The sequence below is a fragment of the Cyprinodon tularosa genome, unplaced genomic scaffold, assembly GCF_016077235.1.
Source record: "Cyprinodon tularosa strain WSP-4 unplaced genomic scaffold, ASM1607723v1 ctg1, whole genome shotgun sequence".
In the NCBI taxonomy this organism is placed as follows: Eukaryota; Metazoa; Chordata; class Actinopteri; order Cyprinodontiformes; family Cyprinodontidae; genus Cyprinodon; species Cyprinodon tularosa.
The window spans coordinates 2,891,397-3,035,575 of NW_024037781.1; the positions used below are offsets into that span (position 1 = coordinate 2,891,397).

The 144,179-nt window shown below is 37.3% G+C and overlaps 1 protein-coding gene and 1 long non-coding RNA gene across 3 annotated transcripts; one reads left to right on the forward strand and one right to left on the reverse strand.

The window, feature by feature from the left end:
- The first annotated feature begins 4,246 nt into the window (after positions 1-4,246).
- On the forward strand, positions 4,247-91,084 carry LOC119784483 (E3 ubiquitin-protein ligase Midline-1-like). 2 transcript variants are annotated; one of them, XM_038286660.1, is made up of 10 exons: positions 4,247-4,431; positions 58,766-59,559; positions 68,277-68,372; positions 74,755-74,862; positions 81,313-81,461; positions 82,457-82,584; positions 84,670-84,813; positions 87,591-87,752; positions 87,849-88,056; positions 88,129-91,084. In XM_038286660.1, the coding sequence occupies exons 2-10, from the start codon at positions 58,834-58,836 to the stop codon at positions 88,475-88,477; spliced, it is 2,070 nt and encodes a 689-aa protein (XP_038142588.1). In that variant the 5' UTR covers positions 4,247-4,431; positions 58,766-58,833; the 3' UTR covers positions 88,478-91,084. The 2 variants fall into 2 exon arrangements, with proteins under 2 accessions (XP_038142588.1, XP_038142508.1); XM_038286580.1 differs by lacking the exon at positions 4,247-4,431 and adding an exon at positions 38,166-38,440.
- Positions 44,715-52,375, reverse strand: LOC119784606. Its single transcript, XR_005280949.1, has 3 exons — positions 52,171-52,375; positions 45,559-45,690; positions 44,715-44,812 (listed from the first exon to the last, which is right to left on the reverse strand). It is a non-coding gene; the product is annotated as an uncharacterized LOC119784606 (long non-coding RNA).
- Positions 91,085-144,179: the final 53,095 nt, after the last annotated feature.

Here is a 144,179-nt window from a genome sequence, read left to right on the forward strand (position 1 = left end):
AGTTTTTCATGTCTTTTTTCCTGATGTTGCATTCACTTGCCATGTCAACCACAACGGCTTTCCTCTGCTTTTTGTCCACCACCACAATGTCCGGTTGGTTTGCCATTACCATTAGGTTAATCTGTATTTGGAAGTCCCACAGGATCTTGGCTTGGTCCTTCTCTACCGTCTTTGGAGGTATTTCCCACTTTGACCTTGGGGTTTCCGGCCCATACTCTGCAAAGGTGTTCCTCTATACTATTCTAGCCACTTGTTTATGGTGCCCCATGTAAGCTTTCCCTGCCAGCATCTTAAACCCTGCAGTTATGTGCTGGATTGTCTCAGGGGCCTCTTTGCACAGTCTGCACCTGGGGGCTTGTTTGGTGTGGTAGATCTGGGCTTCTATTGCTCTAGTGCTCAGAGCCTGCTCCTGTGCAGCCATGATGAGTGCCTCTGTGCTCTCCTTCAGTCCGACTTTGTCAAGCCATTGTTAGGATTTCCTGATATCTGCCACTTAAATTATGTTTCGGTGGTACATTGATGACGGAGTCTCTGGCACCTCATCTTCTCATACACATATATATATATATATATATATATATATATATATATATATATATATATATATATATATATATATATATGTATATATACACATATACATGTCAACTTTTTTCGGGGGCCCCCGAGTTTGCCATGTCCCTTGTCCATTTTGTACCAACTTTAACCAGTGCCTGTAAAAGTCTCTATGATCATGATGGTAAATGACCCTTGAGCAACTGTACCAAAATATAACAAAAGAGAGAATACTTAAATTTTGCTATAGCAGATAGGAGTTTAAACTGATCCATCTTAAGTAAAAAGCATCACAAGGTAGTCAGGGAACTTTAATACTTAAACCATAAAGGTATGAATGGATAAAGGAGCTAATTGACAAACATCCTTTTCACAGACCCATTATAGTATAAAAATATAAAAAATATTGAAAGAAAAAGCAAAGGGTGCAAAGCTTAGGGGAAAAAATGGAGATGGCAACAATCTTTCCAGACAGAAAACAAACTCATAGCAGCTTTGAAATCTATCTCGTAATTGCATTCATTGTTCAGAGTGTACAAAAGATATAAAACACACATCAAAACCTAACAAATAAAGGATACTTCGACCGTCCCTCTGACAGACAAGCACATAATCGTAATGTTCATATCTATGAAGTGAGGATGTGGAAAATCAGCCTGATGTCGTCTGGAATCTTCACAAAGCACCAAACAATCACATCTAAAGAGAGCGGCACATCTAATGCTCCGTGTAATCAGTCATCTCTCCCGTTAATGAATAAGTCGATGAATAGGAACGTCTGCATTCATCAGCAGGACACAAAGTCTTTGGTGGAGCTCAACTTAGCTGTTGATGTTGCTGGGCTGTTTAGACACCCCCCATCATTAAAACCCTATCTTCTGTCAACTGTGATGCATAATTGCTTTCCTCACTTGTATTGGCAAATGGGTTAATCTCTACAGTTAAGCCATATGGCTTCAGTCCATCTCTAGTCATGTTTGTGTTAGCTTTGAAATACAAGTCTGAAAAACATTTTTTTTTATTTTCATTTAGGCTTAATCACATTTTATTTTCATTTAGGCTTATATAATATATTATATAAAAGTGTAGAGTTTGTGTTTTGCTTCAGAGCTTAGAAAAAAAGCAAAATATGCTAAAAATGGGTTCTAGTGTGCAAAGAGCTTTTATATTTTGACACTTTGGAGTATTTCATGTTTTGTTGCTTGCACTTCACATTAACTTTGCCCACAAAAATATTCCAAATGCTAATCAGGACAAAGAACCCGTGATAGTCTGAGACAGGTGTCAATCAAGTCAGCATGCCCACAAGTCTACTCATTTTCTATTTTCTACATTGATGCTGACATCCATGGACCAGACACAGACATTTGCTTTCTAAAAAAAATATATAATACCTAAACTTGATGTTTTCATAATATTATGACAAGATGAGTTACTGAAGGAAGCTGTATTCACGTCAACAGCCAAATAAGCCATTGTTGAGCTTGGGAAATAAAGGCAAATATACTAGTGTTGGAAATCAGTAAATGTCACAAGGATGTAACCTTCTCAGCACAGACTGGGAAAGCATATATTTTTTTTTATTAGAGCTACAGCCTTTGCTTAAACTTGAGTTATCGTCATCTCAGGTGATGATTTATGGGTGCAATTTTTCATCTAATTTAATTTAGACATTTGTCTGTAATTGTGTGAGGTCCCTAGATCTTTTTATTTTATTTTTTTGTCACCCAAATACTTTAGATCAAACAAATCTTAATATATGACAAAAATTAGAACTTTTTTCTCCTTAAAAAAAAAAAAATATATATTATACTGGTCCTTTAATCTAATACAGTGATATCCCAACTGGGTGTACTCAGACCCCTAGTGGTCCCAAAGTGCATTGCAAAATAAAACAGGGCTGGTATGTTTTGTTTTGTGTGGCTGTCACACGCTTGTCAGGAGGCCAAGCAGTCTTTGAGGTGGGACCCAAACTGGTTGAAAGAAGGACATGCTCTGAAGAGTTTTCAGCTAACAAAACTTTAATTTTTTTTGCTGGTGCAGGACATCAACCAAACCACACCAACCAAGAACAATGGCAGACATGTTTCTTATATAGAGGAGGAACTACATTGGTAGAATCCATTTTAAAAGGATGTTCAGCTTCACAATAACAAGAAGAAAAGGAAAATTTAGTATAAACGAACAGCTAATTAAGAAATACTTTTACCAATTAATACAGAAAACAAATATTTTAAATTCAATCCAAACAAATACTCAAACTCAATATAGAAAACACCATACATCAGATCAACCTCCCCCCCTTCAATTATCCAATGGTTCAGTCCTGTACACACCTGCTTGGAGAGTGAAACAGCAGAGGTGAGTATTTCACAATATTTTAACTCTTTAATCCATGAATTTCCCTTTTATGAAGAGTTAAACAAAAACAAAATTTTGTAAAGTGAAATCATTTTACCTTTTTACAAAAATGAAAACAAGATGTGGCCAACCAAAGAACCACAACCCAAACAAATCCACTTCACCCAAAACAACAAAAATAAACCAATGTAGAAAACCAGATGCTGTGTTTAGCTGCTATTTTGGCCAATATACAGGTAACAATGGCTCATTGTTACAGCGGCCCAGTTGAAAAATTAAACAAGCTTGGACTGAAAACCAAAGTTTTTCTTACCTTCAGCTTTGACACACATCCAAACCAAGCAGAGAAACAGGATGTAGAGAACAGCCTGGTATCTGCTGTTTTTCACGCTGAGCTATCGGAGATCATCAAAAAAACTCTGTGTCTTGATGAAAACAAAGTTAAACTAATATATATATATATATATATATATATATATATATATATATATATATATATATATATATATATATATATATATATATATGAAATGATTTCATGTGAATTTCAATGAGTCTATGTATTGAACATTACTACGTAATCGTTGTAGGGGACTGAAATGCACATGTGGGCAACACTGAAGACAGAGGTGCAAACTGTTTGATACACTTAAAAGTTTTTGTTTGACTCAACATATTAAACAGTCAAGACACAATCGAGGACCTATTTTGGTCTTGGTCATCACTAAAGGTCTAAATACTTCTAATTTTTATGTAACTGATGTTGCCCTTTACATTGACAATTGAAAACTTGTCTACAGAAAAAATAGAAAACAGTCATGCATTTATTTTTAGTAGAATTGATTAATTCATCTGTGTCTTCAAAGGTTTGCCTAAAAAGTCAATCAGAAAGCTGCAGCTGATTCAAAGCTCTGCTGCATGTGTTCTCACAAGTACTAAGAAAGTAGAGCACATGCGCCCAGTTCTGAAGTCCTTACACTGGCTCCCTGTAGCTCAGAGAACAGATTTTAAAATCCTTCTGTTAGTCTTTAAAGCAATGAATAACTCTCCCTTGCTCCACTCAGTGATAGCCACTGAAAGTTAAAAGTAGTTGGGAGGGGGAACTAACTCAAAACCCATCTATTTGGTATTAAATATAGCTGAGGAGTAAAAAAATCCACATAAGGGATGTATGACATTCCTAATCTATGCACAAGGTCCAGGGAGCCTCTGTTTCTTTTGCCTGCTTCACGCTTGCCTGAGTCGGAGCACATGACAAGTCAAACCTGAAGGCGCGGGTTGGTTGTGTTGGTGGGGGGCAAAGCTGAACAGGAGGAGGAGGGAAGATGTAGGAAAAGAACAATAGTGCTTTGATTTGCATATCTGCTCGTGGATGGGTGAACCTGCTTCCTCTTGGTCTTACATTTTACCTACGTCTCCAACTTAGGATTTTTTTTCCTGCCGCTATTGTTTTCTGGAACTAGAGTGACTGCCTGCTTCTTTTATCTCCCGGAGGACCATGTGAAGCTCTTCAGTGTAAGTGCCTCCTTTGTTGCCTAATTCCCATTCACCGCAGGAAAAAAAAGAACAAAAAAAAAACTCAACCAGTTTCAGGTTCAGAGGATTGGTTTCCCCCTTTTGTGACATATTAGGATAGGAGGTCATACATCTGAGGGGTGGAGCTGGTCACAAATGGATGGTGAGGGTTAATTGCCTCATGTCCTCTCAGCTTGGTTTTTGAGTGCACATATGTGCAGCTATCATTGTTTCTGGGAAGCTTTTTTCTACCTGTGAGAACTTGAACGACCGTTTGATTTATTCAAGTATCAAGAGTAGAATAATGAACTTTGTAAACTGTTTTTCCCACATCATTCTCGAAATTTCTTTAACTTTAAATGTACAAATAAGAGATTTGTTATAGAACTGCCGTACACATTGCATTATTTTTTTTTACATAAATCCTTTTCGAAGCAGTATCTTGTTTTGCATACCAAAAACCAATCAAATACGTTTTTATGTTTACATTTGTATATTCAAATATAAGTTTCTCTTCATTTGCAATGATTATATTGCTTGTTTGGACGTCACAGTCTAACAGAGGCTATTGGCACCAATTTCAAATAAGAAATGTATTTCTCTTCTATTATGCCTTCTTTCCAACCTCTGTAAGCACTTAACAACTAACTTATGTTTTCAGTAGACACACATGGGGACATGCATGATAAAGAGGGGAGATCTTGATGCAGATAGAAAAATGAACTTGTGACCCTAGTTTTAACAGTTTGCTGGTAAGTATTAAGCCAGGGGAGTACTGAAGAGTAACCTCATCTCTGACATTAAATATGGTCAAATAAAAATTAATATAAATACATGGCAGGTTCCCCATCATTCCAACTTATCTAAACCTTCCTTTAGTTTTCTGGAAGCTGGAAACAGAATAATAACGTCAATAATGTAGAAGTTATGGTATTCGCACAAGTCATTTATTGTTACTTTGACAATCTTTCACAAATGTAACCAAAAATCCACAAAAAGATCTGTAAATCAATAATTTGTACATGTAAGTATTGTTAATGCAGCAGATTACAAACCCCTTTGCTGTCCTCTAATTATTTACTTTAAGAACAACTCACTAATTTACATTATTCAGTTTTTTTAGCCAAGAATGCTACATGCAGCATGTTTAAAAACATTCTGTGTTAATTTACACAGTTTGGTTTAAAATAACTCTGTTACGAACAGCAGTCAGTGACCCTTCAGTCTATGTACAGTATCACAGCTGTAGAACAAATGACCAAGTAGACTTTGTCTATAAAGTAAGGATAATATAGAATGGACACTTAGTCATCAATTTAAACTATTTTTTTTATAATCCACATGGGTTCAAGCTGGGAGAAAAACAAAATTAGATAACTTGTTCTCCAAAAAACAAAATATACAATACAGTGTTCTACAAAAAATATGCTAAATCTACAAGGATATCAACCAGTTATAAAGTGAACACATTTTAACAGTAGTATATCTGGTAAGCAAGCCCTACATATTGAGGTTATGTTGTATGTTTTAATCATTATTTACTGTCCTTCTAGCTGCATTTCATGTGAGGTAACTCAGGTTAACTTAGCTTATCCAGATCTATTAAGTATATAAAAGTATCAGTTAAGACAGGCTGAACAACAAATAAAGCCTGGCTATTTTTAAAATATACCCTAATGGTCTGAATTAAGTTTTTCCATCTACTTCATCTTGCTTTTGGTTGCCTGAACCTCTCTCCATATGGAAGTAGCTCAAATTCAATGTGGAGTGGATAATATGAAGGGTTAATTATGTGTTCTGCTCTTTGTAGGACTCACTTTGTAGGACTCACTCAAAAAATCTTCTAAAACTGTTATTTTCTTCTGCTGTAATTTTGCCTGCTATTTTTACATTTTGCATTTTGAGAGCTACGTTTTGTTATGTTCAACTCATAAGCATCCCTTTATTCACAATGGCAGTTTTAGGGTTAGGCTGAAGGACTATAGAAATAAAAGAAAATGTAAATAAAGTATCCAGGGTTGGACTACATTGCTGACACTCATGATATATATTTATATCTTTCCAATGATATTAAACTCAAACAATAGACAAAGCCATTTGAGACCAATTCCAAATTCTTCTCTTTATTATTTTAGCTTATATTTGAGCTTTATATGATAAAGCTTAAAATTATTTAGGTAAACAAGGGATAGCTTCTTGTGATATTTCTCTGAAGAAAGAGGGGATGAGTAATGGCTAGTTTCCCTAGTTGCTTGCACAGAATATATTTACACATCCTTCAAAAACATTAAGAAAGTAAATCCTGCCTCTAAATGATAAATAGATCCTTCAGGTCTACATAAAATTCGATGAGACTTTAAACACTAACTCATTCTTCACTTCAAAGCAGTAAAGTGGATATGACATGGTAAATGAATAATACAAATGCTTTATATACTCTTATGAATTATGGAAAACTTTGCAAAGAATTTCTGTAAGGTTATTTGAAGTTTAGGGGACTATATTCGTGAACCTTTTTCTTTATCAACGCAAACATGTTTTCAAACTGTTAACACTGCTACAGCAAATCTTTGCAGGCTTAATTTGTTACCACGGCAGAAACAAACACAGAGCAAAATATTGAATAATGAAATGGAATGCATTTAGCTGCTGGTGCAGAAAATATTGCATTTCTCTGACTAGCAGGGGAGAATTAATCTGTACTGCAACATAATTTAAATGCATGTGGGCTTTTAGTTAACCTTGCATTTTCTTCACTAATTTTTCAACTTGACAGTTCAAATTTTATTCACTCTAAATTAGATTTCTATCATGTCATTTTGATTTGCCTGCAAAACTGGCTGTTTTTAATTTTGTTTTAGCAATAGTTAATATAAAGTTGCCCACATATGTTGGAGATCAGCAGAATGACAGGGGTTAATTGAAATCCATCTCCTTAACTGGGTCTGGTACATGCTGGACAGGTCACTTGTATAGCACATGGCTACACAGACCCATACAAGAGTAAACAACCATGTACACCCCTTACCAAATATTTAGCCCTTTGCAACCATGTTTACAAGCAGTCATGTTTCTTAACTTGGAGAAGAAGACAGGTGCACAGATTCACAGACAGCCCTATCACTCAAAACTTATTTTTTTAAATAGTTTTTTTTATTTGAACCTTGCACCCATAAAAACATCTTAACATACTAAATGTTTCCTTGCTAGACGAAAGATCCTGGTTTTGGACAAATCGCTCAGTGCGCATTCGCAAACAAGAATTCTTCTTGTTCTTCTTTCTCTCAGACAAAAACCCAGAAGCATGTCGGGGGTGTGCGTGAAATAGAGTTCTTTCTGTAAAATTGACAGTTAGTAGTTGCCACGTTTGCTAAGCCATGTCTTTGTCCAAATATGTCGTCGCCTGTTCTTTTTATGGCTTTAAGCACACAAAATTGCACAAATAGCCAAGGCAGCGTGTTTCACTCTAGTGAGCTTCATATTCCTCTTCTACTGGTCTGGCTTACAGATAGAAGAGTCCCAGAAGCGTCATCTCACTGCGGAGCTGAGTCCAGCATGCTTTTTAGACGTACAGTGTGAGCAAGCAGATTGCATCAGAGTGTCGGGCCGCACAGTGTGACAACATACGTCAGCTGTGAACTCACACTGTATGACCTAACCCTTCGGTTTGGTCGTACAGTATGAGCTTTAGCTGTATGCAACGATTGAAAAAATCACAGTGTATGCTCGACTTAAGGAAAACCAATTGATCGCATCGACTCATTGACTCTAAGTCAATCCCTTACACTAAGCATGTTTGTAGCAAAGGTGGAGAGGAAAAAAATCCTTTTAACAGACACAAAACCTCCAGCAGAACCAGACTCAGTGTTAGCAGCCATCTGCTGAGACCGGCTGGAGTTCAAGGAGACAGAAGCAAACATAGAAAAAGAAGCAGAGATACAAAAGGTAACTGTAAACCAGCTCCACAGGTGGCTCTGTTCAGGAAACACAGCCAGGCAGACAAGCTCCGCGCCAGCTCTTATGTCAGATGATGAATAGAGCACATCCAGCCAGTCTCAGTCAGAGAAACAGGACTACTCTGAAAAACAGGTGGATCTTGAAAATCTATAAACAAAGGTGTTGATGGCTTCTCTAAATTCTCCTTAGGTGTGAGTGGTTGGTTGAATGGTTGTTTATCCTGTTTGTCTTTTGTTGCCTTGCGATAGACTGGTGTCCTGTCCAGGGTGTACCCCGCCTCTCGCCCAATGACAGCTCGAGATAGGCACCAGCACCCCTCGTGACCCCAGAAGGGATAAACATGAAGGAAAATGGATGGATGTATGGATGGATATTAGGGGAAGCACTGAACTCCAGAGCTACTAATGTTTTTAAGCAAACATAGCTAGTTTTAAATATGGAAGTAGGGCAGGGGACAGTTGCCCTACTTTGCAACAAATGTGACAAATAATTAGAGTTGCTAAAATGCATTTCTTTCCAACCCAATATGATACGGATGCCTGGACTGAGTATATCGCCGGATAACTGCTAGTCATCCCATGCCACATTTCAAAGAATGAACCTTACACTTCATGTTATTAAAAGCACCAGTCTTGGAACTAACATTGATTAAAGAAAATGTGACAAATTAACACAAAAATCTGCTAGCACTCTGCCTGATGATGTAACTAGGTGACTCTAATAGTATTGCTGCCTAATATCTAAATAAAAATGATTTAACTGGATCAGAATGCTGGATCACCATCATTCCTTCGATATCCAATCTAACTTTTCTTTTTCGTTGTTTTTTTAAAGTGTGCTATAATTCAGGAAAAGGACAAAGGGAAAAGTAAAATAGTTGAATAAGCCAATCATTTCAAAAACTTTATTTGATACAATTAGTTATTAGTTATTTCATAATAAATTGTTTTTGTCGTTGTCACTACATCTGATAATGTCTGTTCAACCACGTTATTAAATTATGCGCTTTTATGAGTGTTAATGGGCGGAGTTAAGTTTACTAGGTTAAATTACAGTCATTACAGTACAAATAGCCTGTAAAAAATTGAGGTAAAGGTAAAAACCGATAAAAATGTCCTGACTCCCCTAATATATAAAACTGTAAAGATAAAAATTAAATGATCACTTTCCCTTCTGTCAGCCCTTGACCTCTGGAACTGAGAGCCAGAGGTCATGGGGTGACTGCAAAATAAAGCATGTGTAAACGATGGGCTTATGGATGATTAGCGCAATAGTTGACTGTTGGCACTTGTAATCTCTACTCGGTATAAAGAAGATTTTAATATGCAAAATTGCAGCTGTTATTAGTCATACAGAGAAAAAAAACACAAAAAACCCCCCAAAACAAATACTTATCAGGCCCCCCCGCTGAATTTAAGCTTTTAGTCAGTGGCTTAGATTGTTTATTCTTTGGGCTCTGGAACAAATAGGTGTAGTGGTAATTGGGTTGCTTTTTGGCTGCAAGATTAAATATAAAATTAGATATGGATTTTTTTCTTTCACCTACTGAAAAACTGTAACCATCCTGGTAACAGAGATTTTGTTGTTTCCACCAGTCCTTCCAAGTTCATATTTTCCACCTTATGGATTTTTCCCCCCCTCATGTTCTTATCAGCACTGACATGTGTGGGAAGGGAAGTGTTGGATGAATTTAGCACGATTTGACAACCAAATACCTGGAGCTACTGGTGTAGAGCTAAAATGAAGTGAAACTGTGTTTTGGAGAAGTCTTGACTACTTGAGACACACCTGCAGCATATATTAACTTGTAAGTGGAGGAGTGAAGATGTATAAGGAAAAGTAAGATAGTGAGAAGCAAAACTCTTCAAATTCTATATATTGCTCACTTTTTTTTGTACTGTTGGTCCTGCTTTTAAAAGGAATGAGAGTTTTCGACTGGAATGCAATTCAAAAATGTGATTCCAATGTCATAATTGAATGTATTTTTTCTTCATTTGATATCTTCACTCTCCGAAAAGATTATTTCTAGTTATAACACCCTTTCTGCTATATTTGCTGCTCAGCAGGGTGTCAAGCTCAGGGGCCTTGGCATCACTGAGTGCCAGTGTGTCAAATCTTTTTCATGCCCAGCCAACCCCCCCCAACATTCCAGCTATAAAATCCAATCCATCTTGGCATTCATGGTCCAGTTCCCCAGCAGTAGAGAACTGGCTCCAGGCCACTTCCTTGTCTTATACTAAAACTGAAGAAAACAGCTTGAATGGAGAGAAAAGGCATTGGGTTGAATTTGGAAAGACGTGGGTGGGAACACAAAAAGAAGTTGAGGCATTTTATTTGCAGTTCTCCCCTTTTATCCACTCAGTGGGTGCTGGGAAATATGAATGGAGTGGTTTGTTCTTCTGGTGACCAAACATGAGGCTTGAATGTTAATCTATGCTATGACAAAGCCTTAGAGAGCCAAATACACTTGGTGGTAAGATGGGCTGTGAACTAGTCAAGTGCTCTGTTCAGTTCCTCTTCTGCCAGCCCCACAGCTTTAGCAAAGCTCTTCTTCAACTGCACTAAGAATCCACTTCTCTCAACATATTGTCATTTTCTGCAAGCCACTACAGAACATTAGAAGGGTCTAACGAGAGTTTAAAGTCCTGGAATCTTTCAACAAGTAGAGCTACATTCAGGAGAGCTCACTGCTGAGATTGACACTGTGATACAATGTAGGTAAAAAAAACAAAGTGACTCTCTGTGTACCCATTCAAATGCCTGTTAACTAAAATAGCCAATCACATTATAGTAAAATTATTGCCTTTTGGTAGCTAGATTTGGTAATTACTGCTTTAAGTCTAAACCAAGCATCTAAACGGAAATTAAATAGAATGCAAGTCACTTTGAATATGCGCTGTTTATGTTAGATGGACTGCAGTGAGTATTTCAGAAACTCAACCAGTGGCGGCCGGCCCATAGGGGGCGCTGGGGCACCGCCCTCCCTGATAAGAAGAGAGAAATGTAAAATATATTTTTAGAAATTAACTCATAAATGTCAGTTTTACTCTCTAGACTGTGTACCTATAAGCAAAACAAATTATATAAACTACATTTCCCTATCTACTGTTAATTTGTGGATTTCCACAGACAGACTCCTACCGTCTCTGTTCTGGGGGCGCTGATCAGACAGCCCCACATTTGCAGAGAATCTGTCAATCATGTACTATTGCTAGGTGAATTTGATGGCCAATCAGCGTCCCGGAACTTTATGGTCTTGGGGCGCTGAAAATACTGCGCTTTAACAGGCTTCTGAACCCAAGCGCAGGTGCAGACAATTAGAGGGAAGATGGCGAATGTAACGAACGAGATGCAGCTTCCACCAAATTCGGTGAGATCCTTATTTATCTACCCGTTTGCCAGAAGAACATCCCTGTTGTAGGATATGAACATTTCATGTCATGGTTATTGTGACTGTGACGAATCCACCTCGTCGCTTAAAACAACCTCTCTAACTTTGTGCGCCACACACACATTCCTGTTATAGTGTGTTTGTGAGGACCAATACACTCGCGCTGAGCCAAGTAGCTCCATGAACTTAAAACACACAAGCTGTTCCTGGTTACCTGTTGGCGTATTGAGGGTGCACACTTAATATTTCAGTGGGGTTAGCCGTGTGTGTGTGTGTGTGTGTGTGTGTGGGTGTGTGGGGGGTGTGGGTGTGTACGTGTTTATGCTACGGGGACTTGTCATCTTCAGTCTGGCTGCGTCTTTGCTGGGTTCAAACCCAGTTTGGTGTAATTGAATAAGTCAATGAATCTGTGTAAAAGAATTAAGTTGTAAAAATTATTTGTTTTTGTACATCAATTGTTTGTGGAGGTAATATATGGACAAAGTGATTAATGAGAAGAAATCAGAAATAAGAGAGCCTGAGGGTAGGGGCTTAAACTATTGAATGAGGGCTGTGGGAAGAAAAGCGGCAATTTTTGTTTTCTGTTTCTTTGTTACATTGCTGGTAACTGGAGGGAGGCTGAGGCCCAGAGTATCTTGTATATGTTTAGTTTCTTTTGCACCCTGTTTTGAGTTTTTGAGCACAATAAATCACCAACACCGGTAACCCGACTGAGCCTGGATTCTTGGAGGCCAAAGAACCCCGTCACAGTGACCCAAATCATCACTGTTACTGTTATTACATAGTAAATTAAATCCTTACTGTTAAATTGTATGTATTGTCCAATTGTTTATTTGAATTCTTATTCCGGATTAGTTGGAGACATACACTAGGCTATATCAGCCCCACCAAAAATATTTTTCACCAGCCGCCACTGAACTCAACCACTGGCATTTTCTATACCCTACAATTTCATTGACCCCCCAAAAAAGTAGAAAACATTTAGAGAGCAGCTGTGTTGACAGGAACGCTTTTCTGTCAACACACAAAGACGAAATGGGTACACCGCTTCGAAAAAATTCAAAAACATTTCTTCCATAGACACAGCTGATGGACACGTACAACAAACTCTATATGGAATAGAATACAATTCAACTTTATTGTCATTACACTGTTGAAAGTACAAAGCAACAAAATGTAGTATCCATCTTTCTAGAAGTGCTATACAGGATCAAAATTGTTATTTACATGTGCACAGAGACTATGTATGCATGGACTATAATGGTATATATAAACAGAGATTAATTGTAAGAGGCTATAAAATGAATAAATATGAAAACTATATAAAGATTATACAGGGAAATTATAATAAATATACAGTAATAGTGGGATTATAATACCGGATAAATAATGAAAGATAATAGCAAATAAAAGATTACAGATTATATACAGCTATAGTTGAGAAGTATGTGTAAGTGGTGTTGGATCAATGGATGTGTGCATGAGGACAGTTGATATATATCATTGTTATGTGTTGTGTGCACAACATATCAAGCACTGACGAGCAATGCCTAATGACTAAATACAAAGTATTAAACACAGTGTGTTTTTGATTAGCTTGTATTAGCAGTGTGGGAAAGCTGGAGTTTACCATTGACTTTACAACAAGATCCAGACTTTGACTATTTATTTAACTGTTTTTTGGGGAGAGCAGGACGCAGCCTAGCTATTAAAATATGGGTCAGAGGATTGTTGTAGAGGTTTCTAAGCAAGGGGAACAAGCTGAATCAGCTCATTAGGGGGGCCACATGCCGAAGGCATGGCCCACCTACTACTATCTCACATATTTATTCCGCGTATTATACTAGCTTATAGTTCTCCTCGCCACCAAAACTTCGGCACCTAACTAGTCCCGCACGGTTTGGCGGATCGGGCCCAAAGTTGGCACACGCGTCGGGACCAATGGTGCGATGCGTGCTTGTATAAAACTTTCTCATTAGTCCGAAGGTTCGCGAATTATTAGCGAAAACGTCGCAAAAAAAATCCCATAGGAAATGAATGGGGAGAGGGAAAAAAAAGCATAAAAAACAGCACTTCACTGTGTCGGCATACATTCATGTAGAAAAACAGTTTAAAGCTCAGTTTGTAGATAAATCCTTCGTCTATTTAAAACTGAAGACGGCATGTTGATAACTGCTACGGTTTTTGTATAATCAGACCTCAAGCGCCACAAAGTTTTAGCAAAATCCACCCTTCTAGAGTGGAGAGACTGAAAAGCTAGAGTGTGAGGCAGCCGTTTTTTTAAGACCAAAAAACATTTTAAACTCGCCCTCACGGCCACATATTTATAGCTAGAGTCACCATTTTTGGTCAGTTTGTAGACTGAAATCTCTGGACCCACACAATGTCTTCGGAATTACGGTAGGATTAATACTTTTCCTTAAAAACCCTCCAGACCGACCTAAAATCGATCAAAATCAGAGCCGTTTTTCATTGGTTTTGGAGCAGCAGTGGGGAGAAAAACGAATGACATTATGTGTTTTCAACTCGTCATAAATATTTTTCTGAAAGACACACATACACCAAAGTTGGCATAGTTGGAGTCGAAGGATGGCTGACGGTCACGGTGAAAGAATCTTTTGAATAACTCATACGGTTTTTGCTCAGCAGTCGTTTGTTCGGAGGACATTTTAAGCACCAGAAAGCTGGGTGACAGTGAGCTGCTGTAGCTAGCTCAGTTAGAAGCTAAGGACTGAGGACCCGTTTTTTCTTATTCTTTCTCTTCCCATTCAGGTTGTAGATGACCTACAGCCATGAAAGTTACTCCAATTGAAGACAAGATATAGCTGTCGCTTAGATAAAAAGAATTTTTCAGATATCATTTATGGTTTTTACTCAGCAGTCGTTTGTTCGGAGGGGTGCTTTAGCAGCAAAAAGATGAGAGAGGAGCTGCTGCAGTTAAACCAATGGTAGGAGCAGGTGGGACCCACCATTTTGTTTGTGCTTCGTTTTGGGTTGTGAAAGACCTACAGACATGAAGGTTACCCCAGTCTGAGACAAAGGATAGATGTTTCTTTCACTGAAAGAATTTTTCAAATACCTTTTACGGTTTTTGCTCAGCAGTCGTTTGTTTGGAGGGTAAGCACCTGGAAGCTAGCTGACAGTTAGCTTCTGCAGCAGCCTGCTAGTGTGCAGCTGCTGACATCTTAGTGTGAGGCGGCCGTTTTTTTAAGATAAAAGATTTTGTTCTTGCCTCACGGCCACATATTTGGAGCTACAGTCACCATTTTTGGTCAGTTTGTAGGCTGAAACCTCTGGACTCACACAATGTCTTCGGAATTACGGTAGGATTAATACTTTTCCTTAAAAACCCTCCAGACCTACCTAAAGTCGATGAAAATCAGAGCCGTTTTTCATTGGTTTTGGAGCAGCAGTGGGGAGAAAAACGAATGACATTATGTGTTTTCAACTCGTCATAAATATTGTTCAGAAAGACACACATACACCAAAGTTGGCATAGTTGGAGTCGAAGGATTGCTGACGCTCACGGTGAAGAAATTTTTTGAATAACTCATACGGTTTTTGCTAAGCAGTCGTTTGTTCGGAGCTGTTGCTCCCATTCAAAAAAGCCTGAGAGCTAAGGAACGATAGTGCTGCGCTTTTCTCTCTGTCACTGACAGGCTCGTTAAGCGTTGTCAAGGTAACCGTGCTTCAAAGAGATTTTACCTCTGCTGTTTTAAACAGCACATATTAATCTAATGGAGGGTGAAAGCACTGATTTAACATTGGGAAATGGATACTATATGACTGCTGTCCATGACACTTCCCTTGCCACTCAACACTGATAGACTTTCAAAATAAGACTCCAGGGACCCTACAAAATAAAAGCCTCTATATTTTTTACATATATTTATTGCCCTATATGGCTCAACATTATGACCCAAACTCAACCCCATTTTAGAGAATAGACTCTAGGAGACTGTTTAAAACACAACCTAAGGCAAATTTCAAAATAAAAGCCTCCCATTTCATCTTCATCTACTGCCCTAATAACATGGAAAAAGAGTGATTTAACGATTGGAAAGTCATCAACTATCATTGCTGGGTCTGAACATTTTCTCTAAACACAACTCTGTTGGACTTTCAAAATAAGACTACAGGGACCCTACAAAATAAAAGCCTCTAGATTATACTAATGCAATAATTGATGCAAATGGCTCAACATTATGACCCAAACTCTTCCAGGTTGTTTTTATTAGACTCTAGTGACCTTTTCAAAACACACCCCAGAGCAAATTTCACAATAAAAGTCTCCCATTTACTCTGTAATACAGCAGCTATTCACCTAATAACATGGAAAACCAGTGATTTAACATTTGGAAATGGATTCTATATCACTGCTGGGCATGACCCATCTTTTGATGCACATCCATGATAGACTTTCAAAATAACACTACAGGGACTCTACAGAATAAAAGCCTCTTCCTTATACACACTCATACATTCTGGCATATTGCTCATAGCCATTGGTGATTTCATCACTGCAATGGCTCTTAGAAGGCGGGCGAAGCCCGCCATTGGTGATTTCATCACTGCAATGGCTCTTAGCAGGCGGGCAGAGCCCGCCATTGGTGATTTTTTTCATCGCTGCAAGGGCTCCTAGCAGGCGGGCGGAGCCCGCCAACTGCGCTTTACCCACTGCGGTTCAATATGGACAACCCATATTACCCTTGTGCATCATATGCTGTGCACGTCTATTTCCCAGATTTCAGCACAAGTGGCACACAGCTCTCTTTGCCCATGACCTAGCCCTCTTTCCTTCCCTCAGCAGCCCTCAAAGGCGTAAGCAGTTGGTCTGGGGAGCCCCAATGTCACTTGCCAGGGCCGTATTGGCCCAGTTACCCAGACGGGCAGTAGGTGGCCCCCCTCAAAATTTCTTTAGAAATTTTCTAGTTTAAATGTAAAACCTGATCTATAAGTAAATGAAATAAAAATATTGTAAAAGATGGTCTTGAGTTTTAAACTTGAAGACAAAACAGACCTACAGTGAATCAACTGCTGACACAGTCCTGTACAAATTGTGTGTTCCTATGCTGCTCAGCATGCCAGTTATCGGTTCACCTCAGCGAACACTCAACTGACAGCATTAAATGGCTTTTTGATTAGCTGGAGCACAGATTCAATACGTGACCAACAAGCTGTATTGGGTCAATGTGTTCTGGTTGAAAATGTGCTAATTAATGTAGTAGAGCTGGGAGAGTTATTCCTATTTCCCAAACTGTAGTTTTGAAATAGTAAAGTTTTGCTATGCATCCCTATTCTGCTTGCCATCAAGCAGAAGTTGAATATTTTTCCGTTTTGGATATATTCAATTTCTGCTTTTAAACCACACATTTGTGGTCATACTGCATCACAATGATTAAGAAAAAAAACCCTTTAATACAATATGTAGTGAATGAAGCTATTCAAAAACAACATATGCTGCTGTGAAAAAAATAATTGCCCCCTAAACATCTTTACTCATTTTGCAACATCGGTAGCAACAATTCCATTAAAGATTTACTTTGCTGTGGGGGAGGTTTAGCTCACTTCTAGCTGAGTCTTCTAATTTGCCACATGGGAGAATTTTTGAGCAGCAAAAGAAAGTTTAAGGAAATAACAGCATCAGTCAGATCTAACTTTGGACTTAAACTTCTCTCTCTTTAAATCTTCCCTTTTTTTTAAAGAAATAGATCATATTTTCGACTTTTCACACACTCTTTAACGTCAGTATTTGGCTGTCTTTTTCTAGTAATGCATTTCTATGTAACTGACTATGTTATTTTTGGTGTCATTATCGTACAACTATAATCTTCCTAACTATAGTTTGACAAAATGCTAAATTAATGCACAGGTTTTCTGCCATTGTCCATCTCAGGTTAGATTTGTGCACTAGAAAGATAATGTATGTCATCAGTTAATGCACAGAAAAAAATGAAAGGTCTGAGGTAAATCAATTTTCGCTGGAACAAATGCAAGTTTTCAAATCAAAGCGGAGAAGGATGCACTCAGATAATCTACATGATTACGACCAAATGGTAATGGTGTATAATCCATCTCTCAAAGTCAAAACAATCCTGAAAACTCAAACCTAGACAATTTAAAGGCAAAATGTGGTTTGGAAGCAGATTCAGGAAACCCCCAATTCTCTTTGGGGCTTTATTTGATAATGATCTAAAATATGTTAAGGTTTTTATCTTGGGGACCTTATCCATCAAGTAAAACTGCTTAAAGGAATGAAAAAAGAAGTTTTTTTTATTATAAAATCTCTCATTTAGGCAATATCACCATTTCACTCAGCTACAAATATACTTCTCTACAATTGTGACATTAAAAGTACAAGGTGTCTCATGTGCTAGTGCGCTAATATAACAGTATGTATGGTTTAAAATTAATGATCATTACAGTCTGTAAGTTGTTGCATAAATAATTCTAGGAAAGCAGTGATAAAGAGAGGACAAGTTTTTATAAATACTGGAGTATTCATGGGACATATTTGACCTAATTCCATAGTGCAAGTTGTCCATGGTAAAAATTAAAAGCTAAATATGGGCTTTTATCCCATGAAGATGCCACATAATGATATGAAGAGCCAAGAAACTGAGGTTAAATTGACATTTATCATCATAAACGCAGCATTTTTATCTCTAATATGATTGATATAACATAGGACGTCTTTTAACGATCTTGGCATTATAACAACATCATTAGGACTTTTGTTACCCATTTTCTTTTTGCTTCAAATAAATCCCTCTAACACCACATCTGAGGATTAACAGTGATTTGGATTCCACGTTATACAAAGGCTTAGGTTTCCCCATTTTCTCCATTTGTCTTGGAAAGTGCTGTGGGTTGTTTATCGATTTAAAATCTACAATCTGTCTGTGCCAGAGTTTGAGAACTGCCCCAATAGGTTTGTGTCTGGTGGTATTTATCTGTGCTGATGGTAAGAGAATAGAAACAAGGATGTTGGTTTTGCCTGAGGGGACGGTTCAAAAAGGATCGAAAAGCAGCACACGTAGAGGGCCTCAGCAAGTAGGAAGCAAATGTCAGTGACTTTAAGAAGCTTTGTTTCCTGAGATGATACTGAGCTTGACAGCATAACAGCCTGTCGGCGTCATCATCTAAATAGTCGATGGGAACAGCCACAGATTAATCTCTCTTTATAGCCCCTCTTTTCAGATTAGTCATCAAATACTGAACATTAATGGTTGGCCTCTTTCAGACGTTTGTAAGAAAAAATTCAACAGTTTTTCCAGATCTGATCAAATTTGACTGACCTTTCTTCAAAAATATTTGGCTGCCTGAAAAAATGTTTTGCTATAAACCCTCGGGCCATGGCCACGCTCCCCTGCATAGATTTTTAAACCGATTTCTTTTCTCTCTGCATCCATAACAACAATCTCAGCGAAAACAATTCCTTAGATGAATAACCCACCTAAATGCTTTTCTCCAGATCACCTCAGAACATTCTTGATGTGGCGCCCCAGGAGGTGCATTAAAAAAAAAAAAAAAAAAAAATCAAGTGGTCAAGTTACATACCCAAATAAAGGCTTCTTGTAAGCAGAACAGAAACATCTTTAATTAAAGTTGCTTATTTTCAAGCTCCACGAATCTTAAAATTTTTTTATGTAACTATACATTTCAATGTTGATTATTGTTTGAACCTATATTTAATCTTTTCAAGTGTTCAAACAAAGAAAAATAACAAACCAAAAAATGATTAAATTGTTACAATATGATGTAAAAGTTGTAATTGCCATTTCTTTGGGATTTAAATGATCATCTGAGGACTAAAGAAGGTATTTCATAGAATTGTTAAACAGCAAATGGGAATTAGAGCTACAATGATTGGTGCTTTATGAAAACTCTTCTCGAAGTTTACCTTTTTTCAGTTGAGACTACATTTGACAAGTAGTATTATTTTTGTTAACCATAACAAGATCAACCTCTACCTATTTAACAGAGTATATACAACAAAGGAAATGGAGCCTAATGAGACCCCTACCATGAAGCCAACTCAAGCTAGCAAGATTACTCCCAGCCTGTCCAGTTTAACCAATCCACAATGATGGCAATCAGGACCAGAGGTGCCAGGAAGCAGGTTATCAACTAGCAAACTCAATCTAGCATCAACTAATCATGAATCTGAATGCACAAGTATAAAGGGGCGTGTTCAAGATACTAGACCATTCACAGTCATGAGCGCAGATGGAAGAGTGCTACATTTCTCCTATGATGAATAAAAACTCATCCTACAGAAATACACTACTCAAAAAAATGAAAGGAACACTTTGTAATCAGAGTGTAGCATCAAGTTAATTAAACTTCTGGGACATTGACTTGGTCAGGTAATTGGCAGAAGGGGTTGTTAATCAGTTTCAGCTGCTTTGGTGTTAATGAAATTAACAACAGGTGCACTAGAGGGGCAACAACTAGACGACCATCAAAACAGGAATGGTTTCACAGGTGGAGGCCACTGACAGTTTTTAACCTCCTCATCTTTTCTGACTCTTTTTTACCAGTTTTGCATTTGGCTAGGGTCACTGTCACTACTGTTAATATGAGGCGCTCCCTGGACCCTACAGAGTTTGCACAGGCAGTCCGACTCCTCCAGGATGGCACATCAATACGTGCCATTGCCAGAAGGTTTGCTGTGTCTCCCAGAACCATCTCAAGAGCATGGAAGAGATTCTAGGAGACAGGCAGTTACTCCAGGAGAGCTGGACAGGGCCGTAGAAGGTCTACAACCCATCAGCAGGAACGGTTTCTGTTCCTTTGTGCAAGGAGGAAAATGACGTCCAGCAGGCCACTTGTGTGAATGTCTCTGACCAAACAATCAGAAACAGACTTCACAAGGGTGGCCTGAGGGCCTGACATCCTCTAGTGGGCCCTGTGCTCACTGCCCGGCACCGTGGAGCTCGAATGGCATTTGCCACAGAACATTGGAAATTGGCAAGTCCGCCACTGGCGCCCTCTGCTTTTCACAGATAAGAGCAGGTTCACCCTAAGCACATGTGGCAAACCTGAAAGGGTCTGGAGAAACCGTGGAGAACTTTATGCTGCCTGTAACATCGTTCAGCATGATCGGTTTGGTGGTGGGTCAGTGATGGTCTGGGAAGGCATATCCATGGAGGGACGCACAGACCTATACAGGCTAGACAATGGCACCCTGACTGCCATAAGGTATTGGGATGAAATTCTTGCACCCACTGTCACACCCTATGCTGGTGCTGTGGGTCCTGGCTTTCTCCTGGTGCACAACAAGTATGCGGGCAGTTCCCGGAAGATGAGGGGATTGATACCATTGATTGGCCCCCACACTCGCCTGACCTAAATCCAATAGAACATCTCTGGGACATTATGTTTCGATCCATCTGACGCCGCAAGGTTGTACCTCAGACTGTCCGGGAGCTCAGTGATCTCCTGGTCCAGATCTGGGAGGAGATATCCCAGGACGCCATCCTTCGTCTCATTAGGAGCATGCCCCGACATTGTCAGGCCATACAAATTACTGAATACCATTTTGAGTTGCTGCAATGAAATTTCAGCAAAATGGACTAGCCTGCCGCATCATTTTTTCACTGTAATTTTTGGGGTGTCTTTGAATTAAGCCCACTATAGGTTAATAATTTTCATTTCGATCAAATGATGTGGCATTCTTTTGTTCCTAACACATCATCCAGTCCATATCAGTATAAATAAACAGCGTGATTTTTCTTCCCCTATTGAGATCTGATGTTTTTTCAAAGTGTTCCTTTGCTGTGTCCTAATTTTTTTGAGCAGTGTACAAAGAGGAAAAAAAGTCTCAATGAAAGGACAAACACAGCAGCGGAATAAAAAAACGGTGCCATATGGCACTGCAAAGGATTGCTGACTGAGTAATAGGACAGCCTGCACCCAATCACTATACTGGATATGAATTGCATGCACCTCAGGACTGAAGACTTGGGAGCAGTTGTGGACGAAGTGCTCAACTGTAGTACTTCAGTAAAAGTATTGATACTCATTATCAAATCTTACTCAACTACAAGTAAGTTACTCGGTCAAACATCTACTCAAGTTAAAGTAAGGAAGTACTCACTTTTGAAAATACAAATAGTAAATAGTAAATAAATAGTAATAGTAATAGTAATAAATAGTATAGCATTACTGCTTAAAAAACAATAGTAAATTGCTTAAAAAGTACTCAAGAATAAAAAAATACAAGTAAAATGTTTTAAAAAAAGTATTAGCACATCTCTGTATAAATTTCAGAGTATTTGTAAAGAACCTTTCTAACTTTTAGAAACCACCTAATGTATTCATGAAGTAAGTAAGTAAGTAAGTAAACTTTATTTGTATAGCACTTTTCACAGACAAAGTCACAAAGTGCTTCACATGATAACATAAAACAACACAAGGAAAACAGATAAAATGCAATAAAAGCTATAATAAATAAGGGAATAAAACAACAGGCTATGTGCTTTGGAAGGCTAGTGAAAACATGTGTGTTTTTAGCTGTTTTTTAAAGATATCCACAGAGTCCATAGAGCGCAGGGACAGGGGGAGTTCATTCCAAAGACGGGGTGCCACCGCTTTAAAGGACCGGTCTCCTCGGGTTTTAAAACGGGTCCGAGGAACCATAAGCAGGTTTTGACCTAAAGACCGTAGACTACGGACCGATGTATACGGCTGGATCAGACCTGTCATGTAGCCAGGCGCCTGTCCATGAAGGGCCCTGAAGGTAAGGACCAGGATTTTAAACTTTATCCTGGAAGCAACAGGAAGCCAATGTAGGGACTTCAAGAGAGGAGTTACATGGGCTGTCCTATTTGTACGGGTCAGGAGTCTTGCAGCAGAGTTCTGGACAATTTGTAGGCAACCCAGCTCCTTCTTGCTCAGACAGGTAAACAGGCTGTTACAGTAATCCAGTCTTGAAGAGACGAAGGCATGGATGATTCTCTCCAAGTCATCGTGAGAGAGGATTTTCCTTACCTTGGAGATATTGCGCAGATGGAAGTAACAGTTCCTGATCAGTTGTTTTGAGTGTAGCGCAAGGGACATCCCCTCATCGAAAATCACTCCAAGATTACGCAGACTGGATTTGGCTGAGGAACATAGATCACCCAGGTGCTGTTTAATGTCAGGGATGGCACTGTCAGGAGCAATAATGAGTGTCTCAGTCTTTTCGGTATTCAGTGCGAGATAGTTTTTGTTTAACCTCTGCTGAATCCGGGACAGACAGTTTATCAGAGAGTGTAATTTGTGGACCTCTGAGGTTTTAAAGGAGCAGTACAGCTGTATGTCGTCAGCAAAAAGATGATATGCCACATCACTGTGCTGCTGGATAATCTGGCCAAGAGGGATGATATAAAGTAAGAAGAGAAGTGGCCCCAGGACTGAGCCCTGTGGAACACCATACAGGAGATCTCCCCGCTCAGACATCATGTCATTGACTGCCACATTGAAGCTCCTACCAGCTAAGTAGGAAGTAAACCACTCCAAAACTGGACCTGTCATTCCCACCCAATCCCGCAGCCGGTTTATCAAGATGGAATGGTCGACCGTATCAAAGGCTGCAGACAGGTCTAACAGGACCAGTACCGTACAGCTTCCGGAGTCTGCAGACATCATGATGTCACTAGACACTTTCAGCAGGGCTGTTTCAGTAGAGTGGTGTTTCCGAAACCCTGACTGAAACTTGTCGTAGATGTTATGGGTCTCAAGGAAGGATGTCAGTTGGTTAGCTACCACTTTTTCCAGTATTTTACTCAGAAAAGGGAGCTTAGATATTGGCCGATAGTTTTTAAGTTCTGACTGGTCCAGACTGGGCTTCTTAAGTCTTGGCTCTATTATGGCATGTTTAAAAGAGCTGGGGAACACACCAGAAGACAAGGACATATTAAACAGTCTGGAGACCCATGGTCCGACTGACTCAAAGACATTTCCAAAAAGCTTGGAGGGGAGGACATCAAGCAAATTAGCGGTGGGGGTCATTTTAGCAGATAATTCAGCAATGTCAATTCATGCGTAGAACCACCTGCTACAGATGTGTACAGATGTACACCTGTACACCACCTGTAAAGAACTTCTGCATGAAAATACTTCTGAAATTAAGGACAGCTATTTTGATTATTATTTCTTATTTAAAAACACAACAAAATGAAAACAGGAGTGTCTTGATTCTCCTCACACTTTCACTATGGAATAGAGGTTTAAAGTTGAATCTATTACCACAAAAAACTATAACTCTGCTTTAAGAACTCATCCTACTGAACAACTTGGCCACATGGCAACAACTAACGCCTTAATCACATTTATAATCTACTAATAATATCTGTCCTGAGTTTCTCCCATTTGTGGAATGTTATGCATGTATATAAAAAAGTGGTGCCCAAATTCAGTCCTAAGGGCTGTTGTCTTAGATGTTTAAATTGCAACAGGAGATTATAAAGATGAGCTGAGTCAAAAGTAAGAAATAACTAGCGGCTTCTGCAAAATGTAGTGAAGTAGAAAGTAGGGGTGTAAATCACACCCATCATGGCGATTTGATACAATATCAATTTCCTGACCCAACGAAAAATTTTTTCATACTCAAGAATACACCACAATATGATTTGATTAGATTAATTGGTAATATATATATATATATATATATATATATTTTTTTTTTTTTTTTTTAACCTTACAGGCTAGACAATGTGTCCAATTTGAAATAAATCAGTGAAACCTATAATATCGTTATGCATTTTACTTGAGAAACAGCAGCAAATAACAGAGGTAGCAAAGTTGTACTTCACCTAGGCCTATGAAAACCTTATTTACTTACAGAACCCGAAATACTTCCACCCAAATTACTTGAACCTGTAAGGGGTGTGTAAGTCATCTTCTTTTTTTTCCGCCATGTCTGTCTTGCCTAGTGTTTACGTGAGTATGAGTGCAACGGAAAGAGTTTAGTGGCTAAAGGAAGTGAGGTAGGTAGGCAAAATAGGTTTAGCACCACCGCAGTATGGGAGTCAGAATTACGTCCAGGAGCAAATGTATAAAAATAGACAGGATGAAAAAAAAAAAAAAAACATGAATTGATACTTTTGCAGACGTGTCGATGCATCTGATCGTCGCTGTTGGATCGATGCACTGATACAAAACAATTATTTCAAAACCCTAGTAGAAAGTAAAATATTTGATTTTAAAATATAGTGGAGTGAAAGTTATAAGTACCCCCTCACCCCCCAAAAATAATCAAGTAAAGAAAAGTACTTAAGTACAGTAATCAAGTAAATGTACTTTGTTATTTTTACCGCCACTGATTGGGAGCAGATAGAAATACTGTCATATTTAGAGAAGAAGGACTCTGAATCAGGGCTACCACGGAGACAGTTAGTTTGATTAAGGAAAAGGCTTTATTTAACAATGAACAAGAAATTGTGTCCGGCAGGATCTTCCTGGGTTCAGCTTGGGAAAAAAGACAGAGTGAAGATGAATAACTGGTCTGTGGAAGTGGGAAGGTGGAGAAAGCTAAACTCACAGAGTTTGAGGTTGTTTGGGCTTGGAAGGATGGTGTCCTTGATCCAGGTGCTAACTGAGCCTCTCTCTCAGGTGATGGTGTGTAGGAGGGTGGACAGGCAGGTGGGCTCCTGGAGGAGGGCTGCAGAAGACTGACCCGAGAGATCCTACAGATGAGGAAGGTCCAAGCTCGGAGGTTCAGTAGGCTTGGTTTTAAACTAGGAGGGAAAAGACAGAGACAAGGAATTAGAACTGGACTTAGAGAGATCTTAGAAGCTAGCTGGTTGGTCATGTACCACGCTGGTAGCGTGAAAAAACTGACACCCTCCTCCTGGTCCCAGCTCCTTAAGTAGGCTCCAAAATTAACAGAGATGATCTGCACCTGCCCATCACACCCTGCAGAGAAGAGAAAGAGACAGACACCAGACCTACAGTATGACAAATACAACATAAAAATATAATTTCATCTAGTTAGTTGGACCTTTTTATTAGCTATAATCTTCACTTTGCTTAGCTGATATAGGAAGTACATAGGGAAAATACCTGTGTTGGTGTGGAAAGCTAAACGAATGCAGACATAATAATTGATCCAGCAATAGATTAAATTTCTATTCACACTTTTTGAGCCTTCTTTTATGACTTTGAATTTGCTTACATTTGCTTTAATAATTAATATCACTTTTTTAGTGCTACAGGCAAGATAAATCATTGATCATTTTTACCATTTTTAGCATTTTAACGCAACATTGGACCAAATGTTGTCAACCTATTTGTATTTTGTACACAAAGCATTTCTTTCTCATTCTTATTAATATTGTTTTGTCTCCTTAATAGATAATTATTTTAAATAATTGTGGCAAAGGATTATTTAAATATTAAATTCAATTGTCTAGCCTTATTATTTTGTTCACTGTACTGTATAAACGAAAATTTACTATATCAATGCGTTTTTATGCACCATGTTATTTCTCCCACAACGTTTACATTTGATCGCTGCTGCACTTTAACCCTTTAAAGCCCGATCCAAGAATAAAACAAAACAGAAAATTATTTCTTTTTGTTTTCAAGTCCTTATTTGGCCTTTTAACAAAATATGTAAAAAGAAAAAACAGAAATACATTTTTGATATTAATAATTTATTACTATGCGATAAGTCAAGATTATTTTTTGTGTAGTCTTCTGCCCTCTGTTATCAGGTATACCTGATTGTGTGCAATAGGATTTTGCGCAAAGTTTTTACCATTAAATTATGCAAAAGGTGTCAGACACAAAACATTTCAGAAACTGTATGTATCAAATATGATACATTTGGCATTATAGGGTTAAGAACATGGAAATGTCAGGAGTGCTGTACAAAATGAAATTTCATTTTGTATACACTCTGTGTGTACAACATGACAATAAATATTGTCTAAGTCTAAAAAAAGCAAATGGGGATTATAGGGATCATTTGCAATTATCTTCTGAGCCCTATAGTGTCATATCCCTTGGAAAATTTGTTCACAAGACCTTAAATACAGATTCGTACAAATCAGATCTCATCCGGACAGATTTAATTAATATTTGATACCAATAATAATCCAGCTGAGTCCATCACTTATTCAATTAATTATTCATCTTTAGCTCTGAAACTATGTAAAGCCACCTGCATACCCTCATACAAAATGCATGTACTTTGATTAAAGTTCCAGTGCTCATCTCCTGCCATTCATTTTGTGTTCATTTTATTCTTATTCCATCGTTTTTTTTGTTCCCCAAAAATGCAAAGGTGTTCACATGAGTCAAGATTTTGACTCGTGGTTACAAATGTACGCGTAAGCATGTGTATAAGTTTGGGTGCATGTCCTTCCCGTCACAGATGGGGGGCTTGGCTATACATCAGAAAACTCTGTATAACTAGGAGCCCAAAAGACATTAATCTTGGCATTAGATGAACAGCCACACACATATTCACACACTAGACAGCAGGGGTGAGAACCCGGGAGCTTGGCTTTCACTTATAACTTATTCATACTTCATGCCGTCATTCAGCACACCTGGGAAAAAGTCAATTTTTTTCGCTGTGGGACAGCTAATCTTGAGGAAGCAATGACTTTAAAAATAACGTTTGGCATCACTGATTTAAACTGGCTTTAGATCTTCAGACAACTACTGAGCAATACATTTGTACCATTTACACCAGGATTAGAACTGTCCCTGCAAAGGTTACAATTACAATTTTCTTTTAACAGGGCATAAATCATCACACTTTCAACTTTTCTTTTTTTGCTTTGATGTGCATAGCTCCTCAAAGCTATATTAATTTCCATAAACAATAATTGATAAATATGTAAATTAAAATAAGAAAAAGTTAAAGCAGACTAAATTGCAGAAGGTTCTTTGAAAGTGATGTTTTTAAAAGAAAATGCCTAAAGAAGGCAGACATAGTGAGAAAAAAGTCTAATGCCTAGAATTTCCATTCATAAAGTAAAGATTTAAATAGTTACTTCTTAAATAAAGTGAATTAACATGAAGACCGTTCAAACCCATTGTTTGTCTTAGGATTTAAAAACTCTCAAATACTCCATTTTAAAATATCTACACCCAGTCTTTATTCATATTCGGTAGATAGCTGACCTCATTCATTAGGTACAAACTGGTGCTGAAGCTAGACCTTACCTACTCTTGTTACCAGTGGCTGGCATTTGACTGGGAAGGGCAATTTTGAATGGCTGCTACTGCTATGGGGACAGGACAAATAATGGGCTAATAAGCTAATATGGAGCAGGTGTGGATGGAAGGAACTAAAAGGGAGCAAGGGGAAAGAAGACTGGCACAAGGGGGCAACAGAGAGCAACTCAAAATATGCTACACAGCTAAAATATAACATAAAATGGAAAAGGAACCAAAGACCAACTAAACAGAATGTCATAAATAACTGAAAACTCAAAAAGAAGTCAAAAAGGGGAGAACCACAACAAAAAACCTTGCATAGTCAGATACACTTGGAAGGAAAATAGATTTATTGTTTAGCAAACGTAAATGTAAAGTGAGACATGAATTTCAATGAATTTCTCCTTATTTAATCATTCAGTTGTAGCTCAAACCATATTTGTGGAGATTACTATAATATTTTTTTTTCTTGTAGGGTTATTTCACAAAGGTTGGGGATCTCTACATAATTTGTACGAGTCATAACGGGCGTCTTGACTACCTCTTTGGTTTTTGCTCTCCTTGCAAAATTAGTCTTGATGGATATCCATGTCTATGTAATATGGCAGTTGCAGTAGAACCAGTGGAACCAAAAGTAATAGGCTCCACTGTATTAAATTCAGAGGTATAAGATTAACAAGTTAACTGTGGTTTGCCGTTCCCATGTGACAAAGCACAGTTTGTGGGAATACTGTTATAAAGAACCATAATAGTGAGCATGCACTAATCAAACCAAAATACAGTAAAGATGTCTGGTTCAGCATGAAGCTGCTCAGATTAAAGGGGTAATGATGCAACTACTTTTATGAGAGTTTATCCATGTTAGGCATTTTATTGGCTAATGATGCTTCCTCCCATGCATACATGCATATGTGCAAATTTGTGTCTTACTAGTATTTACTGCCTGTTCGCTTCTCTGTATATTCATAATTGTGCCTGTGGGCTCTATGAAAAGCTTGTCTTTTTTTACTATGAGATGTTCATATGCAAGGATGTTGCTACACCGAATCTAATTTACAGAAGGACCTTAGGCTCTTAGATTTAGGCCAAGACTTGAGATGCCTGTTAGTTTGAACCCTGTAAACACAAATTCCACTCACATTTATTTAAACTCCAGATCCTTACTTTTTTTGCAGTTATTATAACTATAATTACACAAATTTTAGTTAAAATCATCCCTCTCAAAACAAAAAAGAACCCTGCAAGGTAAAGGCGATCACAGCTACTGTTTATTCAAAGGGCATCATGATTCACTGTATCCTCAGTTGCCTCATGCTTCTTATTAGTGACACAGAGGCACGAGTGAATCAAAATATTTCCATTGAATGTCTGACCCCAATTTGAGTTAGTGAATCACAAAGATCTTATAAATCCATTTCTTTTTTTTTTATATAACTCAAGTTTGCTTTCCCAGCCATCTCTAAACAACATATGTTTTATCTCAAATTAATTTTTATTTTTACAGACCTAGCAACTACATTTAAACTATAAATTATTCAAATCATAAAAAACAGGAGAAGTCTATTTTGTTCTTGTAAGTGTTAAAAGCTTTTTCTAATGATAACTCCTAATGCTTCTTTATCTCCTGTGCTCCTCCCTCAGTTTTTTTTTTTTAAATCCGCCTCCATCTGCTACCTTCTTTAAACCTTTTTTTGGTATTAGTTTCCCTCAGCACAAATATGTCATTCTCTAGGGCAACTCGACAGCTTAAATCCTCAGCAAAAACAACAGCAGAAAAGTGCCATAAAAAGTGACATAGCTCCAATCGCCCCCGAGTCCGAACTGAGCTTCAGTGACTAAGAATACCCATGGATCAGCCGCAGGTCTCCTCACACTGATTAAAGCCAGACCCCTTCCTGACATGAATGTGACCCCCTTCTCAAGAAGACTAGAGGTCAGCTTCAAAGAATCTGTGTCAGGCTACAATGATCGGGATATTTCGGTGTATGTAAATAACTGCACTAAAGTATTTCCACAACAGTTAACAGTCTGTGACTAATGCAGATAATAATCAGTTGTAAAAAAGCCACATGCCTATTGAGCAAGTCAGTTTGGTATGTACATAATAGTTTATGCAATGACCTCCAGTATCTGTCCATTTGCATTTAATCAACCCGGGAAACTGGCAGAGAGGCATTCAAAACAGTATAGCCTCGCGATTGTACCCACCCATATGTGCAAAGCAAATCCTTCAAATCCCCTAATACCCACAATGCACATACCCTAAGGAACTGTTTTAAGTCATAACCTCGTCATCCAGTATCTCCACGATAATCTCAGCCTGTGAGAGGACAGAAATTCCACTCATTCCAAATGGGTAAAAATATGATTTCAAGACTGAAGACAGTCTTTCCTGACCTGTGAAATGTGTGAGAGGGAGCTTAATAGCAAAAACCGAGAGGAATACTACACCAGCTTTTTTTTTACAATGGAAAAAATGTACTTTATCTCCCTGTATTTTAATCATGTAAAGCACTTTGCATTGTCTTTGTACTGAATTGTGCTATACAAATAAATTTGCCTTGCCTTGCCTTACTTTACCTAAAGTTAATAAAACAAAGATAGAGCTAAATAAGTAATCTTATTCATTTAAGTTTTCTTCTCAATGTAAAGCTCTTCAGTCACTTTTTAATTGATTAAATGTGCTATTTAAATAAATCTTCATCTATTATCTTTTTGTATTCCTTTTGAGTTAACATTGTCCAGCTGTAATGTTTTACATTAATTACCAGAAATATGTAACAGCATTTTGACCTTCACAACTGTAATTTCTGCATGTGATGGCTCCTTAAACTTTTCAATTAGTATTCAAGTACAGGTGTGTGTGATCGTGCAATGTTCATCATGTTTTGGGATCATACACAGATCCTGCTCCTATTTACTGGTGAACTGGAGAGGATTTTTGGTCCAAAATATCTGAAACTGTGACATCTGAAACTATAACCTCTGAAACGGTGACCTCGTTAATGTTCTCTCTTTAAGAGTTACCAGAGATGGTCCCCTCAATATACTCATACAGTATCAATATAGGCCATTTACTATCTAAATTTTTATATTATAGGTACTACCTCTTTGACAAGCCTGTTGCTGTAGAAAATCTGGAACTGTGGTACATTGCTTTAGGAAGCAGTTGTTTGGCATGTTTCCCAAAATAGCTGTTTCAGCTCCAAAATAAAAAAAATTAAAATCAGTTTTCATTTAACTTTTCGTTTTCTTTATCTTTAAACCAACAATGTATAAAATAAATAATTCTTTAAGGCCCTGTCACACCTTGCCGATTTAGACAGCGCATCCATGACGTCCCAGAATCTCCTAAAATGCTGCCATACGCTAAACTTTCTATGTATTTTTTTAAGTTTGCGTGTATATATACCGTATTCATAATGAGTCCAAAACTTATGTCCAGCAACAGCCTAACTTATGCATATTGCACAGCAGTGTAATGCCCATTAAATGATAAATAGGAAGAGAAACAGAAAGAAGCATGTCTGCTAGGAAGTTTGTTGGTCGGTGTGAAAGCTGGGAGGATCCATCACACTTACCTTCATGCTCACCCTTTGATGGGGATGCAGTCTGGAGGAGAACTGATGGCTTCCTGTGAACCCCCTTTCATACCAAAACGCTGCCAATAAGCCATTAAACATAGCTTTAAGTTAGAAATTTGTTATTTGGTCATCTGGAACACGTCAAATACGTAAATATGCATTGGAGATAAGTTCTTGATAAGTTATGAATAAGTTATGCAGACGTTACTCATAGGTTTTGGATAAGCTAGACACCCGGACTTATGAATAACTTACACTTAACGTATGTCCATGATCAGCTAACTTACCTCTAACATATGGCCCACGTATGAGAATTTTGCTCAAAATTTCTCTACATACTTGCCATATGCCAGCGTGTTTCAGCTTACTTAAGTGTACTTCAGCGTACCCATAACTTATCCAATGTATAACACCATTTTTGCCAGATTTTCCATACGTCAGGCATACACTGGCTAAGTCGTCTAGGTGTCTAGACAGGGGGATTAGGAAAGACATAGTTCCAGTGGAAGCTGTTAATACAAAAATGAATAAATAAATAAAAGTGATAAGGTTTTTTTTTTTGCCCAAAAAGGTCATGTAACATTAGTGGCCCGAAACCATTTTTCTTTTCTTTGGCTGGACTGGGGTCCAAGCTGGCTCTTTAAACTGTAATCTATAGGTTTACATACAGACTGTGATTCAGAGTGTATGAAAGGAAAACTAGTAAAAAATCTAGATTTGAGTGAATGGGTTTCTTCATCTGAAATTAAACAACGAATTGAAGAACATCTTGGATTTAAACCAAGATTCAGATGTAGAAAAGACATACTAAAATATATATGAACAATCTGTATAAGAAGCATTAACATTTTTATTGGCAGCTTTTTCAATTGATGAAATTTACCTTACCTAGTTTTCTTTCATTTCTTCAGACTTGGAATGCGATATAACGTATAGGAATTCTGCACTCTGATTGGCAGATGTTCTCTTTCCCATCAAACAACTGAAACTCTAAGGAAGTGGTCTCACAAACTGAGTGAACATTTCAGTAACAAAAGCCTTTTATGATATCTAAAGAGGTAGGATAAAGAGACCTGAGATTGTGCTCTTTGCCGTGATCCTGCAATGAATGTAGAGTCCTCGTGTCATTGTATTTTAATTTTGAAGAAAGCTTTTGGACACCTTCCAAAGAGAAGAATTACAAAGTGCCTAACAAAGCTAGGCCTATACCCGAATCTATAAAACAGTCGCATAATGGAATCCGTCTGACCTTCAGGTATGAAACTTTAGTTCTCACTGTATAGAAAAAAGTGCCATTATATGACAGCCTAAAATGGATCAATATATTTTAGAACCAACAACTAAGGACATGTAAAAAGTTATGCAGGTAGAGAAACAGAATCCGATAAAACCGAATAATGGAATTTAATCAGCTAAAAATGAATTAGTCCTTATGTCATACTCTCAATCAGGGGTGTCAAACCCTTTTAGCGTGCCAGAAAATAGATAGATGGATAGATTTTGGATCAGCTGAAGGCTTTTAACAGTTTTTTACAGTTTATGGACTTCCTGATAGTAAAGCATTACAATAGTCCAGTCTTGAAGTAACAAATTCATGGACTAGTTTCTCAGCATCACCCCTGGACAGGAGATTTCTCATTTGAGAGCAGAAAATGTAGAGATGAAGAAAGGATCCACTTCTTGTTCTGATGACAATGCTGAATCTGTTTAGAATTAGACCTTTCTGCTTCTGTAGGTGAAGATGTTCTGGTCTGACCATCTGCTTGTGGAGTTAATCCAGAGTAGAAGATCCAACCTGACAAGAAGCTGTTGATCAGTGGGATCAGCATTAGAACCAGCTGTAGAACCAGCTCTGCTTAGACCTCTGGGTTCTGAAGCTGATGCTTTGGAGAAAATGAGGATTTGGAAGAGAAATATTCACTCTTCACATGGATGATGTCATGGATTCTGATGCTCGAGTACCTTTCTGGATAGCTCAGAGAGGAAAGGAGGTATGAAGGAGTTCAGAGAGTCTGTAGTTCAATTCCTCATACTGACAAGAAGGATTTGTTTAATAATATGAACAGTTAATGTTAAGATCAGCAATCTTATTAATGTAGTTCCTGACTCTGATTTCTGCTGAAAGTCTTTATTTGTTAACAAAGTTAATCTAGACATGAAGTAGATGAATGTGTTACAAGAAGAAGGCAACGACTGGAGGATCTAGTGGTGCAGAGGTCCAGTTAACCAAACCTGGATGAGAAGGTCACAGGAACAAATCCTGGTGATACTTGTTGGGTTTTAGTCACCATTATTATCAAGGTTAATATAGAAACTGAGAGGATAGATCTGCTAAGAGAACAGGCTGATGTGCGACCGGGCCTGTGGTTGACTGTAAAAGCATTGCCTTTTTAATTAGAAGCTCAAGGGTTCAAATCCAACAGAAATATATATTATCTTTTTCAACAACTGTAAAAGTGAAAATGAAAACTTAACATTTATGTTAAGAAAGGAAAACCAATCTTAAACAGAGGAGGTGGACTTCAAAAACCTACAATTCAGCGATGGAGTTGATTACTTCCTGCTATCATCGCAACCCAAACCCCTTTACAGGAGAACAGAAGACCTCGCCTATTCAGCCAGGCCAACATTGCATGTTTTCTAAACAAAAACCAAGTTTTGTTGGTCTACTGTATAAAACCTGGAACTCAACACTATTTCTGACATTTTGAATTAAAAAAGCTTCCTGGATGGGAAGAGAAACATATTTAAACGTGGAAACAAAGTCCAGTGGATTGATTTCTTTAACTTTTTTGAAAAGTGAAAACAAAAAGATAAATTTGCCTGGAGAAAAATCCAAAGTGTAACAGGTGTCTACATTTAAAACTGGGTAACGTGTGAAGATTTGTATGCATTTCTAAGTTCATCTGCCGTTGTAGCTCCGAGAGAAGAGATGCTGGCTTAGAGTTCCATGGATCCTGAGTTCAAGTCCTGGTTCATCTCTGAAGTCTCAGGAAATGAAATATATCATACATATTAAGTCAAGAAAAAAGCAGTGTAGTGAGACAGTGCCTGTGGTGTGATTGTTAAACCATTGGCCCTCATACTAGAAGCTCATGGGTTCAAATCCCACTATTGGCATTTTCAAACAAATGTAGAAAAAGAAGCAAGAAAGATAAATGCACTACGAGAAAAAGAGCATAGTGAGACAGTGCCTGTGGTGTGATTGTTAAACCATTGGCCCTCATACTAGAAGCTCATGGGTTCAAACCCCACTATTGTCATTTTCCAACAACTGTAGAAATAGAAACTAAAAGATAAATGCGCCCGGAGAAAAGTCCAAAGTGTGACAGGTGTCACAGCAGAGTGGGATTGTCTGCGACCGTCAGGCGCCAGTGGTGAAGAGTCTGAGTTCAATTCCATCTGTGGTTGACGTAGCCTGGAACTACCCACAGCGGTGGGTCGGGGAGGGGGCCGTGTCCCCTCCCTGACTTCTGCAACAATAATTGGAGGGGGTTATACATCAGAAATCAAAGTCTGATTAAAGTTTTACAGACAGTAAAATACTATTATGTCTTAAGTAGTTTTCTAAGTAACTTAAAAAAGACTGCAAAACAAATGGAATGTTTACAGATGATTTTAAAAAATGTCAACATTTACATACAAGAATGTAACATTTGCAAAAGGTTACTTAGTCATTACATTTTCAAGTTTTATTTGAGAGAAATACTACTGTTGGTGTGGTTTAAGATTACAACTTTTGTATTTTACTGTCTTTACAAGTCTTAGATTTTGTTCTCTGATGTATAACCTCAAGTTATTGTTTCATCGAACATAGATGAAATTGAGAACCTGTCACACTTTCACTTTTCTCTGGGGGCATTTATCTGTTGTTTTGCTTCTAATTTGAGAGTCAATGCTTTAACATCCTTTCAGAGTTCAACCTCTTCTTGTAGTATATTTATCTTTTTGTTTCAATTCTTACTTTGAAAGCCAATAATTCTGGATGTAATATGTATAGGGACTATATTTTTTTAAATTGATAAATTCACTGAGATTTCAGAGATGAATCAGGACTTGAACTCGGGATCCATTGAACTCTAAGCCAGCATCTCTTCTCTCAGAGCTACAACGGCAGATGAACCATCTTCCTCTTTAAAACCACTGACATACATCAGATTAGACACTTAGAATTACATAACAATGTAGAAACCTGTCCCACTTTGGACTTGTGGAATGGTTCACAAGTCTGTGAATAGTTCCATTTGAAATGAATTACAATAGCTGTTTTAATAGTTACTGAGTCAGACATGTGGGGGGTAATGTTTGATTTATCTATAGGCTTATCTATAGGTATCTATAGGTTTTGATCAGTTACTGTGTAAATGGGTTGGGTTTGTAATTTAAAAACATATTCTAATCTATCTTATTTTCATTGACGAAGACCTCAATGAACTCGAACACGGCCATCCTCGTCTCCCCATGCGAGTTTTCCCTTGAAGCTGATATTAGAAAATATAAAAGATGTTAATTACTGGTTCGACTCCTACAATCACTACTATTAACTTCTTGTCTGTTCGTCGTGGCTGGGGGTAGATGTGTGAAGCATTTTTCAGGTATGTGGAACAACCTGCAGGTACCAGAATAATGACAGTGAACATATTTTAGGTTTCAACATTTTTGGATAATTTATTCATTTATGAACTGGTTATTATAGCTCCTGCTGCTCATTTTGACGCGTGTCAAAAGACATAAGACTTACGTTACCTAAAGTTGAAAAGCAACTTTTCAGTGGTATATACTGATATACTGCTCTGAGAACTCAAGCCCAGATGGAAACTGTTTCTGCGTCTGTTTCAAAAAGAACATTCTTAAGCAGCAGACTCACCTCATCTGATCCCACTCTAACCACAAGACACACACAGCCAGAATTCTTACAATGAAAGCTATGTACAGTGGTGAATCTCTGAATATTTAGCATTAATTTTTCCATCCACTTCCTGGCACTTAGGATTTTAAAACAGATACATAAACTAAGTACGATGCCTAGATTTCTGGTATATTGAATTTACTGTACTAAACACCCTGGAATCAGACTCAAAAATCTTTCCTAAGTTAAATACATGTCCCACACTTCTATCTACAGAATAATCCCAAGGATTATTCACTAGACAGCAATCTCTGACCCTAAGAATATGTATAATTTTATATTCCTTCAGCTTTAAACTTCCAAATGAAAATTTAAGCAGGATAAAGAACTGTGGTGTCCAAAGGAAGAAGATGATGAAAGTTGACGTTATTTATCCAACAATAGTTGTTATAATATGCAGTTGTGTAGGAGTGTCTTGCATCTTGGAGATTATTTTAAGCAGCTTTTCTTGTAGGCCATAAATAAAAAAAAAAAAAGTAAGGGACATTTCATGGGTAGCAGCCACAAAAGTTGAGGTTTCAAGGTCGATAGATGATGTAACAATGTAAGGAATGCAACCAAAAAAAAAATCTGGCAAGTATTTTGTTTTACTGAGAATATTTCACTCAAGTGGGAGTGACTTATGTTATGGCTTTTAATAGTCTCATATCTGTAGACAGCTTAAGTTAACTTTAATCGTAACCTAATCTGGCTTTAAGTCTGGCTGTGTCTGAGTTTCTAAAAATGGTATTTGTCAGGGTTTTGGTTGAGGATAGCAACAACAGAGGGCAACAGATAAAAGCCTAAGAACTGATATATAATGAGAACACACAACAAAATAAGAATTAAACCAACTCAAAAGAAAACACACACATGCACAACTTTGACTTTTATGTTATTGCCATAAAAATGTAGTGGTGACCAAAACAAAAAGGGTAAAGATGACAAATATCTCCACTGAGTGACTACAAGCTCAGATAAGTTTGACTTTTAGGTTATTCTTACAGTTTCTCAGAGAAAATCTGACTTTCAAATCCTGGTCTCTCCAAAAACTTCTCTCTTAAAAGAACACTGGGTCTCTAACCCACCACTAAAAGTTTGCTTTCCCGTATTTGACAACAAAGTAAGAAAAACTTTGACTTGTTAGAATAACCACAGTATTGAGAAGTTATTCAAAAATGTTAAAGATTACAACTACATTTTTTAAATTACTAAAATCATGGTCCCTATAAAGTACATACTGTGTATAAATGCATTACAAGCTGCAAATATTTAACCATAATCTAATGAATGTGTGGTCTTGAGGTGTGCACTAAATACAAACTAATGTACCATGTAATGAGAAAAGGGAAACAGGTTTATAGTCTTAATTGAGTTGGGTAAAGAGACACAAGTATAGATATAACAAAAAATAAATGCAGATTTCAGAAACCTCAAATCTAATATTTTACTTAGATTTTAAATTACATAGAACAAGTAGTCTGTGTCTATACTTTTGCTTGTACGTAAGCTTGAATGTTTTTAGGTGATTCAATAAGGGGAATATTCCAGTTATAGAATTTCTAAGCCGCGATTCATTTGCTGCAAATTATGCCGCAAACATAAAGCTAGATGATGATTGGCCTACTTAAGGCAAGTCTGCTAACTGGCACATTTGAATACAGTGGAGCATGGAGCAAGGACTGAACAGACTGGGGGAGGAGAGGAAACAGTGAGGGGGCGGTGCACTAGTTTGTCCCATCTCTCTCTCTCTCTCTCTGCTGGGTCTGGATGGAAAAGCTTGCACAGGCAGAGGAGGAAACATGTCAAGAGAGGTGATGACACAGCCACATAGACGTACTCACATCCTCAGTGGCTTCTGGGATTGCTCTTTACTATCGTTTTAGCCGCTGTCAACCTTCCTGCATCCCACGGAGGAGAGAGAGAGAGAGAGAGAGGGAGAGAAAGAGAGCCGTCACTCCCCCTCTTCACCTCTATCTTCCCATCTTTTTCACTTTGTTTGTGGATGATGGGATTTTAATCATGTGGAAGGTAAGAGCCAGAGTTGCACATTGTATGAAGAGCGGTGGGTTATATACAATGAGCAGTTGGAGGTTCTTTGACTTAAGTTTGTAAATCCCTGGGGGGGATTCCCACATGCTTCAACCCTCCACCTCAGCCTAGTCTGTATTCTCAGTAAATCTGAGAAGTGCAAGAATGATAATAATAGAGCAGTGGCTTAAGAACCCAGCCATTGAGCTCCGTGGACAAACTTTTGTAGAAGCATTTTCTGAAGATACTGTATGTTCAACAGAGTCTGCTTTTATTACACTGTGTGACTCATTTATTCCTCCTCTGAGTTCTGTGTTCACTTAAGTTCCTGACAACTTAATTTGATCTCGAATTATCAAAGTCTTCTCATTCTTTTAATAGTGAGCTAAAGTTTCATGATGTTTAGTCTCAAAACGAAGATAACACATTGCAGAAGAATAATCGGTATTGTTTGCATTTAGCTCGGGTTTTACAAATGAAGCTTGTTTTAAAGCAACATAATCTTTGCTTTTTTACCTAATTTAAGCAAGTATTGGAAGACTGTTTGTCTATCAAGGTTGTGCGTATAAGAACATGTAAAATTACATCTACATGATGACTATTTTTGTCTTGCATATGGTGCACAGCCCACTTCATATATTGGCCTCAAAGAAAGTCGGACGCTGTGTGCTGAGGCTTGTTTGGTACGCCTCACTGCACGAGTGTCTTCTGTATTGGACTATGTCACAGCTGGCAAACAAGCTCAGCGCCACTGCTTATTCTCTCCTGCGACAGATCAGAGAGATCAATTAGGTCTTGGTTTTGAGGATGCAAAAAAGTTACATTGGACTGGACAAAAAAAAAAGAAAACTAAGAAAAAACTTGTGGGAAGTTTAGTTTGAAGCTATCATAACGTCTACCGATATAGCAACAATGCTATTGTTCCTGCTTCTTTCCTGTTTCCACTGACATGTCTTGTTGAGACCTTCACAGAGAAGCAGCACTCAGATCTGCCCACCCCCCCACCTGTAAACAGACCGTGGGAACTTTACAGACAATTATGGCAACCGCAGACCTTTCAACTTGTTTTCATTCCTTGTGGGATTGCTCATGCTGTTTATGTAAACTCAACAAATAGGGTTAAACTCTTAATCTAATTTAGAAGCAAAGCTGTTATTTTTTGTTTTGATTTTAAGAAAAAAAAAAAAAAAAAAAAACTCCCTTTTGCTGAAAGCCTCTCTAACAAATATATCCTGTTATCTCATCACTTCTGTATAGGGAGGTACAAGCAGTGAGATAGTCATCTCTAACGGGTTATCTCAATCTTCAAAGTCATAGTTTAGTTCAAACCCGGTGTGTGTCAGGGGTGAGGGAAGGGGGTGCTAATTGCTATCTAAACATCCTTATAATGACAAACACACTCAAATACTTTTTTCCTTTAGTCAAAGGACCAGCTAGTTTCATTTGACTCCATTTTATCCACTCCACTGAATTTTTTAATCACCGACCAAGTAAAATGAGAGTAATGTTGTCATGGTAACTTTAAGAAGTGTGACAATGGGTGCCATTGGCTCAATCAACATTCCTGTGGAGGGACTCAGTAGGTCCTTCAGCTCATTTCAAAACTGAGAGAAGTCTCTGCAATAAAATGCAGGACATTTTAACAAACAAATAAAAACTGCAAAGCATTCTTTTGAATAAACAAATAACTGTGCCTCATTGGATTACATTTTTTCTATTTATAGAGAAATTGAATACACATTAAATACATACCAGAAAAAACATAGGAACCTTCGATTTTACTGCAAAGTGCAAGTCACATTTATTTGTGCATTAAATTTTAGGAATTGTAAAATGTTACAAAAGATAGCATTTTACTTAAGTAATTATTTCCTATAATCTTTACCAACTATTTTGCTGATGAAATAAAAAAAGACATGATTGTTGTTCTTATCAATAAAATAGGCACATTTTATTGATTTCATTACAACTTTGAGATGTGCTTACAGAGTTTTGAATTAAGTGCAGATGCCACTGCATATAATGAAGATTTGCTTTTGAAATAATTTCACAGAGTCAAATTCAGCCTGCAAAACAATCCAAATCTCTTAAATGAAATCATTAAATATGCCAAAATGGTCAAACTGTGCATATGAGCAAACTGCCTTATAGATATTGGGCCAAGGTGCTCATAAGCAGTAAGGTTATGGACCTTTGAGCCACAGAGCAACATTACAACCAGACTGTTTATGTTTTAACCAAGCAAGCCAGACTGAAAATAAGCAGCACCATTTTTTTGGGGAAAAGCGGGATATGTATCAAAATTTTTGAAGCCAATTGGGAAAAATTGTGCCATGTGCCCATCTACCAAAGTTTGATTTTCTCCAAGTAATAAAACAAATGAAATCAGAAATCACAGCAACTTGCATTTCTCAATCATCCAAGCATGTCTTTTACAGTAAATCGCCTGAAGCATTAAAAAAGGGGCTCCTCAACAGCAAGCTTGTGAAATCTTGAAGACACTCTTTACGTGCACTTGTGTGGTTGAGCTAATCTGGTGCCATTTTACTCAAATCTAACCTCTGTTAGTTTTCTTAAGCACTTGCTTCTTTCTCCTACATTCAACTGCAATCATTAATTCTAACAAGTGCACAGTTCTAAAGCTAAGCTTATACCTGGGAAAAGGAGTTTGAAAAGCTGTCCAATTTTTATTCTTTGAACCAAATTAAAAAGATGAAGCAATAGACAATATCATACATTAAAGGCACACTATGCAACATTTTTCAGTTAATTAATGTGTTCCATAACGTTTTGGATGATTAAATGAGTCATTTCAGGTTGAACAAAGGTATTCTCGGCCGCCCTGGTGGTCTGTGGGGGAAAAACCGCACTTGCAATTGCAGGAGCACCGACCCGCACCCACAGGCTCAAAAGTCTCGCGAGAGTCAGTCTTGCTTTACGGCGAGAACTGCTACACGCCCCCAGTTAAAAGCATGCTCGTTGCTAGCACAGTGGCGATCTTTGTGCAGCGCTGCTTTCACACCGGACACAGCAAAAGCAGCAAAATCGCGTCTGCTGCTTCATTTTTACTGCTTGTACCAGTTAGTTCTGACGCGCGGCTGAAGCAGCTTTGCTGCTCTGGCTGCGCGGTGCAAAAGTGTGTCTGACACGCGTTGGGCGGAGCTTCACTATCCTTTCTCTGCCTTGCAGCTATATTTGCTGTGATCAGTGGGAATAAAGTAGTTTTAATATGTTTTTAAGTGAGAAAATACACCTGAAAACGTAATCAGTGCAGTCAGTTCCTCCAGATTACAGTACAATCCTGCCTTCCAATATTTTTTCTGTCGGAGCTGCTCAGACCCCCATATACCAGCGGTGCGCCGACAGTTGGAATCCCTTCATCAGCAGCCTCTGGCTGGGTCGCCTCCTCGCGGTTCACAGCGGCAGCTGGTAGGTGTTTTTCATCGAAATAATCCAAACTGCAGGCAGCAGGATAATAAAAGCGAACATATTCTGCCGGCAGATTTCTGCATTTTAAGTTAATTTAGGCGTCAATAAACTGTTTAAGAGGAGTGATAATAGCGCTCTGATCATCAGCGCCATGTCTCTCTCCCTGCCAGCTCCCAGATCAGCTTCTCTGATTGGTTGAGGCGGCGCGTCGAACAGCAAAAATAAAATTTTTCCATCTCGAGCAGCAGCGCGTTTGCGGCGCGTCACACGCGTCAGATGCTTAAACGCGCCCGACGCGCTGCTTCAGCTGCTCAGACGCGCTGCACCTGCTACTCAAAACGCGCCGCGGGACCTTTTGCTGCGCCTTGACGCGCGTCAACCATTGACTTTGCATGTAAACTCGCTGCTTCTGTTGCGCCAGCTGGGTTCGCCTGTCTGCTAAGCTCAAAACAACCGTGCCTGGCTTGACGGAGAAACCAGGGGAACAGCTGAGCATATTTACGACAGTGCACTTTTACTTTCGCCCTCTGGGGGGAGCCTCGCTGGAAAATCAACACCGGTTGCATTGTGTACCTTTAAGACTACGCTCACTGTAATAAACTGGAAGTAGAGGTAGAAAGCTAGTTGAAAGCTGGACCACAGATCAGTAATGGACTGAGGTTTCAATTAACGTGTTGCAATTTGGAGAGTTATGAACTTGATTTTGTCAGCTAGTAATAGCTATTTTGCATGCCATTCAGGGTGGTTAGATTCTATGACTTGCATGCAGAAATAGCTGATATTTCATCTGAGGTAAAAGTTTGATTCATCCGAACTTACTACACAGGAGATGGAAAAAGATGTGGGCAATAAATTTACTCGTTAGAAAAAATAATCAAAAACCACCTCATTTTGCAAAACTCTTGAAAGTTGGTTAGAATTTTGCTGTTTACATCAAGCTCTTCTAATGTGAAGCTTCGAAACGCACATAAAAATATTAATGGAAACAATCTTGCTAGATTAGCATGCGTTTGAACAGCGATTTCATTGTAAAATGTTTTAACTTTCAGTGGGTCTCGTGGCTGGAAGTATTTCCAAAAAACATACAGTAGGTACAAATGTTTTATGTAGCTTGCAACAGTCAGAGTAAAATGTTTCTAATTAAAAACTTGGCTTTCAACATTTTTAATAGGTTTTATATTTGGATTGTAAAAAAAAAAAAAAACATGCTTCATAAAATGTTTGGGAGCCAAGTTGTGGAGTGAAACTCTCACAAGCTTAAAACAGGGGACCCTGACAGGTTAATCCAGAGGGCGAAGCCATAGCCGGTGTCAAGGACGCACTCAGGATACAGACCCAGGAGATCAGAACTCCAAAAAGGTTCCAAAGGAAAATCCAGGTTGGTGACAGGAAACAGCTCCAAGTTCAGCAAACAGGCAGAATCCAGCAGGAGTCCAGCTGGGAAAAGGCAGGTTCAGTGGTTAAGAGGCAGAGCAGGTCAGGATCAGATAATCAGAAATACTAAGGTAACGCTGAAACACTCACCACTGGCTTGAGAATAACTCCTGATGACTGGAAGGAGGCAGGTTAAAACAGATCAGATGGGAACAGGAGGGCTCAAACACTAAGATAATGCTGAAACACTCCCACCACTGGGTTGTGAGTAATTTGACCCTGATGACTAGGTGTTGTAAAAAACTTGCTGAAGACAGCAAGTTCTATATAAACACTGTTTTACCAACTAACTTACAAAGCCAGCATAAAGTCTTTGCAAGCAACTTCTATTTATTTTATGCCACGAGTGATACCAGATTCTGGGTGAAACAAAAGCTATTGTCATATTTGTTTAGAGTATGCCTAATTTTTCAGATTTTCTTTGTCACAGAATGGTGCGGTTTCCCCGATTTCAATTGCGCACCATTTTAAATCCAAAATAGCAAATAAGGTTTTTCAAAGATAAACTTTCCTTAGGCTTTATCAGAGTTTGTTTTGAGAAGAATTTTAGGGATTTCATATTATAACACCACTAACTCTACCCACTCACGTCTGATAATTCTAATTTCTAAATGCTGGTCTCAGAAAAAAAATACTAATTGCAACAGACCAGCTGGTCAACTTAATGGTGGTAGAATCCACTCTGTTCTCAGCCTTGTTCTAAGAAGCTACACTAGTTTAATTTTAAAATCTGATGGCTAAAATGTCATGAAAAGAAACCCACAGTTCTTAAAAAGCTTAAAAGCTTAATCACCTAAAGTAGCAGAGGCAAATTTCTCTTGAATTAGGAGCATAAACTGTAATCCCATACAAATTTCCCCTCTGTAAGGCATTATTGCTTTACTTATTCCTGCCCTGAGTAGTTTATATAAAATGGGAAAGTCTGACCTGATGCACTGCATGCAGCAGCCACATGCTTTAACCCCTGAGCCCTACTTATGCATGCAGATACCACACAGGTTACAGAAAGTTCCCTTTAAAACCTTTTATTAGCCCATCAAAGAAGCAGGAGTGGCTTTCTGGGAACATGGTGCAACGTTATCACTTTTATCAAAGCATTACTGAGTAATTGCAGTGATTGAAAGAAACTTTCATAAACTCTTAAAGAAAGTGGGGAATTTTTCTCTTCCCTACCTCTGAACCTCAGCTTCTTTCCCCACTTTCCTTGATTGGCCCTTGGCTGGTCCACTGCAATTCCTTTTTTTTACCATCAATCTTTGTACTAAAATATTATTTCTGTCACAATTTGTGGACATTAAGATCTAAAGAGAAATCAGTGAATCAGTGGTCAGTGAAATTCAGCAAAAGGGTGGAGTCAGGGTAAAAAAATATGCATGCCCAGGGAAAGACCAGTGGCTGGAAGTTGGAGGGGATTTTGCTGGGAGCGGCAGGGAAGTGGGCGGCCATTCAGCTGGTATTTCACTGGGAAGGGCCATTTTGAATGACTGATACTGCATCACCCATGAAACACTGGAAAAAAAATCTAAATCTAGTCTTTTTTGTCTTAAAATAAGTGCATTTGTTCTTGATTTGAGGAGGTAAGTGAGATACTTCGACAAAAGAATAAGATTTACATTTAAAATAAGAAAAAAACAATTGCATCGTCTTATTTCAAGTGCATATTATCGTATTATCTTATTTTTAGCGTAAAAAATCCCATTCCATTTTCATCATCTTATTTACCTACTTAAATTAAGGGTAAATATACTTATTTTAAGAAATTTTGAATAATTTCTGGATTGTTTTTGCAGTGAATGCAAGCAGAAGCGAGACCAGACACTAAAGCTTGATTGTGTTTCTCAGAGGCCGCTAAAAAGTTATGCAATTAACCTTCATTTTTTCTGACATTTTTTAGTTTCTAAAACCTTAATTTCGGCCATACAGCAGTTTATAGGCCAAAATGGAAAAAAAAAATCAGGTGGTTTCAAATGTAAAAACTTATTTGAAGCTTTAGCCTCAACAATTGTTCAACCCTCTGCAAAATTGATTTAGAAATAAAGAGAGTTTTTACATTAATTGTATTTACCCTTAATTTGAGTATGTAAATAAAATGATCTCCCAATGGAATCAGTATTTTTACCCTTTAAATAAGATAATTAGATATTATGCACTTGAAATAATAAAATTCAGCTTTTCTTATTGTAAAATTAACTTGTTTTATTCCATTGGCAAAGTGTCTTCTTTACCTTCACTATCCAAGGAAAAGATTGACTTACTTGGAATTAAAGCTTTTGCAGTTTTGCACTGCTTCAGAGCACACATCTGCCAATAAGTTGTGGTCCCAGCCCCACGTGATCCAGGATCTTATGAGATGTACTCGAGTCCTTGAGGTGGAAGACCCTAAATGCCTGGAAAGATGGTGATATTTCATCATGATTAGAAATATGAATCAAAAGACGAAAGTTCTGAGAAGAGACCACAAGAAGTTCAGTTGTCAAAAGGCCCGAAGTAGTTAAATTACCTCGCTATGTATTAGAAAAATATTGCACAAATTAAAAGCTAAACTTGTAGCCAGTGTATAGGGCTCAAAGAAGAAACCATCAGATGCCTTTAAGCCATTAAGGAGATGGATGATCAAAAAACCTTGAGTACATATAAATGACCTCCAGGAAGACTTATAAATTCTGGCTTCCAAATTAAGCCCAACAATGATGGGATACATTCTTGACCATGTGCATAACTACTGACCCAAAATCAACGGAAAAGCCAGCTACAGTTTGCTTGCATCAATATAAACAAAAGTGGAAGAAAATGGGGGAAAAAAAAGTAAATCCACGTCTCTGAAGGAGAAAGGAAGCTTATACAGGTGCTGGTCATAAAATTAGAATATCATGAAAAAGTAGATTGATTTCAGTAATTCCATTTAAAAAGTGAAACTTGTATATTATATTCATACATTACATACAAACTCATATATTTCAGATGTTTATTTTGTTTAATTTTGATGATTACAAATGACAACAAATGAAAATCTCAAATTCATCATATCAGAAAATTAGAATATTACTGAAGACCAATAAAAACAAAGGATTTATAGAAATGTTGGCCAGCTGAAAAGTATGAACATGAAAAGTATGAGCATGTACAGCACTCAGTATTTAGTTGGGCCTCCTTTGGCCTGTATTACTGCAGCAATGCGGCGTGGCATGGAGTCGATCAGTCTGTGGCACTGCTCAGGTGTTATGATAGCCCAGGTTGCTCTAATAGTGGCTTTTAGCTCTTCTGAATTGTTGGGTCTGGTGTATTGCATCTTCTTCTTCACAATACCCCATAGATTTTCTATGGGGTTAAGGTCAGGAGAGTTTGCTGGCCAATTAAGAACAGGGATACCATGGTCCTTCAACCAGGTACTGGTAGCTTTGGCACTGTGTGCAGGTGCCAAGTCCTGTTGGAAAATGAAATCTGCATCTCCAAAAAGTTGGTCAGCTGCAGGAAGCATGAAGTGCTCTAAAACTTCCTGGTATGTGGCTGCGTTGACCCTGGACCTCAGAAAACACAATGGACCAACACCAGCAGATGACATGGCACCCCAAACCATCACTGACTGTGGAAACTTTACACTGGACTTCAAGCAACGTGGATGAAGTGCCTCTCTTCTTTTCCTCCAGACTCTGGGACCTTGATTTCCAAAGGAAATGCAAAATTTACTTTCATCAGAGATAGGGTTGGGAATTGAAAAGATTTTCACGATTCCGATTCCCTTTTCGATTCTATGAAAGGATTCGATTCTTTATCGATTCTTATTTCGATTCCAATTTGGGGGAAAAAGGAGAACAAACAGTTTGATTATCAGAATCAACTTTGTTTACTTAACTATTGCACAATCTTACAAACTCAACAAGATCAAGATGTCCACAGGAAATGTGAAACTGGAGTAACATCTGTGTTTAAATGAAAAATAAATATACAAGAACAAACTTAATAACCAACAATGTCTAATAACAAATGATGGGATAATAACCTATTTTAAATAACAAAAAATACTAATTATAAAACAGTAGTAGGGAAAATTAACAGTTCTTTTGCAGAAAGATGAGCATATCTGCTTTTTCTGGAAGGATACAGGATCTTTCCGGGCTTATGGTGTCTCCAGCCGTGGAGAACACCCTCTCAGATGGGGTGGAGGAAGCCTGCACACAGAGGTAGTTTTCAGCCAGTCAGATAGCAAGGGCAGCGTATCTTCCTTGTTCCACCACCAAAGTGTGGCGCTATCCCTGCAGGGGATGGAGGGCAAGCTTTTATAGAGCTGGATTTCCTGATCTACCCTCTGGGGTAAGGAAAGACGGGGCTTTGATTCACAAAGTGACCGCAGCTCGTTGTCTTCCTCCTCGAATAGTTCTTCCAACTTGCGTAATTTGCGTAACTTGCGTAACGTACGTAACTTACGTAAAAAACGTGACGTAAGTCGTGCTCCCCAGAGCCGGCGCTCTAGGCTCTGGTGCTGCGGGAATCGAAAAAAGAATCGTTCAGTGAGCTGCCAAACGATGCCATGGAATCGGAAAATACGGAACTGGTTCTTAACAGGAACCGGTTTTCGATTCCCATCCCTAATCAGAGAACATGACTTTGGACCACTCACCAGCAGTCCAGTCCTGTTTCTCTTTAGCCCAGGCAAGACGCTTCTGACGCTGTCTGTGGTTCAAGAGTGGCTTGACACAAGGAATGCGACAGCAGAAACCCATGTCTTTCATACGTCTGTGTGTGGTGGTTCTTGAAGCACTCACTCCAGCTGCAGTCCACTCTTTGTGAATCTCCCCCACATTTTTGAATGGGTTTTGTTTCACAATCCTCTCCAGGGTGCGGTTATCTCTCTTGCTTGTACACTTTTTTCGACCACATCTTTTCCTTCCCTTCGCCTCTCTATTAATGTGCTTGGACACTGAGCTCTGTGAACAGCCAGCCTCTTTAGCGATGACCTTTTGTGTCTTGCCCTCCTTGTGCAAGGTGTCGATGGTCGTCTTTTGGACAACTGTCAAGTCAGCAGTCTTCCCCATGATTGTGTAGCCTATAGAACTAGACTGAAAGACCATTTAAAGGCTTTTGCAGGTGGTTTGAGTTAATTAGCTGATTAGAGTGTGGCACCAGGGGCCATCAATTTTGAACCTTTTCACAATATTCTAATTTTCTGATATGATGAATTTGAGATTTTCATTTGTTGTCATTTGTAATCATCAAAATTAAACAAAATAAACATCTGAAATATATGAGTTTGTATGTAATGTATGAATATAATATACAAGTTTCACTTTTTAAATGGAATTACTGAAATCAATCTACTTTTTCATGATATTCTAATTTTATGACCAGCACCTGTATTAAAAACAATGCATACAATGAGGCAAGGAGGCGGCCCAACAGTGCTCGGAGCTGTTTTGCTGTATTTGCATCTACAGGCGCCGTAAACCTTCAGCGTGTGGAGGACAAGATGGATTAATTTAAGTTTTAGGAACTCTTGGGAGTAACCTTCATGCTGTGGGGCATCATTATCCCTGTAAACCAAGTGCTGATCACAAACATACCTCAATTTCCAAGGTTCTGTTACACAAGTGCTCCTGAAATATATTACAGTGGGTATGATAGCTGCTGTAGTGTCTGAGATGAGACAAATTCATTGCATTCCTGAAGTGGAGATCGTTGCCTATGAGTATAGGACTAAGATTTCATGTTAACTTTGTCAAATAGTTTTTTTTTTTTTTTTTTTTTTCCCCATCGGTCTTAACAGTTATTAAAGGTTCAGCTTCACATAGAAGGGTTTGAAAAACCACCTGTCATACCAGATTCCCATTGTTCTTTCATTTAATTTAAGATTTTTTTGGACAAGCTAAGTTTAACTGAAAACTTAATTTGGAGTGGGGGTTTATTAATTTTACACCCAGCTAAGCCAAATTAAGATATGTGATGGATATGAGTAAAATCTCAAAGAGTAAGAGGGCTGCAGGGTGTTATGTGGTGAGGTTCTTCTAGGTCTAAATTTATAGACGTTATATAACATTTTGTGGCAGCTTTTCCGTTTTCTTTTTCTTTTTTTTTTTAAGCCTACGTCTTGATTAGAAATGAAATATGCAATGCCAACATGTTTACTTTTTGGTCTCACCAGTCTTTCTTTAATAGCAGGGAAGATCATAGACTCTGATGAAACACACTGTCAACACCAGACTTGTTTTATGTCTCCTATAATCTCCTGACCCACAAACATCGCATTGAATTTTTTAGCTCCATCACCGAGGCCAATCTGGGTCACACAAGTGAGATCCCAGACAGACCTTGCCACGCATAAACAATCAAAAACGTCTCCCTCTGTTATCATCACTAATATCCTCTGCATCCCAGACTATGACCAACCAATCCTGTTAAAGTGTGACTGCCCACTTTAGACCATGGAAGGGCTGGATTGGTCACAGCCAGTGTGGCAGGAAGCGGATTAGGGATAAAAACGTGGCAGGGTTTCGGAGACAAAGGTGTTTGTGTACAGCTGACCATTTTTAGTTTCAGTAACTTTGTAAGATCTTGAAAATGAAGGGAATAGAGGCTAAGATGGAGAGAAAACAAGGTGGGAGAGATGAAGAGATGCAGACACACAATTCTCTGCAGAGTTTGACATCTAAAGCTGAAAGCTTTTGATCCCTCTTCTAACACTGGAGTTTTGGACCTCGTTAGCTTCTGCTCTGGGCATGCTCATTGCCCAACTGTGTTTCTTCATCCTATGTCCTAATTGGATATATTGCACAACATGTACAAGTAAGGCTGCAGACTAAAAAGCACCAATTTCCTCTCACCAATACCACAAGACACACTGTATACTTTCTAGAAGGAATGTTTAGCATGTGCATTAACATATTTGAAAAAAAAAAAAAAAGGGTGGCATCAGACTTTCCATGCGATTAGAACAGAAGAGTAAAGTTTTCGATTTAATCGTTTCCTGTAGAAATCAATTAGTAGGGCACATGTTTTGCTGAAAGGATCCGGATTGCACGACCCCTTATAAAGCCAACTGGTTCTCAACCATAAAGCAAGGTCAAGGGTTAATCTGGCATTAGTCGCCCACGGCCACTATGAAGGCAGATTATGTTATTTTTCCCCTCCCATTTCCTGCACAAATCCAGTAAACAGTTGTGGGATCTACTGATTTCTTCGAGAGATTGATGCAAACAAGGTGTTGAGTGGGTAAAAGGTTGAAAGAGATGCAAGATGTGACACTAAGATGCATAAAAATATATAAATTATTTGGTATTTAAGAAAAGATGTAAATAATTTAGGGCCTGTTCTTTTGAAGCGTGTTCTTTCTGAAAGTAGGTTACATTTAAAGGCATGTGTTGTGCCAAATTTGATGAGGAAACAGTTAAATCTCTAAGATTGTTTTTATGTTTTGCAATGAAGTACTAATGCATTCATCTCCAGTCAACTCTGTCCCATCAGTTTTCACTGAGCAAGGTTTGTTTTGGTCCTAAGGCATGATTTTATAAACCCTGACAGACAGATATGTGTACCCTCCGACTTGGATGCCTTTGCCCTCGTCTGCTCGCATTTATCGTTTCGCCGTGTGCTTTGCTACATTTTATCCGCTTCGTCCGAGTTGAGGGAGACAGAGAATTGGAACGCCGAGATCATCAAGTGACACACACAGTGTACGCTGATTATGTGAGCCAGGTCAATGGGAATGACCTACTTCTTGTATCTACATCATGGACTGCCACAGCCGCTTGCATCAAATCACAAATGGATCCTTGCACACATTTTTTTTGTTTGTTTAAACCCAGGTTTTGTAGCTTTAAGACATTTACTGTAATCACCAGAATGTTATATGTTCTTTCGGTTCATACCTCTATTAATAATTAAAATTGGCATTATGTGTGTATTTATATTAACTAAGGAATATAAAGGGCCCCTATTTTGTGTGCTCTGTAAAGTGATGCCATAGTCATAATTTTTTAAGTACAGGCAGAGATTCGCTTCTGTTTTTGTCCACATTTTGCTTTTGTTGTATCCCTATTCAGGAAATGGACAAAAAGGGTACCTATTAAAATTTTATTCCACCCTAAACCATGAGTGGAAGGGAAAGCCGCTACCTTCCTGGATCCAAAGTTAATGAAAGATTAAAGAAGCAGAGCCCAGACTTGTGGGAGGAACACGGCCCAGATATAAACTGCAGGAGAGATCAAAAGTTAATTTCAGAAAAGCCCCATAACCTCTCTTTACTATTTGTGGATCACATTCAAAATAAGCAATGACTTTACACCAAATAAGAAAGGAGAACGAAGAAAACTGGTGCAACTACAACACACTGTGTGGCCATTTATTTAAAAATGACACCTGTCAAATGATTGGAGTCGCGATTCTATATTAACAATATTGGGTTTGTATTCTTCCAAGGCAAAGGGTAGAACATTGCCAACCGGTAGAAAAATATTTCTTATCCACAGCCCAACATAAAGTATCGCCATCACTTGGGGAAACACAAGAGATATTATACATTTTTGTAATCATCAAAAATTAATACAAAAATGTATAATATATAAAGATTAATAGTTTCAAAATTTGTTTTGCATTTTTAATTGTCCATATCATCTATTTAAAAAGAGACCAGTCAGATAATGAAACTGGCTTTCAATCAGACTTTTTTCAAGGTTTGTTTGTGGATTGTGGACCCAAATGCAGAGGCAGGCAGGCAGAGGTGCATTTTTAGTTGATTTAATGGAGAGAACTGAAAAACAAAGTCCAAAACCACAGGCAACAGGAATCCAAAATCCAAATGAAAACAAAGTCCAAAAACAAACGAGAAACCAGGAGTCCAAAAATTCAAAGAAAGAAAACACAAGTAAAAACTTTACCAAAAACCTGGGAGTCATCAAGGGAAGAACTGTAACCAGGAGGATGGCTCAGAGACACAAGTAGGAGGAAGACTGATGAGGTTAGACAAGGACCCAGCACTGAGGAACTGAACAGCAAGAGTATTTGTAGGAGACTGAAACAAAGAGAGGGTTAACGAGCAGATTAGGAGCAGGTGTGAGCAGAGCAGAAACAAGGAGCAAGAGAAAAAAGAACTCAAGAGGGCAGCAGAGGGCAACAAATAAAAACCTGAGAACAGAAAATAACCAGAAAGAACAAAATAAAAATTAAACCACTAAGACTATAAAACATGGAGTAAGGCAAAACTGAACTCTCAAAAGAAAAACATAACAGAGCCAAGACTGAAACTGTAACTAAGAATAACCCAGAGAACACAGCATAATAAAAAATAAAACCACTAACACTAGAAAACAAGGAGTAAAGCAAAACTGAACAATAAAAAGAAAATATAACAGAACCAAGACTGAGACAGTAACTGAGAAAAACCCAAGGAACACAACATCATAAATATTATACCAAAAAAACTTAAACTTATAAAACAAATAGCAAACATAAACTGAATATCAAACGAAAAACATAACAAACAGAAACATAACTTTTTTAATCGAAGTAAAATATGGACCAACTAGGACTTTAAGTATTAGACTTATACTGGAGCCCTTTGTTACATAAAGGTACCAAGAGATATAGTATACATCATTTTTGACAAATCTGCAATTTAAAAATAAGCTGAACTTAACACAAGCTGGTTAAGAGGAGGTTCTGACAGTAATAATTTTTATTTATTTTTTTCCTATCAGTCTCAGCTCAGTTAAACAATACATATACAGTAAGATGGATGTAATTATTTATTTAACTTTTTAGAGTTAAAAATACAGTTAAGCAAATTACTTTTAATTGAAAATAATTGAACAAGGAAGTCTGAGTTCACAGAAGTTTCAAGATGAATGGGTAAACCTGGTGTTTTGCCTTTTAGTTGTGCCAAATGAAAGTTTTCTATCAATTTATTTTTATTTTTTTATTTTTATTTATCCTTTATTTAACCAGGTAATACCCATTGAGATTAAAAATCTCTTTTGCAAGGGAGACCTGGCCAAGATAGGCATCAAAATTACATCACATCATTACATACGTACAAAGACACACACATAAAAGCCAAATATGCACTTACAATAAAATTTCAATTAAAACATTGACATGTGAGGGAGTCTAACTCAAAACATCTAATTCTCAGCTTAAAAGTATTCAAAGGAACCAATTTACTAAGTTTCTTTATGTATATGGAATGTACATATGGGCTTCACTTCTAGATTTAAACCTAATTAAGTGTTCTTTTTTTCAATTTTAGTTTATATTAGGAGTCTGTACATAAAAAAAACAAAAAATAAAATAAAAAAGTAGTATGTTTCTGAAGCAATAGTTTATTTAAACATCTGTTTCCATATTAAATAAGTCATACATAGTTTTTTCCATTCATGGTCACAATGTGAGGAAATGTTTTGTGTTTCAATGTTTAGGCAGCGTCGTGATTATTAACAAGAAAATTTGCTTTTGTGACGTTTTGTTGCACTGAAATCACATAATGTGATCATAGTTTTTTCTTAAATATCCTGTTATGAGAAAAGCTTTGTCGCTTCACATATACTTTCTAAAATAGATTCATCTTAATACAACAATTAATTTTTTCTGACCATACAAAGAAAAAAAAAATTCCTATGTAGGTTTTAGCTAAAGTTAGATTACTTTTTTTTGGTTTGCACTAGTAAGCAACATTTTTTTTGTTGTGGGTGTGCACCATTTGTACTTGGAGATTGACTTTTCTAAGTAAGAAAAATTGTTTGAATAAATCTTTAAATAGGAATACATTCCTGAGCTCCTCTACATGCATAAAATGTTAATAAATAAATTTTAAGAGGTGCAAAATTACAATACTTATTTATTCTTCTATTTCTATACATCATTAAAAATAAGTTATATACAGTTAAACATCTGTGATATATATATATGTAGAGTAGATTATTTTAAATTTTTACAGCACTGAAGATACAGAAAACCTTCAATGACATTTGAAAGTTTGAATCTAAATGGTTCTAAATCAAATTATGAAGGCATCTATATATACAAAAAATGCTGTGGTGTCCTTTTGAAAACATGGTGAGATAGTTTTTATTAAGTATCAGTATAAACTGTTGTGAGGTTTACAGTAAGAACACATTCTCGGAAAAACAAGTGTGGCAGTGGGAAAAAAGAAAACAGGACATTTCATACATTATGAATATCAAGATATATATATATATATATATATATATATATATATATATATATATATATAGGCACCGTTTTCATATTTGCAATTTGCAGTGAAGAGGGGGTAAAATAAACTCAAACTTCCCCACTGCTAAACCAGTTCTATATTGCCCCCCACTGAAGACTATAGGTACTGGCATTTCTGAGGTGCCAGCATGGCAGACTGCTTATTCACAGATTGTGACAGCTGTGGCAGTCCTGAGGCAGAAAATTATGATGGAAAAGTAAACAACTTGAATTTTAAGTAAAAAAAAAAAAAAAAAAAATCCTTTTTTGCTTTATACTCTGTCACCTTACTTCATGGCACAACAGTGTCCCCTACGGTATGGTTGGAGGCATCTCACCCTCTCTTTGCTGCCTGATTCAGTTTATGCATTTGTGGGTGCCTTTACTGTTAACAAATTTGTTTTATGGGTTTTTATCTGAAAGCACAATCTTATCTTTTCAGGCAATTTCTTCAGGATTCTCAATGTCGAGAATATTCTCTGGCTCTGTTTGGAAGATTTTCTACCTTAATGCCGCTTTATTTTCCTCCATGATTCATTTTGGCGATTATATAACTTGATGAATGATTACATTAACAATTTGACTGCATACAAATGTCTTGGACATTTTCAACAACTATTTGCTTCATTACTGGGGTCCTGTTTGCTATGCTTTTTGTGCATTTCTGCAGAATTGTGCTACTTTTAGTTCTAGTTAATGGCTATGGCCTGCTGATAGGCCTTCTCTTTTTAAACTGACAGAGGTCACAGGGAATTTTTTTTGCATCTACATTTGGTGTGTTGCATTGAGGTTGTTCAGTCTCATTGATGTCAGGGAGAAAAATAAAATAAAGAGTATGGTTAATCAAAAGCAAATTTGGGTTATTTTTTTCTCTTTACAAAGGGTAAGGTTGATTTAGAATTCTTATATACCCCAATTAACAACTGAAAATAACTTATACTTCTATGAATTGTTGGTGATGATCAAGAAAAAATAGAGTTGAAAAGAAAACAAAAAAGGAGCAATCTGTAAGGGGGGGAAAAAAAAAAAAAACTTTTTCCATACGTCCTTTTTCCGTTTCATCAACACAAAACTCTTATCCTTCTTCAAACATCACAGGGTCTGAAAACTGCTAGCCCTGCAGAAATCTCAAGTGGGGGACAGTTTATCTGCAGCACTTTCCCCCCCCCGCTCTTTTTGATCAGAGGAAACTATGCATGAGAACGGGGAAAGATACTTTGAGCTCTCAGCATCCTATTGTCTAACGCAGTAGCACTTTAATCTCATCCAACAGTGACATCTGCTGAAAGATTCAGTTTCAGTTCCGTTTATTATCTCTTCGATCATTCTCTTTCAGCATATATGGAAGTGACTGTTGTCCATGGATTAAGGTCCGCTATAAAACAAAGTTTTTAAGTAGGTCCACACACAACAAACTGTCAATGAAAAACAAAATAGATGAGATACTGCTTGACAGCATCAGAAAGAAAATCCCCCTTGGTAAGAGATAAGACTGGATCCAATTCCTGCAATAAAAACATAATTTTAGTACAGCAGCATAGCCTTTTTGTTAACTGTTGTAGTTCATGGGAAAGTTTGTAGCAACATAAATGGAGCTCAAGGTTACCATGCACGCAGTACTAAAGGTTTTCATTGCAGCCTGTCCATTGCAGCCTGTCCAGATTATATTTCTGCATAAATCCACATTTAGAAATAAATGGGGAAAAAAGATTTTAAAACAGATCTCTATAAGTAAAAAAAAAAATATTCGATTTTTATACAGAGAAAATGTTATATATTTGGAATTAGTATAATTCTCCTATGGGGAACAACTTACAAACAATGTTGTTTTTGGGTGGCAGAATTCTAAGGGGGAAAAAAAAACTACAACAGAAAAAGTGCCAGATACAAAACTACATGGCCCACAATTAAAACCCTCGTTGAAAATGCTGGAAATTAAAATGTCAAATATCTAGACAAAACTTTATTGCCATTTTGTATGCACAGAGGTTATACAAAGCGAAATTCTGATGCATACAGATTACAACATTGAAATGAACAGCCTACAACAGGGAAATTAACATTACCGTTTATAAAGTGCCGCAGTGATCAGAATGTAAACAGTGTAGAAAAGAAACTAGTGTAAAAATAATGGTGCAAATGGGCATTAATATCCAAAGGTTCAGTGCTCTGCAAAATAACTATTGTGCCAAATGCAAATAGAATATTTTAGTTGTGTCCTATTTAAAAAGATTATAAAAGTTCAAATTTTAGTAGTGGAAAATAATGTTGCAAGTGTGATGCAGAGTCTACTTTAGAGTTTAACAGTTCAACAGTCTGATGGCAGTGGGGAAAAGCTGTTGCAGAATCTGCTGGTCTGCAGCAACTGGTACAAAGCCTCTACACAGAGGGCATCAGTGAGAACCACCTCACCATAGTGAGCGTGTATGTAAAATTTATTTTTGTCTTTTGAGCTAACACTAAATTATAATACTCCATACATCTGTTGCCTCTTTAATTTACTGTGCAAGACTACACTTAACATAAAAGATTTATAACAATGGATTACATCTCCCCAAAGGTGTTCTACCACACAGAGTGAAGTCTTACATTTAACTTCTTAATTTTGAGACAAAGCTGTATGTTTCATTTTTGCATTACAGAAATAACAACTGCACCACTTAAAAAGAGAGTTACTTATATGGTTTGTACCACATTTGTCCAAACTAGCTCATGAGCTCCAAGCCACAGGCAGCCATGCAAGAAGTGTTACTATGCCTTGTCACTGTAACTTCACAGTTTATAGTTTTGAGTTAGCAGCACATAAGAATTGGGCCAAAAAGATTATATTTCATGAAAGTTTAGATGTGGTTTTATGCATTGCCATTACAAAAAAAAAAAAAAAACACTTTAATGGAATTTTAAAATGCACATTTATATAAACAGCAGGTGTATATAGTTAATGAATTCAAATTTTAAAACTGGAGCCTCTACTTCTGCGTCTCTACTTCAAGGCCTCAGGACCCAAATCTTTTGTCCCACTTGGCTAGCCCATTAGCTGGACCACTGCATGCTAAGTAGGTAATTCAGATGTGTAATCTAGATGTGTTAGATTAGGGAGACAGGTTGAAGGACAATGACCCTTGATGGTTGAAGCTTGAGAGCTCTGCTTTAATCATTCACAACTGATATTGCCCTCACTAGATTATTAAACTGTGGATTTAGAGCATTTCTTTAGACCAAGGGACATAATTTGATTAAAAATGAAGAGATTACCATTTCAAACTGTCTGTAAAAAGGGAAAAATTATTTAATAGGGTCATCTTGACTGAATTTATAATTCCAGCTAGCAAAGCACTGCCTTACATCTCATATGTAACCAAGGTTACTGGGTGTGCACTATCAGCACAAACATTATTTGAAACTGCAAAGCTTATGAAACAGTGTGAGAATGACAGGACTGATTGAAATATAAAAAAAAACCTACTCTGGGGGGGGAATAAGTTGACTCGTGTTCTAATTACTAACTGGCTACAGCTGTAGCAGCAGCTGCCACTGCCTCCCCTTATACGAAAACCTTCCTTCCCATGTTTATAAGAACCTAAAAATCTAAGTTTTAAGAGAACTTTGAAATTAGAGTTCTAATACAATTTCATAGTCACACTTTATGAGGAATTATGTAGGAATTAAATGCTAACGAGGAACAGCAACAACCTGTTTATGTATTTGCTAATATATTAAGAGATGTCCATAGCAGGCGTTGAGCTTTGCTTCAGTACAGTTCCAACCACCTTTCCACAAATTTCTCCTTAAACACTTATTGTAATAGTTGGAAATAAATTCTTGGTAGCTGCCAGATTGGTCTTGGTAATATAGGTTTAGCCAATGAAAGGTGCTGCTCTTGCACACACATACCTCTATCTATCTCTAATCTGTAAAGGGTAAACCAAGAAAAAGCATGTTGAGAGAGCTGGCCTTTTACTCATTGGCAAAAAAAACTCTGGCTTTTTATAATATGTAATCTAGAATTTACCCCTTTAAATAGTTATGTTGCAACACTGGTTGTTTTGGGGTTTCACAGGATCTACGGTTAAGTAAAAAAAAAAAAAAAAAAAAAAAAAAAAAGCTCCCAACACTGCTGTTGTTAAGCAGCCCCATTGAGATATAAGCCCTCCAAAGAAATCTAAAGAAAATAAGCCGTTTCACACCATTTAATCTTAAATCCCTCTGCTTTCTTTCTCCTTTTACTCTCTCTGTTCTCCTGCTCCTTTCTCTGGCCTGCAGACATCTGAGCGGCTCTTCTTGATATTGCTGAAGCTGCACGCAATCCCGCCTGGCTTCTTCTGAGCAGGATGGACACTCTGGAGTCAGAGCTGACCTGCCCAATCTGCCTGGAGCTCTTCGAAGACCCACTGCTGCTCCCTTGTGCTCACAGCCTGTGCTTTGGTTGTGCCCACCGTATCCTCGTCTCCCATTGCGCCACTAACGAGTCCGTCCAGAATATTGGTGCTTTTCAGTGCCCCACTTGTAGGTATGTAATTTCCCTGAGTCCAGAGCGTGGATTAGAGGGACTCAAAAGAAACGTGACTTTGCAGAACATCATCGACAGAGTTCAGAGGGCTTCTTCCTCAGCTGGGCTTCCTCTACCGCTGCCATTGGCCGGCCCCCACAGTGGGCCTAACTCTCCCAGCGAGGAAGGGAGCAATCGGCTGGCTTTGGTTCCTGTCAGTGCCGCCATGTCCAGCCCGGAAACTGCCCCGGAACCAGTCCAATGCCAATTCTGTGAGCAGGACCCACCTCAGGATGCCGTTAAGACATGCGTGACATGTGAAGTTTCTTACTGCGAAGAATGCCTCAGAGCAACTCACCCAAACAAGAAGCCATTCACCGGTCACCGGCTTATTGAGCCTATGCCCGATTCCCACCTCAGAGGACTCCAGTGCCTGGAGCATGAGGAGGAAAAGGTGAACATGTACTGTGTCATAGATGATCAGCTGATATGCTCACTGTGCAAACTGGTGGGAAGGCACAGGGATCACCAAGTGGCAGCTCTAAGTGACCGCTACGAAAAACTAAAGGTATGTACCTCGCTGATATGGTCTGATTAAAACTTTCTGCTGAGTTCAAATACATTTTTCTAAATCTAATTATAGATAAGTATAAAAACCCTCAAATGTTCTCTATCTACTTATACCTATAATGAATTTTAAACTTTAATTTCATTCTCCTCTGAAGCATGAAATTTCTTAATATCCTCATCCAGGTATCTAAGTTGATTATCAGGTGAGATTTCATCATTTCACACTGATTTATAATCTCTCATGAATAATTAAGTAATTAGCATAATGACTGCACCATGCCAGGGAGCCAGAGGGGTATTCAGAGGCATGCACATGTAGTGAATATGCAGTTTCGTTAGACAAGGGACGGTGACTTTAGCAAGTTTGCAGGTTAACAAGCACCACTTTACCACTGGTGCAAGCTGGGTTAATTGAGTGATAACATGTGCATCATACTGTTGGTGATGACCATAGGGGTATTCTCTGTGTATGCTGATGGGGTCTATTGTAATATCTTTTAATTACACCAGCATCCATGTTTTAACAACTCAAAGTTATTTTCAATCCTTCCTTTAATTTAGCAACAGACAAAATGGGCAAAATTATTCCTAAGGTGTAAGTACTTATAAATGCATGTTACGGAGATCTATACCTTTCCTTATCTCATTGCCTCTTTTTTTTTTAGGGGAGGGGGGGTGTTATCAAAATATATTTTATATATATCAGATAAAAAGGCTAATTATAGCTTCTATCAATAAGGATTTTTAAAATTTTAATTTTTATCAAAAACTCATACCTTACACCAGAAATAAAGCAAAAACAAAATGGAACCCTTAAATAATGAAAGTGAGGTTTAAATAAAAATAGTGAAAAAAATAAATTTTAAAATGTGTAATAAATATATACACATTTTCAAATGCAACAATATAAATTCCCTTTCTCTCCAAACGTTAGAGTAACTGAGCTAGCAAAATCATTTTTGCCATGTTGAGATGCCTAACTGATTATTCCACTAAGTCACTAAATCACTGGTAAAGCTAACAACAAATGTCAAAGGGGCACTTAATGAAGTATGTTGATTGGAAATATGCAGATCGACAAAAGCAATGAAAACAGTTAATCTGATATCTTGTATTTCAACCTTTCTGCCACTGAACAAGTGAAACTATCTCTGCTCTTACACTAGTTAAGGATCAATAACTATCCTCAAAACAATGATAAGCCTTGATTTTATGTATTATTTACGAGTTTTGCTTAACTTGCGTAGCAGACAAACTACTCACTTTCTTCAGTGGTTCCCTAAATATTAATTTTTTCACTTGATGAAACATTTTCTTTCATGAAACCTTATTGTGTACATATACATGTCCATTTAAGGTAAAATGGGTCACCATCGAATGCACGCAGATGGTAAAAGGCAGCATGTCTGAATGCTTCGTTACCTTAATCATATTGTGGTTTTCTTTTCTTAATAAAATACACATTCAGATCTGCACATGCAATCTGGGCCCAGATTCCCCCAGGATGCTTCAAAGAATGAAGGGCTAACTCCTACTAGATCTATTAGCTAGATAATATCGATGGATTAGACAGATAGTTCAAAGGAGTTAGAACAGTTTCAGACTTTCTTAAAGGGAAATGTTAGCGTAGGGCACTAAGAAGGGGCATTGGTTCCTCCAAAGCAAGCGTAATCAGGATTTGGTATTGACAGCATTTACAAGTCGAGGGAGTACATAATGATTCTCTAAATTGTGTAAATGTCAATAGAATTTTTTATATGAACAAAAATTTCTTCTTAAATTTTGTACAGTACATGCCTTAAAAAGCTAAATTAAAGGTTTCATAGATCAAACTTTTTTGTGCAGTTCAAAAATAGAAAGTAGCAAGACTTTTAAAAGCTAAAACAGTAATTAGTCAGAAAATCTGTTAATCAGTAAGTTGCCAACTCTTCCTGTTTTAGTTAGTAAAGCCTTTCAGTCTAGAAAAATAATTCCTTATAGCCTTGTTGTTTTTCTTATAAGGAAGTGGGTAAAGTGTATCTTCCTTCTTTCAGCCTTTTCAGGTTGGGTTGAGGTTGGTTGAGGACCAGAAACAGAGATGTGGGAGGCAGAGATGAGTTCTTGCAGGTTTAACAAAATAAAAGAAGGCAACAGAAACACAATACAGGAACAAAATACAGGAAACCAAAAACCAGGAGAAAACACACATGAAAAGCCAAGTAAAAATGAGAAACCAGAAATGAGTAATGCAGAGAACGTCTATATATGGGTGACAGAACAAAGAATGGGCTAATCAGCTGATATGGAGCATGTGTGGATAGGAGTAACTAGAAAGGACAAAGTGGAAAGGAGACAGACACAAGGGGGCAACAGAGAGTAGCTCAAATTTTGCCACACACTTTAAATATATCACAAAGGAATTCAATGACCAACCAAACAGAATGACATAAATAACTGAAAACTCAAAAAGAAGACCAAAGAGGTCAGGACCGTAAAAGGTTTTTTAGTCTATTTTATTGATTTTAATAATCACGTTTTATCAGATTTTTACTCTTCGAAAATATACACTGATGATTCATCAGTTGCCTTGCTCAAACCCGTAATTTTATAGTTTCACTCTCCCAACCCTTTCTTCTGTGTTTGACAAGTTGAATGTTATATTTTTTTGGGACATTTCATTCCTATCATGTTTTGCACCAATCTGTCAAATAGGGGATACTTCCACTTTTCACAAAGTGAGAGGAAAAAAAAAAAAAAGAATATCAGGCAACCAGAATGATTTCCTTTTTTTCCCCCCAAGTTGTGCTTGTGGTGTGTGTCTGATAAAAGCCATCGAGGTTATTGTGGTAACACCCATCCTTTTTTCAGAGATAAAATTACCCCCCGTCACAGGAAATTGACGGAAGAGGCTGCTGGAAAATGGCTTTTAAAAATCCTTAGCTCGGGGAGCAAAAACCTCGAGGATAAAAGATAGGGATGCCTCAGCCTTTGTAACAAATGTTAGGTTTCAAATGTTTCTTAAGAAACCACATTCTCTGTAAAACTTGCAGCAACAGTTTGGCATTTTAAAGGGAAGTTAAACAAAATACTGTTTGTTTATTTTTTATTGCAGGTTGCCCGTACAAGAAAAACGTGTTCTTTAAAGCAGGGGTGTTATACTTAAATCCTTGAAGGCCGGTATCCTGCAACTTGTAAAGTTGTCCCTTCCTACACATGTGCATCAAATGGCTAAATTACCGTATTTTCACGACCATAAGGCGCACCGTACTAAAAGGCGCAGTCTCAGTTATGTGTGCCATTTCTGTATTTAACACACACATAAGGCGCACCGGACTATAGGGCACGTTTTTTATATACAGGTACATGTCCTCTACTACCTTTAAATAGCTCTACTGCATATTTAAAAATACAGCGGGGGCAAAACTGAGTATGACTGTTCTTTATTCATGTATTTATTACAAAGTATTAATCAAACCTGGGAGCTGACCGTGAGACAGACACATCGCAGATGACAGCGCTGTGATCACTCCTAAATGAACTTAAAATCCTGAAACCTGCCGACAGAATATGTTCGCTTTTATTACCGGTATCCTGGTGCCTGCAGTTTAAATTATTTAGATGAAAAACACCTGCCAGCCACTGCATGAACCCGGAGGCTGCCCAGCCTAGAGGCTGCTGATGAAGGGATTTCTACTGTCGGTGCACCGCTGGTATGTGGGAGTCTGAGCGCCTCCGACAGAAATAGATAATCTGGATGAACTGACTGCAATTATTAAGTTTTCAGGTGGACTTTCTCACTTAAAAAACATATTAAAACTACTTTATTCCCACTGATCACAGCAAATATAGCTGCAAGATTTAGATTATTTAGATGAAAAAACACCTGCCAGCCGCCGCGGTGAAGAGGAGGAGACCCGGCCCAGAGGCTGCTGTTGAATTAAGTTTTCAGGTAGAAAAATAGAGCCGGAGCAAAACTGAGTATGTTTGTGCTTTATTCATGTATTTATTACAAAGTATTAATCGAACCCATCAAAGTCCTCATCCTCTGTTTCTGAATTAAACAGCTGCGCTAAATCAGACATGCCAATTTCCCCTTCTTCGCTGTCAGAATCAGAATCAGAAATACTTTAATAATCCCAGAGGGAAATTACTTTTGTTACACGCTCTAGTTACAGTTTTACATGATATATACACACAGAGTCACTTTCCGTGCAGCGCGGCTCCTCAGAAATAATGCCGGCTTTTGCGAAAGCTTGAACAACAGTGCCAGCAGACACGTTAGTCCCAGCATCAACAATCCATCCGCTAAAGGTGGCGTAACTTGCCCGGCGCTGCCTTCCACTTATCGTGAAACTGTGGTCTCAGTCTGTCATCCATCGCTCCCACGCCACTCGCAGCCTTACTTTGAACGGCCGCTTCACACCGATGTCGAGCGGTGGAAGTTCCTTTGTCAGACCCCGAGATAACGGCGAGCACAGCGTTTATTTTTTTTCACCATGTTTTTCACATCAGCTGTGAGATGGGCACGCATGGAGTCACATATTAAAAGCGATGGTGATGCGTGGAAAAAAACCACCTGGTCTCCTCACATACACCTGCCTCAGCCACGCTTTCATCATCTCCTCATCCATCCAGCCTTTTTCATTTGCGTTAATATAATATGTCATCAGAGCGCTGTGTCTGTCTCGCTGTCAGCTCCCAGATCAGCTTCTCTGATTCGTTGATGCGGCGCTTCCAGCAGCAAAACTTCAATTTTTTCCATCTCGAGCAGCAGCAGCGCGTTGGCGGCGCGCTCCCGACTCGCTGCGCCTGCTGCTCAAAACGCGCTGCGGGACCTTTTGCTGCGTCTATACGCTCGTCAACCTTTGACTTTGCATGTAAACTCTCTGCTTCTGCTGCACCTGCTGCGCTGCGGGACCTTTTGCTGCGTCTATACGCTCGTCAACCGTTGACTTTGCATGTAAACTCGCTGCTTCTGCTGCACCTGCTGCGTCCGGTTCACAGCGAGCACAGCATTAATTTGTTTCACCATGTTTTTCACATCAGCTGTGAGATGGGCACGCATGGAGTCAGATTAACAGCGATGGTGTGGTGATGAGTGGAAAAAAAAAAACACCTGGTCTCCTTACATTCAGCCACTCTTTCATCATCTCCTCAATGAGGTGGTCTCAAAAGTCGCAGTTGCAACACACATAGTGTACCGCACCAAAGGGCGCACCGCACATTTTGAGGAAAAAAAAAAGACGTTTATGTGCGCCTTATAGTCGTGAAAATACGGTAGCTCACTACCAGATGTGAAACTCTGCTACTGAGCTCATGCTGGAGTCAAGTATGTTGAGACAGTCACAACTGAAAGATGCACGACACCCGCTGTTAATGACTTGAGTTTGAGACCCCTTTTTCAAAAGCAACATTGTCACATTATAGGATTGTACCAAAATAAGGCTATATACTCCAAGTCCTGATAGTGTTATATGATAGTTCTTTTCCCCGCTTTTTGCAACTTTGCTGTTATTTCGATTCTTGCATTGCCTCCATTGCTTTTGCTTGTTGATCAACAGTACGCATGTACAGTGACACAACCCCGTCTTAAAATCTTAATGTAAATATACAGAGAAAAAAAGCAAAAACAAAGCTTTAAAGATAAAAATATATAAGCCAGCAGGATGCCATCATTTGTTATAACAATGTCCACAACCGGAATAAGTTACTGGCATATAAATTCAAATAAGGTGACTATGTACCTTTAAATAAATCTTGGGAATCTGTCAGAAATGAATAGCTTTACCTGAAAGACTGTCACTGAATTTCAAACTAATGCTGCCATAAAGTGAGTCACTCTTGACAGGGTGAAAACTGTTCTTCTTAGTAATGGTCGATTGTGTTATCACACTAGAAGCTTCTTGTAGCGTCCAAGGTGAAAAAACAAGCATTTCAAGAAGTGTTAAATGCCTCTTTTGTGCCCATCAACCTCATTATTATTTCAGAAAGTGCTTTTAACTTGCAGTGGTTTGTTTAACTCGTATTTGTGATGGTGTTGAAAATGTTGAATAAAGCGAAGAGGAAATCATTGGATTTTCAATGTTTTTTTGAAGCATGAAAGTGCTTGATTGCTTCTTTAAATTCTCAGTGTGACTCATCATATAACTACCTATATTAATCATATAATATTAGGATTGTAATTAGGGATGGATAGAACAAATAAACATTCCAAAATGATACTTAAGTTTATCCATAACATCTGTTGGAGTGACAATTTAATGTGAGAAACAGAGCCTTCTATAATATCAGAAGTATACAGCGCCAAAGCAGCAGGGTTTTTAGTTCAAGCAGAAAAGTAGTTGTGTTTGAACAGGGTGATAAGGTTTAAGGAATCTTTGTTTGATCAAATTTGCAAAAAATAAAAAATAAAAATAAAGAACCTAAAAAAAAACTTTTAGTGTTTTAAAGTAAAACATCTTCAAGAAACAAAGTTCATAACATCCCACTCTTGCACTGAGAATTCTCATCTTCTAGCTGTCCTGGTTTTAACCCTCCTGTTTTGCGGCCCTAATGTTATAAGTTAACACTTACAAACATGTTACAGCTGTTCCGCACAAATCATTCAAACTCCAATATGTGGCATTGCTCCTTTCAACATAAAATGCATTAACCCTTGAAGCAGATGAGCTGTTGCAGCCCAAGACCCCCAGGTTCTCACTGGGTTACCAAAACTGAACAATAAAATATTGGAAAAAGCATTCCCTGGTCAGAGTAGTTATTATTCCTGCAGCAACATACAGATGATTGGGTCAGACAAGATGAAATCATTTCCTGCCTCCTTATCAGTGCTTCTAGCTGGGGGTGGTATAGTGCTGTGGGGCACATATTATATACGTTCTTGGTATAAATTGGCCCTCTTGTACTAGCTGATCACTATTTAACCTCCACAGACTACTAGATCATTGTTGCTCATCATCTCTATCAGATTTTGGCCAGTGTACAAAGCCTCTATTGACCACTTCCAACAAGACATATAACCATGTGAAGCTCAAATAATGTCTATCTGACTGTACTCCTAAAACCTCATAGGAGTCATTGTCATTAGATTTCAGTGCAAGAGAAACAAATCTGCAAAAACTTTATACAAAGTTTTTAGAAGTTTCAAACATCTTGATGTATCTCAGCCATGAAAAAAATGTGGAGTCTCTGAAGACTAAGGGGATTAAATAAAGTACTGTACTTGCAATATGTTAGCTTGCCAGTCGACAGTTTGCTTCTTCTCCTATAAGTGTTGATAGTCATTTTGCCTAAAATGTAAAAAACTAAAATATGATGGTTTTTTGTTTTTGTTATTTCAGTCAGCTAATAGAGCATGACATCTTGGTACTTCCAAACTAGTTTACATCTGTAAAGGAGTTTTGCATCCATCCATCTTCCGATTGGAACAAATCCTTGTCCACTGCCCAATTGCATTTTGGAACTTTACTACACTAAGCACAGATTAACTGTACAGTGCAACAAAGACAGTTCTTTTCCTCAATCTAGCACAGACTGATTGCATCAACCAGGGATGGGTTGATAAAGAGGGAGACATTAAGGATTACACCAAAGGATGATTGACAAGTGGTCAAACTGATGGGGCAGGCTGGATGGAACAAACAACTAATTGAAGGTGGTAACACATAATAGTTTAAAATTCTTTACATTTTTCTTAGAGTTTATATTCTAAAGGTATTCTCAAGGTTTTTGAAGATCAGTGTACAAAGTATGGCTTATTGTCGCTATTTTCCTCCGAGAGGTTAGCTTTACCCCCCCTCTCCATTACTCAGACGATAACAACAGGCTGATTTTCCTGGTAAAGCAGACCCTTATGTCACTGTTGTGTGCCATCTGCGTATTAAGGTCATCCATTAAGCCCCTTGTGGCGCTACATTACACTTCCTAAAACAAGCCAAAAAAAAAAAAAAGGCACTATTTTGGAGAACAAAAAACGTCGTTATTTCAAATGTGGCTCAGGGTGTTCTGTTATATAAAATATGAAGCAAACACTGTAAAATTATAACTCAGAAATGTTGTCTTTGGTTGCATTGACTGCTTTGAAATCATGAGGGATGTTAGGTTTTAGAAGAAAAGTGACGACACACCAGGAGACCTTAATCACGGCTGATTTAGCGATTATGTGAAACATGGCATTAAATAAAGCAGCCTGTGCTCTAGCGTTTGACAAACAGCCATAAACAACTATAGAAGGCTGGGTAAAAGGAGGACAGAGAGGAGAATAAGTGAAAGGAGGAGCAGTGGGGTGCCCCTGATGCGGTGTCACCTGTTTGTCGCTTCGTTTGCCGGAAGCACTGCTGTGCACTCTCATAGGGAAAGCTTTTTGAAGCCCTGATTTATCGCTTGGCTGGGTTTGCGCATGGCTTGGTGCTCAGTGGAGTGACTGTCCCAGTCACATTCACTGCTAGAAGTAGGATCTGCTGTCTGAGGCTTCGGACAGGGCAGGATGAGGAGGAACTGCAGGGATGAGGGGTACAACTCACGTTCCGAGGTATGCCACCTCCGAAACTTTACCAAGATTTGCTGGGTTTATAAGATGTTCAAAATTTTCTAGTCATTTATTTTTCTGGAAGGTTCCTTTTATTGTTTTCTCATGAAGTGCAATTGTTGCTGTGTCTAAAGCTTTGCTCCATTTCTATTCTCTTTACTGTGACATTTCTATTCATTTTTGGCATCTTTTACTGTTTAACACAACAGCAAGCCCTCGACTCAAACCTGAGCAACTTGATTAAGAGGAACAACGAACTAGAGTCGCTTATGGGGAAACTGATCCAGACTTGTCAGCATGTTGAGGTGAGTCTCAGCCCTATGGGGTCAACACTCAACTAAATAATCATCCGAAAGGTAGTTTATCCATAATTCCCCACATTTATTGTACAACATTTTATAACTTATGTATTCATTAAGCCAAATCTTAATATAGACCTTGAAATAGCAGATAGATTGATGCTTCCTTTAACTTGCTTTTTGATTTAAAATTTATTTTGAACATAATCGTCAAGGCAAGAAATTGTCACAAAGTTCTGCAATGCCATAGATGCAATAAAAATATGTGTATTTTTAGCATGAAATTCCTCTGTTTTCATGGTTTGGGTCTTATTTTTAAAATTGTTGCACAATGATTGTTTTCCTTTATTAACATTTCTCATGGGAATTTCATAGGAAAAAAAAAGTCAAATGATCACATTAACATGTTTTATGCCCACGATTTATAAAAACAGTACTTAAGCAGATTTACCATTTCCATCATTGCTGTCATTTGGTTGGGTTTATCATATTTATCACTGGGTTAACATATTTGCGAAGATGTTTGCATGCATTCAGCCTCATTTGAAAGCAATTCTGTGCCAAGCCTGCCCGTTCGCATTACGTCGCACCGCTAAGACGCTTTAAATAAAGCAATGCCACAGGGTTTTAGAAAATATGGAGAGCAGCTTTGCAGGCTGCCAAGACCTTTGCAAAGTAGAGGAAAGTAAAGGATTAAGCCGTTTGCAATATTTTCTGAAGATTAAATTATTGTTGTGCGTCTTTTGCATGCATGTTAAGGTGCAGATTTATGCAAGAAGGGGAATTTGAAGCCTTAAGCACAGAATAGAAAAGTGATTCATGTTTTGTCTTTTACGATCACAAAGGGAAAATTTTAGCCCCTTAGTGTCTAAGTGCAGCAAATATTTAGTATAGTTTGCATATGCACTGGTATCTATTCTTCCATGTTCTTGCAAGAAAAACAAAGTTATTTGCACCTACAGGGATGAATCATTTATGGGGTTAGTTTGCAGGAAGAACAAGTTATAACTCATCATTTATTGATCCGCTTTAATTTTGTAACCTGCTTTTAGAACACAGTCTCTGATAACTGAAACATTAATGAGATGGCATAATGTCTAGTGATGAGGTGTGACATAACTGCAAAAAGAGGAACATAAATCTGACATAAACACCAAAATAATTATGTGGTTCTGAAGAGGAGACTCTAATTGCGTGCTACTAACAAGCTCTTTAGATATTTCAGATAAGATTATCCATAAAACTGGCTGCAAAGATGCATCTTTAATATCTTGCAGTCTCACATCCTGTTTCTCCTACCAACTCAGCTGCACGTACATATTTTAATTCCAGTAGCTTAAGATGTGGGAACCTTTTCATCTTGTTTTTTTTTTTTTTTTTTTTTTTTTTTTTTATGTAACAAAACAATGCCAATCCACTTATTCTAAGCCACTCATTACATCTTTAAAATGAGGACACTGATTAGGGTTGCACAGGGAAAATACACACAATTAACCTAGAAGAGTTTAATAAATGCACATTTAATCAGAAAAGCCACTAAAAAGTTTTCAATTTTTATAATGCGGTAGAATAAAAGATGAAACACGCAAAAATGCATTCGGTTACCATGTTTCATAATACGTTAGTATTTTTATACAGTTAAAGAAATACACATTAATTTATCAAAAGGTGGATGCAAATAAGTATTAGTATTTGGATCGAAATAAAGTTTCAGTCACAATAACTAAGAATATGACTTGATGCAATTTAGTTATAAGAGGTTCAACTTTGTGACTTATCGGGTAGAAATTACTATAATATTAACCTTCCTTAAATGTGTACCCAAAAAGTTTAATCAAGTAACACTAACACCACTTAATACTTTAACTTTATTTTTTTTACTTAAACAAAAAAAAAGTGAACATCCCACAAATTTTGGAAGACAAAAGAAGCTAAATGACAACTCAAGTGTAGAGTAACTAAAACTATCTGATATTACTTTTATAATTACATAATCCCGCTCACATGCTCTGGTTACTACCCACCTCTGTTTTTTGTTACCACTGCATAAAATACATTGCAGGTTGTTGCAATTAGAAATAATAAATAATAAAAACAAAATACACATTTATTTTCCCAGTTTAAACCAGCTGTTCATCAAGAGTTGAAAGATTTAATTCTCTGATTCTTTCTGTATCTCTGCTTCTGTCTCCTTGAACCCCAGTCGGCCTCGTCAGATAGCTGCTCACACTAAGCCTGGTTCTGCTCGAGGTTTCTTCCTGTTAAAAGGGAGTTTTTCCTCTTCACTGTCGCTACAAGCATGCTTGGTGTGAGGGATTGCTATTGAATCAATAATTTGATGCATTTAACTGGTTTTACTTTAAATCAATTTGATTTTGATTTTTGAATTTTGAATTTCACTATGATTTGGTCGAATTGTCTCTGTAAAGTGCCTTGAGATGACATGTGCTGTGAATTGGCGCTATATAGATAAACTAAATAGAACTGAATTGAACTCTTGTTAATCTCTTTGAATATGTTTCTGAAATTTACCTAGATCATCAGTATAGATCACCATTTTCTTCTTCTGCTTACTAGATTTCTGGTGATTCTCAATCACACTTCCCTCTACGGTTTGTTGCAATCAGTTCTGCTAAATGTCTTTTTTTGGTTACCATAGTTTATTTTTACTTTTATTTTAAATTTTTCCAAGCAACACTTAAGATTTTACCTGCTTCCAGTCGCTTTGAGTCATCATTTACCACAACAAACCTATATTTCTATCCAATTAAACAGACATCCTTAACAAAGAGAGTATCAAGAGAAGCAACCAAGAGACCCATGCTAACTATTAATATGAATTGGAAGCACTGGAGTGAAAAAATACAGGGGGCTAAAAATGAATGCAAACTAGGATGGAGGTTTATCTGCCTTCACTCAGTATGTGAAAGAGATTAAAAAGCATGCATTTTTCCCCTTCCTTTTTTAATTAGTTCTCCAGTTATTGTTGCTTTTGTTTAAAATCAAAGGAAAACAAAGTCAAGTTTGTGGTGATGAAATGAGAGTTAAAAAACATGAAAGGGGCTTAAAAGCTTTATAAGGTACTATAGAAAAAGACTAATTTTAAAACTAGACACGTTCCAGGATTTGTTTACTGAAGACATTGCACATGTTAGTGAATCACTTAATAGTTCTTACAGCTGACAATTTGTCACACTGACTATGTCCTCCGCAGGGCTTTTTCCACAGGAATTAGCTGCTTCACATCTATTCCAGACATGAAGACTTTGGTCACATTTGAGTGTTGAGATATTACAAGCTACAAAATAGCCTCCTTTGAGTTTTAAAGTACTTTGAATTAATGGAATATGAAATTTTCAAGCTTGATCGATTATCAAAGAGCGAACCATCAATAATTTGACCACAATTTATTAATTCATCAAAATATGTAGACTTTTATGAATTAATATTATATTGTAATATAAAAATAATGCTTTTGATGCACTTAACTGGTTTTTTAACATAAAATAATAACTATACTAAGTGTGCACAAAGACAGATTTTCCAGAGTTGACATAGGTGCAAGTGTTTCACAGAGTGCAAAGCTTCACATTGGTTTGAAAAGAACCAATGAGCAGCGCTGCAAAAGAGGCTGTTTAGGCATTGCCTTTTAGGAGAGATTTTTTTCCAGGTAGCAAATTGTTGCGATTGGCAACACAATCCTGGAAATATATAGATTGAGTGAGAAAAGGATTTTGATTCTCTTTACTAGGCCTGAACGATTTTGCCAAAAATCATAAATGCCATTATTTTTAACCAACATTACGATTTTGCTTCGATTTTCTATTCCACTAACCCCAAGCGTGAAGATTTTTCAGTTTTTTTTAAATCTTGCTTACCCAGAGCCCATTGTTGCAGAATTTTACTGTAACATTTGTGTGAAAAAGTGCTTCCTTCTGCTTGCATGCATGGATCTGCATGCTAGCTGCAACTCTCTCTAGCTTTCTGTGTGGCGACAAACCCACTTTAAGAGTTTCACATTCAACTAGAGGGCTAAAGTGGGAAATTTAAAGTATAGTGTGATTGAAATTTAGATTCTCTTCAATTTTAGGATTGTAATTTGTTAAATTGTGCTTATATTGCAAATGAAATTAATTGCCCAGCTCTCCTTTTTACTTAGATGTTTGGCTTAGTTTAGTAAGAAAAGAAAGAAAAAAAATTTATTGAAGTTTTGTGTCACATCCGTAGTTATCCGATTGGTCCTAACCTGATGACACCGACTTTTTTTGAAATATAGCTCTACCAGCTCTTTATCAGAGTGATATAATATGTATATATCATATCAGTCCATAATATCATGCCAGATAAAAACATGATGAGCATCTTAATATCTGAACTTTTTTACATGGGGGGGTTAAGAACCTGTTGATCCACAGTCTGAAAAACAGGATCAATACAACTAGTAATATAATTGAACAAACATGACCCCTTTTTAAATTTGACCATGTATTTTGGCATTTTAAAAACACCATCTTGGCCAGAATATTTATGTAATTTCCAAATTGGGGTTTCAAGTAATCTGTTGATTTATTTGCAGTTTTCTTCTGAGTGCAAGTATGTTTAACATTTTGGCAAGACCTGACCACCCCTAGCTTGAATTGGGTTATGAATTGTTGAAGAGGGCCTTAGAATAGCCTGATTTTACAGACAGAATTCTTCAAGCAAAAAAATAATAATTAATAATATAAGTTGAAACATGCAGTTACAAGAAGCTGTAAAAAAAAATATATATATAGAAGATAAATCCAGTAGTTGAAAAAACACATTGTTTAAGCATACAAAGAGATAGATCTTTTTCCACTCTACATCGGGTAATGTCCTCGTTCTTAATAGAGTTTCTCTAAGATTTAGGTGTTCCCCCTTAAACAGTCACAGAAGGTTTATTTTTGTGTCTGGTGAATGTTTTTTCATGCAATGTACTTTAACAAGGTGCCTTTGGAAGATAAACAGGCCCATAACAACATACATCATCCACCGAACCCTTGGGCATTCAGTGACTTTTCACTTACAGGTATACCTACTGCGAAAGAATTAAAACAACTTAGAAAAAGTTGACAGTTTCTCATTATTGATTTCAGAACCTAATAGAGAATTTTCTACACAGTGTAATTTCAAGAATAATTCTCTAGGGGTTTGGATGAAAGCTAGTGATTATACAAAATATTCAAATTATTCTTAGACACATCTGTATTTATATTTTGGTTTTATACAACAACTTTTAAATTATTTCTTGCTGCTTAGTCCTTCTTGTGTCTTTTGTTCCAGCTTTTATGTCATTACACTGTTACAAGTCTAAAGCAACGAAATGAACTCTCTGCATTTCATCCATCCCCTTGGGGAGCAGTGGGCTACCATTGTGCGGCACCCGATGAGTAGTCTGGGGTTAAGGGTCTTTGGTCAAGGACCCAGAGTGGCAGTCCATGGAAGTGGGGTTCAAACTCAGAACCTCAGGATTTCATCTCTATGCCACTAGGCCACCACTACCCTCACACATACATGCATTTATATTTGGGTTTTAGGACGAAAATCCACTAATTGCTTAATGCCTTCCTACCATATTCAATGGATGTAAATATGGCTCACAGGGGATTTGAGTAAACTTTTAAAATGTGACATTTGAGAGATTATGACCCTGTTAACTATTTTCCTTCGTTTGGCAAACTGTTTCTTTTTTAAGCAGTTTGAGCAGCTTAAAGTTACTGCTCCTACTTTTTTTTCCTGAATGAGTCATTTTAAATAGAGGATTCCCTTTTTTTTTTTTTTTTAAACAAGTCTTGTATATCTCCTTGATTAATTTAAGTTTTCAGATCCTGAAAATAATCTAAGCCTTTCATTTAAAGGTAATTTTGAATGAAACATCTAGTTATATTTTTAATCTTTACATTACATTATAGATGGAATATGTGCTATTAGATAGCTAGATATCATTCAATTACATTACATCATTATGGCAGTTGGTTTGATTAATAGAATTTGAATAATAACTTGAAAACATTAATAGTTCAAATGCTTTAAATTAGTCAATTTATTTCTACAAATAACACAGTTGCATGATTTACAATGCTTACCTTTACTTGCAGTTCTCATCTAAATAAAAAAGATGACCTGGGTTGAACCTGGGTCTTTTCAAATTGGACTAACATTCATTATAAGATAAACTCAGCAGTTCTCTGCACAAGATTTCAGATTTCCTAATATATCTTTGGTATAAATGAGAACCTCTCTCTCTGCAGCATGTATTAGAAAACTAAAGACTTAATTTTTAAAACACACACGCAGTGTAAACATTTTTATGTATTCCTCCCATCCATCTTTCTCAGTTTGATCCCATCTGTGAATTGATTTTCAGGTTAATGCGTCACGCCAGGAGGGCAAGCTCTTGGAGGAGTGCGACGTCTTAATTGACATCATTCAGCAGAGGAGGCAGATCATTGGCAGCAAGATTAAAGAGGGGAAGGTAAGGTAAAAAAAAAAAAAGGGGGGGGGGGGTTAAAATAAACTAGTATTTTGAAGAACTCAAAGCAGTGGGGGAAGAAAAAACAAACAAAAAAACATTTAAATGAATCAAAGTCCAGACATACACTATATTGCCAAAAGTATTTGCTCACCCATCCAAATTATTGGAATCAGGTGTTCCAATCACTTCCATGGCCACAGGTGTATAAATTCAAGCACCTAGGCATGCAGACTGTTTTTACAAACATTTGTGAAAGAATGGGTCGCTCTCAGGAGCTCAGTGAATTCCAGCGTGGAACTGTGATAGGATGCCACCTGTGCAACAAATCCAGTCGTGAAATTTCCTCGCTCCTAAATATTCCACAGTCAACTGTCAGCTGTATTATAAGAAAATGGAAGGGTTTGGGAACGACAGCAACTCAGCCACGAAGTGGTAGGCCACGTAAACTGACGGAGCGGGGTCAGCGGATGCTGACGCGCATAGTGCGAAGAGGTCGCCAACTTTCTGCAGAGTCAATCACTACAGACCTCCAAACTTCATGTGGCCTTCAGATTAGCTCAAGAACAGTGCGCAGAGAGCTTCATGGAATGGGTTTCCATGGTCGAGCAGCTGCATCCAAGCCATACATCACCAAGTGCAATGCAAAGCGTCGGATGCGGTGGTGTAAAGCACGCCGCCACTGGACTCTAGAGCAGTGGAGACGCGTTCTCTGGAGTGACGAATCGCGCTTCTCCATCTGGCAATCTGATGGACGGGTCTGGGTTTGGCGGTTGCCAGGAGAACGGTACTTGTCTGACTGCATTGTGCCAAGTGTAAAGTTTGTTGGAGGGGGGATTATGGTGTGGGGTTGTTTTTCAGGAGCTGGGCTTGGCCCCTTAGTTCCAGTGAAAGGAACTCTGAATGCTTCAGCATCCCAAGACATTTTGGACAATTCCATGCTCCCAACTTTGTGGGAACAGTTTGGAGCTGGCCCCTTCCTCTTCCAACATGACTGTGCACCAGTGCACAAAGCAAGGTCCATAAAGACATGGATGACAGAGTCTGGTGTGGATGAACTTGACTGGCCTGCACAGAGTCCTGACCTCAACCCGATAGAACACCTTTGGGATGAATTAGAGCGGAGACTGAGAGCCAGGCCTTCTCGTCCAACATCAGTGTGCAACCTCACAAATGCGCTTCTGGAAGAATGGTCAAAAATTCCCATAAACACACTCCTAAACCTTGTGGACAGCCTTCCCAGAAGAGTTGAAGCTGTTCTAGCTGCAAAGGGTGGACCGACGTCATATTGAACCCTATGGATTAGGAACGGGATGTCACTTAAGCTCATATGTGAGTCAAGGCAGGTGAGCAAATACTTTTGGCAATATAGTGTATGTTTAATTCACCCCAGCTATAGTAAAGGGTATCTGTCAAGTTTCTGAACTTCTGAGACTTGCAGCCTACTGATTGTTGATGATGAAAAGGAGTCAATCCTCTATTATGAGCATTGTACAAAACTTTGTTAATATCTACCAACTTAGTTAATGTATTATCTGCCATTTAAACTGCAGAGAAACATATTTAAATCAGAATTGAATTACCTTTTGTTTTGGATATTGTTTTATTATTTCATACAGGACCAGTCAAAGTGCTCAATGAAGTTGATTACAGAGATCCAAGATGTGCATTTTGTTCAAGTTAGATACTAAGGTCTTCAAAATATTCAAAAGGATCCTGAAAGACCTGTAAATGAACAAAAAATGTTAAAAACAAACTTAAACTAAGAGTTCAAAATATAAAATGCAATTTTGTTTAATGTACAGTTTTGTTATAAAAAGGCTTTTAGATGTGGCTTGTTTCAAACATTATCTCCGAAAAATAATTATAGATGAATTGAAGAAATTTTATATTTCTAGGCATATCCATGCTTCCCCTTTTTGAGAGTTTATAAGTTTTTTTTTTTTTTTTTTTTTAATAGATTTGCTTTGATCTTGTACAACATGAATTGTGGAATACAACTACTGGATACAACCTAAATAGATCAATATATAACATTTTAATAGAATTTTCTTTAATTTGGGCGTTTAATGCAGCATTTCCAAAACCATAGTTTGATTTTGAGTTATTCAGAGTTGGGCCAGATTTGCTGCTTTAAATCAGCAAATCAGTCATTTTGCAAAAGAAAAGTGTGAATAGGCTTAAGGTCGTGCATTAATGCTAAACAGTCTTCTCAATGCTTTTCTGGCAGATAGAGGAAATCTATAATACATCAAATGTATTAGTACATCTAGTACCTCAAGCCAGGAAGCCCCAAGTACTTCAAACTCCATGCATGGTGTCCTGTTTCAAGAATACTCTTTGTTTAAACATTTCATTAAACTTCTAACATGCTTTACTTTTGTCTAATCCATCATAGGAATATTTAACCAAAAGTAATTAGAATTATAAAGACTTTTTTTTTTTTGCAAACACTCCCTTTCTATTTTTAGTCAGCAGTGGTTTTGACCTTGGAACTCTTTCATGAATATCAGTTTTGCATGATAATACTGTGCAAAAATGGTTAAGGTCAGCCTCAACACTGAATATAACCAAGGGAAGTGATGCCAGTAGTGCTTTAAACACTGTTCTGTGTTAAACTGTCACACCTTTTTTAATTGATTATGCGTTCTTTGGGTAATTTTGGTTGACCAGTCTCTCCTGGATAAGTTCCCCATCGTTTTCTTTATGTGCATTATGGCTATATTTAGCTCGATTGCATCCTTAAATCTTAATAACCCTTTCCAGGTTTGAAAGGTGTGTTGCTTCCTGAGATCTTAAAGGTGTCAGAAAGGTTCTATTTACTGTGTACTATAATTATCATCTGCGATAATAGTAATAATCGAGCTTGGTTTTACTTATAAATTAAGCTCTTTTAACAAGGAAAATGTAATTTAATGAAAGGTAATTCACTACTTAACGAGAGAGGATGCTACGTTTTTTTCCTTCATAGGGCCAGATTGGCTTAGATTGCCATCATCCACTTGTTTTTGGAATATTTTGAAAACAGATTTTATTTTTCATTGTCGTGTACAAAAAAAAAAAATAAAAATATTAGGTACGAACAGTTTAGGTGATACGTTAAAAGAAGGACAATGAACAGAAGACTTCAAAAGGGGCAGACACTTTTTTTTCTTTTTAACAGCACTGTATGTTAACACAATCCTTTAACTGCCAGCAGATGGCAAACTATTCAGATGCCTGAGATACAAACCCTTCTGAACAGACGGGAGATGGCAGACTGGCCAAAGAGACCTCCCACAGCATATGGAGGAGATGTTTGCTTGTACTCTCAACCGAGATGATATTTTAAGCTCCATGTAACGAGTCTTGGAGTGACTCCGAATTTTTTTCTCTCTACCATCTAATGTGGATGCATAACATTTAGCTCTGCATCAGAAGGACTGGACTTTAAAACCTGGCATTTTTTCACAAACTAGACCCAGAAGTCATCTGCAATCAATCCTGGGATACAACTTCTGTTGTGTACAGTTTTGTTACAAGCCAAACTGCTGATGAAATGGCAATTGACCTCAATAAAACCAGTGACCTAAATCTGCCTCTTATAAAAGCCGAGGGAATGAAACTGGATGGCAGACTACAAGAGCTGAAATCCCATAATTATGTGCAAAGAGAAAAGGAAATTCACTGACAGATCAAAAGACATTTGAAAATTTCCAGAAACCTCAAAGTTAAGTTTAAAAAATTTAAAGATTGAATAGCAATGTTTTTCCAAATAGTTTCTAAAAATTCTGTTTCTCTGAAAAGAGCTTAAAACCCATGTGCAATAATGCGTTGCGATCCAATAAAAACAGATTATTATACAGCTTATCATTGAAAGAACCACATACCAGCAGAAAAACATAGTGGCAGCTTTTATGCACTAATTTTGCTTAAATTGAACTGATAAAAAAAAAAGCCATAAACCAAACAAAATAGCATCAGAAGAGTATCCTTTTAAGGAGCCTGAGGTGTGAAAAAATAAACAGGACGCAGTGCTTTTAGGTTTGGTAGATGTATATTAGGTGATTGAATAAAACAGAAAATTACAGCAACACGATGAGACAAGAGGATTGACTCAAAACAAATGAATTTCAAAATCATAAAGTCCATAGTCCATTGCTAGTTCGCCATCTTCAGGTCCAGATGAGGATTAGATCTAAAAGGGGGGGGAAAAAAACCCGACCTAAAAGATCAGAAAAATCCATTAAATTTTATCAAAAACAACTAAATGCAAATATAATATAAAGCAAAACAATTATATTTAAGCATTTTATTTATGCATACTTAATGCAAATGAATTAAATATTTCTAATAATTAAACATTTCAATCAGGTTAAATTAAGCATAAATTAAATAAAGTAAAACAAAAAGTATCCCATTTCAAGCTTAATTTAAAGTAAAAGGTAAAATGCACTTTCAAAAATATCAAAAAATAAAACAAATTGTCAAATACTCAAGCAGGAGGAGCGAAAGTAAAAAAATTTAATATACATACTGCGCAATATCAACTTAAGTGTAGCTACACTGTTCAGATCAATCTTTTAAATACTGCTTCGGAATCAAGGTAAACTTGTCAAACATGCACAAAATTCAGCAAGCAAGTTACCTTTTCAAAGAGAGTGGGGTGTACTTAGCCACAATCAGCTCTGGCAGAATCCCAGCGATGGTCCAGGTAAACAATGTCAATGATTTTAATAAAACAACGCTCTAAAGAGCAATCGAGCAAAAATACCACAAGGAAATATAATATTGCATCAAATAAACTCACCCAGCAATCAAATCAATGGGGTTAAAGGTTTCAGATGAACACATGGAGAAGACACCAGCAGCAAGCCAAAATCACAGTGGCAACAGGTGAGGATCCTTAACTGCATGCTTAAGGCGGGGCTTTGAAGAAGCTTACTATTTTGTAGTGATGGGCTATCTGAAGCCAGGCTTCGAGGCTTGTACCGAGTAATAAGGGGGCGTGTCAATGAAGCCCCGCTTCGAGGCCTGTGTTGTCTTGTTGAAAACCACGTGACTGGCAACAAACGAGGCCTCGCATTGCATTGGTCACGTGACTGCTTCATTTTGCGTGTCGGTTTTCAAAATAAAAGCGCGATGAATCCTGTTTCTTCGTGGGTTGTAGTAGGTGGTTTGGTATCAGCAGAACAGTATTCATCAGCAGTGGTTGAAATGGAGCCGTCAAAAAAGAGAAAAACCTCTCATATGTGGGAGTATTATGAGATGACAGATCACAATCACAACCTGAAACAGTGAAAAAAGTCCTATTCCTAAATAAAAACAATTAAAACACTGTATGTGTAACTTAATATTAAGAATCAGAACTAGAACTCGTAGGAAGAGATGATTTTAAACAAATTCTGTCTCTAAGGAAGCAAGTTTCAAGCTCAAAGTACACAGAGTCTGCAGCAACAGTCACTCAGTTCTCAATACATTAAAGTAACACATCTTCATTGTCTAATAAGTCCACGACATAAAAGAAAACCTAACACCACCACTGATGGTCAAGGATTAGATTGGCTACAAATCATTTTAATCATTAAAACATGACAATTAAATAGGATTCTCCTCTTACTAAACATGAGTTTGATGAAAACTTTGTGACAATATTGCATTTCCTAATATTTGGAAGTATGATCCAACTGAGTAACAAGGCTGTTACAGTTTCACCAGCAGATGTCACTAGTGAGTGATGAATGAAGCATCGAGTAATGAACTTTTTTCAACACTTTGCGTTGGAAAGCTTCATTGCTTCATGAGGCTTCACTTGCCCATCACTACTATTTTGGGCAATACAGGAAGTGGGCCTGAAAAAATAAAAGTCTCTGACTAATTGTGGGTTACATAAGCAAAAAATTGGATCTAAAATTTACTCAAACTATTGTAATTTCACACTCAGGATGGACATAACATCAAATCTAAAAAAACAATCAAATCACTCAAATCAATCAATGTGTTGAATTTAAAACAATAAGCACATTAACTTGCCTGACAAGGCGAGTGGATGTCTTAGTCCAGTTTTTCTTCTTCTAGAAGTATGGTGCGGATCTATTTCGGCTTAGCGTATAGCCTGCGTTTACTTCCATACCAATCGCATGAGATTAACAGCAGTCTACTCCAACTCAACCAATAATTAAGCCTTGTTTTAAAAAAATCTATTATCCAACTTTAATATTTATATATATAATGAAATGGAATGATCGAGAACAACTTCTAAGTTTTTACGTTTTTTTTTTGTGTGTGCAAATTTTAAAATTAATCTCATTGTAATCATATAAACTCCAAGCAGGTTTTAATTGATCCACAACCTCTCCATTTTGCCAAGGCCATTTCTTCTGTCTCCTTTCAGCATCCATGTTCATGTATTTTTCCCTGAAAAATCTATCCTGAAAAGGTCCATCTACTTATCAATCTCTCTGGTGTGTACAGGCACAAAGGCTACGGAAGCTGGCCCAGCAGATTTCCAACTGTAAGCAGTGCATCGAGAGGTCCTCAGCGCTCATCACACAAGCCGATCAAACCCTGAAAGAAACGGACCACGCACGCTTCCTACAGACTGCCAAAAGCATCAATGAAAGGTCAAGCAGCCCACACAAATTTCCTTCTAAATAACTTGCTCATTTACAACACATACGCAGCGAGGCAGTTTAAAAACTTTCTCAAGAGACAAGTGTAATTTTTTTTGTTGGATTGAGACTAATCGTATTTTACACTCTGTTGCTGCATTTGAATAATTGATTCGGCACAGGAGAGCAGATCTATGTGAGTCAAGTATTGGTTTCCACCCAGGAAAAAATGGGGTTGAATGATATCAGAATAATGTATCCTTTAGATCTTTTTACAAAGCTGGATCATCCTCAGCTGAAATTTTTCCTGGACTGCTACTTCATGTGCAAACTGACATCACAGACTTTGTTTCACACAAGAAAAGTCCTGGTCTATTGAGAGTCTGTGTCAAATGATGTTCACCTTCTTTTGTCTCCATCCTTGTCATAAAAGGGGAAGTCATATCACCTCATTGGACTTACTCTATATGGATTATCTTCCTTTGAGTTAGATTTCAGTTCAAGTCCAAATCCAACTTCAAAGTATTCATCATACAGATCAAAACCTAAGAACTATTTTAACCTGTCCAACAGGTTACTAGGCATTTTTTAACAAATTGGACTTGTGTGGAAGATTCATCACTTTCATTTAGATTCATACACATTGAAACATTGAAATCTCATTGATTAATTTCTTCTTAAAATAAATGCATTTCTTCTTAAATAGAGGAGATAATTGAGACACTTTTCCAATGGAACAAGACAACTTGCATTTAAAATAAAAAAAGAAAACAATTGCATTGTCTTATTTCAGTTGCATATTATCTAATTATCGTATTTTAAGATTACAAAAACTATATTCTATTTACCTGCTCCAATTAACACTAAATTCACTTAATTTAAGAAACATATACTTATTTCTATTTCTTATTCTTACTTGCAACAATTGGTCTAAGCTTTGAATTTTGGTCATTTTTATTTAAACGGAACAAAAAAAGTTAATTAATTTTTTTCCTTTGTAAACCTAGGGTTTCCATGGCAACAGCATCAACCCAGGTGCTGATTCCCGAGATCCATTTGACAGACACGTTTGACACGTTTGCCCTCGACTTTACTAGAGAGAAGAAGTTGCTGGAAAATCTGGATTACCTCACAGGTTAGCGACAATCTATGGAGAGCCATTTCACCCAAAATTAAATAAATAAATAAATGTATGTTCTGTGTGGCTGTTCAGTAGCAGTCGAAGTTGAAGCTGTTTTTTCAAAAGTAAAAGTTAAACAAAACTCAAAGGACCATAAAACACGTCGGATATTAAACTTACAGCGTTCTAGTTCATCTATTCGATCGGCAGCTTCCCTAAGAAGAACCGATACAGAACGTGCTGCACCCTCTGTGTTCGCCATTTCTAGACTGCTTTTCAGAGGGAAAGTCCACAGGGACTGAGCGCTGCAGTTGCATCTAACCAACCAATAGGCTGCCATTGTAGCCTGAAGACACCGCCCCTCATTATCATATTGAAGCAGAAGCGAAGAGGGGAAAATAGAATGTGATAAATTAAAAAATAAGGAAATACTTAATGAATAAGGGAAATTGGAAAATGGGAAAATTAAAATTTTTTCAAACAAATGGTAAATGAAAAACAGATAAAAGAAAAATTGGTAAATAAAAAAGGGATATAAGAGAAATTGATTAATGAAACCGGGAAATAGGAAATCAGGTTAATAGAAAGAGGAAATTGAACAGTGGTTAAAATAAAAGATAGATTAATGAAAAATGGGTAAATAGATAAAGAGATTAATGAAAAATGTGTAAATGAAAAATAGATAAAAGAAAATGGGTAAGTAAAAAAAGGGGATATATGAGAAACTGATTAATGAAACTGGGAAATAGAAAATCGGTTAATGGAAAAAGGAAATTGAAAAATGGTTAAATAAAAAAATAGATTAATGAAAAATGGGTAAATAAATAAAGGGATAAATGAAAAATGGACAAATGAAAAATAGATAAAACAGAAATTGAGAAATAGATAATCTGAAAAATAAATAAATAAAAAAATTGGCTTAATGAAAAAGGGAAATTGAAAAGTGGTTAAATGAAAATTGGATTAAAGAAAAATGGGTGAATGGATAAAGGGATAAATGACAAATAGATAAATGAAAAAGAGAAATTGGGAAATATCTCTTTTTTTCTTCATTTTTTAATTTATTTTACTCATTTTTTATTTATTTCACCCATTTATTTATTTATTTAATTTTGGCTGAAATGGCTCTCCATAACAATCTACCTTGCTTAACGCCAAAAAGAGTGTATTAAGAAATATAAGGGTGGTTTAAACATAATTTCTGGATTTTATTTACCCCACTTTGTGAACCCAAAACTTTCAGTTTCTGCATCAATTTCAAGCTTCTTTGTTTTACTCCCGTCAAGTCTGTATTCAATTTAACCTAAAAGCTCCTCAATTATTATAAAATATTTATTGTTCCTCATTCACTTGGTTGGGCTTATCAAAATGTCACTGGTAAAGGATGAGCACACCAGGCAAAGAAATAAAAAATAGGGATGGGCATTTTTTGTGGTTCTGAAGGCCTGTGAAAATGGTTGGCTCATATTTATTCTCTGCGACGCATGAGGGTTTCACTGGAGGGTATTTCACTCAGTGAATCAGCCTGAATCACTCCGCTATGTGCAGCCACTCATGACAGAAAGCTTGGAAGTGGGAGCGAGTGACAGGCACAAAAAGAGATAAGAAGTGGCTTTACAATAATTTCAAGCCGGGCCTGTGTATCTGTTTGTTTTTTCAACCTCACTCTGTTCTCCTCCTGCAAGAAGCTCAGTAGGCTTGACACAAAAGGAGCCATTTTCAACTGAATTGTCAAAACACATCTGTTTCCCCACAAATCAATACATCAACGAAACAGAGCTAGCGGTTTATGTGATTATGCAGTGACTCAGATTTTGAGCATCTAATGAGGTTGTGCCATGTTCTCTTCCTGCCGTGATAATGTGATTTGGTTATTTATTTCCATTGCAATCACTGTTCAATCTATAACTCTTGTTTTCCTGGATGAGTATAAAAAAATCAATAAAGTCTTAAATTAGATTTTTGTGCATATTCAGAAGGTTTATTAGATAGATTTCATTGTAGCTACTTAAAACTAGTGAATAACTAGCTTGGGATTTCCCTAATGTAATATGCCGCATCTGGGGGCAAAGATAATGATTCTGGTTTGGTTCTCCACAGCTCCAAGTGCTCCGTGCATAAGGGAAGAGCTGTGCACAGCTTCATACGACACCATCAGTGTCCACTGGACGTCTGATGATGAATTCACAGTCGTGTCCTACGAGCTCCAGTATGCCATCTTCACCGGACAGTCCAACATTGCCAGTAAGTGCATCTGGACAATCTAGGCACATTAAATGTAAGTCATATCTTATGCACACACTGAGACCATTATTCTTGGTGTTGGATAAAAAAAAGGAAAATAAATTGCACTTTTGCTGTTAAAGACATTGTAAGTTAAGTATAGATTGTTTATTTCAATTTAGTAGTATTCAATATATATGTAGGGATTTCAACAAATTTTGGCATAAGTGGGTACAACTGACTGCTAGATCTAGGGAAAACCCTAAAATGAGCTTTTGTATTTCCAATTAAGATGTTGAGATGGCTATTTGGTGAAGGAAAAGAAAAAAATTATAAAAAAAAGACCCATTCCTTAAATGGAAGCAAGTTTTTAACCTTCATTCCAAGCCACAGAGCAACATAATAAGTGTAGACAGTTTATGTCAGGACTGTGTAATGTCTCAGAACAGAGAGACCCAGTATTTAAGGAAAGACAGGCAATGGGATAACTCAAAAAGTGTTTATTTAAAAACCGGGTTGCAGATCTGCAGTTGCAGCAGCCAGGGCGTCTGAGGTAAGAAACTCTCCAGCATGTTCTGCATGTTCTCCGGGGTTGAAGCCAGGTCAGGGAAACAGATCAGAAGAGGAACAGGCAAGCTCAGAGGTCCAGGAGCCCAAAGCCAGGTCAGACAAACAGATCAGAAGAGGAACGGGCAGGCTCAGAGATCAAGGAGTCCAAAGACAGTTCAGGCAAAATGTTAAGACAGGAAGAGGCAGGCTCAGTGGTTGAGAGGCAGAACAGGTCAGGATTAGGAAATCAGAAACACACAGGAACACCAAAAAAATCTCTTACCACTGGCTAGAGAGAACAAGAATAACGTGGCCTGATGACTGGATGCACGCACCTTAAATAGAGGCAGGAGCAAGTGGATCAGATGAGCAGTTATTAGAAAGTGGGAAAAGTTAGGTGAATAGAATGAATAATTAAGCCAATGATCAGCACCAAGATCATGACAGACTGTGCTGTCACATTGTCACACGATGAGTCTGAGTTAATCTATAAACTCTGAATATGTTTTCAGATTTCTGACAGAAAATCTAATATCAGACCCACACTTTCAACTAAATGCCCTATGCAGCAGTTAGGTCGGAGTATATGCTTACAATGACAAGTCAAAACATACACACCTTAAGAACCTTGGACATTGCTGATTGAGCAACAACTACATGAAGGAAAATGGGTCAAAGCACCAGAAGACAAGATTCCCTGCTGCCTTTCAATCAAACAGCCCCATCTGTCTTTCATCTACACCAGTTTTGAAGTGTTCTTTAAAGATTCAAACACTTCCCACAAAAAGTCTACCTTCCTTTGGTTTTTAATCTCCTTTCTTTTATCCTTCATTTCCTTTTTTATGTGCTTGACGTTTATCTAATCAAGGATTCCTACATATGGTTGTCCATTTTCCATTACAACTTTCATTACTTCAACACTTAAAAACTATTAAGAAGAGACATTTATGACACTAATGTGACACTTCATTTCCCTCCAGCTGTCACATCCCTGTCTCTTTTTGTTCAATAAGATGCTGTGATCTTCCATGCTCTCTCTCCTATCACATTGCTAATGACAGAGGTGTTACTGTCAAAATTGGGAGTCAAGTGGCAGATCATTTTCCCCAGAGCTGCCGAGATAAATCACATGGCAGGAAGTTGAAGTATTGTATCTTTGTTGCTGTAGTTCAACAAAAGGAACATTTCAATTTCTGTAGAAAACTGTTAGACAACTTAAACTGGACCCGATTTTGAAAAGTCAAAACAGTGGCAGCAAATTTCTAAACTTCCACATTTATCACTCTGTAACATTCATGCTTAAATTTAGTTTTCCATTTACATATAAACTGTAAAAAAAATATATTACTTTTTCAATGTTACAAGGTGTTGTATCAGTGCTGCTGGTTAAATAAAACTACTTGCTACTAGCTTACCTTTTTTAAAAGCTTGATTTGTGAGTAAATAACCAAATAAGGTTTTTCTTAAACATTATCACCTATAACTGCATGTGCATGTATCCATAAGGAAATCCACTCTTACCTATTAACAGAAGCTTTGCTGGTAAAAGATCTGAAAATGTTTATTCTCCTCTGCTTATTTTTAGCTTTTTAGTTGCATGTATGTGTGTGTCTAGAAAATATTTGCTTTTACAGTTGTGCAGTTTAGCCTGTGAATACCTACATATTTTACTTTAAACAATGGTAAAACTAATCTAACAAAGGGTGAGAACAGCAAAACACCTTTAGATCAAAATCAGGTTTGCATAAACAAGAATATGCCACTATGACACCTGATTGCAAGCAGCAAAATAGATTTGATCTGACAACCAGCTGAATTTAATGCAACAAGTTACCTCACATGCTTTTTTTTTTATGCACATATCAATCAACCTTTTTACATGTTTAATTACGATAAAACACTCACACAAGTCAGTTTCTTAGGTTAAAACATAAAACAAATATTATGTATTTGTACTTATACTCCCAAATAAACGTTGGCCTCAGAGGCACTGTGAAGGTACCATTAAAAAAAAAAAACACTGACTGCAGAAATGATTGTCTTGGTCTAAAGCGAATGTGGTGTGAATTGTTTCCTCTTGTGCCTTTTCTCTGCCCCTACAGCCAAGGCCTTACTCATCTTTTTCAATTTAGTGCACTGTGTTTTCACATTGAACATTGATCTTCTGCTGGAGGTTTTGTTTAGTGGGCTTAAAGTATGCTTTCAGTTGTAAGTTTCAAGAAGGCTTTTTTGTTTCCCTCTTCTATCAGGTCTATGCAACTCATTGGAAAGTTGGATGATTGTTCCCAACATTAAACAGAACCATTACACAGTGCATGGTTTGCAGAGTGGAACTAAGTATATCTTTGTGGTGAAAGCCATTAATCAAGCAGGAAGCAGGAGCAGTGAACCCGGGACTCTGAAAACAAACAGTAAGAGAACTGGACTAGAATAAAATAGTTTACTCTTTGTAAAGAAGCCTAATTCTCCATAAATGGTATTCAACTATTTACATTTTTCTTAACCAGGCCAACCGTTCAAACTGGATCCAAAATCTGCTCATAAGAAGCTCAAAGTTTCCCATGATAACCTAACAGTGGAACGCGATGAAACCACATCCAAGAAGGGCCATAGCCAGGATCGGTTCTCCAGCCAGAGCAGCTATGGCGTGGTGGGAAATGTCTACATCGACAGTGGACGTCATTACTGGGAGGCTCTGATTGGAGGGAGCACATGGTGAGAACTATTCCTTTCTTGAGCATTTTAGCAAAGACTTTTGCCAAGTATAAACTTATTTCTGCTAAACAGGTACGCTATAGGTATTGCATACAAGTCGGCACCCAAGCACGAGTGGATCGGCAAGAATTCTGCCTCTTGGGTGCTCTGCCGCTGTAACAACTCATGGGTGGTTCGCCACAACAGCAAGGAGCTGGCCATAGAACCCTCCCCCCACCTCCGACGGGTAGGGATCCTGTTGGATTACGACGCCGGATACATTTCTTTCTATGATGCCGTCGGCTCTCAGCACCTACATACCTTTCATGTGTCTTTTGTCCAGCCAGTGTGTCCTGTGTTTAATGTATGGAATAAGTGTCTGACGATACTCACAGGTCTACCTATCCCTGACCATCTAGAGGGACTAGAATCAAGCAACTGAAGTCTGCAAAACAAAAACAAACACTCAAAAAGCCACTACATTTAAGCTGCACTGGGCAACATTTATAAAAAATATTCTGTCTTGGTAGACCGCCCTTGTAACTCACCCTTTTCTGCTACAGTTAGCTACATTTCATTCTGCTCATGCACTACTACACACCCAAAGGCAGGAAAATAGAAACTCTCTTTTCTGACTCAAACTATAAAGCATGCTTTAAACAGAACAGGTAGAATACTCTGATTTGATATTGTTCTAAGCATCTTTGTCTCACTGTTATCCAGACCATCACAGACTGTTTTCCGGTAGATTAACATTCTGGTTTGCCTCTTAAACTGGTCAGCATATACCGTTACCCAGTGCAGCAGCCATACACTTGCAATGGTATTCATGCTCCTTGACCTTTTTCTGTCATTTAACGACATATTCTCATTAAATTTAATGCGAAAGACAAACCACTTAATGCACAAATTTTTCTTGGGACATTGTGCTGTATGTAGCTCTAACCACCTTAATATCTAGTCTGACCAGCTTTCCGGTGGGTCATAAGCTATGTTTGCGCACTGCAGTGGAGCAGTGCACTGCCATTGTGGGGCACCCAGTGAGCAGTGTGGGGTTAAAGGTCTTGCTCAAGAACCCAAAGTGGAGGCTGTGCGGATCAAACCAGGTTCTTGCAACTTTCTCAGTGCACAAACACACTGCTCTATCCACTAGGCCAACACTCCCAACCATGGTTGGGAATATGTGTTTCTATAACTATGAATAGGCAGTATGTTTGACAAACTGTGAACAACAGTTCACATGGGTTCCTTTAAACAATTTCTAATTGTGGAGATGACAACTGTCATTTCATGGTCCACATGATGGCATTGGTTGACAACGGTTTCCTAGCAAACCTTTGATGCCTTCACCTAAAACCCACAGGTTCATTACTAATTTCAACCTGGAGACTCACATGGAACAAAGCAGCAATTAAATATTCTAACTGATATACGTTAATAAATGGATGGGTTAGACTCTGAGACCCTGACAGAATAAAGCTGATCTATGTAAGCAGATAGATCCAAGTTGATGACTTTTTTCAAGTTCTGCTGGAAAGCAAGGATGTTGTTGAATCTAGATTTAGTGTTCCAGTAAAAATGTTTTCATTGACTCTTTGATAAGGAAACTTCTTACATCGATAGGTTGTGTTTGCTGTAATCGGAGCCCATCAGTCTAAAGGGGGTGATACAAAAATCTGCCACATTTCTCGGATTCACATTCGTATAAAGAATTTAGAAACTGTACCTTCTTCATTCTACATTTAAATCGTGCACCAATATATATCCGCTAATCATGTACGATCCAAATAGAATACATTGAAGTTGTACTTGGACATGAAAGGTTCAGGGGTGTGAAAACCTGAGCATGCCATTGGATTGTTTCAATGATCTACTAAAATTAGTCTGTTTGGAACTCTTGAACTGAAAATGGGGGTTGGATTAGATATTCTTGGTGTTTTAAGAGATATTTGAACTATTGCAAAAGGAAAAACAGCCACAACTTAATTTCCTTTTTTTGTTTGTTTCTTTTTTATATATATATATATATATAAAGATCATCTCAACAGAAATAGCACTTTGAAATGTTCATTTCCTACACAAATTTTTACATGTATATTTACATTTTCACACATCTTGGTCATTGTAAATGCAGAATATGTATAATATGTACATCTGTTCTTCCTGACAAACCCTGTTTATCTTTTTCCTGTTCGTTTAACAACCAGGAACCAAAGTAGCCATTTGTGTCATTTCAGATATATTTAATTCTATAATAAATGCAGACATATTTTTTAAAAGTGTGATAGGACATTGAGTAAGACTAGTAATTGCTAAATTCTGGATACAGATGGTTTTTTGCACATTGTCTACACTTTATTCATGGTTTTGTAGCCTAAAATTTTATTTGTTTGTGCAATTTACATTTATTCATACTTGGGAGATGTTTCTGACCTAATGTGTTAATTTTGTTTTGTGGTTCTTCGTGTGTGTAATAAAAGGCTTGTCTAAAAATTGTATCCCCATAAAATGATGAAATGTGTTAGGCTGAACACTTTGGTGTATTTTTGTGTTACTTTCCAACAAAAGTGGCATTTTATGTCAGTCCTGCATTTGGGACCCGCTCTTTTCAACTTCAGGGTATAAAAATAAAAAAAAAATATATTTGTTTTATTGAAATCCTTACAAAAAGAACAGACTGCTCTCTGAGTTTGGAAATGTCTGCAATGTTTAATTAGATTAAATTAGTAAGTAATAATGCCAATGGAAAATTAAGAGTTCATCCTACAACATTAAAGTTTCTTAATAAATTAGGATTTGTTAAATACAATTCACCATTAACTATATGAAGAACTGTTCTTTTAGGGATATGTCCCTAGTAATTTGTTGGCTACATTGTATCTCTCAGTATGTAATGCAAATATAGTGCTTTAATTAATGTGTACATTTGATCTTTTGAAAAAAATGTTTTATGTTGAGCCTCTGTGAGCACTTGTGGAAATTTGGATATAAGTGCAACACAGGTTTCTGTGATAAATACAAGAGAAAATAAAGATATGTTTCACTTTAAGGTTTATTGTTTCATATTTGCCTTTGAGATCATTGGGGACTGATTGCAAAAATCAAGACATATGTTGTAGTCTAAAAAAAGGCACAATAATTCTAATTAATTTTTTTCATCAGGTCTGTGGGTGACCGGGGTGGTCACCGCACTCGCCAGGACAGCGTTGCGGTTGGAATCAAGGAAACAAGGAAAAAAGGGATCAGGAATGCAGAAATAGATTTCAAAAATTGCCAGTGTATTTATTCACCAGTGCCAAAAGTTAGTTCTCCACCATCAAAGATAAGCAAAATCCTCCAAAATGACAAAATATAACAAAAGTCCAAAAATAATCCAAAAACAGCAAAAAAGGCAAGAATTAGGCACTTAATCAAAAATAAGGTTTCAGATTTCACTAGGCTGCAATTAAACATGAACACTTACTTTCAGAGCTCTCCCCGGTAACCAGCTCTACACTCAAGCACCCAAACTCACAATGAGCAGGGTTTTTATCCTCCTCTTACTAAGCTTGAAACAAACACGATTGGCTAACAGGATTATGGATAATTGTGCCATACCATTATCCCACATGCATACAAATATCCTGGTTTAAGTTATCAAACACACCACCCAAACAACAACAAGAATTATAAACATCCCACTCATCTTAACCATGCTACCTGTAAAGCACATAGGACATTCCACATTCCCTTGACATACGGTAAAACAAAGCATCCTTCCATACCCCCCCCCACCATTACCCTCACATTCCCCAAACCCAAAGTCACGATGGCATTGTAAACAATCCAAACGGCGCATGCTTCCGTTTGGAAGTGGAGACTCAAGGTGAAGGACACGAGGTAAGTATGGCGTTTTGTTTGTAATGAATGAATCAGTGCTAGGAACGGTGATGGTGTGTGTAGTGCTACATTACGAGTGGGTACCTCACCCGCATGCAGGAGATGTTTCAGGGGAAACTGTGGGGACTGGTTTGCTACAGTTAGCGCAGCCAGCGCTAACTTCAGTGCTGGTGTTTCAATCAGTAAACTGCGACAGGCAAACAATTGTCTCTGTTCGTAAGAGGGCAGCGCGTGTCACGCTGCACACTCAGGGCAAACTGTGCAGAGCGATTGAGCAGGTGTCATAAATGTCCACAATCATACACAAGCAATTACAGGTGCTGGTCATAAAATTAGAATATCATGAAAAAGTAGATTGATTTCAGTAATTCCATTTAAAAAGTGAAACTTGTATATTATATTCATACATTACATACAAACTCATATATTTCAGATGTTTATTTTGTTTAATTTCGATGATTACAAATGACAACAAATGAAAATCTCAAATTCATCATATCAGAAAATTAGAATATTGTGAAAAGGTTCAAAATTGATGGCCCCTGGTGCCACACTCTAATCAGCTAATTAACTCAAACCACCTGCAAAAGCCTTTAAATGGTCTTTCAGTCTAGTTCTATAGGCTACACAATCATGGGGAAGACTGCTGACTTGACAGTTGTCCAAAAGACGACCATCGACACCTTGCACAAGGAGGGCAAGACACAAAAGGTCATCGCTAAAGAGGCTGGCTGTTCACAGAGCTCAGTGTCCAAGCACATTAATAGAGAGGCGAAGGGAAGGAAAAGATGTGGTCGAAAAAAGTGTACAAGCAAGAGAGATAACCGCACCCTGGAGAGGATTGTGAAACAAAACCCATTCAAAAATGTGGGGGAGATTCACAAAGAGTGGACTGCAGCTGGAGTGAGTGCTTCAAGAACCACCACACACAGACGTATGAAAGACATGGGTTTCTGCTGTCGCATTCCTTGTGTCAAGCCACTCTTGAACCACAGACAGCGTCAGAAGCGTCTTGCCTGGGCTAAAGAGAAACAGGACTGGACTGCTGGTGAGTGGTCCAAAGTCATGTTCTCTGATGAAAGTAAATTTTGCATTTCCTTTGGAAATCAAGGTCCCAGAGTCTGGAGGAAAAGAAGAGAGGCACTTCATCCACGTTGCTTGAAGTCCAGTGTAAAGTTTCCACAGTCAGTGATGGTTTGGGGTGCCATGTCATCTGCTGGTGTTGGTCCATTGTGTTTTCTGAGGTCCAGGGTCAACGCAGCCACATACCAGGAAGTTTTAGAGCACTTCATGCTTCCTGCAGCTGACCAACTTTTTGGAGATGCAGATTTCATTTTCCAACAGGACTTGGCACCTGCACACAGTGCCAAAGCTACCAGTACCTGGTTGAAGGACCATGGTATCCCTGTTCTTAATTGGCCAGCAAACTCTCCTGACCTTAACCCCATAGAAAATCTATGGGGTATTGTGAAGAAGAAGATGCAATACACCAGACCCAACAATTCAGAAGAGCTAAAAGCCACTATTAGAGCAACCTGGGCTATCATAACACCTGAGCAGTGCCACAGACTGATCGACTCCATGCCACGCCGCATTGCTGCAGTAATACAGGCCAAAGGAGGCCCAACTAAATACTGAGTGCTGTACATGCTCATACTTTTCATGTTCATACTTTTCAGTTGGCCAACATTTCTATAAATCCTTTGTTTTTATTGGTCTTCAGTAATATTCTAATTTTCTGATATGATGAATTTGAGATTTTCATTTGTTGTCATTTGTAATCATCAAAATTAAACAAAATAAACATCTGAAATATATGAGTTTGTATGTAATGTATGAATATAATATACAAGTTTCACTTTTTAAATGGAATTACTGAAATCAATCTACTTTTTCATGATATTCTAATTTTATGACCAGCACCTGTACATACATTAGGTTTTAAAAACAAACACTGTCATCCGTTTGACAAGGATCTTATTAAAGAATGATCAGCAATTTTTCAGTAAGAATTAAATCTTTATATGGAGGGGTTTTCAATAACTCAGTTGACAGGTTAGGAGATTTGTGTCTTTGATTTGTTTAATATGAGCAAGATGCGGATAATTTGTTTATTATTTAGTTATATTTCCAGTACATGAAGAACAAAAATTATTTTCAGATTACAAATATATAGATTACTTTACGGTTTAGGATTAGGATTCACTCGATGATAACAACCTAATGAGCGTACTGGCACAACCTGAAGCCATTCTATGGGACTGATAGCCGCTCATAACGGCCATTTATTGGGATGATAGAATCCAAAGCGCAGCTGCAAACAGTTACTTTACTGTGTAAAAGAAACTGAATCAGCATGAGAGACCCTTAGATGATGCAGAGGTTCTATATATTAGAAAGTTTTTTGACTTCATTTTCACCTGCTGCCAGAAGATTTCACCTAAATAGATGAATTGATCTATTACCATTCAAGAAATATTTTCACGGTAACAACATCTGTGGCAAGGCATTTTGAATATGTATTCCTCATATCTAGAAAAAAAATAAAATAAAATTTATTAATTGAAATGACTCTTTGAAATAAAATAAAATTCTCCACATTTGGATTAAAAACTCTGGATGTCTATAAATTAATTTCAGATGTCCCTATTTCTTATATTACTGGTCAGCATTTGTATTATTTTTCAACTATGAAAAAATGTTTTTCCAGATATCATAAATACATTTTGAGTCAAGCAGATAAATGTCAGAATGGCAACACATTTCTAGACATATAAACCTTAATTCTTTGCAGTATCATTTTTTTTTTTTTTTTAGTTTCTAAAATTCAGTTTCTGCTACAAAATGTTATTTAGAAAATATATTATTACATCAGGATTTTTTAAGTTAAAAATAATTTCCATGTAGCAGATTTATTTTCACAATTACAATTTTGCACAATTTGATGATTAATGGAAATGAAGCTACTGAACAGTATAATAGTATAGTATAACAGTAAATAAGTTGTTCGTCTGAGCTCTCTTTAAAGAGCCTGCAGACTGCTTGAAAAAGAGCAGCTTTAATGGTGGAAACACAAAACACACTACATCAACTCTGGCTTAATTGTTTCACCAATGTAGGACAGTGTTTGCCTCAAGGGGGGTGAAGATTTCTTTTTGAAGGACGGTCAGCGGATTATATTCCCATGACGAGAAACTGATTCACTTTATCTGTCTTGTTAAGCTACACTGAAGGTACCCTTTGGGAACGTTGGCTGTTTTAGAAGCTGGACTCTTATAATAGTTGTCATCTGAATGAAAACAAGACCCAAGGTTGTACAGAGAAACAACAGAAGCTAAGCAAATCCTTCCCACTGAGAAAGGTTAATAAAATGGTAGGTCATCAACCTTTCTGACGTTTCAGCCGAGAAGCAAAATCCAAAGAAGTACTAGGTTAGTGTATCGGTTATTTTGAAATGTCACCTTAAAGTATTGTATGAGGATAAAAGGAGGTCAGAATGCAAAATACTGAGCAAGATCAAGCTAAAATTCAAGAAATAAGTAGTAATAATTCTTTGACATGCATCAAAATTTAAAGGGGAAAGTTGATCCCTTGCAAGGTGGGCTAACAGGGAGACAGCAATAGATAATCGTTTTTGACATCATTTTCAAATTGACATTTTTGACACTGGATTGCCATCTAGTGCAGCTGGGTTTGTAAATTTTTAAGGCCAGAGATACAAGAAAATCCATCTTGCAGTGTTCTAATCTTTCACAGAAGTCGGTAGCATGTGGCATCTTTGGTGCACAGAGATTCAAGACACCTCATCACTAGCCAGCTGCATGAAATTGACTATTTATCTACATTCTTTAAAAGTTCCCAAGTGATTTGTAAGAGCCTCTCTTGGAGCATTAGCATTTGACAGGTGCTATTACACACAAGAACGTCTTGTATGTTGATTGAAGGAAGATGAAGAAGCTCTGGAAACATGCAAAAAGATTTAGCAGGTGTCATATTTGATACTTTCTGCCTTGCAACTGAATTTTTCCTTTCAATGTCTTCATATTCAAATCCTACTAACGTGTAATAGTTGTTTGCTGCATCAAGATGAAGTTTATGATTTAATTTTTCTTCTTTAAATTTGCTTCATTTTTAGGAAGTGGCAGTTTATTCTAGGCATATAGAACACAGCCCCTTTACTGTTAACTTTTAGTTAGCTGAATGAATTATTAAAATTTTATTTGCTTGCCAAACAAAAACTGAATGTTTAGAAATATCTCCAGTCACAAAAAAAGATAGCACAACTAATTTTCGAAGGTACATAAAGTTGTTTTTCAAAGAGGCTTGTCTTCATAAAATGATTAACTTTAGTCTCTCTAAAACAAATTATTACTTGCTTACTGGCATTATGAGCTTGTTATAATTATTTACCTATATAAAGTTGAGAACAGCTATAATGGATGTTTTTTGCACCAAAAAAAAAAAAAAAAAAAACTATTTATAAATGTAGCTGATGTTTAGCTCTTTGTGTGTATTTACTGAAGGACATCATGTGATGTGAATATCATATCAGGCCACGCCCATGGGGGATGTTTTAATTAAAATAAAAAATTTCAAAAAGCATCAACTGAGGTCCAAAACTGCTAACTATAGTTTTTCCGTCCCATTAGCTGCAGATTACATTGCAATAGTGTCTGCATTATTTGTAGATGGCCACCTATTGTCTTATCCTTGTTCAGTCCTTACTAAAAGAAAGCGTTCTGCAGGATCACAACACTGAGTGAATGGCACACTAAGCTTGTTAGACTGAACCCTTGGCCTGTAAAGAGTCTCTCCTTGAAACCAGGAAGAGAACTTGATTGTAAAGAGGAAGTTAACGTGATTAACATGATGACTTCCTCCTGTGCAGGAAATTCCCAAACTTGAGTGAACTCTATATTTTTAGATCCACAAATGTAGACTTTAAGTTTCTCAGATCACTAAGATTAAATGTTGTGCAAATTAGTACATAATGTCAACTATATCCAGTATCTAAGTGTGTTTTATTTGTGGGAAAATTACAGTGGGCAAATTGATTTTTACTTGAATAACTCAATGTCTATACTTCAAAAATTTGGATGGTCTAGATTCACACAAAATAATTTAAATATGCACAGGAAGATGACATCTTCTGTTGAAAATGACACCTCATGTCTTAGTGGTTCTCACCTATGTAAGTAAAGATTGCTATATCTACTCCAGGGAAATGACTGGTTTCTGGTCTGAATTTGTATTGATTTATAGAAAAATGTGTTTATTTGAGTAATATTTTATCTGTTTCATGTAGATATGGATTGCTTAGAGTTATAATAGATTAAAACATCAACAAAGAAGTGGACGAATGAGTAATGGAAGGGTGGACAATTGATGAATGATAAATGTATTGAACAAGGTTAATTGATATATTGAAGATGGATGAATAAAATTTAAAAATTGAGCTGTCTTTTACTGTTTTATTGATGTGATTGAGGTGTGTGGAACTCAATTTTGGAAGAAGAGGATTTAGCTCATAGGTGGGTTGATGGAAACAAAATAAGCTGACATAGATTTAAAATATTTTATTCAGGAGAAAAAAGAATATAATTACAATATTTATACTTTCTATATTCTTTAAGACCTTGTGAGTAGGCGATTTCTCCCCTCCTCACTGTTTTTAAAAGACTACAGGTGCTGGTCATAAAATTAGAATATCATGAAAAAGTAGATTGATTTCAGTAATTCCATTTAAAAAGTGAAACTTGTATATTATATTCATACATTACATACAAACTCATATATTTCAGATGTTTATTTTGTTTAATTTTGATGATTACAAATGACAACAAATGAAAATCTCAAATTCATCATATCAGAAAATTAGAATATTGTGAAAAGGTTCAAAATTGATGGCCCCTGGTGCCACACTCTAATCAGCTAATTAACTCAAACCACCTGCAAAAGCCTTTAAATGGTCTTTCAGTCTAGTTCTATAGGCTACACAATCATGGGGAAGACTGCTGACTTGACAGTTGTCCAAAAGACGACCATCGACACCTTGCACAAGGAGGGCAAGACACAAAAGGTCATCGCTAAAGAGGCTGGCTGTTCACAGAGCTCAGTGTCCAAGCACATTAATAGAGAGGCGAAGGGAAGGAAAAGATGTGGTCGAAAAAAGTGTACAAGCAAGAGAGATAACCGCACCCTGGAGAGGATTGTGAAACAAAACCCATTCAAAAATGTGGGGGAGATTCACAAAGAGTTGACTGCAGCTGGAGTGAGTGCTTCAAGAACCACCACACACAGACGTATGAAAGACATGGGTTTCTGCTGTCGCATTCCTTGTGTCAAGCCACTCTTGAACCACAGACAGCGTCAGAAGCGTCTTGCCTGGGCTAAAGAGAAACAGGACTGGACTGCTGGTGAGTGGTCCAAAGTCATGTTCTCTGATGAAAGTAAATTTTGCATTTCCTTTGGAAATCAAGGTCCCAGAGTCTGGAGGAAAAGAAGAGAGGCACTTCATCCACGTTGCTTGAAGTCCAGTGTAAAGTTTCCACAGTCAGTGATGGTTTGGGGTGCCATGTCATCTGCTGGTGTTGGTCCATTGTGTTTTCTGAGGTCCAGGGTCAACGCAGCCACATACCAGGAAGTTTTAGAGCACTTCATGCTTCCTGCAGCTGACCAACTTTTTGGAGATGCAGATTTCATTTTCCAACAGGACTTGGCACCTGCACACAGTGCCAAAGCTACCAGTACCTGGTTGAAGGACCATGGTATCCCTGTTCTTAATTGGCCAGCAAACTCTCCTGACCTTAACCCCATAGAAAATCTATGGGGTATTGTGAAGAAGAAGATGCAATACACCAGACCCAACAATTCAGAAGAGCTAAAAGCCACTATTAGAGCAACCTGGGCTATCATAACACCTGAGCAGTGCCACAGACTGATCGACTCCATGCCACGCCGCATTGCTGCAGTAATACAGGCCAAAGGAGGCCCAACTAAATACTGAGTGCTGTACATGCTCATACTTTTCATGTTCATACTTTTCAGTTGGCCAACATTTCTATAAATCCTTTGTTTTTATTGGTCTTCAGTAATATTCTAATTTTCTGATATGATGAATTTGAGATTTTCATTTGTTGTCATTTGTAATCATCAAAATTAAACAAAATAAACATCTGAAATATATGAGTTTGTATGTAATGTATGAATATAATATACAAGTTTCACTTTTTAAATGGAATTACTGAAATCAATCTACTTTTTCATGATATTCTAATTTTATGACCAGCACCTGTAAGCAAGAACAAGGGACAACCCTGGATGGCCTTTCAATGTCAATGAAAAAAGAGGGATGGTCCCTTTGCCAAGCAACAGCTCCTCCAACACAAGCACAAAAGGGCATACACATGAAACATAATAGCTTCTAAAGCACTAGGGATTGTAGAGTTAGGTTCCCTGTCTGTCACTACAAACAATGGCTGCTAAACAGCCTAAAAAAAAATAATAATGTAGAAACAAGGGTCCTAAAGTGTAAGAATGACCAGAAAAGAAAAAAAAGGAATCACATGTGAATCTCTGCACATCATAGTCTTGGTGAAGATGTCAATGTTACTGCCTAGGACTAGATTTTGATTTGAAGCTGTTAGAATGACAGCCAGATTATAGCTCTGGCTTAATATGGCTGTGTGTTTACTTTCTGCTTCAGTAACAATTTATTTATGACTATTAGACGCAAGAATTGGGGCTTCAGAGGATTGTGCAGGAGGAGCGTGCCAGCTCATGCTTGTAAGCGAAGGAGGGTTTTCCATAGGGAGAAAGCAGTTGGGGACTAGAGTTGTGCTTGAATTTCAACCTGTCCAGAGTCAGGTATAGTTCCTTTCAAGGCGGGACATACAGTTGTGAAAAGGCTAAGAGGTAATAAGCCCAGAGCAGGACAAAAATAAACATGGCAGCCCAGGAGGGTGCATGCATAGCCGCTGCTATGACATTTGCTTACATTTGAAAGAGAAACAAGTGTTTTGCAAGCTTAAGTTGTCGTTTCTTGCATGCTGCTTAAAAAAACTGTCATTTTTTTTACAGTGAATAGCCAAAAGCAAACTTTGGTATGCAGACAATAGAAATTTATTTGGCCCCATTTGCTCAGGAAGGTCTGTTGAATGTCCCTACTTTTCTCAGTCGATTAAGTCGGACAAATTTCGGACTGATATTGTGTTCAATTAAATCAAGAGTGCTAGAGTATACATGTTCAATCTAGCATTGCCATATTAGTAAAAACAAAAAAAGTATTTTATTTTTTTTTTACATTTAAAATTATTTCTCAGTTCATGGTTAAAACAGTGTTTTAATTTATTTATTTACTTTTTTTAAATGTATTAAATTTTTAAAACCTTGTAAGATTCTACTTTATGATTTCACATAAAATTCCAACAGCAAAACATAGTCTGTGTTTGTAAAAATAGAAAGGCATGTTAGATAGACAATTAATTATATGCAAAACTTTTAAACATATTTCGTGAGACATCAGAATAACCAGACTTGGCATATGTGCTATTTTCATCAAGGGTGCATATACCAATTTATCAATAGCGAAATCTTAAGCAACATAATAGGCCTAAACACCACCTATTTAAATGGAAGTGAAAAAGGTTTTAATATAAATACAAAGATAACATTTTTTTGTTTTTGTTTTATTAAAACCAAAAATAAGAAACCTTTTGACCACTATTTTCAGATCCCTGTGCCTTGCTAAAAAGACATTTGAGAAAAGGTGGGTCTCTCTACTGAATGTCCAGCAGATGTCAGTCTTAGGATTCAGTGAAATATGCACATGAGAGAAAAGTTATTTCATCATACACAATAAATAACACCAGATTATTTTTGTTTTCTTTTTACCATAGTTTGTTGTGTTGTATTATATTGAAATTAGGTGAATTATCTAACAAAATGTTATATAAGAATATGGAACTATGGTATGTGTGTGTTCAGAAAAAAACAGTAGTATTTTTTCAAGAACATAAAGTTTAAATACAACAAGTAGAGAGTCTATAGTACACCTCAGAAGATCTAGAAATATCAATATGCTATTATTTTACTTTCATATCTTCAACTATACAGATATATATGTTTTTGAATTACGGGAAGGGAAATCAATAAACAATATGAATTTTTCTCCTCTGTCCTCTTGTTATTTAATGATTTCCCAATTTATCCATGACTGCATTTTTCCAAACTATATGTGCATATGAAGGTACGGGCCAAGACTATATGTTTCACTTTATGTAGAAAGTAGGTTTTGAAAATGAAATCAATATGAAATTAGGAATTTGTACATCTTTTTCTTTATTCATAAAAGATTCCCAATTGCTTGGCACCAAACTCATAGCAGCTGGACATAGCAAACAGATGAAACAATATAATGTCCAGGTTTTTGGTTATAACATTCAAGAGGGGGGTAAGAGACAAGACTCAGGTTAGATGAAAACTATTTAAGTTGAAATTACCTTTTAAAGGTCAAGCTGACTATTCATCGATAAACTACATATGCACTGATCAGTTATGGCATTATGATTATCTCCACAATAGTGTGTCATTTCTATCTTCAGACTAAATTCACTCGATTCTCCAATGTGTATTGTGCAATACATTATTGAAATCAATTTCTACTTGGATGGAACGTTTTTGCCCAGCATATCTTCTAGTCCAATTCTGATGTCCATGTGCATGTTGTTGGAGCTTTTACCGACAAACAATTGGTCAACAGGAACAGACCTAAAACTGGTGCACTGAGCAATATGACTCAGATGCTTTGTATTAAAATAGAACAGTATATTATAAAAAACCACCACAATAGCAGAAGTTTTGTGGATGTTTTAAATCAGTGTTCTAGCCATTGCTGAAACATCTGTTTAAAACAAATATTTTCCAACCAATTTTCCTGTTTGTATGAGATCAACTTTAAAAACAAAAGGTCTACTTTGCACCTTCCTTCGTAAACATAATGCAGAAAGCCTGAAAATTCAAAGAATGTGTATATTTAAGAACCCTTAATAATGTTTTTAATAGACAACGGGCCATGGTGTTATACTGTAAAAGAAGTGAGAAGTTTAGTTCAGCTAGAAACTGAAGCATGCTGCAGCAGTCGGGGCTACATTTGTTTGTGAGGGTATATTATTTGTTCCAGCTTTAATGGTCTGCATTAGAACTGTTCAAAATAAGCAGGTATTGCTTCAAAAATGCCTGCTGAAGAGGGCATGATATGAAAAAAACAAATGGGAGTACAACCATTTGCTCCACAAAACATTTCACAGTGTAGCTTTAAAGGCAAACGTACTTCATTATAGCATTGATGAAGTTGAGTTTGCTCTCTAATTCTTCCAATTTGAGAATTGGGGCCTCAGGGAATTTGGTCCAGGATGAGCTGAGTGAGAATGCCATTCCCAAGGCTATGACCATTACCATGGATTTTGTTTTTTTTCCTCTTAGAAAACATCCTGTCCAGGAGTGTAACTAAAGGACTAATCCATGAGTTTTTCTTTCAAGATTATTACTAGATTAACTCCTCCTGTTCCACTAGGGGGCTCTATATTCATCTCTTTGCATCAAATAGTTAAAGAACGGCAAAGCGGAAGTAAAAGCCAGTGGAACGTAGGTGAGCTTATGCTGTCATTAGCTGAACCAAGCAAGCAAAGGTGCCAGGTCCATATGCCAGGTGCATATGCTCGCTTTATTTACTGCATGTTTAAAACTGACGTTTGTTATAATGAAAGGTGTTCAAAGATTGAACTGTTTGCAGATAATTAAGGACTTATATGTTTTTTGTTTTGTTTTTAGGTTCTCTTAATTTGAATCATAAGCAATACTAAGTATTCCAATTTTGTTTTACTTTGTTTACAGTTTAACCTGCATGGCCATGTAATGCACCCAGCAATAAATAACAACAACAAGAACCAAGACTAATTTATGTTTCCTCGTAACAATTATTGTAGTATTTAACATCATTAAGTCCACACAATGGAGTTAAATGCCCTTGCTTTATCAAAAGCACTTCAAAAAGAGTTTGAAAAGAATATCCCATTTCGCTTTATTTTAGATTCCTTCTGCTGGCTCCCAAAAAAAAGTAAATACAATTTCAGTTAATATCAAATATGTAATCCCCTAATAATAAAGCACTATCATACATGGGAGAGCTAATAGTCCAGATGGTTTACAGGTGGTTTTCAATGTTTTTAAAAGTATAATGGGAGGTTGATCCAGACATCCATGAGGCAGACACCCTGGTGACATTATGCTGAGTTTTGACACAATCCTGGAATGGGTTATCAACCACTTATCACAACATTTTTTTTCTTACAGTAGATGACCCACCCTAGCCTGTCTTTCAGTGTTACATTCGCTTTTTGTTCTTGACAGCCATTTGCTGAGCTTCTACTGCAACTTACATTGCATCCTGCAAACTTAAACTGGCTCAGAGGTAAATTAATCTTCACAAAGGACCTACCACTTCCAAAACCATTGCATGTTAACAAAGAAAGTGCTATGAGAAACTTTTGCAACATAAATCAACATAATTCAATATCATACCATTTTATATGCATTTCTTATAGCTTGAGATGAAAGAACTGTATCATGATAACAGTGAACTGATGATACTTTTAACTGTTCCTATCATATAGGAAAAGAGCTATCAGCAAGTTCAGATAAACGGTTCTTATGTTTATACTTTTTGGAAAAGGTGTTGAAAGATACCGTCCGGTTTGTTTGTGTTGATTGAAACTAAAAGCTCAATAAAGGATGAAAGCTGAGCTTAAGCTGCACAGAGGGCTGTCAATCATTTCATCTCATGCTTGTCCCCATCTGTTTCTCTATTCATATTAAGTATCAGAGCTGCAAAGGTGGTTAAGAATCTGTATCCTTTGTCTGGATAAAAAAAAAAAGAAAAGAAAAAAGAAACAGGAGCTTGACAATGGAGCTACTTCATTGCTTGGTCTAAGAAAGTAGAAAGAAAAGCCAGCACGCTACACTAATATGACTACTTCAGTAGTCTTTTTGCAAAATTTTGCAGATGACCTCAGGATAAACTATAGATCATCTTGTTGCTAAGCTGTTTTAAGATTTATTGAAAAAAGGCTTTTCGCTGAATCGCCTTAGCAATTACCCTAATGCTGCTAAAAAAAAAAATCTGACTTTTTCTTATATTTTAATATCTTTACCATTGCCTATATAGGTTGTAGCCTTTTTTGCCCATCTGGCTTTTGAGATTAAGCAGGGATGAAAAAATTAATGAATGTCTTTACAGAAACTGTATTCTTTTGGAAAAAAAAATCACATTAACTCCTACAAGCTTTGGTCTAATTTCAAACAAACCATCTCTCACTAAAAGAGCAGCAGGCATGAAGGGCATTAATGAATATGACGCCCAGCTCAGCAGCTTATTCAGAATCAACTTGCCATCCACTACTTTTCAAATAAAACTCTAATCTTTCTGGCCAAACCTTGTGGTGACTCTTGCTTTTTTTGGGGTAGTTTCAATCATTTTTAATACTAATGAGTTTGACACTGGTCAAAAAGCTGCTGTGTGCCCAAGTCTTGCTTAGTCTTCCTCTGTGCCAATACAGATTGGGATTCACAGCTGATCAGTCAAAGCAAAAGGTAATATTCAAGTTGAAAAATTTATACTATGCATTAAGTATCTTGAAATTTAAATTGGTTGGTATAATGTAAGCCCTTCAGATTATTTCCAAAATACTTATTTTTTCTCATTTCCATTGATTGTTTTTTTTCCTCTTAAAAAACATCCTGTCCAGGAGTGTAACTGAAGGACTAATCCATGCATTTTTCTTCGCATTATCCAATTATTTCTATTTTTCATTTTCCAGCTATCCTCCATGGCCACAAGCAATATCTCTTAGAAAGTCTACTTTAGTTGATCTTCCGTTTTTTAAACTTCCATTCCTTCCCAATCACTTACTTCCTCCATTCTAAAAAGGCTTGCAATTTTATCCAGACATTCAGGAAACCAATTAGTTTGCAGTTTTCAATCATAGCATCATCAGGATGGCTAAGGCAAAGTTGGACAGACAGGCCGTTAGCACCTTGCTAATTAAGAGACAATAATTCATTGCACTGCAAATGGGGAAGAGCTTTGTGCTCTCAGCTAATTGGAAGAGAGTGTATGAGGGGAGAGACGTGAGCAAGAGCAACCAAGCAACAAGAAAAGATAAAGGTATGAAATAAAGGATATACTAGCTGGGTGTTAGGAAGGTGCTGGAGCCCATGCTGAGAGAAATTGCCATTACCTCTCTGATAAATAAAAGTCAGAGTTGTTTTACAGAGTACTGGGGAGTTAGCTTTAGGGTTGGATAAGGACAAGGATTTGTTTTCTTTTGACATTTTAAAGTGTTGCAAATGATAGCAACACTTGAGCATATTTTGTCTGATATCTTTGAAACACAAATTTATTAATGTATAGACTCACTACAAAGTATGAGACGGGTAGTAAGACAATTTTAAGCAGAGAGATACAATATGTAAGAGCATCCATCTTAAGCCACAGAACAGTTAGTTGTGAAATATTTCAACGTCCACTTTCATGTGTGGGAAATACTCATTCTCAAGCCAAAAGTCACAATTAGCCAATTTCCTAATAACTACTGTGGCCTAAGACTTAGTATAATGTTAATGCTAGATTTATAGTCACTAATATATAATCCATATTAAACACAGAAATTTCTTAAACTGTTATTTCATTGTTTAGACCCCAAACAACATAAAATCACATGGTGTTGAATGTTATTACAACCATGGAGATAGGTTCATTGCTTTACAGTCAATTTCGTTTTGTCAAGACCCAAAACCCAGTATTAAAGGCAGACAGACAGTCGAATAATTAAAAAGTGTTTACAGGTGCTGGTCATAAAATTAGAATATCATGAAAAAGTAGATTGATTTCAGTAATTCCATTTAAAAAGTGAAACTTGTATATTATATTCATACATTACATACAAACTCATATATTTCAGATGTTTATTTTGTTTAATTTTGATGATTACAAATGACAACAAATGAAAATCTCAAATTCATCATATCAGAAAATTAGAATATTACTGAAGACCAATAAAAACCAAGGATTTATAGAAATGTTGGCCAACTGAAAAGTATGAACATCAAAAGTATGAGCATGTACAGCACTCAGTATTTAGTTGGGCCTCCTTTGGCCTGTATTACTGCAGCAATGCGGCGTGGCATGGAGTCGATCAGTCTGTGGCACTGCTCAGGTGTTATGATAGCCCAGGTTGCTCTAATAGTGGCTTTTAGCTCTTCTGAATTGTTGGGTCTGGTGTATTGCATCTTCTTCTTCACAATACCCCATAGATTTTCTATGGGGTTAAGGTCAGGAGAGTTTGCTGGCCAATTAAGAACAGGGATACCATGGTCCTTCAACCAGGTACTGGTAGCTTTGGCACTGTGTGCAGGTGCCAAGTCCTGTTGGAAAATGAAATCTGCATCTCCAAAAAGTTGGTCAGCTGCAGGAAGCATGAAGTGCTCTAAAACTTCCTGGTATGTGGCTGCGTTGACCCTGGACCTCAGAAAACACAATGGACCAACACCAGCAGATGACATGGCACCCCAAACCATCACTGACTGTGGAAACTTTACACTGGACTTCAAGCAACGTGGATGAAGTGCCTCTCTTCTTTTCCTCCAGACTCTGGGACCTTGATTTCCAAAGGAAATGCAAAATTTACTTTCATCAGAGAACATGACTTTGGACCACTCACCAGCAGTCCAGTCCTGTTTCTCTTTAGCCAGGGCAAGACGCTTCTGACGCTGTCTGTGGTTCAAGAGTGGCTTGACACAAGGAATGCGACAGCAGAAACCCATGTCTTTCATACGTCTGTGTGTGGTGGTTCTTGAAGCACTCACTCCAGCTGCAGTCCACTCTTTGTGAATCTCCCCCACATTTTTGAATGGGTTTTGTTTCACAATCCTCTCCAGGGTGCGGTTATCTCTCTTGCTTGTACACTTTTTTCGACCACATCTTTTCCTTCCCTTCGCCTCTCTATTAATGTGCTTGGACACTGAGCTCTGTGAACAGCCAGCCTCTTTAGCGATGACCTTTTGTGTCTTGCCCTCCTTGTTCAAGGTGTCGATGGTCGTCTTTTGGACAACTGTCAAGTCAGCAGTCTTCCCCATGATTGTGTAGCCTATAGAACTAGACTGAAAGACCATTTAAAGGCTTTTGCAGGTGGTTTGAGTTAATTAGCTGATTAGAGTGTGGCACCAGGGGCCATCAATTTTGAACCTTTTCACAATATTCTAATTTTCTGATATGATGAATTTGAGATTTTCATTTGTTGTCATTTGTAATCATCAAAATTAAACAAAATAAACATCTGAAATATATGAGTTTGTATGTAATGTATGAATATAATATACAAGTTTCACTTTTTAAATGGAATTACTGAAATCAATCTACTTTTTCATGATATTCTAATTTTATGACCAGCACCTGTATTTAAAAAGGGCGGATTTGCCTTTACAGCAAGGTTACGGTTACGGCAGTTACTGCAGGAACTTCTGCAGGAGGAAACAGACTGGTTAGTGAACAGGTTAGTGTGACAGAGGATGATTATAAGTCAATAGCATGGTTCTATAGTTTAGGCCTGAGAACAAGGTTGATTCAAGCCAGTCGACTGTCAACAAGACATGGTGGACACCGCCCAGAGAGTCCCAGATGGCATAGTCTCAGAGGATGGAGAACAAGCGGGAGATCAGATCTGGGCAGTTGAAGGAAGGCAGGACTATCCAGATGGAGAATCTAAAGCCGTTGTCGACAGGAAGCAGCCCCAAGTTCAGTAAACAGGCAGAGTCCAGCAAATGTCCAAAGACAGCCCAAGAAAACAGATCATATGGGGACAGGCAGGCTCAGTGGTTGAGAGGCACAACAGGTCAGGATCAGGTAATCACCAACACAAAGGTATGCTAAAAAAAAACACTCTCACAACTGCCTCAACAACAATCTGGGCTTGATGACTGGTTAAAGGGCTGGTTAAATAGAAGCTGGAGCAGGTGGATCAGATCAATGATAATGAGAAACTGGGCAGAGTTAGGCAGGGGATTGGAATTAGTAATCCAGCCAGTCATCAGCACCAACATCATGATATGTACTCATCTTTTTCATCATCAGAAAACATCTAACATGATCTAAAACAGATAACAGTACTCAATACTTACAGATCAATGAGCTAAACCTTTGCTAATTCACTTTTTGTTCTCTGCAGTCTGTGGTACCCCGGAACAGAACAGCCGTTGTTCTTCATGGCACAATTAATAAAGTGTCAGGAATGTTCCTGAGAATTTGTTCTTGATGTCATTGTACAATTAAGTAGTTTCAGAATTTCTTGTTCTTCATACACAATGTAAATCAAATTACAACAAAATTCAAATTTATTCGAATATTCCAGTGGAGACCATCACCATGCTCAAGAAAGCAGCACGTTTATTTGACCTGACTGACATCGCGGCCGTTTCTCAGTTTCTGAGATTGCAAGTACAGACTCATGTCCTTGCCAAGTATGCTCTTCACAAGAACACAGGAAAGTATGGACTTGAGGAGAACAGGAGCACGCTGAATAAATATGGTCAATTGTGGTAATTGTGACATCACCATATTAAAAGCCAGTCTCGAGCTGCATTTTACCTCCTGTTATTAATAGTGTCAAGATAATAATAGAATTTGACTTTTTTCAATAAGTGGCGAAATAACAATAACACAGTCCGATTAACATAAATCAAATGACATTTGGCCAAATAAAAAACAAAACAAAAATATAACAACTAATTACTACTGATACCATTACACTACCAGCCTGATAAGTAATTCTAAGTAATGACAGACAAATGTCTTACTAAATGTAAAGCCAGATTCAATCCATGCGATTGCTAACAACTTTATATTCGTAATTTTTCAGGCCATTCTCTGTAACGTTGAGGTGTGTGTATAACAGTTTAAGTTGATAGTAGTTGATGAAACATCTGAAAGCATCTGGTAATAAAAAATTTATATAAATGCTTTTTCTACTTAACCACATCCCAAAATATAATTTTATCTATAAAAAAAAAAAAAAAAAAAAGATATAAAAACTCTGCGATGGACTGGCGACCTGTCCAGGGTGTACCCCGCCTCTCGACTGTAGACAGCTGGAGATAGGCACCAGCACCCCTCGCAACACCACTTGGGATAAGCGTGTTAGAAAAAGGATGGATGGATATATAAAAACTCCTAGCTTAAAATGCCTTTTTTTAGCTAAGATAATAAAAGTAATAAGCAAATAATACTGCAATTCAAACTTTCCAGGGTGAGGGATCAAATTTATTGGATCAAAATGTCCAGCTCCACTCTTTATATAACCAGAATATGTAGCTTTGAGGTCAGACAGGTCGTTTGTTGGTGCTGCCTTCGCAGTATTTGAAATGCAGATCCTGAGTGCTCAAAGAGATCACATTAAATAAAATGGAAGCCACAGACAAGTGCTATCTTGCTTGATTTTCAGGAGTTTTAAAGTTTAATGATGCCACTAGTAATGCTAAAGTGGTCAGAGTTCATTTTTTCCCTTCTCAAAAGAGTAATATAAAGGAGAGCACCAAAAATGTCTAATAACTTTTTTAACAAAAAATAAAAAAAATCCTCAAAACTAAAATGGTTAAAAAGCATGTTATACACCCAGTTGATTGAAAAAAAAGTAACAAGACATGTATTAAGATAAGCATTGTCTAATATGCTTCAATTTACCAATTTGTGAGATTTAATTTTACATGCTAAATGCAGAGTACTAGTATGGATCTTTATGCTAAAGTCAGTCATTCATACACACAATCAAACACTGATGGTGGAAAGCTACATTGTGCACTGAGGCACACTGACAGAAGTGGGGCTGTTGTAAACAGGTTCCACTGCGTCCTTCGACTACTTCAGAAGTACTGAGAACCAGAATTCAAGCCTTTCTCAGCTGCATTGATTAATTGGGTAAATATGAGAAGAAAAAAAAACTTTGTGATTACTGATCAGATGATTTTTCTTTTAATAGTAATCTTCATTTTATTTGGAAATCCTACAGATTAGAAATCTGCTTTACTAGAGACTGGTATAACTACATGACACTCTCTCCAAGATTTAGATAAAAATGCAACTGCTTCAGATGTTAATAAAACAAAACTCTTCACTAAAACAATGAAAGGCCAATGCACATGTCTTACACACTCTAATACACTCTACTCCTCTCATCCCCTCTGTCCTTCTGACATATTTCTTTCTGCATGTGACCTTTGAGATCAATGACTGTTTGGTCATACACAGAAGCACATATACAAGCTTGGCACATGGCACTGAATGACACATTTGCTCTAACCAGGATAGTACAAGCAGTTCATTTGTGAAAAATTAAAACGGGACATTAAATTTTACCAAGGAATCCTCTAGAGACAGAACATAAAAAGTTGAGATTTTTAAACATAGCTAAGTAATTTTATAGCTTTGAGATATTTGTGCTATGGTTTCAGAACCCAAAATTGAACCCAGAGAGTGCTTTGCAAACTCAGCTACGTCAAAAAAACAAGTTCATTATTTCCAAAAAACGTTTTTATAAAGAATGCTGCTTCTGTCCAATGTCTGTCGTTTTGACTATTAATCAAGTTGCAGTTTCAGTTTTCAAAACATTAGCTGTCTGATGCAATGATAATTATGGTGACCAAATAGTTTCCAGGTTTAGCGTCTAGAAAAAAAGGTTGGGAGGTTTTTCTCTGTTAAAGTGTTGACAACAAAATTGACAAAATATATAATAGCGATGCATTGCTCTGCCTAAAAAGTTTATGTATCATCACAGAAACCCCTAGATTCTGTTAGCAATTGATGAGCTGGGTTTCAGTAGCACAGTGGTTAGCAAGCACATCCAATTTGCAGAGGCTCTAGTCCTCAATGTGGCCGACCCAGGTTCAAATAAGACCTGTGGTCCTTTGCTGCATGTCTCTCCTCCTGTCTTATATCCCCTTTCCTGTCAGCCTAATATTCAATAACGAGCCACTAGTGCCTCAAAAACCTCAAAAAATAAAAGAAAATAAATGAGCTTTTAGATTATTTAAATCTCCTTTAATAACCTCTTCACACCCATCCAATTTAAAGTAACCCTTGCTTATTTTGCATACCCAAATGGAAAAGCGAAAACTAAGGAACTATAAGCCCAGACTACATGTGTGATACATAATTTGACACCTTCTAGTTTCTGAAAAAATATAAATGAAAATTGGGTGAGTAAAACACAACCTAAGCTGCAACAGTTCAAACATAACTCTGAAAAATAATAGGTCTTTTTTGAACCGCAGTGATAAAGACATGCTTGAGAATAGGCATGTCTCATTGTTTAACCTTTGTTTTACATCATGTCAAATACAGAACATTTCAGATCTCTAGCTAGAACACTTCCAGTGCTGTGGGGCTTTGAACTTTTGGTGTCACCAGCGTCTCCAAATCTCTCCAAAGTGTCAAATTGTGCCAAATGCTTTTACTCAACTATTTGACACATTTATGAAGCAAGTATTTTTCCACTTTTTTTTCAGAATCAGTGTATATAACAAATGTAACATTTATAAACCTAAAATAAAGTAAAAATCTATAAAAAAAAAAAATAAATAGAGAAACTGTTGCCTTTCAAGCTAAAATAAGCCCCAGTGACTTTTCTGAGCTGTATTTTTTTTTGGCCTTAGGCATTATAATTAAACTAAATCAGCGCCCAAACGTAAAAAATATCGAAGCATTGTAAGTATTCAGCTTCGGACTGTGTGCACTGATTAAGTCTCAGCAGTGTATTACACTCTTATGCAAGCCGGTAACAGGGCTCTGCTTTATGCAACTCAGCCTTGTTTGAACCCTTATTTCATCCCACGTGGTCTTCACCAATAACAGCAGGACTCTATGAGGCGTAAATTGCTCTACTCAGTTCATCATTGGCTGACAGGCAAGGAGTGCTTGTGAGACTTCAGCGACTGTCCCTGACTCAAATCGAGTCCTACAAAGATGCGGACACTTTTGTCTTTTATGTAAGAAGACGATGTAAAGAAACACCAGCTAACTTTTCTGATGTCAAAAACCAAATGTTGATCATATTATAACTGGACGCCTTCAAAGGTATGTTGGTGTTGCTGGTTTGTAATATTTACATTTTGACATGCTGATATATTTGTGTAAATTGTGCTTTGGTGCTCGCTGTGTCCATAAAATGAACTTGGTGGTTGAATTGGGAAGAATCTAAGCTTTCCGACAATGTGAAAAGGTGAAAATTTTACCGTTGTAATATTCATGCATTCTGAGTTATTAGTTGTTAATGCTATAAAAATGGTTACCGGCGATCGGTTTGGTAGCTGGTCAAATATTTTGGTACTGTAGTCTTTTAAATCTTCTGTGCACACAGTCTATAATTCATCACACACAGTCAAAAAGTATATAAGCAATCTCCAGAAGTCTTGAGCTAATTTACAGGTTTCTATAGATATTTGTTCTATAAATTAAGGGTTGTCGACCCTTTTTTCCAAAATCAAACACAAAAATAAATACTTTTTAATTTCCAGTTAAATCTTACTGCTTAGCATGGATTTCAATAAGTAGTATTTAATGGTTTCCCTTAACAGTCTTCCCAGTTTATCCAGATTCATGGGTTCTCACTTAATCTCTTTTGTTTCGGATCACTCTCCTGCAAAGTGTCCAAATCCGTTTTCTGATGTAAGTCAGCAGATACTTTACTTAAAATGTCCTGGTGTTTAAAGAGTGAATGATGCAATGTTCTCTAACAGGGTTCCTAAGACCTTTATAAGATCAACAGATCCCAAGCTTTAAGGTTGCTCCATCTGCCTTAATATTAAGTACTTTTCCACAAGTTAAACATTTAAGAAAAGACTCATCGTTTAAGAATATCTTTCTTAGTCTGAATCTCATTTCACCTTTTAACTGTCATTGTTGGCCTTATATTAAAGACATAGAGTGTATCAGTTGTTTATATGATGATGGGAGCAGGCTAAAAGGCCCAGCTTTACAAAACTCTTCAACTGCAAATTTTAAAGGGAAAAGAAGGAGAAATTAATCTCTCTCTGATTTCAAATGTTTTGTTTAATATCACTCTAAATAATTGCTTTAAAAAACAGAAAACATTTTCTCAGTCTACATTTTACCACAGATTCTATCAACTAAGAGATTGGGAAATTTTGTTACAACATCAACAACCATAAGAACTAAACTGAGGAAAATTCAATAGATTTTAGATGGGGGACATGAATCATGGGATGGACATTGATTTGCACTTGTAATATAATCAGATTTTTAGAAAAAAACATTTCCAAGTCATACCTCACAGTCATGGGATATTGCATTAGTATGAAAGTTTGTTAAATTCAACTAATCAACAAAGTTAAATTAGAATCAATTCATCACTCAAACCTTAAACAAACCCAAATATAACCCAAACATAACTCAACTGCAGCTTCTATGTTCAATAGGAACATTTCAATCAAATCATTTTGCATGATAACCTGTAGACACTCTTTGATATAGAGAAAACACTGAAAAAAGTTTTACTTTCATATCAGGAGCTTCATAATATGATTAACTACAAAACAAGCAAATGCAATCTTAGCTTAAAAACTTTTACTATGGGTGGATGTGGAAACTTCCTGGACTGGTGTACCCCTTTAAAGTGTACCAGTGGCTGCAATAAACAAGCATTACAATATAGGATCAACAGGTCAGCCAGCACCCTATCTTCCTCTCTATATGCCATGTTCAACAAAACAAAATTCACGAACAGATCAAGCTAGTAAGGACATGGTTTCTTCATTTTTTACTGTGAGGGTCGTTTAACACACTGGGGGATTCTTGCTGACAGTAAAGAGACGGTGTGCTACAGGTTCAGCTTCCTCCCACCGCGGCTAAGCTTGCCAGGTGGCTCTGATTGACAACATCAACCAGATCTGGGGTCTCATTTATAGAAACCTAAAATCCTGATATATAAAACTTGCAGAAAACCAAACAGTTTACCTTTATAAGTCACAGATGTACTTGAAAGTTTGCATCCAACAGATTTGTTTGTACAAATATAATTTCTATCTTTAAATGAAATGAATTATACTGCTTGTTCCAAATATGAATAAAGCTATTGAATATGCATATTGTTACAAAACCCTGAGCTCTGGATTCAATCTGCAGGCTGCAGCCAGAGGGACACAAGCCCACAACATCGCGAACCATCAAAACGTGGCACATGGAGATTTTTCTTAGGTCACCATTCCATTCCACTCCGCCCCGCTAACACACATCCTGCGGAGCCCTTGTGCAGTCATGTTAATCAATGAGAACTGTTCCACATCCATAGCTACTCCTCTGAATGTCAACTATCCGTCAACATCAAAATACGGTGCCAAGCTATTTTCTTCTCCACTCCACTCCACTCCATTGTGAGCCAGTCAGGTCAAGATCTGCAATTTCAATCAGACAAAACAGGAAAAAGAACGTCAAGAAGATCGTTTTGTAAAAGTAAAATAGGATAATAACTCCTAGGTAATGATAAATAAGAGTATAATTCTTATATATTCCCCAAAACTAAGCAGGTTTAATTAAATTATTGGTGCAACCTATTGCTTCTTCAACATAATTATTGTATGCTGAGAGGCTTAAAATAATAATCAAATCAAATCACAACATCCAAGACAACATCTTACAAATTCAAAAGATTAAGTTGTAATGATGATGTAATAAAATCCTTATTACAAATTAAAAGAAATGGTTTGGGTGGATACTGATGGTGAGTTTTTATGTCATACTAATTAAGTATTCATTACCTCATGCTGATGAAGATTCTCAGTCATCCAGGTCATAGTCATTCTGTAAAAGTTCAAAAAAATATCCACTGGACTTGGTTTCCAAGATTTGAAGACGTTTCGCCACCTCTCCAGGGAGCTGACTAGAATGTTCACATTCTGGATAAAGAAAATAGGTGGTTTGAGAGGGGCGTGAAGAAAGCCATCTATGTTTTTTCTATGCTTCCAAAAACATACAATTTAGTCATAGATATGATCCCTTCCAGATATCACCCCCCTCCCCCCCACCCCATCACAGAGGAACAAAGCACCTACCCGCTCCAGATGGTGAACGATACCTCCTTAACGACCGACCCTTAACAATCATAGACAGGTTTCAGGTATTGCAGGAGACAATCCCCCCCTTAACGGCAATCCCCCCCCGGTGATGACCGACCTTCAGAATCATAGACAGCTTTCAGATATTACAGGCTAACACATGGAACCAAACAACCCACTCATCAGTTACCATTTGCATGTTTCCAGGCGATACAAGGCTTTGTCTATATAAGACTCAAACTCACTGCGGATCCAGACATTTGAATTGAGAAAGGTTCCTGGAGAGGTGGCGAAACGTCTTCAAATCTTGGAAACCAAGTCCAGTGGATATTTTTTTTTACTTTTACGGAATTTCATTACCTCATGTTTTGCTCTGATGAATTAACAAATAATATCATGCATACTCTCCTCCAATTCCAAGGAACTCAGGGCTGAGCAAGACAAGAAGAGCTGCGGAGGCTGTAGTCGTTGGTTAGCACAGACGGTCTAGAACGGAGCAGGGCAGAGAGGAGCGGGTTGGTTACAGAGTATGTCGGAATTACGGGCAAGTATCCTGCATGCGGAGTAGAGGACATAATGACATCACAATTAGCAAGAATGCTCTGTGTTTATGGAACAAAACATCGATGGTAGTGCTAAAGCGCATCTTGTGATCTTTCAATTCCTTGCTTTTCCAACCAGAGCTAGTGGATTAACAATACAAACTTTCCAAGAAGGGCTTAGCAATAGGCTGCCCTCCGCATTATTGTCTGTGATGGTGGTTGTTTTTCTATTCATGGTGGTCAGAGGGCCCAATAGCGCCAGTGTACAGCAGCCTCGCTTCTGTCAGTGGGCCCCAGGGCAGCTGTGGCTACAATCTAGTGAATGACTGAATGTAGTGTAAAGCACTTTGGACAAGTCTCCTTACTTGAAAAAGTTCTATATACGTACAGGCCATTTACCTCCTTTACGCTTCTGCATATCAAGATGCAGAATAGCGACCTTTGTCGAGTATTAATGACATTCAGGTCGGATGAATGTGACCTTGCCATTAGACACAGGTCGTATTTGAAAGATCAGATATGAATCAGATTTAGTACCACATAGCCAAGTGGCCTGGGTCACATTTGAAAAAATCTGAACTATATAGTTCAGACTGTTACAAAAAGGTCAGATACAGGTATACCTTCTGCATAAATCAAGGCCAGATGATGTATTTGTTCCAGAGACACTAAATTTTAATATAATCTGATGACAACATTTGACATAAATCCATATGTTTACAATAATGATGGTAAAATGGAGAAAGCTTTTTTTCTGTGTATGCGCTTAATGTTTGATATCAAGTTGCTAAAACTGACCTTTGGGATTGCTTTTACATTTATTTTCAATGTCTGAGTTGGATAGAAATGTTTTCCCACATTTTTAACAATGTAGGACATTGTAAGGATTTTTAAAAAACAATTTTCTTGTTGAAAAAAAAACATACATCTATTATATCACACTTATGTGTATGTATTTACAAATGATGAAGGGTGAGGAGAGAGGTACTGTTGGTTGTTTGTGTAAAGGTGCTGTGAAGACCCCCTTAAGATTAAAACTAATTCAGTGGGAGTGCTTCTAAGAAAAACAGTAGACAGCCACCACGTAAGAAGAAGGGGTTTGTGTGAGCATGAGAAACAGCAAAGAGACAATGTGTGATATTGAATGTGTTTGTTTCTGAAGGAGAGAGTGAGGGAGAAAAGGTGAGAGAAACATGCACATTTGTTTATGAATGCAAGGCTGTTTGTGTGTCTATACGTGTGTGGGTGTGTGCATGCTCATGCCATTGTTTGCTCTTGCCGGAGTGCGTTCATGGACAAGGGAACAGATATGACAGGCCTGTCTGTTGTCTCCACAGAATAATTACTTATGGATTACCTGAGGCAAGTCCCAGTACAGACACTTAGAAATGACACACCCAGGTGACTCCTTGAATCGTGTTAATATCCGGTCTGAGCGAGGGTTTGATTTTGTTTTTGTATTTTTGCGGATGTGTGTCTGCATCCTCCTGCGTATGCGGGTTATGTTTGTGTGCGGGCGTTTGCAGATCCAAGGGGATATGTTGTCTCTCATCTTCCTGACTCACACAGAAGTAATTTCACTATGTCAGAGCTGTTTATTATACAAACACATAGACTTTGTGTACACATATCACCAGAAAACACATACGCCCTTCAAAGCCATCATCTGTGACTCAGCTCATTTTTATTTGGCAACAGCTGACAAGCCTACAAAGGGAACAATTTGGGGCAAATTCTGATGACATTTAGGTGTCAACATATTTTTTTTCCTCTGTGTTTTGAAAAAAAGAAGAAAACAAAAACCTGTATTTCAACTATTTTGAACCTATTTAAAACCAACAGTTGGTAAATCGTCACAAACATTGACACTATCAAAGCTTAACCAAAGTTAACAAATTCTTGTGCAGCACTGTATTTATCTTTTAGCATGCATGTAGATATTTATCCATCTCCATCCATGCATCTTCTCCCGGTTAGTCCTTGTCAGGGTCAAGATGGGGCCTGTGTCTAAATCTGGCATTCTACAAGAGCGAGGCGGGGTACACCCTGGACAGGTCGCCAGTCTTTCCCAGGGCAACACAGAGACACACAACCATGCACACACACATTCAAACCTAAGGACAATGTATAGAAGCCGATTGACCTGACAGTTATGTTTTTGGATTGTGGGAGGAAGCCAGAGTACCCGGAGAGAACACAGGCATGCAAGGGCAGAACATGCAAACTGCATCAAAACCCCAGGCCAGGAATCAAGCCAAAAACGTTCTTGCCGCAAAGCAATAGTGCTAACAACTTTGCCAACGTGCAGCCTCATGTAGATATCAGATTTATCAATATACTGTATATGTTACAAGTTGCCACTGGTACAAAGTACAAATAAACGAAAACAACTGGAAAAATCATGAATGTAGAGTCAGAAAAAAATTGGTTCTAAGCTTAGCGCTTTCATAATTGGTATTATAGGATTTTGATTTGGCATTCTCTATTTTAACACACACTAGATTAGATGAACACTTTCATCCAGCTCAGGTTATGTTAGTTGGTCAATTTTAGGGTTAGTTAAGATATAAGTAGATATTCATTGGCGGTTTCAAAAGCTTGAAAAAAATACTTGCAACCTAAATTTGAAATTAAAATACAAACTATAGAATTACGACTGAGAAAAAAATTATTTGATTTAACTTGTGAACTACTCAAGTATTTTACAAGTTAAGGTTTTGCCTAACACAAATAGTAGATAATAAAACCAACTTAGCCTTTATTTTAGTTTTTGCCTGCAATTCAAAATACATTTTCCTGTTTGTGAAAATTAGTATAATTTTGCTTCAGATCTTCCGAGGCCTAGCCAGAATATTTTTATAAGGGTGGTCAGGCAGTAACCATTGTAGGGGTGGCCGAAAGTGAATAGGTGCCAGAACCTCTGGGTAAATCTACACTGTTCCAATAAGAAAATTAATAAGCACAACATCCATATTTTCTAAATAAAAACAAAATATCCTTTCCTACAGCCTTTGCTTAAAAATAGATGTTTATATTTAAAAACTTCCTAGATAAAAGGTATAGTGGATAGAATTGTTTCAGGTTTGAGTTCTGAGGCAAACATCTTTTCCATTGTCATTAGTTACTTTTATCAATAATCATTCTGCAAATAAATAATATTTACAAGTCTAATATCTACATAAATTGATCATTTAATACCTTTTTATTAAAATAGTTATCTATGGTTTCACTGAATACTACTATATGAGTTGCAGAGAGAAATCATATTCTCTTCACATCATATAACACAAAATGTAGTTCTGAAAAGAGCTTGAATTCTGTACTTATCTTTAATGTCAGTACATTAATGTGCATATTTAACCACAGTGTTTTTGTTGTCAAGTAAATGTTAATATATGAAAAATTTTAATGTTTTGAATATTCCATTTGAGAGTGTTACTGTTGCCACCTTCTGTGTTAGAGGTAAAACATGGTAGCCACAATGATTGGCATCTGAAAAACAAAAAAACGAATAAAAAAAAAAAATAACAGAAATATGTCTGTATATTTCTCTGGCCTTTTCTAATTTGCATAAAATTATCAAAGGTCAACGTTAATAGAATTTACTAAGGGAATTTATTATTTTCTTGCAAATAGAAGAAAAAAAGAAAGAGCACAGACTAAAGTCTAATGCAGCTCTACTGTATGTAGAAGAAAAATATATTGATATGTTGATAAAATTATTTCCTTTTTCTTACTAACTTTCTTTCAATATACCTCAATGTCTTTAGAGGTCACCCAGGATTCATGACTTACTGTACATAAACTTAAAAAAATATGCAACTAATGTTTGAGTAGCAACACAAAACCAAATGAAAGGAATAAAATCAATATTCATCCAAAAAAAGAAGAAAATTGTTAAAATACCTCCCTAAACCTGGTTAAAAGCAGAGGAAAAAAGTATATATATAAAAAAATCTTTTTCCTTTTTCACCTAAAACAAAACCAAAAAAAAAAAAAACCTTTTTAATGCTAGAGGAATATGATAGATAAAGCTAGAAGCCAAAACTGTCAGAAACCCTCATTTGATTGATCTCTTTAGACCTAAGGAAGGTGTTTATGGGTGTACGACTTGATAGCGTTTCAGTCTTCCAAGGATGCTGTTAGTGATGAAAGGTACAGGTACCATTCAATTACAGTACTTCCCTCTATAGACTCAGCATGTATTGAACCAGGGTGGGCCTGAAGTAGATGAAAGATGATAGGAATAAGTGGAGGACTCAGTGGTCTCTGTGTTTCAAGAAGCTTGTTTTTAGCAGTTGATGTGTTACTCTGTGCTCTTTCTCTGCCTTTGTCTGAACCTCTGGCCAACATTAATCTGGATTTTTAGAAATAATTTAAATTATGAGAAAATATCATGATGGATATGTCTTAGAACAGCTTTATAATCATATTTTAATGAAGACTTTCAATGCATTATTCTAAAAAGAAAATGCAGAACAGATTAAAAAAAAATTGATGAGCAGACATGAGCACACATGTCCAAATCAAATCACTGCAATGTTGGCTATTTCCAGTATTTTCTTGTTTTGAAACAATATTGACCATTACTATGCTTGGCTTTTAAAGCCAGACTCCATTCTACTGATTGATATATCTGCCATATTACAAATTTGTGGAAATTAAACAGCATAGCACAAGCAACTGCAGAGCACGAGTTACTAATACTACTTAATAATCTCTGAAGACTTCCACATTTTCATACATTACAGCAACAATTATCTCTATATTCTTAGAGAGATTTTATTTGACGGATAAACATAAAGTACTGTAGGGGTCTTCAGTTTAAGTCTTCAAGGTCTGGTGTTGTGAAACTTTTAGATGTATCCACGGTCCAGTGCACCTGAATCAAATGGCTGAATTACCTCCTCAGCATGCCGTCATGTCCTGCTAATAACCTGATCATTGGATTTAGGTGTGTTGAAGCAGAGACACATCTAAAAGGTCCAGGAATACAGACCTTTAAGACTGAATCTCAAGACCTTTGAAGCAGTGTATTAATGTTATAAAGAGGAAGGACAATGATGCATGGCTTAAATGGCTTTTTAAAGAAACAATTGAGATATGAAACACTGCACAAATATATCTGAACCATGTTACTCTGAAGTTCCTAAATAAAATCAGACACAACCTATTGCTTTCAAAAATCATATATTTAGTAAATTAAGTTAACCTTTATGTTAACAATAAATACATTCAGATATCCTAAAAAAAAACAGATTTTACAAATGATCAATGAGAAAAGAAAAAGGTAAAAATAATAAAACTTAAAAGATTAAAAATGATTTATAAAACCTGGAAAAGCTGACCTCATCAGCTCCCCCTCTGACCACGTCTCACAGACAGAGAGCTGCAGGCAGAATTACAGACAAATTACTGGTAATATGTGCCCATGATGCCTTAAAATACCATCTCTGTGCTTCATACAGAACCCTTAAGATATCACTATGGGATTAAACAAATCCCTCTTGCAACATGTTAGGGATACACACCTTTCCTGCCCCCCACAATCTTCCGTTGCACACTGATGGTGTTTCTGCCTCTGTTTATTTATAATATTTATAAAAATGGCGCAATATTGAAGATGTATGACAGAAACCAATTTTTATTTCCCAATTCAGTTCGAACCTTGTCAATTTTGGCATTCCAAAGTCAAGTGCACAGACTGGCCCTCATCTGTCATTGCACCTCTATGCCTCTTTTCTGATCACAGACATTTTGTATGCATGTTTACTACTGACTTTCAAATGAACTAAAAATACAGCCCCGACCCCCCCCCCCCGGATTGGTTTAATGTTTAAAAGTCATAGTGTGGGTGGTAAAGCATTGCAGCTGCATATCTTGCACATGTTTTGCATATTAATGAAGGCAAATGCACAAAAGCATTTTTTCCTGCTTCCCTTGGCACCCGTATTTATAGATACAAACCTTTTGAATATCTTGCCCATTGGATACAGGAGTTTGAGACCTCTGTCATAGATTTTCAATAGGGTCTTAAGTAAAGTAGGCTGGTCAATCAAGCTGAGCTATACCGTGGTCATAAACCTGCTTTTATTAATTAGGGAACTGTCCATTCCTACTTAAGATGAAATAGAAAAAAATCCATATAGCTTTTCAGAAGCATAAAATAAAGATCCAGTTTCTCGCTGAACTGACTTTAGACTTGACAAAAACAACTGACAGTGATTGTGAAATATTAAAATGGACCTCAACCCCTTTGGTAGGAGTAGGAGGAAATCCTACTGTTGTAGCCCATGTCCTGGATGTGTCTGTTTGGGAGGGCTCTCAAAGCTCTGACCTTATATTTCCACCATCATTGGCTTTTTTCCCCACCATCCTCTGGAGGCTGGAAGATTTTCTGTCATCTCTGCTCTTTTTTCATCAGTAGTTTTCCCTTCCACTTAACTTTCAATGAATACACTTCTGTATGGCACTTTAGAAACACTCCAAGAAAGCTCAGCCTTTGTCAACTATTATCTACTGGACTGCTGCTAAGTCAACAGTCTTCATTTTGCATAGGCCGTGACATATAATGTCAGACCAGAATTCTATTTAATACAAAAAGAGCTCTTCTATTATTAATAACTATACAGAACATCAGCATTGATTCTCTGAACTATCCGTTTATTATCTTGGACTAAGATCTGCCTGTTGGCTCATTGATTTTGACAAAATATTCATCTTTATGACAACTAACTGGATTAGAACAACTAGATGCACTATTACAAAAAAAGATTATTTGCACAAATCTTGAATAATTCCAACAGGTCATAATAAAGGACATAATAAAAGAGCACAAGGCTTTAACAAATATTTGTATATAAATTCAATCTATACCATATATATATGTGGATATAAAAAAAAAAAGATTGATCACAATACCATTTGTATGATGGTGTCAACTGCCCGTACACATTTAGAATAACCATACATTAAGCCAACTTTGTGAGTGCAGTTCCTGCAGTCAACCAGCAGAGAGAGATGTTAACACTGTAATCAAGCTAAGAGTAAATCTACTCTCCCTCTGAAAACTTTAATGGAGCTTAAGCCATTTATTTTGTGAGTGTGTGTGCTCATGTGTGCAGGGACGGTGATGTCTGAGTGTATCCGTTGCAGTGCTGAGCTGCAGCCCCCTCCAGCATGCTAAGAGCTGGAAAGCCTCAGCCTGACATTCACAAACAATGGCCACACAACACAATACAAACAAGATGCTTGGGATTCATTTCTCCCATATTCACCATGTGCAACAGCTTGTAGAGTTTCTTTTTGGGTCCCCCACCTACCTCTTCCCTTCTCCTACATAAGACATTGCCCAAGGTGGGAATTTATGCAAACGTGTAGATCCTTTTACCACCCAGCCTTTTAAGGAGATAATTTTGTATTAAAAGCTCCTTTATATCTCAGTCCCAAATCAGACATCTTGATTTAGAAGCCCCTGAGAGCAGTTAAGGATTTTTGGAAAGCTCCAGGATGAACCTGGGGTTGATTCGAAGCTTAGTACATATTGGGCCTCAGTATAAATATCCTAAGGGTTCCGTTTGACTTAAACATCCATTTGGCTCAGTCATTTTATGGGTCAGCTGTGCACCATGGGCAGCGCATAAATACTCTGATAACACTCCAAACAGCAAAGAACCCACAAAAAGCTCCTGTATGTCCTCATGTGTTTGCTTATTAATAAACTAGCACAAAAACTTAAGGAATTCTGACAAGGTGGATTATTTAAGCTAGAGCTTCAGCTGGGTGAGTCACAGTGTGTTTGGAGCTTAAAAGAGCAGAGTGGATGGTTATTTGCAGGGAGTATAATTCTGAGGAGGAATCGCAGCTCAAAGCAAAATGGATACGGTTATACTTGTGGTACTCTAGTTCCTGGGAGCTGTGAGGAAATCAGCTCTAACAGCTTAATATTTGACTGGTAGGTTTAGGTAATCGTGAAAGCTACAGTATGATTAGATTTACTGTGTCACTAAATGTACGCAAAAAATCTTTCATGTAGAATACTCATGGTAAACATGATCAAATGTATTTATAACGTCAACAGTACCACCTGGTTACATCCACAAATGACTGGAAATGATTTTGCTTTGATTTTTTTACCCTCCCAACCTGCACAAAAAAAAAAAAAAAAAAAGAAAGAAGGTCTTAAAAGCTCTCAAGCATTTGCATGATCTCTACCTGAATGCTTATTGTAAGCTATACCAGGGAAAACCTCTTCTGCAGCTTTGAGGTGTTGCCACATTCAGCACCCTACTATCTCCATATTTTGATAAAACAAAACAAAGATTTCTGACTCCATCATGTTCCATCATGAGGACGATGTGTTCTGATATCAGCACACAGAGCAAATACACTTGGCCAAAAAATTGACTTTGTGAGTTTCAAAACAAAGTTTCAAAACGTTTTTTTTATATATACATATATATAATACAAATATATTTTTTTATTCTGCATGGCTTGCTGCTAAAAGGATGTTTTGCTACCATTTAAGCTGGCATTTAGAAATAGGAATAGAAATAGGGTGGTGGACCACTAGGGGGCTCCACTCTCAATCAGTGGAGAAGTTTTGACCATACAGTAGGACAATATGTTTCTTCAGTGGTATATATATATATATATATATATATATACATTGGTGACCCCTGTGAGCCAACATGTCCACATCTGATGGTGTACCCAGCTCCTCACAGCCGACTGCTGTTTTGGGTGGATCTCCACGGGCTCCTCTGGCCTCTTTTGCTGTGGCCCTTAAGATTCCAGAATTCTGGCAACATGATCCGCAATCATGGTTCTTCCATGTCGAAGCACGGTTTGCTCTTCGTGGAATCTCCTCGGACGACACAAATTACCACTATGTGTTTTCAGCGCTAGATCCATCATCCACCAGGTAAGCAATGACTCTACTTTCTAACCCTCCGACAGACGGGAAATACAGCGCCCTCAAACACCTACTTTTCCGCCGTTACTCCTTTTCCGATGCAGAGCTTGTCGAGAAGCTGCTTACTATTTCGGGGTTAGGTGATGGCATGGCTTTGGAGCTGATGGATAGCATGCTATCCTTGCTTGGTTGCAACGAAGGTGGATTTCTTTTTATCCACCTGTTCCTGCGACAACTCCCAGTCCCAGAGCAGATTGCCCTGGCTAACTCTCCCCTGCTGCAGGAGAAGGATTACTGCTCCCTGGCTGAAGAAGCTGACCTAATCCTCCTGGCTTGCAAGACTTTTGTGATCTGGTCGATAGCCAAGGAAAAGACTGTAGTTCCTTCTGAGCCTTTACCGGCATCAGCGGCCAATCAACTGTCGGTGATGCCAACGATTGCCACCAGAAAAACGGCAGAAACTGGCTGTTTGATTTTACCATCAGCGCTTTGGTGTCAGCTTTAAGCTGACGGGAAACAACAAAGCCGATGCCTGGTAGCAGCCGCGTCCAACGGCAAAATGGAGAGATTGCTCTCCATTGAGGATTCATGGTCGGTGAGAATTTGTTTTGTTGATTTAGATTCACAGAAGAGCCTTGTTCCCCTAGCTGGCTCCGACAGACTTGCTGACGGCTGGGGTCCCCCGCTGATTGCGGCTAACGGTTCTCCCAACAGGACATTACGAGAAAGGTTGGTGACTGTCTGTTTCAATGGACGCGACTTCCAGTGGGACTTTGTTGTTGCTGCTAGCTCTATTCCCATCATAGGTGCTGACTTCCTCTGTGCTCATTGCCAGTTGGTGGATGTTGCTAATAGGCGTTTAATTGACGCTGTGTTTTTTTCTTCACTGCCTTGTATAACGGGAGGAGCTAGGCCATTGGTACATGCTAATTTTTTTAAGCTTCAGGGGATTCTTTTTAGCATTTATTGCTTGAGTTTCGTTCACTGACTGTGCCCATTTTTTCAAACACTGACACAAAACACAAAACACAGGATAGAGCATTATATCCCCATGACTGGTGCTCCGGTGTTCATGTGGCAAAGCTGGCCATATATATATATACATATATATATATATATATATATATATATATATATATATATATATATATATATATATATATATATATATATATATATACATACATATATATATATATATATATATATGTATATATACACTCACCGGCCACTTTATTAGGTACACCTGTCCAAATGCTCGTTAACACTTAATTTCTATAAAGCCAATCACATGGCGGCAACTCAGTGCATTTAGGCATGTAGACATGGTCAAGACAATCTCCTGCAGTTCAAACCGAGCATCAGTATGGGGAAGAAAGGTGATTTGAGTGACTTTGAACGTGGCATGATTGTTGGTGCCAGAAGGGCTGGTCTGAGTATTTCAGAAACTGCTGATCTACTGGGATTTTCACGCACAACCATCTCTAGGGTTTACAGAGAATGGTCCGAAAAAGAAAAAAACATCCAGTGAGCGGCAGTTCTGTGGGCAGAGATGCCTTGTTGATGCCAGAGGTCAGAGGAGAATGGCCAGACTGGTTCGAGCTGATAGAAGGGCAACAGTGACTCAAATAACCACCCGTTAGAACCAAGGTGGGCAGAAGAGCATCTCTGAACGCACAGTACTTCGAACTTTGAGGCAGATGGGCTACAGCAGCAGAAGACCACGCCGGGTGCCACTCCTTTCAGCTAAGAACAGGAAACTGAGGCTACAATTTGCACAAGCTCATCGAAATTGGACAATAGAAGATTGGAAAAATGTTGCCTGGTCTGATGAGTCTCAATTTCTGCTGCGACATTCGGATGGTAGGGTCAGAATTTGGCGTCTACAACATGAAAGCATGGATCCATCCTGCCTTGTATCAACGGTTCAGGCTGGTGGTGGTGGTGTCATGGTGTGGGGAATATTTTCTTGGCACTCTTTGGGCCCCTTGGTACCAATTGAGCATCGTTGCAACGCCACAGCCTACCTGAGTATTGTTGCTGACCATGTCCATCCCTTTATAACCACAATGTACCCAACTTCTGATGGCTACTTTCAGCAGGATAATGCGCCATGTCATAAAGCTGGAATCATCTCAGACTGGTTTCTTGAACATGACAATGAGTTCACTGTACTCAAATGGTCTCCACAGTCACCAGATCTCAATCCAATAGAGCATCTTTGGGATGTAGTGGAACGGGAGATTCGCATCATGGATGTGCAGCCGTCAAATCTGCGGCAACTGTGTGATGCCATCCAGTCAATATGGACCAAACTCCCTGAGGAATGCTTTCAGCACCTTGTTGAATCTATGCCACGAAGAATTGAGGCAGTTCTGAAGGCAAAAGGGGGTCCAACCCGTTACTAGCATAGGGTACCTAATAAAGTGGCCGGTGAGTGTATATATATATATAAGTATAAGTATATATATATATATATAAAATTGTCATTATCGACTCAAAACACATGGCTTAGAACCTCATCTTTCCTTTACGGCCACTCTAAAAATGCCTGTAGAGAACGCGATTAGCTAATTTTAGCAGGGCCGACCCAAGGCAGTTTGCACATCTTATTAGCTACAGAAATCTTTGTTAATCACCTGCAGCACACTAACTTATTGCACTCACTAAAAGAAAAAATATACTGTAGCAATCCACATTTGCAGTGTTTGGTGATTAACCCCTGAGTGTCTGCAAGTACATAAAAACTACTCTTATACAGTCATTGTTCTGTGTGCAGCAGTACAAAAAAAAAAAACAAGTTAATGCAACTGTTCAATATCAGGCGTGGATAATTTTTACAGCAGTATGTGCATTTGTTGGACTCTGATGTCACTGTATGCAGTGAGATATTGGCGATATATTAGCAAGAAGATGATAAATTTTAATTGCAATGAATGCCACAAATTTTAATAAAAACTTTGAGTCCAAAAGGCCTAAACTCTACTTTAAAAATAGCTTACTAGGATGATTCTCAATGTAATTTATTGCTCAGTTTATTTTAGGGGTATCAGAAAAAAGGATTAATAAACTTTGCATTTTGCAATTTCTTATAATACAGTAAATTGTCTGTCTATTAACAACTAGGTCCAACTATTTCTGAGTGTAACAAAAAGAAAAAAAAAAGACATTGAAGAAACATTAGAAAATGTTGGAAATTTCCATCACTATTTTTACTTTTTGTCACAGCTGCCTCCTAGTCTGCCTAGTGGGAGTGAATTGGATCTCTTATGTGCAAATACTCCTTTTATCAGTATAACTCCTACATTACACTCACACATCTTTAAATATTAACAGCTAACAGCCACCAGATTGGTCAGTTATTTTTTTCCCCATTCATGCCCTCTGGTTTTCATTGCAACACTTAACTAAAGCATCTCAAACATACTTTATCCAAACAGGTTTGATATTACCAATACCTTTGACTCAAACCCCCTTACCTCAAACAGGTGAATGCTGCCAAATACTAAGTGAGTGATTGAGTAAATTCTTTGGTTTTTAGATAGATAGCTGTAAATGAATGAATTATTGAGTGCAGTTTGTAAACGTCACAAACAACAATGATTCCTGTTGACAATGCAAAAGAATACAATTAACTGTAGGTGATCCCATCTTCTGCAGTTTAAGCACCGGAGCAAATAGCTGCCTCCATCAGCAGGATCTCAGCCATTTAAAACATGTAGGAAAGGAGCTCATTCATCACATGTGGTTATAGTTGCAGAGAGAAAGTGCACTTATTGCATGTAATGTATACACCATTCTAAACCTCTGCCTGCAGTTCAATTACACCCAGTTATTATTTTTGCCCTGATAGCAGCCTGTTCGCCTTGGTGTTTACGTCAGAGCATGAACAGCGTCTCCTCTCATCCTTGGAGATGTTACTATGGGGACAAAGGCTGTGGAATGAATGCAGGCTGAGAGTGTATTGCTGCCAAATGAATCAGTGTGTGTGTGTGTGTTTAAGCAGTTGTGATACCCTTATATGTAACGCTCTGTAATGTAATGAAATGAAATCATCTTCAATCTTGATGGATTGTAGCTTGGGGCATATAGCTTGCAGCATAGTGAAAGTACATTTTCAAATGATTTGAGAATTTCAGAAGTATCTAAGGCTGAGCACTGCTACTAATGGTGATCTGTGTAATGATTGTAGTGCCATTACTGAAGGGGAAGAAAAGCTAAAGGCAAAGCAGAAGAAAAGACGGTGAAAAGACAAGGACCAGAATCAATTTTGATTTGTAGGCTTAACAACTCACTGAAGCCAATTTAAGAACTTTTAAAAAATATCAGTTAATTATTTTAACTGTTTCCCTTCCAAAAAGGACAGCAAGGACATAGTGCAAAAATATACACTTTTTTCATATGCTGCACTTGAGAGTGTCGCAAACCCAGACCTCTATGCATTTTATTGGGATATTCATATAGAAATTCACAAAATCGTGCATAGTTAATTGGAAAAATATGATACAAGTTCTTTTAAATATTTAACATAAAGCAAACTTTATAGTGAAAAAAAAATAGCTAACTTATTTTTGGCAAGTTTTGTGTGTTCAACTTCAAACATATTAAACTGAAGTTTTACACATGAGCCTCTTTCCCACTGAAATTAGCGGGTTAACACATGTTTTTCAAACCTGCGTCGACCCGCTAACAATCAGCATTTGGCTCCTTTCCAACAGGCAAAAAAAGCTGGGTGTAACCCCTTATCAGATTTCCACTGCGGCTGCATGTCTTGTGACAGCATCACCCTGGGTTAGTGTTAGTGATGTCACAAGTGTGACAGAAATCAGGAAAGTAAAAAGAAGAGAGCAACATTTAAGGAAGCCAGGGCATAGTAAGTGTGCTTTTTGTTACGCTATATAATACATCCGAATCTCTCTTACCAGTGCTGTGCCATGTTTATCAAATGTAAACAGAATTGTTTCAGCTTGTTAGATCAGACGTTGCTGGCGCAGTCTGTTAGCGTCCGTACATTGCGCCCAATGGTATTACGTAAATTAGTGGGCCAACCCTGTTCTTATGTTCCCACAGCATGCCAATCAGACCCGATGCGATTTTAACGCAGACGCTTGCATAGTCCTTTGAACTGGTAGACCTGCGTCAGTGAGCTGTTCCCACTGCCACTAAAAGCCAATTGTTCCTGGGCTTAAAAGGGTTTTTCAGCCAATGGGAAAGGGGTAATGAAGTATGATTTGATCCAATTCATCCAACTGAAGCACTCAGGGTCTTCTCTTCTGCCCATGCTGAAGAAAAACGTCATGATGTCCAACATGTTCCTTTTTTGAACTGATGTTTTAGGAGTGGTGTGCAGTTTTAGTTTCCTACACTACACTCTGTCAAACTCAGCCTTAGTTTCATCTGTCCACAGCCCACCTTGTCACACATTTGCTGTATCCCCTTTTTGGCAAGTAGAAAAGCAAAAAATAAAATCTAATAAAAAAAAAAAATATAGAAAACTATTTTTAGCAAAGCTTTTTCTTTCTTTTTTGATTTTTTTTAAGACCAGGTTTGCACAATAAATCTGTGTTTTTATATAGCCTTCCAGCTAAGCTGTGCATCTTAGTTGGTGATGTTAGTTGGGAGTTACTATGGCCGTCTTTTCTGGTTCTTAGATAAATGCTTACAAATATGTTAATTTAGATACACAGCCATGAGTTGGTTTGCAGCTGTGCCTGTCAAGATTCTGTAGTTTGTGTCTGTTTTGTATTCTGTTGCCACCACAGGTTGCTGTGTGGCTGTCATGGACAGACAACTTCATATATTATTTCCTCACATGTGCATCTCATCTTCTCATCACCTAGAGTATATTAGGGCCGGCTGCCAATTTCTCATCGCTTAAAGTCGTTAGCCATGTCGTTACTAGTCCCTCAGAGCTTACTGGGCTTCCCTTGAGAAATAACCATCTAAAACAACATGATCAGTGTTTTTGTTTTTTCCTTTTGAAGTATGGCTTGGCTTTGCCAACAGGTGATACAGGTAGCTACTTGGGGCGCCATCTGCTGAACAGATAAATACAATCTCTATACATACTCGAAATTGCTCTCAGAAAGACATTAAAATTAAAGCTCAATATTTAATTTCTTTGCAATAATCTGGTTGTATAACCTGCTCCTACTCTGATGCTTGTTTTGACTGTGATGGTGACGTAGATCAGTAAATCCCAACCGGGGCTGCTCTTTTTCCTAGTGGTCCGCGAGTCCATAGCAAGGGCTCCATGGAAATATTTAATTTCTTAGGTTGTAAAATAAAATACGGCTGGGATCTGATTTGCTTTGTGATGATTAAATTGAAATACTAAATTACTTTTTTATTAACAAAAAGGTAAGTTGTTCTTCTATGTTTGAGTTCACCTTCGGCTTTGACACACATCAAAACCAAGCAGAGGAACAGACTGGATGTAGAGAACAGCCTGGCGTCAGCATTTTTTTCACACTGAGCAACCTGAGCTCATCAAAGCAAGTCTGGATAAAAACAAAGTAAATCTCATTGAGTTAGAATGTGATTATAATCGAGTTACTCAGAGGAGCTCCAGTTCTATAATTACAGGTTTATAATAAGATTTTATTTTGTGTTTATTTTGATTCCTTACTAACTTTCAGGCAACATATTTATGTTGTTGTTTTTTTTTTTTTTCCAAGATGGAAAGATTAAAATCATGAATACTTTTGACTTAGAGGGGTACTGATGGTAAATCAAACCGTCCAAAAGGGTACACAAGTCAAAAACTGTTAAGAAACAATGACGTAAATGACGTGATTAGCATTATGGCAAAATGTCTGGCTCCGTCATGTGTTAGAATTCTCAATGATTGCTTTTGGAAAGCTGCTCCCGATGGCTGTGATATACTTTTTATCTTTCACTTTCAAAGGAAGGAGAGGGAAGAAAAATGGACCCAAATCAAAGTATGTTGAATCTAGCAAAAAAGGTATTCGAATGAGTTAACAACAACAATGTTCTTACAACATTCTGTGTTGCAGCTGTTTATCCTACTGCACACAAGCCCACACTAGATGTTAAAAAAATACATAATACATTATTTCGCATCTTTTGCCAATTATATTTACTTTTGAATAATTAACAGCTGCGATGAGCAAATATTACCTCGGGCATAAAAGAACCTAGAGACAGACATGTTTTCAAGGCTACCTGAGAAGTGCCTGTGTTCTGCCCCACTGCTTTACTTGATTTCTCCCCAAAAAGAACCAAAAACATAAAGTTCTGGATCAAGAAGCCTCACAGGCCTTCTTAGGACTCAACAGAAATCAGTCAGGCCTTTTTATCTTCACCTTCCAACATTGCCTCTTTTGTTCTTCCAACTCAAGTCCAGGTCACCTCCTCAGATACCTGGACCCTGAACCCCCAAGAAGATACTTAAAAAAGAAATTCTTCATTTCCCCCCTTGACAAATCTGTTATAATTTTTCCATTTCAAACTTTCTACAACAGATGCTCCATTTGTGGCATTGAAAATTCAAATGTATCAAAGTAAAGGCTTTCTGAATTCAAAATAATCATATCCCTTCGAAATAATGTTTCTCACTATTCTAATACCCCCCCCCCCCCACACACACACACACACACTAAACATTAAAAAGAAGAACATCTATAGATTAATTTAGTGTTTCAAGATTTTTACCTAAGAAATCCTACAGTATTATTTTCTTATACGTATATCTCACCGTCCTCACCTTTTAAAGCTAAAATCATTGGAGTAAGCACAGAGCATCATCTCTACAGTTCTTTCCATTTCAGGATGCGTGAGATCTGTCTCCTGCAGCCTGCCAAAGTTCTGGGTGAGGCACTTCAAAGAGCTGAGAGAACGAGGTAGGCTGAGACTGAAATGGGAGAATTGGCTCCTCTGCACTCATCAGCCCAGCAGATGAAAAGGCACAGCTTGAGAGCACCACACAGCCAAGAGTAATGATCATTATAATGATAAAAAGTTCTTAAAAAAGCGGGTTTAAGCCCCTTATGGATGGCTTGCAGCTAGTAAAACCTACCCGAGTTTGTTACGCTTAAAATACTCGGAAAGCATGCTGAGCTGACAATATGACAGTTTAGGGGCAAAAAAATGGAAAAGTTTTCATGGTGAACAACATGGCCTCATCTTTTTGGTTCATTCACAGCCTCATAACCTGCATGGATGCTAAAAACCAGCCTCTAGCCAATAGCTTAAGCTTTTCATTAAGCTGTGTAAGCTTTTAAAAACTGCATCTTAATGAAAAAAAGTATTTTATCTTCCCATCGGTAACTCCTTCGATATTTCTGGTTCCCTGGCAAAAAGGCCAGAACAAAATGAAAATCAGTTGCATCAGGCAAAAGAAGATCACATTGGGGAAAAGCGAGGAGTGGTGGAGCTATACACAGACAGCTGTTTGTACTCTTTAATCTTACTGTGAAAAACTGTGTCTCCATGTGATGTTCAAAAACTTCCATCTTGTACTAAAAAAAATAAATTGTTTGGTTTTACTAAATACTTTGACATGAAGGTTTGGCTTTTACTTAGGCACCTCAAAGCACAACAAAAGCACATAATCTGGGTGTCACTTTTTTTAACCAATGTTTCCATAAAACTTTAAACGTTTTATAAAAACAAAAGGGTAAGCAATACTAAAGCAAAATCTAAATACAATTGTTTTTCAAAAATCTAAAGCCAAGCAGGGATTTAGCCCAGCTCAGAATGGCATCTGCTTGAGATTTAATGTTATGTCTAATGCATGCATTAATATTAAAGATATGTTGTTGGAATCTGTAAAACTCATGACTCCCTCTAGGATAGATGTCAATGCAGGTGAAAATCTGTGGGGTGTGCAGGACAAACAAGCTATACATGTTAATAAGTCCTTTAATAAAAAAAAACAAGTTGCATCTGATTGATATAAAGAAAGTGAGGGTAGCAATTTGCCAAAAACAACTATATTTTAATGTTGAAATATTATGGTAAACCAAAAAATATTTTTTTGTCTCTCAGTACAGATAAAATGGAAGTTTATGCTAAAACATTTTGCTGCTCCACAACCATTACTGAAAAGAAATGATCAAAATGAATTTTCACTCAGAACACAGAAAAAAAGATCTATCCTCTATCTGTTTTATGGGAAACTACATATTTGCATAACCTGCTCATCAACTAGTATTAATGATGCGTATTAATAGAACTGACTTCATTGTGTCTCATCACAGCTGAACAACCACCTCTTCACACCCTTTGATGCTGTTGTAGACATTTTAAATGAATGCAAGACGAGTAGATTCAGACCGAATTATCAGTGTTTCTTCTGCTCTAAAATAGAGCAGATAGATAATCACCAGTGCACCACAAAAAGATGGGTCTCTAATGATAACATTTTTGTGGAGGCCTTTATGCTGCCATTCTATTGAAGAGACCATCAAATATCCTGTCAGAGACACCTGATACGATTATTTCAATTACTGGTTAGATCTTTTGAAACACTGTAATAATGTTGGTTCTGTATATGCATGTGGGTGGGCAGATGATGGGTAGGATACAAATTCAACAGTGACTGTCGATCAAATACTTATGATCAGAAAACTGCTTGCATTCAGATTGTGGGCGCACCATCAGGAGTAAAAAATGTGCTGTCTTTAGTTATATTATTTTTAAATAAAAAGAATAAAGAATTACTGTGGCTATGCAAAATATTCTTAGTAACTTTTTTTTTTTTTTAGAAAAACCAAAGGTTTTAAAATAATCTTCATGGAAAGATACTATCATTCTTTTATGCAATGAGGTCTCTCTGTATAAATATGCAAAAAGCATACAGGAGTACCTTTGCGACTTTAAACTCTTCTGTCTTTTGCTGATCTGTGATTAGGTCACTAAGGTTAGAAGCTCAAGAGAGAAACCCATTGCTCTCTCTTGTGACCCCAGCTCATTTTTGGGGATGGTAAGACATTTCCTGGACAAATTGGAAAAAATGGATGATAGAGAGCTTTTAGTCTGCTTCAGGGCTTCCAATGTGAAACCTGCCCAGAAAACATCTAAAGGAACGCATCCTGATCTGATACTCATCAAATAAATTGACTACTTTGAATGTAGATGAACAATAGCTTTCAGCCAAAATGATTAAAGTACTGATATTTTTCCTATGAAAAAACTGAGCTTGAACTTGACCAGTTCAGGCATTTCCTTAATATTTTTGTCTGAAACGAGCAACAAAAAAATCCTTTGGAAGATGTTATTTCACACATAGGGAACATCTATTTCTAAAAACCAAAAAGCAGAAAAACAGACTAAAGCAGAAGTAGTGCTTGGGGATATGAGACAGTATGTATAGCTGTGGTTCATGGATCAGGCCCTGCAGGAAACATGGATGTCAGTAAAACAAGAAACAGAGTAATATTAGTTTAATAATATCACTGGAGAGGCCATGGCTCAGCAGGAAGAGAAGTCATCCACCAAATGCAAGGTCGACTGCTTAATCACCAACCTCTACAAGTGGAGCTGTCCTTGAGCGAGGTGCTGAACTCTTGAATGCCCAAGGTGGACTGCAGAGAAAACCATTTTATATATATATATATATATATATATATATATATATATATATATATATATATATATATATATATATATATATATATATAGCAATGTGCATTGTGTTTAAGCACGATTTTTGTTTTGATCCTTTTATTGAACTCCATGGACATTTTAAATTCTTCAGTGATGACTTCCTTTGCTAAGGAGTGAATGCCATCCAAGGCAATATAGAAACATAAATTAAAACCTGAAGTGATGCAATGGAAAAACACCTAAAGTGAAGCACTATATGGCTTGCTACACACAAAAAAAAAGGTTGTGGTTTTTGTATGTCCACAACTAGATTAAAATAATCAATTTTTAAGTATCTAAAAGAGCCATTTGAAAATATATTATGTTTATGAACCTTTGTAAGTTACTAAGAGACTTAGATAAAAGGACCAGGACATCTAATCTTTGTGTAAACATTTAAATATAATAAAAAAAAAAAATAATTTTCATGTACTTTAAAGTATTCTAGAATGTCAGCATGTCAAGCAACAGGAAATTTAGCTTAAATTAAAAATTTTTGTAAGTGTTTACCAAAAAATATCTTTATGATGGCTTTTTTATTTGACCCTTTATGACTAAGACATTGTCTAACAAGCAGGCTGACACCTCAGTAGTTCAGCTCTGATGTATGTATAAGCCTGTGCCCTAATTTCAATAAATGTAGTTTGGTTCCAAGGTTCCTGTAATCTTCTGCGGATGTGACATCAATGTAAATGTCATATTAAATGGCTCCAACCAAGCAAACAATTGAAGTGTTGAAGTGCCCGAGGATGGTGATCAAGATAACTGTTGAGTGTAAATGGAACGCAACTGAACTGGACCACGTGAGACACAACCAAACTGAGCTAAATCTAGTACTAGTTCAACAGTAGGGCTCGGCACGCTTCGGTTGTGGCTCAGTTTTCGGATACAGTAATAAAAAGCACATGAGCAGACCGTGTCATCTCCAATTCACAGTCAGCTGACTCATCATGCAGGTTTTCTGCCGTGTCTGGCTTTGCAATTCACAAATCTCTTCACCTGTTAGCAATACCTTTTCTCAGCCTATTAACAATAAATGACATCAAAAGAGTGTGGTGTGACCTGGGATGATGTTGAGACCAAGGCTCTTATAGAAATTTGGGCGAAGGATGCTATCCAGGCAAATAAGTTCCTCAAAGTTATGGGTGCCACCACTTTTTTTTCTTCAGTTATTCCCTCCTTGAGAGCTGTAGTATCAAATGGTCGTATCAACCAAGCGCGGCATAGTTAACTGATCCAAGCTCGGTCCGAAGTCGGCACGGATCGGTTTCAGAGGGGCATTGTAAATTTGGCATACAGCTTGGCTTGTTTACTAGGTCAGACCCATTTAACATGGACACGCTTGGATCCACATCTCCCTAACAGCCCAAGAACTTATGACCTGAAATAAATTAAGGAAAATAGTCTGCAGGCTTATAAGAAGGATAAGTCTGATCATCGAATTTAGTTTTAAGTTTAAACAGTAAAATAAAAAGGCTATCTTACAAATATTTTTCAGTAAAAACTTACATAATGTCTATTAAAGTACTTTACACCACAAGAAAGAAAAGAAATTGAATTTGGTCCATTAGTAAATAACTTCCTTTCCCCAGTCTCCCCTTATGCCCTCACGTTCACATGAACACTCCTATATATCCCTCTATTCTTGTTCCTTTGACCCTTACATCCCTCCACTTTTCCTCTCACCGCACTCTAAACCCCTGCTTGCCTCTGAGGGATCTCTGTGAATTCTTTGGCAGAGCCTGCATTTCCTGAGAGGGGGTTGCTCCTTGGCTTTAAGGGGGGGAATAATAGGAATGGATAGTTTGAGGGTGGCATGGAGTGAGCGACTCAAAGGCTCTGGCATATTAAGCAGGGTGCTTTAACAAAGCATGGTAAACATAGGTGCTGCATTGAGTTTAAATGGAACATGCCAGACGGAAATGAAAGGGGGCAGGGGATAAGATCAGGAGATACAGTAAGGAGCTGTCTTGTAAACACAATGTGATGCCTGCAACAGATAATAAAAAGAACAAGCTGATGAAGCAGTACTTTTATTTTGTTTGACAGAGGGGTGTGTCTGGGTTATTATTTTTAGGGGTTTAAGATGTCCCTGCATCGTGCTGACACTAACTTCACTTGTTTGAAGAACTTAACAGTCCCTTGTTTAATTTTGCAGCAATTCCCTCCATCCTCCACCTTTTCCAACTTCTAGAAAGTAGAAGTATTCAGAGAATATATGCCCGGCGAGCAAGGTTGTTTGTTTTTATCCAGCGCTGGTACAGTGAATTAAAAGTTCCCACCGAGACAAACAATCAAAAGAAAAACACGTAATAGGATGCATGAGAGGAATATGCGAGTAAATATTGAGCATTATTATTGATTTTATTCATGCATTCTGTAAAAGCCTATCATAACAGTTAATTAGCTGTAGCAGGCCTTATACATTATGTATGTTCTCCATTATAGAACAAAAGAAAAGATGACGTTCCAAAGAAGCGCCTTCAAATTCTCAACAGTGATATGAATAAACATTCTTCTTTTGAAATTATGATATGTGGATCTCTGCACCCTGTGAGATTTCCAGAAAAGGAGGGCCACGCAATTAAATGAAGTACATAATGTACCGTACACCAAAGAATGTGCCGGCGTACTAATGAGTTAAGGGGTTCCCTAGAACCCTTTCTAATGAAGGGAAGAGGCTATAGATCAAGAACGTGGCTTTAGAAATTTCTTCTAATTTCATATAGTTAGTATAGTTTTGGTTATTGTTGAACTAGTTTATCTGAACTGCACAGAAAAGAGAGAACCAATACAAATATACCGGAAAAGCGCTGCCGTTTTCTATGTCACAGATTGATTTGCAATGAAATCCTATCATATAAATTTTCTTTAATGTTTAGTAAAATTCCTTTTCACGTAAAAATAATAAAAATTATGTCTGAAACCAACAATACAGCAATACAATACTTATGAAACATCATACAAAGAAGATAGTCATTCTGATGTACTGTCTTGTGGGAAGACAGCAAAAAGCTGCTGTAATTGGACCTCGTGATGCAGCAGATTGACTCCAGGCAGGAGATGTCGGCCAAACCGCTCTCACACCTGACTGACTGGGGAAAGATTAAAAATCTAGCTTGCCACCTAAACATTAGGAACAAAGCAAAATAAAGGAGTTTTATTATACTGAAAGGTTTCAGACGAAAGACATTTCAAAATTAGACAAAGGTTCCTAGGTTAAATGCATTTTCTTTAAGTGATGATTTCATTAAAATAGGAAAACAAAGATATCCAAATACATGCTTTTTACTTTGGAAACATGACAAGACCACTTCAGATGAAACATTTAACATTCAGTATCCAAAAAGGGGAATAAGATAAAGCACTTGGCTTATTTATGCCGATCCCAAAAGTAAACAAGAATAAACAAGTATGTAAAACAATTATTCAATCAACTTATAATCCCTACTGCAAAAAATTTAAAAAAAAAAAAAAAAAAAAAAAAAGTTAATATTTCTAACATTAAGTGTATTTACTATTATTTGAGTAGGTAAATTAGATTATCTACCAAAGTAATTAATAATTCTACCTGTAAAATAAGATAACTAGATATTATGACATTGAAATAAGACAATGCAAATTTTTTTTTTTTGTTATTTTCAATGTAAATTGTCTTACTTCATTGGCAAATTGTCTCACTCAATTGCTCAATTAAAAGAAATGCACTTTTTAAATAATAAATTACTTAGATTTCAAATGTTTGCAGTGCATTTATATTCCATTTAATCAGCTTGCAATATAGGGGTTTATTAATTATTTATTATTACCTTTATATTCACTCAAAAAGCTTGGTTAGTCATCAAGTATGATTAACCCTTATCTATTTAGTTAAACCATTCATTACAAGGCCTCTTTTCTGTTCATGTCCTAGTTTTTTCTCTGCTCCAGCAAACCCGATCCTATGTACCTACTTAACATGTCAGTAAATGAGGCGTGTGGCAGCAAAAAAAACAACAAAATCATGAAGGACGAGAGGTACTGAGCATTGGGATTCTAAGCCACTAGGTTAAATTTTCTCAAATAGAAACATGGACATCTTATTAGCCCTGAGAGGGTTCCAAAGCAATTTCTCAGGCTCTGGGACCTTTGCGAACCACAGTGAAAACCAATATCCACAAATGGATGACATAGAATGGTGGTGAACATTCCCAGGAGTGTCTGTCCGGCGAAAATGACTTCAAAAATAAATGAAGACTTATCCACAAGATCACAAAAGAACCCAGAACAACAGCTACAGACTTTGCTCACCTCAGTTAAGGGCAGTGTTCAGGATTTCGGAATCATTTGGAAAGAGATTGAAGGAAGTAAATCTTCTCTAAACTGCATTTCAAAAACAACACAACAAAAAGCAGAACAAAAACCCCTCTGTTCAATTAATCATGGTGTGTGATCATTTTGTTGTGCCATCTGCATAAAAGCTGGGTGAATGCATCATCAGCCCACCAGAAATCAAGCTCTGTCAGCTGCTGGAAATACGGCTTCTGGAGTCTGCACAGCATCCTCATTTTTTTTTTCTACTGATAATATGACAACTGCCTGAAACATAACCTTACTATTGATGCACTTTGCTACCAGGTGTTGGTTCTGCTCTCCAGCTCCTGTGTGATTCTTGTTCGTATAGTAAAATTAGTCAATTACTTCTAGATATTTAGCTTATTTTTCAGTAAGGCAAAATCCTAACACATTCAGGTAATACAAGGATAATAATTGACAATTCAATGAAACCTTAATTAGATAAACTCCTTGAGTGAATCTTTCCCACTGTGCCTTGTTATTACTGCTGTTGAAACCTTCTTACATTGGGGCAGAATGCTTTACATGGGAAAATTTAGCTGTAGCGATCCATCCACCGAATAAAGGCAATTACATTAAAAAGAATAAAGAAACAACATTACATATTAAATTCAATTAGATCATGCGTTTCATAAACTCCGCCTTTTACTGAAATGACTTAATTTTACTGTTTGCTACAAACTATGTACCTACAAATTAAGTTAATATTCTGTGAGACAAGTATTATGCAACTTTCTGAAACAAAAACCCCATTAAAACCAAATGAAGAATGTTAAAAAAAGCCTGTAGCAAAGCTTACTTCTAAAAAAGAAAAAAAAAAAACAAGATAAAAATAATAGTTAATATTTAATTTATCATAAAAAAAAAGACTTCGGCAAACCTTGCATTATTTTTTACTACTCTAGTTAGTGAGCAATTCTACCCAATGAGTCCATAGTGAAAGCGGGTGTTTATTGTGAAAATAGTGGGGTTGAGGTTACATCATACAAGCTTACGGTGGATTATGCAATTTGATATATTGAATTCTATGTAATAAATATTTCATCGACTCAGCATGCAATGTTCTGCACATCAAAAGACGTCATGAGCGAAGCACAAGTTTTGGTTCGGTATTTCTCTTGCCACTATAGAAAATGCTTAGGTATTCATAAAGCATATCCAGCTTATATAAAGCAATAAAGCAAGGACAAACATCCTTTTTTTTTAGATTTAGATTAAGTTAAACTTTTATAAGGCAGCTGACCTAAAGGAGATTGTCTGGAAATGCATCGACTGAAAATATTCAGTAACGTGACAAGAACCATTGAAATAGATTTTTAGGTTGTAAGTTGCAGGTATAAAAGTGTGTGCAGGAGGTGGATCAAGCGAGCAATGCTGGTGTTACTAAAACTGCACAGTGATGACAAATGAAGGAGCCCACGCTCAGCTGGACAGCTGGGCGTGATGCATGAACTTCATTGCACAGTCCAGGCAAAAACATTCATTTATTTAATGGAGCGTTTAACTAGCTTTTAATCATGTTTCCTTGTTTTCTTCACTTCTCAGTAGCATGCTTCGGTCTATATCCAGGCATTATCTGCAACTTTTGGAAATTTCCTGAAATGAGTCTATTGGCATTCATATCCCCCTAATATAACCTACATTGTATTTAAGTATCAGGTGTGATGTACATTTGTTATCAGACCTGTCAGTTAATAATCCCATCCCTGTCATAGCTGCAAGTCTTTGAAACTCTTAACAAGCTTTGGAAATATATTGATTAAAATCTTTGTTTTTATCCGGAAAGCTCAAACTACAGTAATGTATTCAATTAAAATGAGCTCTGCAGTACTGAAACAAATATGTTCTGACATTGGGCTGCAACTAAAGATTAGTTTGCTAATCGATTCATCTGTTGACTTTTTTTTCATTAATCAATTCATAATAGCAAATAGTCCCTTAAAGGAGATTTTTACAGAATTTAAACAAGGTGAAAATAAAACTTTTCCTCTTGAGGAGTTCTGGATAGAGCGTATTGACTGAAGGAATATAATTTTTCTGGGGTCTAGATCAAGTGAAACTTTTATGAGCAACTGCTCTAAAGGAGATTGTCTGGAAAATGGATCAACTGAGAATATTCAGTCATGTGACAGAAACATTGAAATCGATTTGTAAATTGGTTGTAAATTACAGGTATGAAATTCTGTGTAATTTGTTCACATGAAAAATATCTACATGTTTTAAATAGAATTTGGGTAGTTTTGCTGCCCTAAGTGGGTTGCTGTTTCTGTTAAAGGCATGTTTTAGAGTCTCTATTCAACAGTTAATGATTAATTTCTGGATTAGTTTAGTAGTTAATTAAATAGTGAATTATTGGACAATTTTTTCAATAATTCCTCGATTACGATTAATCCGATTGATTGTGTCAGCCCTACTTTGACCTAAACAGTTAAGCTATGGATGTGCATTGAAGTTCAGCATCCTGTTGGATGGTTAAATTCTAACTTGATCCCCTTTTAATTGCCTTTTGGCTTTAAATGGCGTTTTTAAACTGGCTAAATTCCCTTTCGCTTTACTTTGATAAAGACTTTAGACCCTCCATACATGTAGTACTTTGTGGGCTTTTTGATGGGTGTATAGCTGCAGTGCTCTATTCCACCAGTAGAGGCGTAGAGGCGGTAGCTGGTGAAGTTAAGTTAAATAGACATGTTATTGTTTACATCTGCTGCTTATATGGTTATAGATCTTTTTAAGTGATAAAGTACACCTTAATACTTCACCTACAGAGTCAGCTTGCCAAAATAGAGTGCATTTAAATTGATGTTGAAGCAGTCAGTGCCCTGGGTTCCGGCAGCCCATTGCTACTCGTTGTATGCAAGTACAGACGTAACTGATCCTAATGTCAGTATCAAGAGTTTTAGCACAGACAGCAGAGCTCTGCTGTAAGGCTTTCGTTGTGCTTATCAGAACTGGAACTTTAACTTTTCTTTACAAAATTTAAAACTGTTAGAATATTAAATGTCTAAAATCTTAAAGGCAACATTGTCATTATGGTTGCCATATATGGATCTTTACCATGTTAAAAGGAAAGAATTGTGCTATAACTAATGTTCATGCACTGTTCAGTTCAGGAGGTTCAGACGAAGCAGTTTTTTTTTATTACAAAGAAGTTTCACCAAATTTTTTTATCAATTCAAATGTGATTATATGCAATTAATTAATCATAGACCCTGTAATTGATTAGACTTTTATATCGAGTCCCTGCATTAGTACAGATGCGTAAAGCAGGCCATCTTTCTTAAGTTGCATTCAACTATTGCTCAGCAGAGCCACAATTTCCTGAACCCTAGTTGTCTGGCCACCTTGCATTTCTAATTTCCTTTGTCTCTGGGGTGTATAACTCAGGCAAGGTGTCGAAATGCGATAAACATACTGTTTAAGAGGTAATTACAAATTCCCTGTTGAGGACAGGGTCACTTCTTCAAACGTTAAAAGGGCATAAAATGATAGTGCAGCTTCCTTAAGTTGTAAATAAAACTTCTTTTCTTTTTTTGTGAGCCAGCCTGTCGTCTTAGACTTGCTGTGAACTCCCCAAAGTCACTTTCCCTGTCTGACTTAAGAATGGTTTTAGCAGGATTGTTTCCACCTCATTTCCTAGGCAACCTCTGAAACTGACTCCCATGTCAGGCCAACCTGCGCTGACAACCCCCTACTGAACAGCAGGGACACACACACACGCACATACAGCAGCTAAAAAATCCCACATGACTCGGATCACCTCTCTCATTTCTCCCATCTTGAGTGACTAGCTTCTGCTCACAGCCAGCCAACCCTCAAGGGTCATTTATGCAGCAAAGAGAAGAAAGGAGATTGCAAAAAGAGACAGATCAGAAAGATGGGGCCCAATAAGGGGAATGAATATCAGGGGGATAAAAGAAAGGATGCACGACTCATGTCTAGCTGTCAAAAAAAGCCCTGTGCTTCGTGAAGCTGAAAACTTTGTCTTTTCTAGAACGACCTCCCACCCGTTTTCTTCACAATGTTCTTTTTCTTATATTCAGCGGCAACTCTTGGTACTGTGTTGTTAATTTTTTCTTTTATTTTTAGTTTGAGTTTGAATTTAGCTGTAAAACTTAGAGTCAAACCTGCGCCTTGGGCAAAAGAGAAAAAAATATCAGGAAGTTTTGGAAGATAACTACAACTAACTTTGACATGAAAGCTTTTTAATGCCCTTTGAAAGAAAAACAGCAAGTTTAAAAATTCCAAAATGCATATTACCTCATGGAGAAAGCAGAACTCTGAATAATTCCTGACGTTTAGGGAGGTTTTGATTAGGATTTAATGTACCGGTAAGCTCATCCAGCAGAGTTCTCTTTCGCATCTTTTAGTTTTTACTTGAAGTAATTGTAAAATTAAATGTGTAAATCCTTATTTTCATTTTAGCTTTGTGAACACTTTAGTTCACTGAAAAGAGATTTATTTAGAAATTACATTTTTGGTGTAGTTTAGATTATTGAATCAGATCATTTATATTGTCAAGCATAGCTGTGTGGCATTTTCATGAGTGATAACAAATTGAGAAAATATTTCAACAATTCTTTCAAAAACTCAAGGAGGTTCTGCATATAATTCACAGTTGCCTTAGGATAGGACCAGTTATTTTTTCCCAGTTATAATCTTAAAGTATTTAGGAACTACGTTATTATAGTTTT

What these genes read in the sequence shown, in the direction of transcription:
- LOC119784483 (XM_038286660.1), top strand. Translation starts at nt 58,834, where the DNA reads ATGGACACTCTGGAGTCAGAGCTGACCTGCCCAATCTGCCTGGAGCTC. An exon ending in GCAAGATTAAAGAGGGGAAG is followed by an intron (nt 74,863 to 81,312) that starts GTAAGGTAAAAA and finishes TGGTGTGTACAG; the next exon opens with GCACAAAGGCTACGGAAGCT. An exon ending in AAATCTGGATTACCTCACAG is followed by an intron (nt 82,585 to 84,669) that starts GTTAGCGACAAT and finishes GGTTCTCCACAG; the next exon opens with CTCCAAGTGCTCCGTGCATA.